A 144,179-nucleotide genomic window follows, 5' to 3' on the forward strand; every position below is an offset into this window, starting at 1 on the left:
AGAATAATGCGACTGTAGCAATTGCTACTGGATAATGGTACTTCAGAGAGCAAATTCTGGAATAATAACTCTAAATAAATATTTAAACTTTTCACTGTACTGCAACCAATACCTTGTCTGACCTAAAACATTCCACAGTTAATTAGTTCCTGCAGATTCCTTTAGATAACAGATAAAGTTCAAGGTGGAATTTGTGTGGCAGAATGCTTGTATTACAACATACTTTATGGCTTTTATAATAAGGCAAATATGCAGATAAGGAAAAGAGTTATAATTCTCTCTCTGAATAGCTGCAAGGCATTCTCTTATATTAAAGGAAATGGGAAAAGACTTGATAGGCATGCTGGTTCTACATTCTTTCTTTTTGGTTAACATGGTTCAGTAAGTCACTTCATGTATAAATTTATTTTTGCCTTATATGAAGAACTAGAGTCATAGTATATAGACCATGGGATAGACAAGAATCTATGAATTTTGTGTGCTATAATTTTAATTTTCTGAACGACAGTCTATACACTGGAACATCAGTCTTGCAATACACAGTTGCAAGTTTCATGTTTATGTAGGGATGTACAGCGCTGTGGATGTGCGCTTTTATGCAAGAAGTTGGGAGGCATTCATCACTCCCCAGCAGTGTGGTTTGGCTCCTTCTCCAAGCCTTTTCTCTCCACCTCAGTTTCCACCGGGGGCTTCTCCCGGCAGCAGCTGCAATCAGATCCACAGCTTCCACAGCGCAAAGGGATCAACCCCGAAGATGAGACCACACCTTGTGAAACTTTGAAACACATTTCCCACAGCGTTGGTGGGAAGACAGTGTGTCCCCAGCCCACACACTTCCTTCTAACTTCCAGTGAAACAACTACCACAGTTTAGAAAGTGGTACGAGTTTCCCAGCTAACACCAGAAAGATCCTCATCCAGATATAGCAAGCGCAATGCGTTTGCTAGTTTTCCGACAACCGCCTAATGAAAGGGTTGCATGATCATGCCACACAGGGTCGAAATCCTCTCGACCTGTGTAGGGGCAGGACAGCCAGGCTGAAGGGGCTGGGGGTGGGCGGCGAGCGCGGGAGGGCGCCGGTGTGTGGCGAAGGAGGCTGGAAGAGGAAGTCCACGGATGTGAGACAGGCATCTGTGCGCGGCAGAATTAAGGAAGCTTGATTTCTTAAGAACAGCTTGGTTTGGTTTCTGGTAAGGTCCCAAGACTGCACAAGGAAGGAGAGCGGCAACGCCGCCGGCGGCACGAACCCCTCGGCCGCATCCGCCTCCCCGGACGCCCAGCGGCGGCCTCTGGCAGTGGGGGCGGCCTGCACCGAGACGCCGCAGCCAGCTCACCGCACACCGAGCGCCGCGCCTCCACACAGCACCGCGGCGGGGCCAGCGCGTCCGGCGCTGCCGTTATACCGCCCCCTCCCTTCGCCGGGCGGGACCGTTGTGAGCCGCGCGCCGGCGGTGCCCCGCCCCCCGCGAGCCCGCGCGCGTGGGCGGGCGCACGGCACCTGCCTACCTACCCACCGCCCCGACCCTCGCCCCCGGCCCCTCCCTCCCGGCGCTCGGTTTCACGTGACCGCCGGCGGCCAATCCGCTCCGGCAGGGGAGGGAGGCGGGCGCGAGGTCGCGGGTCCCCACCTCCCCCTCCTTCGCCGCGCGCGCTTGCGCCCTACCTGTCGGCCGCGCGGCGGCGGGGCAGGGGAGGCCACGCCCCCTCGCCCCGGCCTGCGGCCCTTGCCGCCCCTCCCCCTCCCGCGGCTCCCGCTCGGCGGCGGCAGGTGAGGATGCGGCTGGCCGGGCGCCCCCGCGGCGGCGGCGGCAGCAGCGGCGGCGGCCGCCGGGGCTGAGGTCGCTGCCATGGCTCTGCCGGGCGCCAGGGCGGCGGCCGGCGGGGGGCCGTGCCCGCTGTGGACGGCGCTGTACGACTACGAGGCGAGCGGCGAGGACGAGCTGAGCTTGCGGCGGGGGGACGTGGTGGAGGTGCTGTCGCAGGACGCGGCCGTGTCCGGCGACGACGGTTGGTGGGCGGGGAAGATCCGCCACCGCCTCGGCATCTTCCCCGCCAACTACGTGACCCGCCAGCCCCGCGGCGCGGCGGCGGCGGCGGCGGGCGGCGGCGGCGGGCGGGGGGACCCCGCGGGCAGCCTGACAGAGATCGACTTCCAGCACCTGGAGCTGCAGGAGATCATCGGCGTGGGCGGCTTCGGCAAGGTGTACCGGGCCACCTGGCGCGGCCGCGAGGTGGCCGTGAAGGCGGCGCGGCAGGACCCTGACGAGGACATCACGGCCACGGCCGAGAGCGTGCGGCAGGAGGCCAAGCTCTTCGCCATGCTGCGGCACCCCAACATCATCGCGCTGCACGGGGTCTGCCTGCGGGAGCCCAACCTCTGCCTCGTCATGGAGTTCGCCCGCGGCGGCTCCCTCAACCGCGCCCTGGCCGCCGCCGCGCCGGGGGGCGCCGCCCGCGGGGGCCGCCGCATCCCGCCGCACGTCCTGGTGAACTGGGCCGTGCAGATCGCCCGCGGCATGCTCTACCTGCACGACGAGGCCATCGTCCCCATCCTGCACCGCGACCTCAAGTCCAGCAACAGTGAGTCCCGGCGGCGGGGGGGCCGGGGGGGGGGCCGGCCGTGCGCCGCCACGGCGGCGGCGGCGGCGACGGCGGCGGCGCCGTTTCGGCCTTGCGGTGCGTCCCGGCGAGCGGCTAGCCGGGCAGGCGGCCTCCTGGCCGGGCAGTCGGGCCTGCGCGGCCGCAGGACCGCGCATGGTCCACAAGTCCTGTGCCGCCCGCAGATAGGGGTTGCAACCTCGGCGGCTTGGAAGGCTTGGGCAGACTTTGCCAGAAGCTTGGGCTGCAGCAGACTGAGTTGTCCCGGTTGTAAGCTAGTTACAAATCCATCGTGAAAAAGTTAGGGAGAAGAGGGTTTGCTTGAAACACACGCGGAGCAAAGTCCTGCCTTCTCAGATAGGAGCTTATTTAAAGGCTAAGCAGGATAAAATCCTGTGCGCGATAGCAATTGTAAATTCATGAGACTTCTTTTGCTCTGGTGCATTCTGCAGTTTCAGCTTTTACAAGAACTCAGTTTCCTATAGCTTTTAAGTGAAGTGTTTAATAATGGTATAATTTATGTTTTACTGCTGAACAACTGTATGCTTTTTCACTGTGCTGATTTAGCATTGATAAAATTCACCCACTTAGTGAATACTGAGGCAGAAAAGAGAGTAGCTTGAAAAAAGTAGAAACTCTTGTGCAGTTGCTGTTTTCCTTTCAGCATTTGGCATGGATAAAAGGTACCTGAAAGAGTGAGGGGGTTACTCAGTTCATGCTTAATGAATCCTTGGTCCATCTGCTGCAGCTGATTCAAGAGCATCTGAAATTCTGGCAGTTGTGATGTTGGAAGGCTGGTTAGCTAGAAGAACCAGAGATGTTTATGGCTTTCCATTATAATTGTGTTTTGAATTGGTGACCTGAATATATAAATCCATGTCCTTATGTAAATGTCTGGAGCCCTCTTTACTCCCTTCCCTTTCTTTGTTTCAAACGGACCAAATATGCAGCAATATGTTACTCTTTGTTCAGCTGGGCATCCTTAAGCAGTCCAAAGGAAATGAAAAAGTTCATTCAAGTTTCAGGTATTTTCTTTAAAAGACCTTTTCAGTGTGTCTTGAAGATCATCGTGCATAGGTTGTTAAGACAAGGCTCAGTCATGGGACTGTTCCTGAGAATACTATTTGTTTTATGAAGAGGCTCAACTCTGTGGTTTTAGTCGTAGCACAAGATGACGAACTCATGGAACTTACCTTTAGAGTCTTAGGTAAGTCATGGCCGGCACCTTAAATTCTAACTGGTTGTCAGTAGGCCCTCCTGGTTTGCTGCTCTGTTCAGAGTGAGGTACTGTTAACTTTAGTATCTGAGTGGCTTTCCTTAAACAGAATGGGTTGCTGTACACTAGCTTTAATATAAGAGTGGCAAAGTCCAGATCTGAAAGGGATTCGTAACCCTATAGTTTAGCGTAGCACTTAGAGCTGAGTTGATGACTGCAGTGAACTGATTGCATTATAATCTCTGTGTATGTAGATAATGGCAGAGGGTACTATAATATGCTTTTAATCTTAACCTCAGCATATGTGCTTATTCACTGCTTTCATTGTTACTTTGGTTGTACGTTTGCTTAAGTTTAGCCATTTAGCTCTCACCCATGCTTCTCAATCTTAGTGAAGCTTGAAGATGGTATTGAAATACTGAATTGAATTATGTCTCTTGATCATCCCACTAAATGATAACATTGGAAGTTTATAGTATGGTAGTGATACAATAGGCTGTAGTCCTCAGGTTGAACAATATGATTTAAAATGACTATGCAATCCTGACAGTACCCTGTGTTCTGTTACTTTTTCTATTCATCTAAGATTTTAGTTGATTCTTTTCAAGTAGTCTCTTCTTATCATACACAGTGAGAACAGAAAGCCACCGGGTTTGACTGATGGACTTGACTTGCTGTGGATAGTAACAACTGAGCAATGGCTATAGCTGCAGACAAGGTTCTGCTGTCAGATCTGGCTGGGCCCATTCCTCAACTGCTCAGCACTGCTTTCTCTGGGCTGCTAGTGGTGCTGTTTCTGTGCTTTCCATTAAGCAACTCTAGCTAGTATACCAATCTATCAGTCTTGTTTGTGCTATCTTACTGACTCACCTTAAGAAGGAATTTTTCTTCTTTGGAAGACAAACTGGAAAAATGACTTCCCCTGCATTGTTAAAGTAAGGAAAGCTCTCCAAAAATTTCCTAGCAAATAGGTAGGAACTGTTTTTTCCAGCCAGGGGAGCCCCTTCCATCAACATACTTGATCCAGAAAGGGTATATGTCTGAGCTTGTGGTTGGCAGGCATAGGCAAAGCAAGCACCTCAAAGGCAAGTATGTTATTTCTTTCCAAGCCATCTCATACAGTTGGAGTCTGTAGGACAGTACATCTAGTGCTGTTTCATTGATGCCAAATTGACATAACTGGTGAGAGAAGGTGCCACAAACAGAATAGCAATAATGAGAACAATAGATTTGTAAAAACAGTGACAGACTGGTTTTGTACATGCAAGTTTCCTTGGACTCTATTTGGGAGGTGGGAAAAGGTTTTCCTTTCTGTCAAAATAAGTAGAGGGAAATAGACAAACAATTTTGTTTCTGGAATGTGGAGAAAAGCTAACAAACTTAGTTGTGAGGGCTGAGCAAGGAAAGAAGAGAGAACTCAGGTTTTGTTGGTATCAGAGTCTCTAATTCTCAGGTGCATGTAGAAAAAATAATATTTAATGGTTATGTCAGAAGTAGACAAAAAAGATGAAAAGAACACATTTAGGTTCAAGTATATGTAATAAAAACTAAACACAGTAACCATTATCTGTAATGCTGGTTTGCAAATAGTCTGTATGTATGAGCTTTGTCAATCTTTGTGCAGGTGACATGGTGAGAAGTTTCTTTGGAAAAAACATGGTCTGTTTTGAAAATATTTTCCCAATAAGCAGTTCCTGATGTTGTTAGATATACTTTATATGTTAAGGAAATAATCCAAAATCAGGATTAAGATGTGGACTTTACCTGAAGTTTCTCAAACCAGCCTGTATAGTCAAGGAATTCTGAATTAAATCACGATTTGAATTAATGCAGGTATCTAAAACTTGTGAAAATACTCGAACATTCTTAACTGTATCTCCTGGGTACAGACTTAGTCATGCTCTAGCATGCCAGCTGATTAGGAAAAAGTTGTGGATGTTTTATTGAAAATACACAAATTCATCTAGATCAGACATGCGTAGTTGCATAAATGTCTTTTTTGTACATTTTCAGCTGGTTTGCTGACTTCTTTCAAATGGCAACTTCTTCCTCTGAGCAAATCAAACTGCTTGCTTCTGGCCAAGGATGTCCCATTACTTATGAGCATGGCAGAGACCTCAGTTAACTGTGATTGTTTATGGGCTCAGTACAGCTTTGTCTAGGCTAGGATTCTGAATAAAGCTACTAGTATGTTTGGATGGAATATGCTAGTCTTCACTTTCTGAATTCTAGTCTAGACAAAGCAGAGGTTCCTGGTTCCAGGATTGATTTCAGATCATGCAGTACTTCTACCTTAAAAACAAAAGGGAGGAAGGGGGCTTATCATTAGTGCAGGTTTGTGTACTTGTAAAAGACATAACAAAAAGCTTGTATCTTGCTTATGGCATAGACCCATCCATGGATAAGTTATAAGAGGCAAAGCACAAGGTTGAATCTGTGCAGATTATGTGTACCAACGTAATACTGATAAGCAGTCTGTGTTCATTTGTCGTAGATGAATATGCAAGTAGGGTTGGGCTTGTTATGACTTCCACCAGTTTCTTGGACGTCCCAGGATCCTTTGCAGCCCTCCATTCTTTTAAGTGTATTCAGATTGTATTACTTTTAGAGGTTGTCAAGGACAGTTTGACTTTCAAGGGTTGTTGAAAAAGGCCATGGACATGACAATGATAATGAGAGCAATGCTTGAAATCTGATGTACAATTGAACAGTGAAACTGCAGATTGGACAATCCACTTCAATGTGATATTTTTCAAACTAACCTCATGAAAAAAATTGGAAGGTAGAAATTATTTGGTTTTAAAATCTGAATAAACAAGTGTGATGTGGTTTGACGGAATTGTTGAATCAGTCGCTTTTGGTGGGGAAGGTGTCCCAGAGTTTGAGAAAAGGAAGAACAAGTAATCTCTGGGTCTTTGCTGTTATAGGTTTTTTTGCAGCAAAATTGTTCAAGTTATGTTGTTAAACATCCTTAAGAAAAGATGGGAGATGTTTTCAAAAACTTTGATCAAGGGTATTTCCTCAGACTTTTTTTTTTTTTTTAATCTGTTTTCCCTATGAGCAGGTTGGATTAAATTCTGATGACTCTTAGTTTCTCCTGGTCTTGAGAGTGTTGGTTTTAAAAGCTAAAGAGGTTAGCTCTTGTGGAGGTAGGGAGAGAAAGAAATTAGTGTTAAACATATCTGCAGTCTTCTGAACTGATTTTATTCTGAAATCACTGAGGCACATAATCTGTCTCTTGACTCTGTTTTGAAGAGGGAAAACTTGCTCACACCACAAGTAAAGCTTGCAAGGATTGCTTATGTGTTATAAAATGCCTGATAGTTAACTATCTTTTAATGTACATTTACTAAGAAAATTCAAAATGAAATTTTATTACTTTGGTAGTTTTGAGGGGGGAGAGAGGTGGCTTTCTCTACAGATTTGAACTTCAGCTTAACTTTCTTTGGAAAGAAAGTTCCAAGATGTCTTCTAATGACAGTGAAACTTTAAATTGTTTCTATCAATAGCACTGAGCCAACTGGTGCCGTGTAACAGGCTGCTCTGTGAGCACTAAGACTAAAAAAGCTGATTTTTCTACAAGCTTGTACTCTATCTCCTTCACCTCCCTGTGACACTCATTCAACTTTCGCTCTTCTGTTCCCTTCCATGTTCCTAGTATCCCTGCTGGGCTAACCCTAGCTTTGTTCTGTGGCTGATTGCTGTCACATCTTATAATAGGCTGCATATACTGTAATTGGATTGAAACAAGCTGTATTGCCTAGCTGACTGCTAAGCTCATACTGGCCGGTGTCTCTAAGGTCTGGAGAGGAATGAACATTTCTCTGTGGCAGAACTAACTGAACTTCCTCTTCCATAAGGCAGCTGATTTTCATGAAACCCATACGAACCTGATATCTCTGAGAACACTACATCACTTTGACCAGTGCCAGTCAGATGAAATAGTGGGGCCAAAAGTTGTCGGCAGGGGCTGGAGGGGCATGACCACTGACAGATAGATTGTCCCTTAGGAAGGCTGGCTTAAAAAAGAAAACCCTTAACCCATAGGCAAGGGGCTGCTGACCCTAGGCAATACATCCTATAGTTAGGAAGTTGCTCAGAATGTAAATACTCTTGTAGATGTTTTGAGCTCTTTGTTTGTCAGCAGTTTAAAATTCTTGTGCCTCAGTTTTTCACCCTGTGTTCATATAGCAAGTCATGGTACTTAATTGCTTTGCACTATTCTTAATTACTTAAGTTGCATAAAACTAGAAACTGTTCTAAGTACACCAACTTCCTATTCCACCTGTATGAGTGTCAGTAGCCCTGCCTTGTACTCTGCAGTAATGATAACGCTGCTGTATTACAACATAAGAACTGGTCATACATCCTGAAGTATTTGGAAATGTACAGCAGGAAGGAGCTCTAAGTTTTAGTACCTTTGTCCGCCTAGTATGCTAAAACAACCCCCATACAAACTATAATAGGATTGCAGAATTTGGTCAATTTAGGAAACAGCATCACTTCTGAAAGCTATGACCTATTAAAAGTTAGCATAGCTTTGAATTCAAATACACTCTTCTTTTAAGTAAAGTTGTCAACTGAAGTGTTCTACCTCATTTCATCAAACATTGTTCCCAGTAATCTGTTGCACATTTTGATGTGCTCTCATACTATGTAGACAGGGTTGTGGAGTTTTTTTGTTTTGTTTTGTTTTTGAGACTCTGAAGACCTGTTGCACTTCTGCGGGAGCAGCAAATGTTTAGCAACTCTGAGCCATAGTGTATCTTTTTCTAGTTCTCCAAAATGTATTCCATAATGTCTGTTTTATTTGGACTTGATAAATTTACTTGCTGGATGTAAATACATTGTATATTTTGTGTTCAGAAAGGGAGGCTGGAATTCAGGAAAGGAAACAATTTTGAGTAACTGGTTGCTGTGGTTGTCACTATTTGCAGAAGCAACAACTAGCACTAAAATGGCACAGAGACTAATTTCCAACTGAAGGATGTTTTAAACATTTAAAAATTAATATACAGGAGCTTAATGACTATAATACAATATCTCTTAAATGAAATTTTGTGAACTACTCTGTAACACGATATTTGTTTATATAATCTGTAAGCTCCCAGAGAATGAGTAACATCCAACTGTTATTTTGTATGTAGGTGGAAGACTTAAGTGCAGTAGCCATTTATTTGACCTTGATTTACTATCTTCTAAATTTATTCTTGTTTGTTTTTATGCATCTCAAGTCTGGACATTAAAAGATGGAGAAATAAACATTCTTGTAACTCAGAACCTCGTTAACTTGTTCAAATACATTCACACACAGTGTTTATAGTGTTTATACTGAAAGCAAGAAGATTCTAAGCTGAAATGCTAGCTGAATATAATAAAATTAATTTTAAAAACATTAACTTTTAACACCCCCCTTTTAACTCCTTTTTAATACAGACCTTGATTTCCATTTATTGTTTTCCTAGCTATGTACATCTGTCAACTGACACTCTTGCATGATGAGTCCAATGTAGAGTTGTTCCTTTCTCTTATTTGGTGTTAAGACTATTTGCATCTCCAACAGATAGAATCATTTCTTCAAAAATCAGGTTACTCTGATCACTTTCTGGATCTTACTTGGTTGCTCATGTCTTTGTCCTCTCCTTGGCTTTCCTCCCTCCCCCATTCTAAGATACTAAATGAGCCGGGTTACAGCTGTTGGAAATTTTTCCCTCATGCTCTATATATGGACTCCTTCCTGGCATTTTCTGTGTGAAGCTCTCATGCACCAAGGTTTTTGGTGCCTCTTTTTGCCCAACATGGGGACTCACATTCTAGTCTTTACCTCTCAGGTTTTGTGACTGCTTTTCTGAAAAGAGAACAATTGTCCTCAGTTTGTGTTTTGAGGTGGCTTTGTATTTTGAACGGTAGGACATCGGTTGACAGCATTTGTAGTAAATACCAGTATGTTAAACAAGACTTTTTAGCACTACTTGCCTGGATTTCTTTTAAAGCTGTTGTCCTAAAGATATGGTCGCATACCTGCGCACTCTGAAAATCCTGCTGAATATGTCCACAGAAGTCAATTGTAAATTAGGCAGCTAAACACCTCCCAACAGCTGCTAAAATTCTTCTGCAATTCTGGTCATTCTCGTAAACAGTGAGAAAGTAAGATTAACCGCTGACCCTAACACTTGTGAAGTGAAGTATTGTACTTAATGTGAAATGGGATTTAGATTTGGGCATTGACAGTATTAGCTTAACATTGTAAAAACTTGAGGTACAACTGGGTTTTCAATTTCAGCATTTTTTTTCCCTGTTAGGACTGCAAGCACACTGAATGTGTTTGGACCTTCTTACTAAATTTTTAAAAAATCCATTAAAAAGCTGTATTATGCAACTTCAAAAGAATAGAGAAGTAACACTTACATCACCGGACTGTATGTGGACGTTGAATGCTGTTTTGTGGTTCTTTGACCTTAGAAGATAATGGCTTTTTGTTTGCAGCCTGTAAGTTTTCTTATCACTAAGCATAAACTTTCTTCTAAGCGTGCTTCGGTGTAGCAAGTTCTGAAATAAAATGGCCTTGTACGATGAGTATCTGCAACATGGATGACTTCTGTCCTTGAATTTTTATTTTTGATATTCAGTTAAAATTAAAAGCATTGAAATTTAATTCAGTGATCTTCACTGGTAATGCTTCTAAAAAGTTCAGAGATTTTTTATTTTTGAGTTTCGTTTTTTTGGTTAGAGGTAAAATTATGACATTGAAGTTGAATAAAAATATAGCTAATACATTCAATACCAAATTATTTGGCTATCTGTCTTTGCAGTACTGAAATAATAATTGGTGCCATAAATTTACATTCAAGAACTGACTGCTTAAAACTGATTTCACCATTTTTACCTTGCTAACTGTGTTACTGAAAGCTTACCCCACATCAGTAACTGCAAGTAAGTGGATGTTTAAGTTTTGACCAATTTATCTGTGAGTTTAAGATGCAATAATATATGGTAAGATGAAAAACTTAAGTGTTTGTATGAAGTCACCACAGAAGTATTCTTCCTTCATGGAGTTTCCAGCGAAGTTGATCCTTTTTTGTCTGGGGTCATAACTCCAGTTAAATCAGTCCTGGACATGCTAGTGTTGGCTGTATAATCATGCTTTGTTCTCTTCATAGCTACTAAAATCTGGGTTTTGGCAGGTGTGCTATTAACTTGGAGCTAATAAGACAGCCCTCCCTCTCAAAAATGCAGGGGTAGCTGCTTCATTCATTATTGTGGTTCATTATCAGACAAATTAACCCTTGGTAATGATTATATTTTAGTTCTGGGTATATGAGTAGTTCTTGTGGTTTTTTGATTTTTTTTTTTCCAATAGGATTAGCTATTGCTGTTATTCCCTGAAAGTCATTGCATTTATTTCCTCATGTATTTATATAAAAAGAAAAAAGTTATTTTTTTTACCTCAGCGCTGAATATATATTGCAGTAATTACTGAATCAAAAGAGCAGTCTTTCACTTCTCTTTTCTCTTCCCCAGAGAAAGGGAGAGGTGTCAAATTTTGTGGTGTCCTAAGTTTTCATTTTAAAACAAGTGTTTTGGCCTTGTTATTAAAAAATAGAGTTCTTAGAAATGCACAATACAGAGGGGCTATTCCTCAGCTATAGAGGAAACTAAGGATGGAAAGCAGCGATCCTTTTACCACCTGCTTTCCACTGCATTGCCATTCTTTCACCCCACAGAATTATATAAAAACTTGATTCCCTCCCCTCCTGCCCAAGTTTTGTAACAGCTTGAGTTGGGCAAAAATTGTTTTAAAGTAATAAGTCTCCTTTAACACTGCTGTGTAAAAGAAACTAGTTTAATTTTAATCTGAAACTGACAACCTGAGTCAGAATTCTTAATGGAATACAACCTATTAAAATTTCTCAAAGAAATGATGTTCAAGGAATTTCTTGTTAACTGATGAGTTACTCGATGAAGCATTTACAATCAGAGTTTGTTTGAATTCTCGGACTAGCTTTTCATAGCAATAGGCATCGTCCAAGGGACAGAGAATTTTTTTTTCTTCAGTTTATTCAACTGGTTCTTTTCAATAGTATATTTAATCAAAAGTGATTTTTTAATGGAAAAAGCAGCAAAGCTGGTTTGTATCTTTACATCTGTGAATAAAATTAGATGTAAAGGTGTTAGATCTATTAAATCTGAAATGTTGCTTGACTTTTCACTTACTGTAGCACACTCTGGCTTCATTTAACAGCTAGCTGCTCTACAAGGCTTTCCCGCCTATCTCCAAACACAGGTTCTACCCCCTCCCACAGATCAGTGGAATCGACTCATCCCTGGCTGCATAGTTAGTAGATCTGAGTTAAATCAGCCAATAGATCCAGCAGAAAACTATTCTAAACTGTTTTCTTTGCAGGATTAATTTCTGTTGAGCTATCTGGCTGGTTCAGTCTCCCAAGACTACCTAGTTGCTAGACTCAGTGGGAAAAAAAAAAAATGCAGCTGTGAAGGTGAGTGGCTGTAACTGGAGAGGAGATGAAGATATGTATTTTAGTGACAGACAGCTCTCATGGTTTTGGTTGTGACATCAAAATACACCCTTATACTTCAGTTTGATTAGTAAGTCATCCTTAAGTGTATAATGTATTTTCATTATATACGTTTATATTGAACTTTTCTAAGGTTTTTTAAGTTTTGAAGTGCTGTTTTTGTGCATTGAATAACATTCTAATTTCCCCTCAGCACATCAAATGCAGCTTGATATAGATCACAACTAAAATATAAATTAGCAGGAAGTACATAATTGATCAGTGTAATATGTTAGGATCAGGAACAGTATGCCAACTATGTAAATACCTGCATGCATTCAGAAGTTGTGTATTTTCCTGATTAGCTTGAAATATCAAATTACATCAAGTGATGTTCTATTTTCTTCAAGAAGATAGCAATGTAAATGCAAACCAAAATTAGCATTTAAATTAAATATTCTTGCTTGTTAAATTAAATCTTAAATAGGTGATTTGACTAATGATAAGTTTGCTTGTGTTAGTTCAATCCTGAAGAAAGGTAACCTCTGTCAGCTTTTGCCCCTGGATGCCGTTTCTGAGATTACAAGGTTTAGTTGCATCTCTTCTGGTGAATTCTGTATATTGCATGGCATATATTGCCTTTGCAAGGGAATGCCAAGGTCTCGAATTTGGGAGAAGGGAGGTAGCTAGTAGGTTTTCTGACAGTTCCACCTGGAGGAAGCTGTACCTCATGCATTATATACTGGCTGTGATTCTCCTTTTGCACTTTGAGTATATTAGCTTCAGTTTGCCTTGAGTTTTGTTTTTAGAAATAGGGAGGAGTTGCTAAAATATACACACACACACACACACACACACACACACACACACACACTTAATAGCATGCACGCACACACACACATATGTGGGTATATATATACATATATGTGTGTACATATGTGCGTGTATATGTATATATATGTATATATATTTGCTTCTACCTAGCAAAAATGACATGTTTTAAAGCACCCTTTTTGTTCTCTAGAGTTTGAAACTAAAAGAATTTTTTAGCCAGAAATGACTGGCTTACCACCAAACTAGTTCTGTGTGGCACTTCTTTCTAATATCCCTGCATTTCCATCACTCTCTTTATTGTGTAGCTCCTTTTAAAAATCAATAGCAAGCAAAGAAGAAAGAGCTTAAAGCTCATTTAAAAACAAAGTAATTGTGGGTGTTTCGAAAAAATGTGGAAGTTCCTCATAGGTGTAGCATACCTGAGTTTTAAAACCAAGTCTCAGTGGTGACTGATTTCCATGTAATTGTAAAATTATGGAAGAATTGCAGTAGTGAGGTAACTTTTCTTAAGTGTAAAATTTAAATAGGAAAACTAATGTTAATATTTCTTTAACCAAAGAGAACTGGAGAGTGTTTAGCATACAAACTGCTTTTGATTTTTCTAATGCAACATCCCAATCCTGCATTTTCTGAATTTATTGTTTAAATGATAATTATTTGAATGGTTAATTATAACTGATTCTTACCACTGTTGCTTTCTCTTTCGGCATAATAGAAAATTCTGGTTTGCGTTACAGAACTATCTGAACAGCAAATAAAGCACAGATGGCAGGCAGTAAAATAACTCACAGTATCTGCAGCCTGTGCCAATAACTTGTTAAAACTGCTTCTTTCTCTCAAGTTTCCATTTGCCCAAAGTTGCTTTAATAATGGTTATTAAAGAAGTGGAGAGGGAGTGAAAAATGGTGATGCAAGTTATGTTGAAGCTGTTGAAATCGCTCATCCCTCTTCCTCTTCTCTCTCTCTCTCTCCTTCTCCTTACTTTCAGGCAGTCAGGTGACTCTGTTACTTTGTCGTTCTAGTGCTTTGACTGTTTTCTTGTGCCACATGTCCCGCTATGGGATGTTTTTCTTGTGGGGATGGTATGTGTTTGTCAATTCTTGCTATCAAGGATTTTTCCTGACAAGTCTCACCTTGTTTTAGCCTTCCAGTTGGTAGCACTTTGTTCAGGATTTTTTTAGTACATGTTGGCCTGAGTGAGGTAGGGTTTTAGGTGGTTCCCCCCCCCCCCCCAAACTAGAAGTTTTTAAACAAATACGTTTAAAGACTATCTGTTGTGACTCACTTTTAATTTAGTATGGAAAAATAAGAAATCATTATGTCTGCTGTGAATGGAGACAGGAGATGGAGGAGCACAGTATTCCAATAGTAAAAGGTAGAGAAATGCCTCTTGCATATGTAATCACTGTTTAAAGGATGAATTCCTTTGCTGATAGTGATCTCTGGGTTTAATACAGTGAGATAAATGTAATCTGACAGATATGGATACAGAGATGAGGTTTTAGCCCTTAATAGTTATTATCCTGAAAACCCATAGGAGGAAAGCAATGTGTCTAAGCAGCAGTGCTGTATAGGCCAGTAGTAATGTATCATCTGTGCCTGTATTAAAGATGTTCTAATGAGTTCAAGTGTCCTAGTTAATTTGCAGTTTAAATGCTTAGTGTAGCAGGGTATGGCTTCTATATGCACTGTTGAAAATTTAATTTCTAATTACAATCAGAATCAACTAAAAGCTCCAAGTAGTGGAGATAGGTCTATTGACAAGGTACTGTGTTTCTGAAGTATGATGGCATTAACTGAATAGGCAACATGTTTACTAAGTTATTTTTCTGCCTTTTAGTTCCCAAGAAAAGATACAAGGTTGCCCTGCTGGTTTTGTTACATGTTGATTTAGTGAATTAACAGGAACCAGATTCATTTGCAAACAGACTGAGAGGAAACTGTCTAGGTGGGGGGACAGTAGCAGCATTGTCTGGACCATCTTTACTTGCAAGTAGAGGTATATAATATAACCTTTTAATTGTCTTTCTGATATTCTTTAAGAATGACTTTATCAGTGGTGGTAAATGTAGTGGCATGTAGACATTCTTACCTCTAATCATATTAACTTAAACGTCTTGGATTTGCAAAAAGTATAATACCTGGCTATGTAGTGAACTATAGATAAGGTAGTAAGAAGCAGTTAGTGGCAAATGAGTTTAACTTCAGAGAATAATGATGCTTAACATTTTATTTAGTTTTAGTAGCAACAAAGTAGATGAAGAGAGTATGAAGAGGATAGAAGGGATAGAAAAGTCTTGAGTTTTTTGGGTTTTTTTAATCTGAGCACTGAAAGATAGTTTGCATTCAATACATCTAAACTTTATATAAAAGTGTTCAAACTTTTGACTGTTTCCCTCAATATCTTTTATACACATTGGTTTAGATGACTAGTAACTGGAAGTGCTGGAGTGCATTATGAAATAAAACTTTTTAATTACATGTGGTCTTGGGATTTCAAGAATCTTGTCAAAGGAGAGGTTGTATTAAATGGGGACTATGGGATTGATGCTAATGCTGGAGAAATATAATGGGCTGTGTATTCTTAGTAACAAAAACAGAACTGTAAGGCTACAGGAAATAACCACATGTATTAGAAAAGCAGCACAGAAGATCATAGTGCTAGGTGGAAATTTCCTGGGTATGCTGCTAAATAAAAGCTCTATCCAGGCATCCCTCAGGCTTACTGCATATGCTGTTCTTTAAGGTGCATACATTTTAAGAAGTAAATAGGAGAGAAACTGAGGCAAGAAAGTGAGCTTTTTGTTTAAAGCTATGCTTCAAACAGAAATTCTTGCAATTTCTTTCCAGACTTCAGCCTAGTACTGAAGGTAGCACTGGGAATGTAGTCCTCATCCTGTCTGAATTTAGGAGAGCACGCATGCACCCCAAGACTTTGATTTGTCTGAGTATGCTCTTTCCCGTTATTTTTTTTTTCCCCACTTACTGCCCTGAAATACTTCCCTACAGGATAACCTTCAATGCATTCAAAGTAAGGATTGAGTCCCTTCTCTGCATTTCTGTAATAGTTTGGTTCCTTTCCTATTCTTCGCTCTTGTTTTTTACAGGTATCAGTGTCCTGCACTCAACCTTCAGTTCTCTATTTCTTTGAATACAGCAGTTCATAACTCTCACTGCGTTTTTTTGCCAATAAAATTTTAATTCAAACTCACAAGGGAAGGGAATGGAGCAGAGAAAGCAAGTCTTGTCCAAATATCTGTTCTGCTGCTTTATACATCTCTAACTTAAGCTGCTGCAGTTGGTGTCACCTTTTGCTCTCAGTAGCTCAAAGTAAGTGTTATACTCTGTGATTGCCAGAGAGGGGGGAGTTTGAAGACAGAGTGAGGGAAAGGGAGGAAAAAGATAGGCAAGGGAATGACACAGGAAAAGGAGACTGAGAGCAATTGGATGGAATTTTACCAGGGCTTCTGCCTCCTTGCCTAGGCCATGTTCTGTGCCCTCCCCGCCAGAGAGCCGCTGTTGTGTGCAAACAGCAGTGGTTCCATAGATGTTGCCCATTTTGTTTTAATTACAGAGGAAAACAGAATTGGAAAGTACCTTCTGGCTCAGCAGATCCGATTCCATTACAGTCTTGGGTAACTGTGTGATAGATTTGATTTTAAAATGTGTACGGAACATCTTATCTGCAGAGTGTTACACCATAAAATACTGGCAGTATGCTACAAGATTTGTAGTAAAAGACTCCAGCTGTAACTATAATAATGTAGAAAAAGAGCAGGAAAGATCAATGCTATTGCTAGTTTTGACAGGACTATATGTTGGCTTTTATGTCATCTTTTGAGGAGTAAACTGTGCTGTACACCGCAGAGGAGAGCCAAAAGTGGGCTGGAGAAAAGGGGCAGTGTCTTGCAGTGGGACATGAATCTTATGCATGCACACACATCCATAGCTCCAGATCTAGACATGAGTTTAATTGTGAGCATGTGAGTAAGACAGATCAGCCAGGGCTCTGCTATTATTGGTGAGAGCACAAGTGCTTTACACCTACATCTTGTTTCTAGATGAGGCTAACTTCTGTTCTCATAACTGTTCTCAATCTTTGTTTAGCCTAACAAACAAGCCAAGCTTTTCTTATCTATCTAAATAACATCGACATTACAGCTTCCTAATTATTCTACTTCCATTTTCTGCACCTGCTCCAATTTAAGTTCCTGTTCTTGAACATATATGCACAGTTCTAGTTATCTAGTATTTCATTTGAGGTCTTATGCCTTTTACAATAATAATACTTCCCTATTTCTACTAAACTTGCCTTTTTAATGCATTTTAGATTTACATGATCTACTTTTGCAACTGTGAAGCTGCTGTTTCAGTTCTCCTTCTGTTAGCCAGTGTATCCAGACCTTTCTTCTTCCTTCACCTCCACTTCATAGCAGTAGAATTTACTGTCAATCCCTTCCAACCTTGTACATTTTCTAGCATGATAATCTGGTGGCCTTCAGAGTGGGCAGTATCTTCTGACTCTGCCGTTTAGTTCTTGAAATACGCCTTGTGTTTCTTCTCTGAATGCTGATGGGCCTGTGGAACAAACCTGCTTCCTAATGGAGAGCACTAATCATCCCTTTTTATGCCGGTAACTAATTTCTTGAGATCTTCCTTTATACATCTTTATTGCACCTGTATAATGAGACTTTCTAAAAGGCACTCACATCTGCTCAGGTCTGGTGCCTTATTCCTTTTTAAGAAATCGTCTATCAGGGAAAAAATGGGATTAGTGTGACATAACCAATTTGTAAAGTAACTCTGCTGTAATTTATCCTGCCTTCCATATGACTTAATGTCTTTAATTATTGTATTCTTCAAAGTCTATTCAAGATGGTATTTAAGTCAGATTAACATGTCTACAGTCACATGAATATAGATAGTTATAATTATTATAATAAAAAATAGAAAATGTGTTTACTCCTCTTTTATCACAGAATGCCATGACTTTACCGATTATTTGAAGTGGTTGATAGTAGATTTACATTTTTTACATTATTAGCCCTCTCCCCAAAGCGAGGTTGACTTCCTGAGGTCCATTCCAACCTAAATTATTTTATGATTCTATGAGCTACTTCCTTCAGTGTTCCAGGATGAATAACACCTGGATTTCCAGGTTCTTTTTAGTCACATTAGGCATCTTAAGAGTGTAAGGTCTGTTTATCTATATGGTTAAATAGCAATATCTTCATTAGGGATGTTGTTAGACTCCTCATGTATGCTTGCTGCGCTTTTAAATATTTATTTAATTTTTAGGACATGCACAATATCATAGCTTCCAATTTCAATACCACTTTACCACATAGTTATTGTATTTTTTCTATTTTTTTTCTCTATGACTTAAGGATTTTTTGTTTTTATGTACAAGTTGTTGGTTTATATTTTATGGAATTATTCAGAATAAGATGCAATTCTCTTTGTTTCTCAACTGTAAATGGTGGCGAGCATGTGGTATCTCTTATGTTCATGCAGTCCCTGTATCCCTAACATCTTTGACTCTATGATATTGATAAACTTATCTGTGCCCTGATCTTATTGCAGGAGGGTAGAGTCACACTGGGAGGCATTTTAAATCAGAATTGAGCTGAAAATGTTGTAACCAGTAAGAAACATGTGCAACCTTAAATTATTTAGTCAAATGTTTCTGGCTGTAGCACACACAATTTTTGAACAACCATCCAAGACACAGGTTTTTTTGTATTAGTTGGACTGTGGCAAAGTAGCTTTATCACATCTGACTTACTTTGTAGTCTCATTCTCTGTTAGATTTTGAATCATTCAGAAATATCTCTGGTTTTGCTTATGTAAAAATAAATAAGATGTACATATAATTTTCCTGTACTTCTGCCTTCCTAATTTAATTCCTTTTTCTTGTTAGGTTTGAATTTATTTTCAAATGTTCTTTGTATTTCTCCTTCAATATTTTAGCCTGTTTTTGCCAGCAGGAGAGCATAATGTAAATATGAACTTTGTGAAAATATAAAGTCTGAAAAAGTTTAAAGTAAACCAGAAAGTGCTAAACTGGCTCTTACCCAACTTAATATTGGTGGTGTATTGGATTCTGAAAAGGCAGTTTAAAGGATTTTAAAAAGAAGTCACTGCAAGCTGAGTGACAAGGCTAAGCACAGTGCTGTAAAATTGTCATTACGTAAGTTAACAAGAGCTGAGAAGTTGCAGGAGTCACAGAAGGATGATACAGTGAAGGTTGCTATGTTACTGCAAGAGAAGCACTTACAAAGCACTTACTAAGCACTACTCAGCTATGCTGAGCATTTTTACTTCCCAGCTGCTAAGTAATCTGTGCATACTATCGCTGTTTTCCTGACTACCAACCGGAAACGGAAACTTGAATTACTAAGAAACATTGTCCCCTTGTAGGATGAAACTTGGCCATGTGCCAGTTATTACCTTTTGCAAGACTGACTGTTTTTGGTTTCGGTCACATTGACTGACAAGGAATGTCAGGAATTCTGCTGAACATGTTTGAAAGGGAAAAGAAAACAATAGGTCTTTCATTCAAATCTAAAAGAATAAAAACTCTTGCATGAATTTCACTTGTTCTGTTAGTGCTGACTGCGGAGCTCTTAGATTGTCTATACCATTTTGGCCCTCATTTCTGTTCTACTGTGTTAAGAAGGTTGTTGAAGAAGGCATCTGTGTTCTGTTATTTTGTCTGGATTTAATATTACTTTTGAAATACTTGTAAGAGTGTAATTAATCTGTACCACTAAAAATGACTTCTTGCAATTGCAACTGCAAGGTTATCAGTTTCTATTCTCTGTTAGGCAAAGTATTTCTTCATCCACTTTTTTTCTTAGTGGGTTCCCTTATCCTGTGCTTTGCAGTACATATAGTTGGAAAAGATATACAGCACCAGTGACTCTTCTTATTTGTAATTTAACCTTTGATCTCTGTCACCAGAGATCTTTTTAATAGAAAGTTAAAACTAACAGTTACTACCATTGACAGTGACAATAAAAACAGAATATGGGATTAAAATTTGTGTTAATAAGGTCACACTATGATTCTTTGTTCCTGTTATCTTTCTCCTTGTGAGCTCTAAGACATGATTAGCCAGTTCTCCTCTCTTCTTTTTAAAGCCATTTTGTGAAGCTGTGTTACAACATTGCCAATAGTGTGTTAAGATCAAGTCAGACAGAAGTGAATGCACATTGTCTAATGCTGCATCAAAACTGATGATTTGCTCTTTAACAACCATGAAGTTACAGTGGATATTAACCTAACATGGAATAGATCAAAGTTCAGCGTCCCCTTGCTGACTGTAAACTCCTAGGGCAAGCTTACTTCCCTGATAGTCTCCCAACTGCTAGTGATTTGTGGCTCGGGATTTCTTGAACCTAAATCCACCTTTTGATGTACATGCTCTTGATGGAGTTGTCCTCTGTGAATTTGTGTAGGTGCTTTTTAAATCTATGTAAAATAATAGTATTATCTTCTGCCAAAAAATTCCGAAGTTTAAGTATGTATGTGTTGTGTGAATGGCTGGCACGTGCGTCTTTGACTCTGGGCTAATTTGGTTGAATGTTGCCCATTTCTTGCGTTGACTAATTGCGAACAATTATTCCCTATAACTTCATGCCATGAATGATTTCATAGATCCTTTTCTCGGCTGTTTCTTTTCCTGGGTGAAAAGTCCTAGGCTATTTAACCATTTATTGTAGCTAAGGACATGCTGCTTTAAGCGTTCTAGTCGTGTCCTTCTCTATGCCTCTTTCAGGTTTTATTATGTCCTTTTTGAGATGGGAAGGGACCTGAATTGTGTGCCATATTAAAGATAGATATATACAGTGACATGGTGTTTCCTGTTTTATTTTCTAGGTCTTTTATAAAAGTTCTTAACATTAGGGGCTTTTTTTGCTGCTTCTCTTAATTTTTTTATTACTCTAAAATCTCCTTCCAAGGTGAATAGCTATTTTGCAACCTGTCATCGTCTGTGGGGTGTTAGAATTCTGAGGGTTTTTTTAATCTTATATGCTTTACATCTGTTTACACCGGATTTGTTGTACTAGTTCAATGTCTATGTACACAGTTGCAGAAAGAACTCATAACACTGTACATATTTTTCACTTTTATTACTCAGAATAGCTTAGAATCATGAGTAAACTTTCTCATATTTATAAAAATTTTAATAATATTTTCACAACTATTTAAAGTATACAACTATTTGCAAGGTACAAATTGTATGTGAAAATAACAGAACTAGACATTTTGATTTGATTCCCATTGCCATAATTTACAAACTCTTTTGCAGTTTTGTTGCTAGAGAAGATGGAACATGACGACATTTGCAATAAAACTTTGAAGATTACAGACTTTGGTCTGGCTAGAGAATGGCACAGAACAACCAAAATGAGTGCAGCAGGAACTTATGCGTGGATGGCTCCAGAAGTTATCAAGTCCTCCCTGTTTTCTAAAGGAAGTGATATCTGGAGGTAAGAAGTTTGTCTACTGAAAATCATGTTCAGTAGAATCATGTTAAGGTTTTTGAATGAATTTTTATTTGAAATACTTTGATCTTTTCCTAGAATGTTTCCTTAGCTTATGGCGATTTCAGCAGTTCCAAGGAACATACTAATTTCTCAGCATCTACTTCATTTGATTTATCTTTAGTTATTCATGACTTATAATTTGGGGGAAGGAGAGGGAAGATAGCAGAGAAACATATTTTGAAAAGAAAGCAAGATCTGATTAAGAGAAGCCTTTAAAATATCTATTGGTTAAGATACCTAAGTATTTTACCTGGACGCTTAATATAAAAGGCTATGTGCTCTTGATACATAATGTATGACCTATCTTGTAATGATATGTTTGCTTTATATTAGGTCTCTGCAAAGTCTCATTGTGTATAAAGAATTAGGACCAGCCAGTTATTACCTTGCATGTCTGGTAAACAAAAATAAGTTGCAAGCCAGAATTTTGCCATATGTTAACTTAAATTAGTGTTGTTTTTTAGGAATCTAGAAGGTGATCATGTATAAAAGGGAACAGCAGATCCAAACTTTTATATCTGGAGATTGTGCTTCCAGTAGCTGGAATGAGAAGAAATTGTGTTCAGCACATAATTGTTTTAACTTGCTCTCTAATTTGGAAGGTGGGGAACTCCCTATGTTAAGTTTGTGAACTTCTCATTAAAGACATTCTGGTACATCGTATAAATAATATGACTCTTAATACTGATGCTATTTTTGAGTGGTGCAGTGTAGCATACATGTATTGTACAAAAGTAATTTAGACTTTATTTTCAATTTAATTCTGTTTTCTGAATGGGGGAAAGCAGTGATTGCACAACAGGTTTTGAAAGCTGTTGTGCCTCACCCTGAAAAGTCTACATTTTCTTACTTTTCAAAATGTTTCCTCTCTGGAGGATCCAAAGTAGCTATTCAGGGATGGAGGGGAGGACTGCAATCTGTTTTCTTATGCATGTTCTGTGTGGTACAGTTCTTAAGTAGGGTCCTATTTTGTTTAGATGCCTGCTATTCTACAGCATGTAGTAATACTTTTGATATTCTCAGGATGATTCTATTCCTGTAGTACTGTTTTGTGACACTCCTTTTATGTGTCTTATGCCTTGAACTGATTTCTCAGCATGTTGTTTATATCAGTTTGAGTTGATGACCAGCTCAGAAAAGTCATTGGTTTCTTTCCTTTTTTCAACTCTTTCTCTGTTTTTTTCTTTCTTTCCTTTTCTTTTTTTTCTTTTGTGGGGTGGAGGTTGGGTGTAGGCGCTTCCCTAATCAGCTGTATTCCATGCTTAATTACAGGTCCTGTCCAGTCTTGTTGCTGTGATTTTAGGTATCTGAGGGGGTATGCTTTGGTGCAATTGTTTTATATTCTACTGCAACATTAGTTTACATTTTTGGAAACTACAGTATTTCTCTTCTTCGCCTTCTCTCCTGCACGCCTCTCTTGTAAAAATGTAAGTATTTAGTTCAATGATGGAGCTCTAACAGGAGAGGTTTTTAAGTAGAAAGGCTGTGTTGTACAGTATAGTTTAGCCCTTCTTGGCTTCTAAAGATTTTCTGCTTACTGCACCTTGATCTATTCTGTTGCTTATCTTTACTCTTTCTTTAAGAGAAAAGCAAAAAAAGATTGTGAATCTAGTAATACCCTGAATATGGAACTGCTTTTTATTTCAAAAAAATTCAGGTTGCAAAATTGAATAAGGGCTCCCATAGATCAAGAATATGATATAATTGAGGAAAGATCTAAGCTGAAGCTAAACATACCGAGTACTGAGTCTTCAAAAGATGACCTCTCATTGGAAAACAAAAAAAATTACTAGCAGTTGAGGCTGCTCAAGTTTGATCACACTCACATCTAGTGTTCCAGAACCAGCCAGTGCTGGGGAATCTCGTGGGAGTACTTTAGTACAGAGCCTTGCAGGCTGCATTTTCTCAGGTGCCGTCCTAGGTAGCAGTACTGGTGCTCCCCAGGCCGTGCATGTGTACTGTCTTGCTTCCCAGGCAAGAATTGTAGGTATCCTGTTGTTCTTCTTTGGAACATACCTCCAGATTCCCAAACTAGAATTCCAGTCTTTCACCCCTACCCTGCCATCATTCATCACATGCTTTCTAGTGGTATGTCAGTCTTGCTTTGGTGTATAAAGCCAGAAAGTGCAAATATGTCCACAGATTTGCAAGTGATGATGGTGTGTTTCAGTAGTGGCACTTAAGTAATCCCTACCTCTGTTGTACAAGCTCTTGACAAAGCCAGGAAGCACTTAATGTATAGCAGAATTAGCAGCTGCTTTTGCCTGGCACATTTTTATCATTTTGAAGTGATTCATGTAGCAATGCTTGGGAACCTCTGATTTAGAGGATGGATTGTTGAATGATATAAATTTGGAGAGCCTAAATTACCTTCAGTTTGATCAGCTTTTAAAATGTGTAAAAGCCGCAGGCTATTACTGGAATGAGAAATAGCAAGGCTTAAATTACGTTTGATGACAGGAGAATAAATTTCAATAATGAAAATATTCACTGGAAGTGTATTAGTTTGTGGTTTAAAAAATGTATAATTCAAGTGATAATGCCTGTATTTTTGGTCTTTTTCTGAAGATGGAAAAAGAGATAGCTCTTGCTCATTTTAAAAAGCTATTTCTTAGAAGCTCTGTCACAGTATAATGTGATGACTGTATGTGGGCTGGTGGAATTTAATGCACAAAGCAGCTACTTCCATAGCTGTGAGAGTTAATAAGTAGTTATTATCCTAGATAATGATAGACTAGCACTTCCCAAAAACTCAAACAGGGTAGGACTAGAATGTTTGTAGGGTTTTTTCCCCCCAGTTCTGGCTCTTGGTACTTGATATTAAGACCTTGTTTTCATTAAAAGAGGTGCTTTTAGGCTGTTACTGTGTTGGTCTGTTTAAAATTTTACAACCACCTTTTGGCACTGTTGAATACTACTTAGCATTAAAAGTTTGAATTCTAAATATAATTAAACCTAGTAGAATGACAACACTTTTTATGAAAGATGGTTTCTTTTTAGTTAGATTTTTGTTGTTCTGCTTGACTTTAGAAGTCATGCTAAAATATGTATAAAATAGTCTGAACAAGGAGATTCCTTGAATTAAGAATAGTATGCTTGCTGACAGAGCATAAGGCTTGTACTTTCTCTAAACACACAAGTAAGAGGAACTACATGTTCAATAGAATTCCTGAATCATATATAAAATGTGTATGTACTGCCAAAACTGTTGAATCCAATATTGCCAGAAGTACCAATATTTTAAGATAATATTGGAATTTATACTTTTCTCCTCTCCTTTGAGCATGCAAGCAGGTGCATATATTAGCCTGGAAAACTTTTGGAAACCACTTTATTAAGAAGCCCAAGACTTTTCTTGTATTCGTAAATGATATGTTTAGGAGTACAACGTATTTCTCAGCTTTTGATCAACTATTAACACTGTAAATTCTGTAGTTTTCTAAGGTTTTATGACAGGTAAAGTTTCTTAGATAAACAGTACTTAGATAAACAGAACACCAATGTTTAAATGAAAATGCTTGCTATATAGTTATTGCTCACATAAAATTATCTGTTCTGTCAGTGCTTGTGCTGTGTACTGTACTGTTTTATTATTAATTAAGGTGCTGTTGTAAGGTCTTGTACAATGCTGCAAAAGGCAAGTGATGGAAAAACTTCACTAGTGTGTTCACATCTGTAACTGGGGTTGTATTTACTAGTGATAATGTTGGATAGGAGGAGGTGCATAACCCTTACCTCACTAGGGCTGTGCGCTTTCCTCCTCATGTAGTAGGAGATCTTGATCCAGTTCTGTGCAGCCTACAGGCAACTTCTTTACACAGCTGGAGAGGAAGGGCAAAAGCAATACTTTGTATTCTGTTTTTCTCCTTTTGCCTGCTCACTTCACTATTTGAAAACAACAATAGGTGCCCTTTTTTTCCTTGCTCTACACAGAGTGGTTCCCTGCTGGAAAAGTAAAATTACAAGTAATAAAGTTAGCCTTACAAGTAAACCAAGTAAATGTTAGGCTTACATTCCAAAAGGGCTAATTCCTGCTTTCACAAAAATGGCTGTGAAAGTTATTAATTTCAGTAGTATTGGAATAGGAACCCCAAAGCTGAGCAACAGCAACTGGTACGCTGTCTCAGCACTTGAAGGTTGTTTGAACAAGCAGTGCCTATACAAACCCTAAGAAGTGAAAGTAACACCCAGCTTTTCCTCTAGATTGGAGAGCATAGCAGAAATACTTATAATTAATGTTGCTGCAATAGAACTTGCTATGATTTCTGTATCTGATGCTCAGAAAAGATCTTTTTGCACCATCACCTTTCACTAGAGATGTTTTATTTTTTTTAGTATGGTGAAATTAGTTTTGTATATTTAAGCATTTCTCAATCCTGTAGCATCTACTGTGAGAAGTGAAAAGTTAACAGGCAATTTTATATCATACAAGGGACTTAGAAATGCAAACATCCAAACAATGCCATTTTTTAATCAAAAAAAAATTAGTGTATAGGTCTAGGAGGACTGTTGTGAAATGTTTGATGAGGAGTATTGCCTGAATGCTCTGCTGTGAGTTTTGGGGGTTTTGTTGTTGTGGTTTTTTTGTTTGTTTGTTTTTTTGGTGGTGGGGAGAGGGTTGCTTGTTTTCTTATGGTTCAGACTTGTAATTAAAAGTGAGATTTACATGATATTAGCATTTATATAAAAATGACTCTACGTAACATTTTGAATAGGAGTCCTCTAGATTTTTCTCCAGTTATGAAATGACAGTGAACAGGGTGGGGTGCAAGCCAGTCGTCTTAGAGTCATGTCCAATTTGGCTGATCACTATTAGAGGCAAGATGCAGGATGACTGAAGAGGAATAAATTCTTAAAGGCTTTCACCTTTGACATGGGAAATCCTCATGGATTCCAGGACATGGCTGGACAGATACTTGTTTGTTCTTGAGTAAAGCGTGTCAGTATTCACAAAATAACTGTTTAATAATTGCCTTTTGTAGTTATGGAGTGTTGCTGTGGGAACTGCTTACAGGAGAAGTTCCTTACCGTGGCATTGATGGACTTGCTGTGGCTTATGGAGTTGCTGTCAATAAGCTTACTTTGCCCATTCCATCCACCTGTCCTGAACCATTTGCAAAACTAATGAAAGGTATCTATGTTGTTCCTTCCTATCTATTTAAATAATTAGATTTTGGGGGTATGTGTCCTTTCCAAAACACAAAAGTGTTTTGTTTTTCTTTTCACAGCCGTCCAGTGTTACAGACATCTGAACGTGTTTCAGAGCAAGTAATATAGTATTGCAGTATAGTACTTCTTCAGTGGTGACTGAGGACATTTTTTCAGTTTATTGCTCTGGCTTTACAGATTTCCTTTTACATTCAAATTGCATTAATTTTCATAAAATAGATAATATGCTACAGAGCAATACAAAATCAAGACTAGAATCCCAAGGGGAAGAACCACAAATGCCATTTTTTCTCATTTTTTCTTCCTGAGTGCCAGAAATCTTTCTGAAATTCTCTAGAGAGAAATAACATTGCTAATGTCTATTTCCTTGGGTGCAATTTCTTTACCTTTTGGTTACATAAGAACCCCTTCTATGTAGTACTGTTAGTTTTACTATTTCAGATTCTAAAGATAGAGATGAAAAAAATGTGGCTATTCGTATAAAATGAGTCCATTGAATACAGGTAGGTAAATGTCACTTTTTTAAAATGGGAACAGATCTAGGGAAGCATTGTGGATAATGGGAATGCACTAGAACTTGAAATACAGTAGCAAGTAACTTGAAATTCATGTATTTCTTCAAAAAGTTCTATGTATTGTTAAAAACTGATGGGATTTTGATAAATTCTAGAATGCTGGGAGCAGGATCCTCATATCCGACCATCGTTTGCCTTAATTCTTGAACAGCTTACTGCCATTGAGGGGGCAGTTATGACTGAAATGCCTCAAGAATCTTTCCATTCCATGCAAGATGACTGGAAATTGGAAATTCAGCAGATATTCAATGAATTGAGGACCAAAGAAAAAGTAAGTTGATTTTTCCATTTGCAAGGCAGCGAAGGAAGGATATGTGTATATATGAATTTATGTGATGTAGCAGTTTTGAACTTTTGAATTGTAACTTGTCAAAATAATACTAGAAACCTGATTTAGTTGCTGAGGTACACTTGAGGTAATAACCTACATGAAGGGCGGGGATTTACTCCTAAGTTAAATATCAAACAGATTGTTAATTTAGTTGCCTGCTTTTGTTGGTAGATGTACTGTTCTTAAACTCATTAAAGTGTTTCTGGCCAGTATTTTAAGATACAACTGTGATTGTCTTGCAACAAGCTTACTTTAGAAACAGGGACTGCTATAACTGGTGTCCTCAAATTTCAGACAATGTTGCTTTTCCCCTTTCCTCCTTAACTAAAGCAAATAAATAAATAGTTCTGAATGCCAAAACTATAGTTAGGGTATTTCAGTTGGGGCTGAAATGCTGAGTTTGACAGGAAGCATGAAATTATGGTAGTAACAGAGGACTATCATGGCTCATTCAAGGAGTTCAGACAACTGAAAGCATATAATATTGATCTCTTTTTAATGAGGTAGTTTTGGAAATCTTGCTGGATATTAATAAGATCAATTATGTCAAACTTAGGCTCATGAATCAGTAAATCCAGTTTCTCTTGTTTGTTATTCAGGTTCCTATCACTGATCTTTCCATATTCTTATGTGATTTATTTGTGTTAAACGAGCACTCACTGTGAATTCTTTTTCTCTCATTTAGTTATTTTAGCATGTTTTAAATCACCCCTAGGTTTATATTTTCCTTTAGACAGCTTCTCTAAGTTGCTGGTTGGAATAAGCCAGGCGTTCTTGTGTATCCCTGTTAGAAATACTTTTAACAGAAGGCAGTTCCCTTTGCAGTTTGTTTTGGATTTTTTTTTTTTTTTTGCAATATAGTTATTGCCCAGTATATCATGTTTTCTGATATTTGTTGTTACTTTTCATAAAGTGGTAATAGATCAGAAGAGAATTAAGTTGCAGAGACTCATAGAGAAATCTTAATTAAAGATTTAGTCACTCTAAACATTTCTGACACAAAAAATTTTTGACAAATTTTTGACACGTTCTTGTTTTTTGAAACAAAAACCAAAAGCACGTCTCAGGTCATTGTCAGTAGCCTCAGCCCCTCACCTGTTCTCAGCAAACTTCACCAATGCCAATTTGTGGACTACTGGCTGGTGATGGGGGTGAGACATTATGGATCTACTGTAATATCAATATATGTGGTATCAGAATTTATTTATCACCACTAAGATTGTAGTATCCTCAATAATAATCTTTCACACTTACCTATCTGCCTTTTCTCCCATCCTGTTGTTTCCCCTCTTCCATTTCAGTTTCCAGAACTGGGCAAGTTTTGTCTGTATGGTGTCCCCTGCCTGCAATGGGCATACGAATTGCTAGAGCTGAGCTGTGTAGCTGTCAGCTCTCTTCCTTTCCAGATGGGTGATCGTCCCTCTGCAAGGTGTACAGGGTTTCCATTTTACTTGCTGTGGGGTCTGCAGCCACTGTGTTCACTTGCTGGAACTTGCCAGAGGGCCTAGCTCTCTTCTCTCCCCCTCCAACAACTGCTCAAACACCCCTTTTCTCCTGTTTGCTTTGGGAGCAATTGTAACAAGAACAGGCATAGCCATTCAGGTGTGTGTTTGTTTTTTGGAGGCATCAGTCCAGACTAAGGAGATTTCCTAGCAAAGAAAATCTCACTGACTAAATCAATGTGAGAAGAAGATAAGTTGGTGCAAAGCTTTATGAGAAATTTCTTTTTTTTTCCTTTTTTTTGGTGTAAAAGTGAATTATACTTAATTAGAGGGGGGAAAAATATAAAATGAAACCTATTTCTCATATGCCAAAGTAAATGCATCTCCAAAGGCATCTGCCCTAATTAGGTAAACTTGTTGAAGAATGAAAACATGTAACTTTGACTTAGAAAAGGCTTTCATGTGTTCATGCTTATTTAATTTGGCATATTACCAATTTTACTGAGAGGTACTAAAGAGAAAGTTGTGTCTGTGAAGTATTTATATAATTAAAAAAAATAATAAAAAACCCTGCATAGAGTCTCATGCCCTCTGAAAGAGGCACTTCTGTAGCTGGAGGAATTTCCTCAAGGGCTTGCTGTAAATGAGTGATGGTGACACCCACTCCAAGGAAAGATCACAATCTTCTTTGATGAACGTTGTTGAGCAACTTAAGGAAGGTAGGAAAGAATTCTATATTTATAATGAGTGTTTTAATTGTAGAGTGGTGTAGAAGCATTGCATAACTAATTGCAGTAAGTCTTTTTTTAATTAGTTTATTTGGAAAAGAGTAAATACCAAGACCGTCAATGAGGAAACATTATTACTTCATCTATACTGTCTTCCTTTTCAATACAGGTCCCCAGTTTTTACCTAGTTACTGAGCCTTAGGTAGCCTGGATTTGAGGACAATAAGAGATGGATAATTAATAGTGTCTCCTAATACTTCGTAGTAATAAACATCTTCTCTCTTTAAACTCTAAAGTATTCTTATTCTAAATTTGAATTCACGTGGCTTCTGCTTCCAGCACTTGTTTTAGTTTTGTCATTTTTGACTGGACAGGAACAGGAGGAGAGAAGTGAGGATTTGCAGTATTCCCTTCTAAATGAAGTGATTAAATATCTTATTAAAAAAAAAAAAGGTAACCCCCTCTGCTTCACCTTATTTGCTCGTATGAAGACAGCTTCCTTTGAATTACCAAGAGGCAGAATTGCCTATTGCCAAAGTGTGTATGTTAAGTAGACTGGATTAAAAAAAAAAAGTTATAAAAGAAAATCCATTGGAAGAAGCTCACTTTAAATTAATAAACCATATGAAATGTGTCAATCATTTAAATTAAATTTGGAAACAGTGATAAGCAGTGTATATATTTTTCACTAAATCTGTAAAGAAAAAGCAAGTTTCTAAGGAACAGATAATTGTCATTGTCTGAACACCAAGAACCAGAGTTTGGTTCAGTGCTAACCTGTCTTTTGACATCTGCAGTCATTTTGGCAAGAACAGAGAGAGTTTTTTCCCTTGTTCCAAAATATCCAACTAGTATAGCTTATTAACTTATTCATGACCAAGTGGGAATCAAAAGAGCAGAACATTTGTTTTATGCTTTCAATTTGTGAATAAAAGCTCAGTAGGAGATAAGGAATTCTGCTGGTTTATGACCTTGATGGATACTGATGAGAAGTAGTCAGTCTGCTATAAAAAATGGCAACTATAACAGTGAGGGAACAAATGAGGTTTTAAATAGGGGGAAGGGATTCTTTTATATCCTGAACTCTTAAAGTAGCTTAATTTTAAAAGTTATTTTTATACTTCTAATTGAATTTCAGTTTCTATCCAGGTAAAGTTTACACAATTGTACACAAAAAATGAAAAATTATCTAGTGAGAGAAGCATACAGTATCAGTCATATTCTAGCTCCTCCTTTTCCTGTTTCCTCTTGTATTTACAGTACTGACTACAATGCTTCTGAATAAGTCTGTTTTGTGTATTAATATGCCCCATAGTATGATGGCATGTCTATTTAAATTTGAGATATATTTTAACACATTTTGAAAGTTGAGGATGTAGATCATTCTAAGATGGTAGCTTTACAGCTGTTTACCCTTGGGTTTTATGTCCTTACACTGAAAAATGAAGTAGCTTCTTCACTAAAGTTTCTCCTTCTCCAAAATAAAAAAAAGCAAAAAAAATAAACTGTTCTAGGAATTGGTTGTTGGAAAGTCCGTTTGGTGTAATTCAGTGGTTAGTAGCTGGTTGATGTTATAGAGATACCTGCTAGACTTTAATTAAGAAACAGCTGTATTCTGTCTTATGACTTGCTTTTTCCTATTACACTAATCCTCATTAATTATAGTACTGATTGTTATTCTAGATAGAGAAGTGCTACCTAATACATGCCTGAAAACAGGAAAGGTTAGGAGATTAAAGATAAAAGCATTCACTCATGTATTGGTGAGGATGCTGGTTTCTGTGTTAGTCCATAGGAGCTATCTAACAGCAGCCTTCACGCTATATAAACAGGGAGAGAGTCTCTGAAGTGAAGGACTTCCTGCCTAACAGAAAATGTGCCCTAAGCTGATAATCTGTGATTGCATGTCTCCATTGCCAGTGCTTACCTACTGACTAAAGTTAAATGGCTAGAAGGAAATCTGTATAATGTTTGTGTACAGAATAGAGAAGCTCTTTGGCTTACGCGGAATGGAGGACTGTCAGAATGTCGTATGTGCATGTTAAATGTATATAGTGCATCATCAAAATAGATAAGAAATACAACTTACTGTACACTTATCCCGTAATACAACTCTTCCCATTATTATTTAGTTTCATTTGTGTAAATCTTATTTTCAGGAGCTGCGATCACGAGAAGAGGAGTTGACAAGAGCAGCTCTTCAGCAAAAATCTCAAGAAGAATTACTTAAGCGCCGTGAGCAACAGTTAGCAGAACGCGAGATCGATGTACTGGAGCGTGAACTGAATATCATGATATTCCAGTTAAATCAAGAGAAACCCAATGTAAAGAAGAGGAAGGGCAAATTTAAAAGAAGCCGTTTAAAACTTAAAGATGGACATAGAATAAGTTTGCCTTCAGGTTTGAGGGTTTTCTTTAAATTCACAATATATGTTATTAATTAAATGTGCAGACTTAAATTCCGTGGTTAAAATGTTCAGTATTGCCTACTATTTTAAGTCATTGCTAGGGTCTTCTAACCTAATAATGCAATGGATATGGTAAGAGTTATATAGCTGCATTTTTTTTTTTCCTTCACATATCATATTTTGTGGAGTAGTCTTCATTTAAATTGGAAGAATCTTCCACCTGACTCAGAAATCCATTTTACCTGAAGGGAAGGGTTACTAGACTGGGAATCAAGAGATTTGAGACTGGTGTGAAGTTCTGATGTCTGCTATCTCTATTTTTGTGCAGATAGAGAAGTACCTTTTTATCACTGCCCGGAATTTTCTAACATGATTAAATATTAATGCTGTTTGCCCTAAACTTGCAAATATCTAATGAAAAACAACACTTTACAATGACTAGAAGTTTAGGCGTAGTGGGTCCAAATCTCGTGTTCTTTGCAGTTACAAATACAATGCAGGGGTTACGATCTTTGCCTTACTTCTTGGAAGAAAACACTAATAGCAACAGAAGATGTCATTTCAGACTACAAATGTGATATAATTTGAATGTTATAGCATTTAATTCCACCCAGGGACACATTAAAATCCTGCCTTTGCAAAGCAGGTTTGTGTCTGTAGAAGATTAGTTTGTTTTAGTGTTAGTGGCAGTTTTAGTGGAACTTTATTAATGCTGTCACTAGATGGCACTGTGGAAACTCAAGGGTTATGCAAATAATTGGAAAGCCTTCACAAGGGTACTAGCATCCTGTGGTTGATGGATTTCCTTTCAGTGGTTTCCACGTGAAGTCTCAGCTTATTACTAATGCAGTAAGACCTTAATGCCGCACTAACAAAATTCCAACCAATCATAGCTATCTGAGCATTTGAAAGGGGCAAAGAATGTGGTAATATTTAGCGTACTGTTTCAGCGCTAGCAAAATAAGTTTATTTTTCCTTACTTAAAAAAAAAAAAATTACAGAAACAGTCACACTGCAGCCTCACAAATAAAACATGTTAGCCTCTTCAAAACTTATATGCAGATATTAGTCTATATTGGATCACAAGCTTTAAATTAAATGTTTGATCTTTTGTTTCCTGGATCTGCCAATGTTTAGCTTGGAAAAGTGATAAAATCAATAATTTTATCTAGAATACCACTTAGCTCTGTTTTCGAGAACTATCCAGATGAACTCGTCCTTCTGACAGGTCTGTTTTAAGAATAACATACGATCTAATTGCACAGTTGATAGGGGTTAGAGAGGCATATATGTAATGCTGTAGTTCAGCATCTTGTTTTTCTGACACTTTGATAGATTTTACTTCTTTGTCAGTGCTATTTTTTACATTGTATATGAAATACATATAAAAAAGGCAAAACCAATTGCCCTGAAGACTGCTATTCCCTGACTATTTAGTGCAAAGTATAGTGCATCTAACATCAATATAAGCACAGTCAGATCTAAACCTTTGCCTAAAGATCATTTGAAATGATCTGAAATTAAATTTTGAAATGCTGGTTGAATATTGGTTGATTTGAGATGATATATTACTGTATCTGTTTAGCCTTTCCTTCCCCCTGTGACAACCAACAGGACTGAATATTGGCATGCAATGTGGACATGCCTCAGTTTGGCTCCAGTTGGACAACCTAGCTGCTTTTCTTGGTGTCACTGTAAACCTATCATATAGTGTCCATGGAGCTGTGAAATCATACCAGTTTGACTTACAATCTAAACTGATTATTACATTAATGATCAACATGCGTCAGTGTTGCTAATATAAAAATCTCTTGCACTATCAAGTCTTATTCATTATATAGCTTTAGCTGGTTTAAGGAATACAGCAGTATAATCTGAATATTCTTTATTTAGAATGTTAAAACTGTTTTGTTTTACTCTCTCTCATAGATTTCCAGCACAAAATAACAGTGCAGGCATCCCCCAATCTGGATAAGAGGAGGAGTTTAAACAGTAACAGCTCTAGTCCCTCAAGCAGCCCCACAATAATTCCTCGCCTTCGAGCTATACAGTGTAAGTTTCCGCCATTTCAGTTTGTTTAATAGAGATTGTTTGTTCTGTACAGAATCACTGAAACACTGGTAGTATCAAATTCCGGATAGATTTCTGTTTGATTTCCAGGCTCCTTAATTTGTTCGCTCAAACAACAAGTTGTAAAAGTTAGGAGAGATAATCTTGCTAAAATGTTAATTACTTTCCAGTAATTATTTCAAAATTATTGGGAATGTATTAAATCATATCCTTCCTTAACTTCAGGAAATCATATGCAAACTGACTTGGATAAAGCAGTGAAGAATCAATTTATAATGGTAAAAGGTAAAGGGTCAAGTTTAGAACCCCTGTAAGATGGAAAATGAGTTTTTATTAAAGTTGATAAATCAGCTGTGGACTGTCAGAAAGAGTCAGAGAATGAGGCAGTGGTATAAGCTGGAAAGACAGAAGAATCAGCCAACAACTTGGCTTGCTCAGAACAAGAGAAACAATTAGTAAGCAAGTACAAAGCCAGATGGAAATAAAGACAGTTTGCTTTGGGATTTTTGTTTGTTTTTTGTTTCTTTCCCCTGTTTGCAAATTGGGCATACACTTGCAGGTCTACATTATTCCATGTATACTGGTGCCAGAAGAGAAGATGTGTTTATGCTAGTGGAGTGGAGGTAGCATTTATGAATATGGAATAAAACTGATCATATTGTTATAGCGAAGCCCACGTTCATATTTGGGAATGATGTATGCAGTGATGGGGAAAAAAGGCTCCTACAGGTTTCACCGGTTGCTTTTATACTGTCTGATCTTTTGTGCAAAGTGGATTGTTCAGTTATCCATATTCAGGATGTAGTGCTACAAGGGATGAAAAACCCAAAGGCTGCTCTCTCTATGAAATCAGTGGAACCTGTTCCAGCAGATCACTAATGAATTGTGACTGTCCTCTGGTGCCAGAGTAGTCCACCTCTGAAGAAGATTACTTCAGAATCTGGCCTGTATCTTAGCGAATGTGAATAAGGAGAGGGGGAATCGGAGTGCGTGGTTTCTTTCTGCATGCTGTTCCGTAGCTAACTTAAGAAATTCTGGCACCATCCTGAAACTTTGTTTAAAACTTGATAGAAACAAGTTCTCTCATCTCCTTTGCGGTATGTCTGCTTTACGAAATCCTTTTCATTAATTAGTGACTACAGGTGAAGTGGTGTGTTTTTCTGGCAATTGTAACTCAAGTATTTGTTTGAACTGTAACTGATACAGTTCCCTGGACCAAGATCATTCCTACCGGTATGTTGTGGGTAAAGGAGAGAGTTGGATAAACCTATCTTGCTTTTCTTAATGGAAACTTGAGATCCAAGGAAAATTATAAAAGGAAAATCTTTTGCAGAATGTTGGCTGATACAGAAGCTGTGTTGATAATGCCCCCCCACACACACACTGTTGTGACTGCACGCTTTGTTTTGCGGGGGGTAGGGGTGTTTGTTTGTTTGTTTTTTACTTCAGACAAGAAAGAAATAGCTCTTGTTTTCCTTTCTGAAATATCATAGTTACAAACAAATAAGCTGCCGTCCTTTACCTTTGTTTCTCATTGCTCTGTATGGAAGTGCTTGGAAGTGAAGCAAGTGTCAGGTATTGGCATGATTCTGAAAAACTGAGAATGTTTTTTTAATTTCTGTGTAAGTCATAGTCATGGCACTCTAAATCCTTGCATGTGTGCTAAGTTCTAACTGAAGGGGTTTTTTTTGTTTTTTTGTTTTTTTTTTCCTTTGAGCAGGCATCTGAATTTGTAGGACTGAAACATACAGGACAACAAAAAGGCTGTTCTTTAAAAGTACTCTTCTGTTTTTGAGTTTGGATCTCTAGGCTTGACCTAAAAGCTTATCAGATCTCTCAGGCATATCTAGCTGAAACAGTTTAGCTTCCACACCCATCTGCACCTGTGTAAAATAAATTCTCTTTCCCACAATAATGTTTTATCTTGATTTAACTTCAAAATGTCTTTGTTTCAGGAAGAGTTACTCAAATATACATGATTTGAACAGGCATACCTAACAATTGGTTACTTGATCACTTCACTTTGCTATGAGTGGTTCTAACTTCTAAATCTAAATGTTCTTTAAAATTAAAAAAAAAAAATCTAGTTAATTTTAAATCTTGTCATAAAACCTAATTCAGCTGGTTTTGAAGGCTGTTTTAAAGCTGTCTTAAAGACAGGCAGGAAACCAGTAAGATGCATACTCCATAGGTCCTGAAACTGTTTGGAATATGAGAGTTTGAAGAAGGCAAGTAATATGTTATACTACAAAGCAAGCTGCGCCAGTGAAAAGGTGTACAGTGAGGGAGGAGGAGAGTGCGGTGCAGTGCAGGAGAGGCAAGACAGTTGACAGGTAGAACAATTACCTTATTTATCATGTTGTTAACAAGCTAAGTTGTTTTTCTGTTGTGTCTTTACATCGTAGCTGTAACCATGCTAAGTTGATAGCGAACTACTTCTTCAGTTTGTTGATCACATACAAACATCCGCTTGCCTGAGTCTGTTCCTAGAAAGAGGACCCTGTAAACCCTACAGGAAAAGCTGTCTATCAAAAAATGCTTTGTGCCTTTCAAAGTCTGGCTTTTACGTCCCAAAGCTAAAAGTATAAGAAGGGAAACCAGCTTGACTAAGATCTCTACTACATTCTTTTAATTTTTCTTCAGTGATTTCCAAAACAGATACACACACAACTAATGGCCGAAGAAACAGTATATATGTGTACCAGCAAGATGTAGATATCACAAGTGAATATGAACTTTCCAGTGGGGTTATGAAAAAAGGCAAGATTTCGTTATGTTTCAAGGGTGCTGGTTCTTTTTGATTTGATAGTTGAGCTGAAGTGACAGACTAAGCATTTAATGAAATCAAAATTTTAAGTGTCTATTCTTGTTTTAGTGTAATGAAAAAGAATATGTTAATCATTGTCAGAATTGGATATTCCATTTAATTTGATACAGTTGTTCCATAACATATACTTTCTTCATCAGGATTTAAGTGCTCAGTCTAATTCACTTGTCTGAATTACTAAATGCAAGGTTAAGGTTAAAGTAAGCATGGAAAATAAGATCGTTGTGCTGCTTTGTCCTTAATTTGGGTCTCTTGTCAGCTCACAAATTATTTTTCTTGCTTGCTGTCTTTTTGGATCAGTGCAGTTTGTGTGGTGATTCTTATTGTGAGGGAAAATAATCTCAACTTTTTTTTACTTGTCTCTGTGTACTGTCAGAATGGTTTTGCATTGGACAAAGCTGTTCTGTCAAAAATATGTTGTCTTTAGAAGTACTATTAATGTGGGAGGTTTTTTGTTTGTTTGTTTTTTTAAAGTAACTTCAGATGAAAGCAACAGAACTTGGGGAAGAAACACAACTTGCCACCAGGAAGAATTTGAAGATGTGAAGAGAAATTTTAAAAAGAGAGGTTGTACGTGGGGACCAAGTTCAGTTCAAACAAAGGATCGTGCAGATTGTAAGGACAAGTATGTCTACTACGTTTTCATTCATTTGATAATACTAAATGTTCTTTGTAACTGAATCACTAACCTAGTTAGTGAGGGAGAGAGGTTCTGCAGCCTCTATAGTTATAGCTAAGACTCCTCAGTCCTACGCATTTGTTAATTTAGGAATTATTGTTAATGAGGAATAGCTCCCCTACATAGACTTGAGGATAAAATGTTTGCTTATCTTCAGGTTTCTGTGGCTCTGTCTATTACCCTTTATCTCTGGTTTTTGAGACTCAGGACTTATTGGGATTCTGAACTGCTGAGACATACAAGATATTCATGGCCTATCGTTCTTGGTCTTCCTCAGATTGACTTGAGGAACTTCAAGCATGGCCCCCAGTGGGCACTTCCAGTACTATTAAGTAAGAGTGACTGACTTAGCATATGTGAAGCACAATGCACATCAGAAATATCATTCACACTGACAAACGCAGGGTGAAAAAGTTCTGAAAATCGGTTGGAAAATGTTACTTTCAGGTTATTTTTTCTGATTGCTAAAAACAGGAGGTTAGCAGTTTTCTGAAACAAGAGATCCTTTTTCCTGTCTTTTCGAGCATATATAATTCTAAAACTTTTTTTTTTGAGATATCCACTAATTTACTTGTGGCATTATTTGGTTCCAGACCATCTATTTAAACTGGCTTAGATGATATTTTTGTTTGCTTGAAAGTCACCATGTTTAATAAATATGCAGTATTCATTGTGTTTCTTTGAGACAGTGAACCTGATGTCCAGGTTTTCCACCAACTTTTGTTCTTCAGTAAGTAGTTAAGGCCAATTTTTCACTGACTGCCTTTTTAGGCCATTATGTTCTGAAGTTTCCATCTTAGAATAGATACCAGATCATAAGGCACGTATCGGCATGTAATCATATGATTCTGCAATATACTATATAAAACATTTCTTACCTTGGAAAACTATACTGTTTTATATGCTACATGTTTATGGTTTAAAAAGAAAGATGTTTTAGTAATTTTCTGTCAAAGCATACATAAGCATGGTATCCTCTGTAATATCAAAATAATCCTCATTATTTCAGAATAAGACCTCTTTCAGATGGCAGCAACCCTTGGTCAACCCTTTTAATGAAAAATCAGAAGGGTGTTCCTTTAGCTTCACTATTTGTGGACCAAGGTAAGAGCTACTTCTGAAAAAGTGAAAGTTGTCATGTAATGGTACTAAGTCTCTCTCCAGTGTTATAAACGGCATGGCTCAAGTTTCTCAAGGGCTGTACAAACCTCATAAATGTTGTCCTGCTACGGATACTTTTCGTCTGTCAAAACAAAACAAAAACTTACATATAAAAAACTAAGTGTTAAAATCCTTACCTTTTCATCGTTAGCATCTAAGAAACTTATATGGTGTGTGAGCAGTGCTACAAACAGATTTTTCCCAGTTTTTGAGATACAGGCTGATCTGTTTGAGGTCTGCAGGCACAGCATTTTAATTTCTTCTGCAAAGAAATAATTAAATCAGTAATTTGCTTGACATTTAAAATGATCATTAATGAATTTATTGTCAGTGGGTAAGCCAGAAGCCTAATATATTCCCAGATATTAGTTCTCTGTTTTTTAAAATGGGACTTACTCTCTCAATTTTGGAGAGGGCGGAAAAAGGGATATTTAGATTCCAAATCTTAAAGTTGTCTAGGCAGCTTTTCAGGATTGTTAAGTAAGTCATAAGGAAGAACATTATACTTAATATTCTCAGGGTCAGGAGCATAATAGCTGTAAATATAACATAAACAAAATGTTGCTTTCTGTGTCTGTTACTCTAAATGTGCTGTAGCTGTACAACATTTATAATAGTTTTATATTTGCACCCACTTTCTCTAGCAGAGATTTTTATCTGAAAAAAATAAGTTACAACTGTCATAGAAATGAACTGTAGTATAACTTGGTGTCCACAGCAGCTTATAGATTTATGCTAGCTGGAAGAGGAAAGGCTAAGCTGCCTGGGCACTCCTTTCCTCCCCCTCCCCTGCCCAGGAGAAAAGCATTTTCATCTTTATATATAGTGTTAGGGCTGTCAATCAAGGCTTCATAAATAGCAGTTTCACAGATTTATTAGCCTACTACTAAACCCCTATGTACAGAGAAGATTCTACAAGTCTACATGTTTGCATTTAAATACTGAAATATATATTCTGTAGTATTCATTAGTTTACAGCAGGATAACGCATGCAAGTCAAATTACACCTTCCATTTCGTTCGTCATTAGATGGGCAGTGTCAGTTTCACTCATTAGGTGGGAAATGTCAAATTCGCTTCAAACTGCCCAGTGAATTATTGGGAAAAAATCTAGTAACTCATTGGATTTTGGAATTAATTGAATTTAATTGATTGAAAATATTGTGAAGAATGTATTACAGAGACTATCTGGCAGTTTCTGTATATTATGTTACTTAACTGTAATCCACACACAGAAATATTTCTCTTGTTTAAAAAGCACTACCAAAAGTGTTGCAAATCCTGAGATTTCACAGCAAATGAAAACACAGTATCTGCTTTTTAACTGTGCTGAGTAAATAAAAGTTGGAAGATGCTTTGTGCTTTCCTACAAATAAAGACCAGTCTTTCAGATTTGGAGGATAGGAGGGGAAGAACCCACCTGTTTGGTTTTTTTTTTTTTTTTACAGTTAGCTTACATATTTAGGAAGATTAGATCTGAAAGTTGCTTCTATTAGATTCTGCTCTTGAGTTGCTGAAAAGATGAAATTGTAGCAAAGCAGTGTTTTTACTATCTTAAGCACTATCAAGAGAACAAGAAAAGGTTTAGGCTAAGAATGTTTCTGAATCTTGCAATATGAGTCTCTCAGCTTCTGAATGCATTTAAAGGGGGCAGTCAGTATATCTTCAAGATTAATACATGTGCAAGTGAGTGGATGTACGTATGTAGACATGTAATAACAAATAGCTTGTTTGCAATCTTAAAGTATACTGTAACACTTTATAGGTGTCTGTACTGATAAGAGACTTCTCCCTGAAGGTTTGGACACCAAAAGACCAAAGCCAGTTAAGCTGCCGAATCAGGCCTATATTAATCTACCTCTATGGAAAGATGATCAGGGAGAGAATATAGTAGAACACGAAAGCTTTGAAGAAGGAACCTCTGCTAGTTCTACAAATAGTACTCCTCAAATGACGCCTACAAACAGTCTGAGCAGAACACTGCAGAAAAAGAAGACTGATTCAGTGCTGTATGGGTGTGCAGTTCTCCTTGCGTCTGTTGCCCTGGGCTTGGATATTAGAGAACTGAACAAATCACAAGGTCCAGATGAACTCTTGCCAAAGGATGAGAAGAAGAAGCGTGATGGGCTATTTCAGCGTGCTTCAAAATTTCGCAGGAGTGCCAGCCCTACAAGATTGCAGTCCAAGAAAGAGGAAACATGTATTCCATCCCTAAATCCAGCTCCAAATACTGTGAATCTTCTTTCTATGCCTTCCATTTCCACAAAATGCCTACTTCAGTCTGATAATGAAGATGCTTTTGTAAGCACTATGCTTGGTGATTGTGATCCATGTAGTTCCACTGATGACTTTTCATCTGAAACTTCTGAAAGTAAGAGAGAACAGAGGTTACAGCTGGCTGCTAACACATTTTCTACACCATTAAAGAATCAACCTTTTAATCTTTGTCTGAAACAAGTATCTCAAAATGTGCCAAATTATTCTTTGTCAAAGTTAAGTGTGTTGGGTCACAGACGAACCTTATCAGATGGGAACAATTTTCAGACCACAGGTGGGTATTTAAGAACTTCAAATGTGGGGGGGTTTTAGTATAGAAATGGAAAATCTAGAAGCAATAACTGTTCACTAGTTAGTCACTAAGTTCTTTGCTACATTATCACATGGGTTAGCTGAGCCACCATAACGGTATGTGATAAGTCCTCTGTGACTGAACCCAGAATAAGTTACCTGCACCAGTTGGAAATAGTATCCTATTACAATGTGGGTATAGGAAAGTTCATTTTAAGTAGATATTGATTTTTCTCAGATATTGCAAAAATAAGTTTCATGAGACTTTTCAAGCAATTCACGTCAGCGAGAACCTGCTTTTTTGTGAAACATACAACACTAGCATTATCAGTAAAATAAATTAAAACTACATTGTCAGCTGAATGCATAGTGTAGCTTGTTGACTTCAGGATCCCAAGAGAAACATACATTTGTTTAATACAGTTTGACAGTCCATACAGGTGAGTGAATTAGCATCATTTTAGCCTGTCCATTTATTAACTTCTAGAAAAACAGGTCTGGTGAGTTTTGATTTGCTTGCCTGACCCAGGAGTTATGTCATATGCTCCACGAATCTTTAAGCTAAGCTATTGCTACAAATTGAAGCAGAAAAAAATGGTCTTTAAATCTGGTTTCCATGTAAATGGTATGTTCATGATTAATGACTGTGCAAAGAACAGAAGTTCTAAATTTTAATACTGGTGTTCTAGAACAGATTCAATGTAATATTCTTTACAATATTGTATGCATATGTTATAATTCATGATATCTTAAAATTATTTGAATAATTTATCAGATCTGTGGGGCTTTATTCCACAATTAATTTTCATCCAGTTACGGTGTGGTTAATGCTCTCTGTATCTTTTGTAACAATGAAAAATAAATTGTCATGCTCTTTGACAGAGAGATTATAGATGCAGAAGAGTTATTTGAGTAGTGATGATCCTTCCTTAGGAGATTCCCCACAAATATATATGAGCTTTTTAATTTTTTTATGAAAAAATCATTAACATTTATGGTAATCCACTTTTACAGATGACAAAGAAAACCAAACGCTACACAGTTTAAGGTGTTTCTCGTTTTTTGCTCTTTCCTTTCCCCTAGCTAATGGATTTGCTTCAGCTAATGATGTCCCCAAGTTACCAATGCTGTCAGTTACCGGAACTCTACATTCTCCATCTGTTCAAGAAAGAAGCAATCACGGTGGTATTTCACCTGAAAAACAAAGAGCTGTCAATATCATATCAAGGCCTCGACCTTCTTCTCTTAGAAGTAAAATTGATGCATGGCAGATTCTTCCACGTATTATTAAACCAAACTCTAAAGACCCAGAGTATTTAGAGGGCAATATAGGTTCAAATGTTAACTTCTTACCAGATACTCAGGAAAGAACTAACTGCCACATGCCCTCATTGCTTGATATTGATGTAGAAGGTCAAAATAGAGACTGTACTGTGCCTTTATGTAGAATGAAGAGCAAAACTTGTCGGCCATCTATATACGAACTGGAGAGAGAGTTTCTGTCCTGAGTGCCTTTCATTTTAGAAACATTTGCTTTTTCAAGGAGAACAAAACCTAAAATTCTTGTCCATCTAATGCTTCATGCTGCTGTTTTCTAATGTACTGTGACAAATAGTACCAAAATTATTAAAATGGGCAGCTAATTAAGAAAGTGTAATAGGTGCCTTCTTAAAGTGTTCCTTGGAATCCCAGCTAGTAATTCTAAAAGCACAATGCTGCAAAAATAGTATTCTAGATGAACTTGCCAAGCATATTTTAAATGACTAAAATAACACGTCTGCTTCCCTTCAGAGCATCACAGATGTTTTCTTTTGGTTTGGATTTTTTTGCTAGAACTTTAACTTTTGCACACTGAAAAACTGAATGACATACAGAAAGGCTGTGTTCAGTCAGGGAGAGTTTTGCATAACAAGCAGTTGTCTGCAGCCAGCCTCTTTATGCCCTGTAGAATTGGGGAGGGGGGACAGGGGATTAAGATGTCAGTACAGAAGTGCTCTTTTCACTCCATACTAAGTAGCTGGTTACTTTTTGTCATTTGATACTGAAATTGGTTAAGGACCAGCAATTGAGTTTGCAGACTTTGCCCTTGGTTTTGGGGAGAACTTTTCAACTGTGTACATTAGTTTCTTCAGAACATTATACTGCCTATATAAACATGTAGGTTTCAGCCACGATATCAATTTGAGAGGGTAAACTATAGTATTGTGATTGGATTAAAGGTATTTGACATACTTTCTCATGTGAAACAACATTCCTTGTAGGTATGGATACACTGGAATGTAAATATTTGTACTCTAACTTTTTGAAGACTACAGTGTTTGCACTGAAAGGAATATTCTCAGTTTGGGATTTTTTGTTTGTGGTAGAGGGGTTTGCCTTTTTGTTTTGTTTCATTTTCTTTTGTTTTTAACTCTGTTGTTGCACCTTGTATTGAGGAAGTGTCTTAAGGTGAGTGTTTTTTTGTTTTTAAGTGAGCCAACAATGCATTTAACTGCATTCAAATTTTAGAACTGCAAACATTTAATATTAAAACTCTTTCACTATAACTTGTACAGCTTTTCTTCCTGAAGTTGCTACTGAGTGCTCAGTTATTCATACTTAGGAATTAAAGGACAAAACCAGATATGCTTGACTGTTTTTCAGGGATTAAAAAGGTTCCAGAAAATTCCAAGTTAGTTAATTGTGGGGGAAGGGACACTTAACCTTGACAAAATTAATAGTTACTTTTTTTTTTTTATCATATACCTAATTAAGTGATTAAATAAAACCAAATGTATAGTATACTTTATCTGATGAAAGTATTACTAGAATTAAAGGGACATCCCTTAAATTCCAGTATTTGAACTAGTAATTTTTCATATCATTTGGCACTTAAATAGTCTTCTTAAATAAAATCATATAATGTTAGAATAAAATTTTACGTTCCGATCAGAACAGTGTTTTATTAAAAGCTTTGTTTTAAATGCTGTTTCTCCTTTGCTCTGAGGTCTTGGGATTTCAGTTGTTAAGTGGAACACACAATTACTTAAAGCTTCAAAGCCAAGGGATTTAAAAAGAAAGTTTCTCTTCTAAGACTGGTATGCAGTACATTGGTTACCTTGACGATGACAGATAGACCTACAAAATCATGAAGTCTTAATCACACAGAACAGAAGACAGAAAAATGCAACTTCCCAGCTCTCAAAATGGAAATGAAAAAGGATTTCCTTAAGGTATTATTTTTACCAGAATGCATAACCACTAGCTTTCTGTAAAAGCTAAATGACTGCATAGCAGGCTATAAAATTTTGTTCAGACCTGTTTTTACATCAGTAATCCAAGTTAATTGTCAACATGATTCAAGTGGCATACTGTGTTCTTTGACTTTTCTTTAAACTTTAATTTCATCAGAACACTTTAATAGATTATATCTATTCTGGTTTTAATATGATGGGATCTCATAAAATATAGTCAATTATGTAATGCACATGGATCAAATTTTAAGTATAGTTTGATAGCAGATTTATCTTTAAGGCTTAATTAAAAATTTGGAGCATTATGTATATTTCAACTCCTCTGGGATCAGTTATTCCTATGCAATATTGAGAGAAATTGAGTTGACTGTATTACAGTTTCTGAAGAAAGTATCTCTATTTGGCTTTCTACAGGAAAATCTCAGGTGCTGTAGTAATTTTGTCTTGTAAACTTCTGTTCTGTACTTTTAAGGTTTATATCATTATAAATGTTGAATTTTGCACCCTATGTTTTGTAATTAATAGTGTCAACATAAAAAGCCCTTGTGGCTATATCGTTTTCACTTATCAGTGCTCATCCTCTCTCTTGTTATTAAAAAAAAAAAAATCTGTTGATGTTCAGTGGATAATTTTGCTTAAAAATGGCACATATGCTATGACCAGCCCAGTGCATTATAACTGATTTAGGAGTATGTACTCCACCTCTCATTCTGAGAGAGGTTAGGTAAGCCATCTCAAACATTTTTCTTTGTGATGCAGTCTTTTTTTAGCTATAGTCTATAGTGCTTTATCATTGTTTTTCCTAGTTTAGAATTGTAGGCCAGTCTTCACTGAAATTGAAAAAGAAAAATTAGTAAAATCATGGTTTCACAATCTGTAATTCACTTGTCACCAGAGAAACTCTTTATAAAGGTATGGTAATTTGGTAGGCATTAAGTGGTCTGTCTTGGTAAAAAGTATATTTATTTCAGTGTAGGTTAACAGTCTGACCAGATAAATAATAATTTATGTTGATTGTCTTAGCAGAAAACTGAAGGTGCTTACACTACAAAGATTAAGATAAACACTTGACATGTTGTTTTACAAAACCTGATGATTTAATTTTTTTTTAATTTAAAAAATAAAGAAATGTTTTGTAGCTACTGTGTTGCAAAATGACCTGGCTGTTCTTGAAAAAGATATTTTAATGCTTTCTTAAACTGTACAAAGGAGTCCTCCAGGGAATAACCAGGAACTGTGGACAGCCTGTTCCTGGAACATTAGAATGTATTGTTGCTCTAAGATTAATCGTTCAGTATGGTAATGTGGACATTCCTATAATTTATTGCAGTCGGTGTGGGCAGAAACATTATGGTATAAGCTTGTTCTTTCTCTTGTGTCACCATAATATTTCTTCTGGTGATTTTACTATGGTAGCTGGATATCTTGGAGGTAGAGGAGTGGCAGTAAATAAATTCTGCGTCTGATTCAGCATCAAGAATACAGCTAAGGAATTAAATATTTTAGTTTTCTGAGACACATGAAACCAGGATTTTCCTTTTAATATTTTCTAACACTTTCTTTTATGAACTTCCCTCCCCTCTTCCCCCCCGCCCCCATCTTGCTGCTGGCTTATTAGCCCCTCTTTGAGTAAGGAGATGGGAAAGTATCAACTTGTACAGCAGCCACAGGCAAGATGCAATGAAGACTCTAATGGTGCAGTGGAATTCAAAGCCTAATCTTATAAAGACATGTCTAATCTTATAAAGACATGTCTGCATGGAGCATTCAGTGAGACTGGTTAGATAACAAATATTCATGTGACTGGTAAATGTCAGTATTGAGCCCAGTTAGAATATTAAAATAAACTGCCTTTGCAACTTGCCATTTAATAGAGGATGTTATAATGCAATATTAAGATCTGCACACAAGAATGTGACAGTGGAAAAGATCCCGTCTCTCACTAGCCACCTCACTTTTTACTAAAATAATTAGTCCGATTATCATAATCAATACAGTATGAAGAGCTAATGAAACTGCAGTTCTCTAGTACATTTTTTGACGTAGATTTAAGGATACTAAAGACTGCAGTTTTTAAATAAAATGATTTTTAAATTAAGGCAAGAGAGTCTTTGCAAGTTTGTAATGGATTTCTTCCTGAACATAAGTGTAAATGAGCAAACCAGATTTGAGTTAACCATCTCAATACCATTAGAAATCTAGTATCCTCAACTATTTATCTAGTTAATAGGATGGCTTTTTTAACAAAAAGAAATGCTTCTTCTGATTGACTGGAGGATAGATCCACAGAGCTATGTGAGTAGGATAGATTTACTTTTTCATTAAAGCAACTTTTAGTTAATACCATTTCATATTTTATTCATGGCATGTAAAATATTTTTCCTAAATGATTTAGATGATAGCTATTCTTCCATTACTTTCTGAAGCTTTCTTTTCCATTTCAAAGAGAAAAGGTGTAATGGCTATTCTCGTATCTAGACTTTTGTGCAGTACTTCGGTAGTTGAGATTAGGCAATAGGATGCCCGAGTTCAGTGCTTCTTAAATTTAACAGCTTATATCTGTTCAAAATCTTTGGAATTTTCTTTAAAAACAGATTCACTGATGCAACTTGAGTGACCAAACTGGTACAATACTTCAGTCAGACATCAAATTCAGTTTTACTCCTTTGAGTTATTAATATGGCGATTCATGCTGTACAATGCTGTTAAAATAGAACTTTTCTTTTTTTTTTTTAACGTTGCAGTAGGCGTAAGAACATCCGTCTTTACTCCCACCATATAACATATGCATTTACAGGGTCTGACAACTTGGTTCTCTTGAGGTGCTGAAGGCATTCATGAATATTCTGGTCTCCTCTGTGGTCTTCCAAAGGGGAGATGGGGAGGGCACGTCGATGAACTTCTCAACAGGGAGTTGTTAACAGTTCTCCGAAAAGGTAATGCAGCCATAGATACTGTAACTCCACTGAGTTCATTAGATGCCAGAGAATTTTCTTAAATGCTACATTGTCCTGTCTCCATGCCAAGAGTTCACATATGCCTAGCTAAGGTCTTCCCTCTATCAGTCTCACAGTTTCACATAGCAGTCTCTACTAATAAGTAGCAAGTCTTGTGAGGGCTTGCCAGCCATTCTGAAATCATATGGGAGTCTGCGTACGTGGGACCTAGGAGGAAATGGAAAGAATAGGACTATTCATTCCCCTTGCTGTTTTGCAAATGACTTAAATAATTCCAAAGTTTCTAAAACCTCTTTTATGGAAGACTGGATTAGGCAGTAATATTTTACAAAACCTTTTTACTCACTCCTGCCTTCCAGACCAAAAGTGATGCTTATTGCTTGTGTTAGATGCCGCTTATTCTGCCTGATGAATGTTGCTAATGGTCGGAGGGAGGCAAGATTCTTCCCATGCCTCACGAAGAGAGGCAGTCATCCTAGGAAACAGATGGATCACACACTAGGTGTATCTGGCAGCAATCCAGGTAAGTCAAAGACATTGCATATATTGTCCAATGATTTCAGCTATTTTGAGTGCATGGTTCCTAAGAGGGAGGTGATGGATAATGTCTTACAGGGTAACTCCAGAGGTGGGAGATTCACCAAAAAGGACTGCACTCCCGTGGACCACCAGAAGCGGTCAGATGCCCTCCCAATTCCATCATCAGAGAAATGAATGCGCATTTCCTTCAGTGCGAGCACCATCTGAAATGTTTAAGACAGAACTGGCAGTGGTGAATCTATTAGCCAAAGACCTGCTTTTCTCACTGTAAAATGCCCAGAAATTACTCCCATTGCTGGATCTATTCTCACAAATGGAAATATCACTCATGCCTTGAGTCCTTGTTTGTGATGTAGCTGTTTGATGGCTGGCTCTTGGGCCTAGAACAAGCCTGCTCAGCTGGGGCACCCTAGTTTGCCCACAAGAACTAATTGCTGAACAGACATTTGTGGCCAAAAAATAGCCTTGTCTTATCATAGAGAAGCTGGTTTTTCCATATCTGCTGCTATTCCCTATAGTCAAGTCCGCTTCTAGCTATCTTAGGAGTTAAGACTTTTGATTGCACCTTAGCCAATTTAGATCCACTGAAAGTTTAGACTTTAGGTGCTTTTTTAGGATTTTTTTACCATGGTTGCTCTTCTGGGGTTAAGCAAATTCTATTGTTTTATAGAATCGGACCGTTAAAAGAAATGTCTGTGCTGTTATTATCTATGGCTAAAAGGTCTAAAGAACAGATATTGTCTATGATAATATGACATTGGATAACTGACTATGTAAGGCATATTAAGAGTGTCATAGCATGGGGCCACTATCTATGACCACTTTGGCAAATTTGGGGGACTTTCCACAGAATACATTCTTCTCTCAGGCCTGCAGAGCTGCCATGTGGAACTCTTTCTATAGTTTTACTAAGCATTACACAGTATATTTAGGAGAAGATTGCCTCTAAGACCCTTTTATTTAAATATTTCTGAATTCTGGAATCTGAACGCCTTCCAGTATGTCAGGGCACAATTTTTAGTTGCCCATCATGTGCTTGTAGATACTAAAAGAGAAGAGAGACTCTTACCTGTAACTATCCTCTTAGGTGCTTATTTTTCTCCCACTCTGCCTTAAAACCTCTTAAGACTTCCAGGGTTTTGAGGGGAGAAGAGTGGGCAGTGCTACCCCTTTCTAGCTGCATGTGAGCCAAATAGAGGGGACTGGTTTATATGTACCCTAATAGATATTGCTGAAGGTAATTCTCTGATTAAAAAGCACGGTGTAAAGGTCCATGTAGTATGAATATGTATATAGTGAATGCATTTCAAAAGAAGAGAATCAATTGTAACTTTTTTGAGCGATAGTTGTAGTACTCGTTGTAGTGTTTGAAAATGTTTCTGGATGCCTGAACTTTTACTAAGAATTGAAAGGAGAGGAAGTCAGGCTAGCATGAGATTGGGTTACAGTTGAAAAGAAACCTAAATAGGAAAGTGATTGTGTGTTAGTTTTGTCTCCATACTTTTCTATATAGTCAGATCAAAGTTTATCTTACTATTAACAGAAAAACCCAAAATCTCATGTAATCCACAGAAGTCTTCACTGTAAAACAATTTAAAGTACACTAGAAATAGCAGTTCAGAAACAGAACTGAGAATAAGAAGTAATGAGATTAATGACATACAGATGGTGTGTGTGGGAAATCTATCAATATCTAAATCTTATAATGCAAACCATTAGCTTCCCTCACTAGCAGGGAACTCCAAGGATTAAAACTGGAAGGTATCATCAGTTCTTCATGTTGTAATAGATGACAACAGGTGTACACGAGACCAATTGTTGCATAGTTTAGAAACCAGTCATTTATCACCCTTTTCCATTTACAATAATCTGATTGAACCTTTACTTCATCTTGTGGACCAACCCCAGTATGTTGTCCTGCAGATTTCTTCAGGTGTTCAGAGGGTGCACATGCCCCAGTGCAGTAGCCCCAAAGTGGGACAGCAGACCAAGGTCTTGCCTGGCTGCCTGCTGCAGCAGGTGTGGGCAAAAGCAGAATAGGCTCCTTGTTACCTCTCGACTTCACAAATACCTCTGCGCTTCCAAGGTCTTTTTTCTCCACCGGTTTCTCTGAAGCCTAGTTCTCCCTGTTTCTGGAACTGTGCCCAGGCACTTGGTTCAGCACATTTTAGGATGGGTTCATCCCTTTGGTATTTTTCCATCAAACAGCTCTACTTCCATAGTAGGAGGCACCAACAAGATTGCTCCTTTTCCCTTTTTAACAGTGACTCCCTGTTGTAAAAGCAGCTGACTTTGCAGCAGGTCTCATGTTTACAGACGAGTAAGAAACGGAGACACTCTTGTGGTCTACTGCTATTCACCAACTACCGTAACAGCAATTCAGTGGCTGGCGTGGTGTGCTGAAGTATCATTTTGCATTATTAGATGTTCTTGTGTGACTGGAGTCAGAAAGCAGCCTAAAAGGTTTAAGGTAATTGTTTGTCCTGAGGAAAGCTAGAGGGAGATATGACTTTAGCATACATGACTATCCGGTTTCCAAGGGGTCTCGCTCTGAGGAAATCTCCAGAGTAACCAGTGTCATTTCCTCACCCCAGTCAGTTCAGGAACAAATATGTTGCTTGGCTTGTGATACCTGTCTGCTAATGAATAAAAAGTTGATCCTGTAGAATTTTATAATTGTTCATTGCCAAATAATTCTAAGTGGGAATTTTTCCACTATGTGCTGTAAACTGGATTTTCCACAGCACCAGCTTGGCTGATCTCCAAGAGTGTGGCTCATCCACAGGAAAAGTACTTCCTTACTACAACAAAGGAGCAGATTATTTCTCTGCTTATTGTCAGCTGTCTCTAAGTTTATCATATTCCACCTCAGTTTTGCATTTGTTAGACAAATCAATCAAATTCGATCTTTCCTCCTGAATAACTTCCTAGAAATTTGATGCCTCTCTGGGTTCTCTACTGTATTCACACTTCTTTGGGAGGGCAAGGCAGTATCCAAAAAGCTCCAGTTGACACCTGCATCATCTGTGACAGTGTCAAAAGCCTTGTGATGGCACATCTGCTACTTCTCCCATTGCCAGAAGGCTTGTTACCCTGTCACAGAAAGAAATTAGGTTAATTTGTCAACAGGAAATCATGTCAAACTCATCCTAGCTGTTAACTGTCATCTTTGAGGTGTTTTCAAAAGGTATTCTGATTCAAACATTTCAAATATTTGGGGAAAAGTTAATGGTGAAGTGGCTAGTTTGTAATGTACTAACACCTTCCTGCCCCCCACCCTCCCCCAAAAAAACAAAACTATATGCTCTTTTCAGTCTTCTGTTTTTTCAGTAGTTCTTAGAAATGACAGCTCTGATCAGATCAGTTTCAGAACAAAGTTCATCAAGCTCACCTGATCAGGATTTTTTCATTTTTTGAGCTTTTTCTAGCCTACTTTTTGCCTACTTAAGCTGAAATCTCACCTTTACTTGCTGGTATTAATTATGCTGGCAACTGCTTAACATCTGGCCCTTTTAGAAAAAATTTGATGTAAATCAGATAATAAGTACTTAAGATTTCTTGGTATCAGCTAATGAGCTGATAACTTTTCCTGTCTGCTCAGAATTGTATCACCACTTTCTTTTTTTTTTTCCTACTACTGTATTTATAAAACAAATTATTTTGCTATTTTCTGCCAGTTTCACCTCATTTTGTCTCCACAACTTGCTTTTCTGTAGGCTTTTGTCTTGTATTTGAGGTTAATAAAGAATTCACAATTTACTTGAGTTGGTGGTCTTACACAGTTTCATTTCTCTCTCTGCACTGAAGTAGTTTGAATCCATGCCATTGATATAAAAGCTTTTCCCGTTAGGCTTTTCAGCCAGTTCCCAGGTCCTTCAGGTAGTGAAGTCTCTTCTCTTTTCTCTTTTCTCTTTTTTCTCTTTTTTCTCTTTTTTCTCTTTTTTCTCTTTTTTCTCTTTTTTCTCTTTTTTCTCTTTTTTCTCTTTTTTCTCTTTTTTCTCTTTTTTCTCTTTTTTCTCCTTTTTCTCCTTTTTCTCCTTTTTCTCCTTTTTCTCCTTTTTCTCCTTTTTCTCCTTTTTCTCTTTTTCTCTTTTTCTCTTTTTCTCTTTTTCTCTTTTTCTCTTTTTCTCTTTTTCTCTTTTTCTCTTTTTCTCTTTTTCTCTTTTTCTCTTTTTCTCTTTTTCTCTTTTTCTCTTTTTCTCTTTTTCTCTTTTTCTCTTTTTCTCTTTTTCTCTTTTTCTCTTTTTCTCTTTTTCTCTTTTTCTCTTTTTCTCTTTTTTCTCTTTTTTCTCTTTTTTCTCTTTTTTCTCTTTTTTCTCTTTTTCTCTTTTTTCTCTTTTTCTCTTTTTTCTCTTTTTTCTCTTTTTTCTCTTTTTTCTCTTTTTTCTCTTTTTTCTCTTTTTCTCTTTTTTCTCTTTTTTCTCTTTTTTCTCTTTTTTCTCTTTTTTCTCTTTTTTCTCTTTTTTCTCTTTTTTCTCTTTTTTCTCTTTTTTCTCTTTTTTCTCTTTTTTCTCTTTTTTCTCTTTTCTTTTTTCTTTTTTTTTTCTTTTTTTCTTTTTTTCTTTTTTTTCTTTGGAGGAAGAAAGTTGAGGGGTGTCCCCTTTTGAAATTATTTCAAAGATTTTCAGCATCTGTAGTTCTTCCTATATTTTGGACTACAGAGCAAGCATATGTAACTTTAATAAGTAAAGCAACATCTCCATGTTTCCCATTCTCAGATCAGATTTGCCTTCTGTGATTTGTACTGTGATCATGATATTTATCTCATAAATTATGCTAATTGAGTGATAATCCGGTTCATTCTATTAAAACTTTCAGCTCTTCTTCATCCTTATTGTGTTGTTATATAACTATCTAAGACTAGTTTCACCCACTTCTCTTTCCCTGCCTTTACTGTGACCATATTTATGAATAAATGTGTCCCTTACTCATTTTTAGCTCCTTGTCCAGGTTGCCGTATTATTATTTTCCTATGTCCTTTTGTCAACTGCCCTCTCAAATCCTTATTCAAAATCCTCCTCACTTGATTAAGAAACCAGTGTATCAGATGAAGTCTTTGTCTAATAGCTTGTCTAGCTAGGTTTGTCCCTTGAGGTCTCTGATATCAGAGTTAAAAACACTATATCTAACTGTTATCAGTTCAGTGACCTCTCCCATGCCACTTTCAACAATAATTAACAGCACTGTTTCAAGGGCGACTTCAAAAATGAGTGTATGAAATTGCATTAGATCAATGCAGCCAATTTAGTTCACATTTGGGGATGATAAAATTTTTTTAAGTGCTTTAGGAGGTCTACAGATTTTGTAAAAGGTCAATTGGACTTCAGCTTCTGAAAACTTTTACCTACAGTTGATTAAAATGAATGCTATCTTTTCACTTAGTGCCATGCTTAATAGTGTGTGGTGAAAACTTAACCATGAACAGCAGCTTCTAAAATGGCTTTATTTTACTTTTCTGCATTGTTCAGTGAAACGAGTTCAGAAGGAAAGTTGTAACTACCTGCAGTACAAACTGGAGATCAGAAGACCTCGGCTCGAGGTCAGGCTTGGCATTTGATCTTGGGTAAGTTACTTAACTTCTTTGTAGCTTACACTGTAGCTCTGGTCTGTAAGATAAGCACAATTAGTTCATCCATTTCTGTAAAACACTTAGAGAACTGTGACCAAAGTCACCATGTTTCAGTGGTAAACAACAGCAACAACAGAGTTAATGTCATAGCTTTATGCATAGAAAGAGCAACTCCAATTCTTGGCCTGGGACCTCAGCACAGAAGCTGAACATTCCTTGCTTTCAGAACCGAAGTTCCTAGCAAGTTAAAGTTTAACTTTGGTAAGGAATACTTCCAGTAACAACTGACAGCAACGGTTTAACCAGTAACTGCCACATTAGGAAAACAATCACAAAGGGTTGTGTGGGGGGGTTGTTTTTTTTTTTTCCTGATTCTAATGATTGGCCAAAGCTATTAAAATTTAGTTCTGATTTCCTGTTTCATACAACACATCCTGTTAATTTATTCTTTCCCACCCCAAACTCATCAGGATACTATTACCTTCATCTGAATAAAAGGACTCTATATTTCAACAGCTGCTACTTAATATGCTACTCTTGTAAAGCTGCTTTATCTGATTTCTCCACATTTATGAGAGGACAGCAGATAAGAAAAACTTCCCTAAATAAGAATGATGTTATAGTTTACTGGCCTAAATGTGAGAATAAATTTATCATACTCTTCTTCACAGTAGCATTTCTCTCTTGGAACTGCTCAACTTCTCTATCTTTACCTTGGAGACGGGATTTAATTAATGTGAAACATAAGGTTGAGGGAGGAGAAGGGTTACTCCATCATCTAGACTCTATATTGAAATATCTACCTAGCGTGAATGGAATAAGTAAGAGCTCTGAATGGATCTCTGGAGGCTCTGTTGATGGTATAGAAAGCCCTGGCTCATAACTGAACTGCAAAAATTGAATGCCTAAAGCTATGCTGTAAATCTCCTCTCCCAGTAGTAGCATAGTGTACAGCTAGTGGAAGAAACTGTTCATCACTACCAACATTCATCACTACAGTATCTTCATTCTTTAAAGGTATGAATATGAGATATTAGAAGTCAATAAGTTTGAAAGAATGTGTGGTTTAAAGCCTCCAGCTTTAAATCCCAAAGAAAAGTCATTGATAAAACAACTGGAGAGGGACTGCATGGCAGCACAGCATGATGCCAAGAGTCAGTTCTTTAAACAAGCCAAAGATGCGGTTGTTTGCCTTTAAAGTTAACCACCTAGAGCGCAGCAGGTGTATTCTTCAAGATTAATAGTCTCCTTTTGTTGTGTTCGCTTTTTGAGCATGCAGCCTTCAGTGTTGCTGTGGCTGTCACCTCCTTGTCATGTTTGCACGCAAATGGTGGGACACCCGTAAGCAGCCAGGGACCTAGAGAAAGCAACTAACAGCCTGTCCCTTTTGCTTCAATGATATATCGCTCCTGGTTAGTTTTAGATGCAGAGCTGATTGAGACTTTTCAATGGCTTTTTTTTTTTGTCAAAAAAAAAAAAAAAAAAAGAGGCAAAACTGCCAAAGCCAAAACATTTAGTGAAAGGCTGTTTTTAGTGATGTTTTCCTCAGAAAATCTGGGAGTCCAGAGATCAAACCATCACTGAGAAACTAAAATCTGCTTATTAAAATAGAGGAGTCCTAAAGTGAAGCCCTGCTGTATCCATTTCACATTTCACCTTTCACCCTGGATTTCCCACATTGCAGGTGATTTTTCTATTCTTGGGCTATTTTGAAGTGAAGTTCATCACAAAAAAATTTGAAAGGGACAGATGTCAAAAGCTCTGAGTTTCTTCACCTGAAACAATAATTCCTAAGAGGAATCTTCTGCTTCAAAGCAATATTTTTGGATAAGATGCTAAAAACCAACTTCTTAGCATTTTTTTTCTTAAGGGTCAACATGTAACACTCAAATCCTGGACAGATTCCAACACTTAATTCCCTACCAGTCACAAAATCAGATTCTACTCTTCTTACCTTGAGCTGTTGTACATCATTGAGAGTTGAGGCATTATTGCAAGGTACTGCTGACTGCATTTCAGCAGTAATTGCTGTTGTTCCTCTATGCTCTTAGCATCGTACTTTTTCTGAGGCTTTTAAACCATGTAATATATGCCTTCTGGAATGTGTTATGGAAGCCTAAGATTTTCTGGATTTAATGATGCTTCACTTGTCCACTCTTTGGTATGCTAGCTATGTTCCTTTTAGCTGACAAGCACTGGATACTAGTTTTCTTGAGACCTAATCTAATCAACATTCAGATGTAATTCAAATTATCACCTGGTGAATTGGATAAAAAATAAGAAATTGAGACTAATCTAGTCTCCTTAGTGAACTTTGGTGACTGTTCAAGTTATGACAACTGCAGTTGCTGGATTGTATAAATGCTGCTGGGGGCAAAAAAACCCTCCAGCATCATATCAGCACTAAAGGACACACAAATGCTGATGGCAGTTCTTTAGTTCTGTTCTGTAGTATTCCAGATGTGCTGCCCTTTCCTAGGAAAGGAAACAGTTCTGTTCTTATAGGCCTGGGGACAAAGCTGAATGGAAGATGCCTGCCTTTTGATAGGGAACAAGTGGGAAGGGCATGCACGCAGACGCATACTCTTGCACTCTTTCTCACACGTGTGCATGCTCTCTATCTTTCTCCCTTTTCCGTAAAGATGTGGCAAGAAACTTTCATAACAAATAAATCAAATTGACTGCAAAGTGCCAATGAGAAAAAGAGTACAGACCTAAGAGTGTCTGCAAACTCTGTGGGTGGGAAAGACTGAAAGGTGTAACTTGCCCAGTATCACTAGCATTTCTGTAATGACAGGGACCAAAATCAAACTCTCAGAACATATAATCTCATTCTTATTCTGCTGATTAACTGTGTCCTTTTAAATAAAACTGTTTGAAAGTAGTAAGACTTTTGAGCAACTTAAAGATGCATGTAAGAACTGCATATGCTCTACTCTGGCAAAATTAGTGTGTGCATCTGCTTCCCTTAATTGAGAACTGAAATACCAAAATAAATTCTTTCCCTTTTGCATCTTTTTTTTCACTCACAGTGGCTATTTAAAACACTGTCATCTTTTGGTTCCCAAGGCAGCAAGCAGAAGCAAATCCTGCCTTCTCTTCCCCCTACCTATACCAATAGTGGGTATAGCTGGAGAGCGGAGCTGTTTTCTTTTTAAATGTAAATATTTGACACCTTTTGGGAGCTGTTTTCTATTTAAATATAAATATTTGACAACTTTTAGTTCCTACTGATTATGGGAAAGATTGAACTTCAACCCATTCACTTAGCAAACACAGTTAAAGACTCCTTATTCCTTCAGTAATAGTGGGAATGTACGTGCTGCCGAAACCATCTGCTGCTTACGGTGATGGAATTAGGAACAGCGGCATCAGCTGAGGAAAATAGTTGTCCCTACACTTGGAAATGTAAGGATCATCTTGCAGGTGAAGCAGTAATGAGGAAAGCAGGAGCAACATTAGTAGAAGACAGTTAGCTTCAGGGTAGAACACTGAACCTTATGCTCCAGTTAATTAAATATTTGCGCATTTAACTGTAAGGTAAGGATCCTGAGAGAAAAGTTGAACATTAAGAATTATGTACAATGATGTAGCAAAACCAGAAGCAGTTAAAGAGAAAGAAAACTGAACTCCTTTACCCAGCATCATTAACCTGCATGCATGTGCATAATGATGTGCATGCACCAGTGCAGCAGGATTATATACACGTGTAAGCAAATGGAATAATTAGACAAGCTAGGATTGTGTTACAAACATAATAGAAGCTTCGGCCTCAGAAATGTATTTTGATTTGCTGTTCAAAGCTCACAAAAATATCTTCCTATTCCTGCAGTATGGCATCATATGATTACCTGGGGGTAATTATATCTGAGCTTCCTTAATGCTTCCTTCACTGTAATCACAGCTGGCTGAACCAGTGCATTTGTGGTTTGAGGGCAAGTTGTAGGATAACCATAAAAAAGAAATTCTACAACATTAGTTTAGGCTCTCTTTCATGGGACTGTACAGAGTGGGGGTGTATTGCTAACAAATTGGGTGGGCAAGAAATGCAGGTTCACTGAGTACTGTTCCCACATGGCGGGGGTGAAGATCCCATTGCAAGCCTGAGCTATGCAGACCACAAGCTGAAAAGTCATCTGCTTGCTGAATACCAAGGCATGGCTTGTGAGGGTGGTGCTGCTGCAGGGGCCCAAGGACCCAACTCTGAAGTGGAAGGAGATAGGAGTCACACATTCGGCTGGGTACAGGGTCCAATTTCAGTCCCTGGGCCATGACCAAGGTAAACTGTAGTAGGGCAGCAGGTGAATGTATAATACCACTAGTATTGTTTTGAGTAGTGGGGCTGAGGCTCTGGATAGGAAGAAAGGCCCTGTTTTTCTGTCTTAATGCTTTTATTTTCTTTTAAAACTTTTTCGAAGTGCCTCTGTACAAATAATTCTCTTGGGAAGAGGTTCACTAAAGTCTCAGATACTGGTCCCTAAATGCATGTTGCATAGATGCTTCTGGGTATGAATTAATGTGGAAATTCTTGTTTCAAAATACTTCAAAGCTTTTTGCTTTGCACTTCAGCACAGTGAATTAAAGATATTTCCTTAGAATAAAAAGGACTAAGTAAAAGATGCATAAAATTGCTATACACGAAACCTAGCAGCTCCAAGAAGTGCCTGTAAGCACCTTCTGTCTCTACATAAAGGCCTCTAGTTTCCTTAAAGCTTGAATCCTGTGCTTGAGCTCTGGGAATACTAGACTTATAATTAAGGTTTGAATCCTGGCAGTCCTCATAGTGCTGCATTAATATAAAAAGAAGCTGGGACTTGAGTCCTGAGAAAAAGCATCTTCTGTTCTGCTGATAGGATAAAAGTAGGCTCCAAAACTCAAAGTGATATAAACCATTTACTCTGCCCACTTTCCGCCTCTCTTGTCCAAGCTTTAAGTGAGCGAATTTTGCTTCCAGCGTCTGGCTGTTTCCTTTCAGTTTGCCAGTTTGATTGGAGAGCCTCATCCTCCCTAAAGGCAAGTGGTGGGGGAGAGGCTGGAAGACAGCAGCCAGAGCTGTGGGGGGCAGCACTTATGAAAGAGAAAATGCCCGGGGTCCTTGCCACCAGGTTGGGTATTCTACAGGTACTTTAATTCATCATCTGCAAAAAAAATGGTCCAGCATAGCAAATAAGCTGTGCAGCTACATTTCTAAGATGTAGAAGTCAGAATACTTGCAAAAACCCATCTCTTGGGACAAGTACCCATCCAAATGATGAGCTTAAGTGCTTATGATTTTTCTCTTCATTTGAAGGGGCTAGGCCCACTTGAATCTGTTTCTATTAGCAGAAGTACATGTCAACAGCACAATTTCATGGCAAACAAATCAAGGCTCTTAGACAATGCCACAGACTCTATTCTTCTTCCCAAAGAACCTGTTATTTTAAAAATCATTTGGGATATAATAGATTGCCTCTAATTTTGAAAGATCATCAGGAGGTCTTGTCAGCAACACATGGTGTGAAAAAGGGGAGGAGGCAAGGAATCAATGGCTAACTCTGGAACATCGCCTGACATCTGGAGGAGCCTAATACTATAAGATATTAAGAGTTGGGTTCAAATTTATGATACTGATCTCATGCTAAGACAGAAATTAAGCTCAAGAGATTGAAGGCAAAATTTTGTAGGTATAGTGTAGGACAAGTTATTTTCACATACTGAATTTTTCAGAACCTGGCTTGATTTTTTTGTTTAGATTCTTGTGCCCACTAGATGTCACCAATGTATACTGTTCTTATTAAAACAACTTCTACTGTTGTGTAAGAGACTTGGGTTACCTGGAAGGTTTGCTAACATTTGTGGTGGTGGAAGGGATGTGTATATTAATAAATGGGCAGGTAGTGGATGAAACTGTGGCAGGCACGGAGAGCTGCATGGAATAAAAGCAGTTTATTATTGTTTTGAGTAAGGAAGGGACCCTTTTCTGATTCTACTCCATCATGTGCTGTGCAAACTCTTCTATGTGTTCCCAGTTTCTTCCCCAGGACATTCACGAAGTAACATAATCAAGAGTGTGATCCCCTGCACACTCCTCCTCATCCAGAACTGTCTGCAAGGCAGGCACATTAATGGCAGCATATGCATGTGCTTGAAAAGAGTTCAGGTGCTTCACTGTTACTGTTTTTTGCCATTGTTATATACAGATTTGGGCAGTGGCATTGACTGATTGCAGGGCTGAGAGGGGGCAAACTTCAAAGTTGAGTAGAGAAGTATGCAGTACAGATTGGTTCTCATAAACAGCAAAGTTGTAGTCTTTAGTCTTTTTGTATTAGTTACATCCTCCAGGGATTAAGACTGGCTCAAGGAGATGCTTTGAGATTTCATTATCTCAGTTTTCCAGTTAGTTTCACTTTGATTTAAAGAGAACCAGGATTAGGCCTAAGGGTAGTAAAGGGCTTTTAAATATGGACAGGAATATTAATTCCTAAGTATTTTTGTTTGAAGGACCAAAAAGAAAGAGGAAAGTGGCAGAATTACCATTTTTCACATAAACTCCTTTGGGTGAAGGCTTTCTATTACTGTTGTTTAGGAGGTGAAGAGGTTGTCTTGCTGAAGCCCCAGTCTGGAACTCAGGAGATATGAGTTTATGTTCAGCTTCTTTTGTAAGACTTTGGGGGCAAGGTTTGAGGAGGACACTTTAAACACAACCCATAAGAGAAAAAGAACTTAGCAAGGGTCCATTTGAAGAAACCGTGTGGTCAGACTGCTTTCTCTCTCTCAAAATCTTCATCTTCTGGCCTAAGTAGCTCAGACCAGTTCTGCCTCCTAAACTTTGGCTACTCTTGAAAGAACCATACCTATTCTTCACATTTTTTTCCATAATACCAACAGAAAATGATCTAATGTTACTGTCGTGTTGCAAAACTCATACATTGAAGATTTTGGAGAAGATGGGTTCTTCCATATCCTCATGTCTCAAAGAAAGAGGACACAGATACCTCTGTTAGACAATGGTCCTAGCCTGTCTTGCATTTTTTCCTGTACTGAAATTTCACCAGATTTGACAGTGGAAACTGAGTACTGGCCAGTACAGTAGATCACATGTTTTTCTTTTGTATTTCTGCCTACCACTGCGACCTTCCTGTGTCCTTAGAAGCAAGTCAGGCTGCAGTGCTGCTGGCAGCACTTTTCTCACCCTTAAATATCAAGCCAGCAATTACAGAAAACCATGGTAATTTGAATTGGCAATGTAGGCTTGGTGTATAATTCCACAGACACCCAAGAGAGGAAGCCTTAATGACTTTCTGCAACAACTATCTCATCTTTCATTATCACTCCTGTAAGTACATTCTACATTGTTTCTGAGATCAGTTAATTCTTCTGCATCAAAGTTATTGCCTTATGTCATTCTGTGTACCCTTCTCAAGAACAGATTGTTCAGATGCTCTCAGGAGCATGTCTGCTGTAAGTAGCTAGTGCTGCAGCTTATACAGTGTTGCTAGACCACACAATAACAGATGAAAAAAGGCCAGTTTTCTAGAGCTGTAATTCATCTCTATGTAAATAATATTTTCATTGCCAGTTCTTGCCAGACTGGTCTCCATTGACTATTCCTCTGTGCCTGTGTGCAATAACACTCCATTTCAGTAAGTATTCTGGGGGCATGTCTCACTAACCTCCAAAATGCATCATATTCTTGCAAACATACTGTGCCTTATGTTGCATTTTCATGTGTTTGTAGGAAACTTGATCTGCCTGTTGGTGTAAAAGTAGGCAAGGAAGAAAGCTTCCTTTAAGCCTTTTAAACTGGAGAAGTCTATTCCCAGGAGGACATTTCAGCCCCTTTTCTCGGTACATGGCCATGGAGAGGAGCACAGGCTGACATCCCTCCAGAGTTCACTGTGCCTACATGCCTCTGCGCTGCTTCTGTGTTATTTTCAGACAGTTTTTCTTTCAGTAACCTTATTTTATGATCGTCAAATTACCTCCCAAATTTCAGTTCTGCTCCTTGAGCCCTGTCAGACGCTTTCTGCAGCCTTTCATTTTTTTGTTCTTGCCTTTTAAGGACACTGTCAAGAGAAACTACGCCCTGTATTCCTTCAGGTATTTGTGATGCTTTCTTGTGGAAAAAAGTATCAGGAACAGATTTTAAGCCACAGGGTAGTCTGCAACAGTATTTGCTCCCATATGGCATATTGGAAGTGCATATTGAACTCTTCCTATCTAGGGAAATTGCCAGAACCAACAGAAGATGTTTAAAAATATTGAGCTTCAGTCATATCACTAAAAATGTCCTGCTAGATGTAGGTAATTGTATTTATTGAACACTTCAAGTCCTAGATATTACCTGACTGACCTATCCATTTTTTTCCTGCTATTGCTCATAAATTCACTCTGTTGGTAAACTTCTCTTTTTTATTTCCATTATTAGTAGGTTTAGGCTTCAGTTTCATGACAAAGGATGTTCTTGGTGGCATGAATTATTTGGCAGTGGAGTGCTAAAAATTCAATTTTCCATGCCCAGTCTATCAGTCCCAATAAAGATATCTGAGAATTAATTTTGTATATATATTTTTGGGTTCCTTTATCCTGCGCATTCTCCAATTCAAGTCCAGACACATTAAGCACACTTCACAATTAATCTGATATTGGCTCGTTGTTTCCAGGCATAATAAACTTAGTTCTATTTTGATTGTTGATTCCCACCCCTCCCCCCCCACCCCCCACAATTCAAAATCACATCATACCCATCGTAGGAACTGGTTCCTCCATATCCATTCTCAGTTTTATAGGTCTTTCTTCTACATACCATAATGCTGGCTTCATCTGGATGCAATTCACTTCTCATGAAAGAGTTAATCTGGGCGTCTCAGCCCTTGCAGACAGTCTCACACAGAAGTCTGTCCTGCTGCCTGTACTGACTCCTGCTATACAGCATTAGGGCATTTGCTGCATGACCCTCACTGCACATGGCTGCAAACATTTGCAGAATCATTAATTTTCTTCTGATGTTTCTCAAATGCTAGATATATTCAGGTTCCCACATATTCCACACTTTTTTCTTTTGTGATTCCTTGCAGTTTGCTTTTCAAGGTGTCTTTTGAAGTTCTTTGTTTTGTGGTAACTAGTTTTCCATTTCCTTTCTCCCTGGTGCTTCTCTCTTGCTTCCCATTGAGCATTTTCATTCTGTATTGGATTGTCTGACTGCCTGACTATCTGTCCCATGGAAAAGCCTATGTCTTTAGCTGTCTGGTTGTGCCATGAATCTCTGATATGTAATTATGGAATCTGCCACATCTACTTACTAATTTAGTTACAAATACATAACTATAAAACATTCAAAGGACTTTTCCGTTACTGAACCTTCAGCATTTTCCTTTCTTTTAGAAGACAGTATTCCTGAAACATGGTGACACTGGCATCAACTGCATATGCTAGCTGGTGACTCTGAGCTCCTAGCTGGGGTGAGTCACTCCATCTCCCCGTCAGCCCTGTTTGTCTTCTCCACTTTCCTTGGCTGGAGCATTTATTTTTTCCCAGAAAGACCTTATTTTTAGAAGACTCCACTCACTGTACCATGCAATGTTTCTAAAGGAGGGAAGACCTTAAGCATAACTTACAGTACAGATGTTTCACTGGTACTTAACAGCTGTCTGTAAGGTGGGATTTGTCTGCTAAGGCTGCCTTAGATGCCCCAGTGTCTATGTTTCTGTGCCAAACAGCTCACGCTAGGTCTGCCAGCCTGACATCTGAAGTTCTTCAAGGGCAGAGCATGCTTCCCCATAGTGCAAATTACCTTGACCCTCTATGATGATGATGATGATGATAATAATAATAATAATAACAATAATAATAATAATAATAATGCCACTTTCTTTCTCCTTCTCTCCAGGCCGCTGCCTGCCCCAGGGCTGATGCAGGCTGTAGGCACATGGTTGGCTGAGGTGGAAGGGCAGGAGAGTAATGAGCTCTTTGCTGCAGGTGGCTGCTTGTGTGCAGTTAGCCTTCCCCATGGAGAAGTAAAACATGACCCAACTCATTCAGAGCAGGACTTCTACTTTGCAAAACATGTTTGGCCTCACAGCAAGCTGAAAGGGTGCACACTGCTTTCCTGTAGCTCGGCTAAAGAGCAATTGCTGCTGCAGACAAGGCAACGCCGCCACAGAGATGCTGCATCCGGGTGCACGGCTGCAAGCCCGCAGCCCGAGACTGCCAGCTCCCCTTGGGGTTGTAGTTAACACTGCGGGAAGCAATGTGAGAAGTTACGCACTGACTCTTGATTCCTGCTGTATGCAGATGCTGTTAACCTTTCATGACCTCAAACTTAGATGTGAAGTGGTTCACTGATGAATGTAAAACAATTCTTGTATTCTTTAGTTAAACCCAGTAGTGTACAAAATAGGTATGAGTGTAATGTGTATGTACCAGAAGAAGATGGTTTAATAGGTTACAGAGCTGTACAATAGGGAGAATGAATTCAGTACCATGTGACTAACTGAATAAGATGAAGACCATAAAAAGAAATACAATTTTTCTACAAAGCTCCTTTGTAAGTTAAAGCACTTTCTGTGCTGTAATAGAGAAGGGGTTTTTTTAGAAAGCTAATTAAAAATTTATCTGTAGCTATATTTTCTTTGAAGGGCTTGGCAATGTTTGAGTGCTAAGATTATTGAAGATGTGCTGGAAAAAAATATTCAGATTATTTTAAGAGATTTCTTTTGAGCATTCCTCCTGGGATCCTTTCTTGCAAGTGGTAAAGCCCTACAGTGTGGTTTTCCCAAGTACCTTTGTGCCATGCTTTGTATGGCATCCAAAGCAGTTTTATTATGGAATACTTAATATGCACTTTTCTGTAATTATTAAATGGATAATATTTGTTGTATAGCTTTTATATGGATTTTTTTACTTAAACTCAGTTGAATAGTTTCTAATAAAGTTTCAGAGCTGTTAAAAATAAAGTGGCTTGCTTTTCATAAAACTGCTTTTTTTCTTCCCTTCACTGTCCCATGCTACTTCCTCCCACTTCACTTAAAATCACCTCAGTATATGATTTAACATGTGTGGTCTAAGTGTGTGGCACATTAATGATTTCTTGACAAAATGTCATTATAGAGGAAATGATATAGAATGCAGTGAATCCGTTCGTCTTTAGTCCAATATTCTCTTAGAACATTTTTCTTCCCAGGGCCTTGCTTGTGAACGAAGCTCCAGGGAGACTTATTTCAAAGATCTGAGCAAGCTCTACTGCACAGAAGTGGAGACGTCTCATGTAAAATTATTCAAAGCAGCATGCGAGTGACTAGCAAGGAAGACAGTCAGATCGCTACAGGCCAAGAGGGGTTGCTGGCCTGCCAATGTTTTGGGTGGTTGGGCCCATGTGCTTGACCCCCCAAGCCTTCCCCAGCCCCAGCCCCATCTCAGCCCAGCCCAGGGCCATCAGTCGCTGCCCCGCGATGCCGCAGCTGAGCTGGCTCCAGCCCCGCCGCGGCCCTGCATCTGCCTGTCCATGGGCCCCCCAGTTCCCATCGCTGCTCCTATTTGTCAGCTCTGTGCAATTACTTTTACCTATGGTGGCATTTCTAAATGACAGAATTACCTTCTCCACCACCACCTCTATTAAGATTGACTGTGAATATAGTGAGATATACAGAACTGGTGGATATTGGCAAAATGCAGAGGAATAGCACCATATCCTTTTCCCATTTTGGCAAAGAAATGCGCCGACTCAGATAAGAACTCTGGACTGGAGTGAGATAATTAGCTGCAGCAGAGTTCAAGGACTGATGAAGCACTTGTTGGTGATTTACCGAGTTGTCTGGCTCCCTCCCTGTCCTTGATAAAAAGAGAGAAAATATAGAAAGAAAATGCAGACATAACATTTCTCAAGGAGAACAGACCAAAGGAAAACATTAGTATGTGGAAAATTTGTGGAGTTCCCCAGTTACGAGAGAGCACCAGGACGCATACTGCATAGGCAAGATAACTTCTAGAAAAGGGGGATTTCTGTGTTTGCACCTGACACTACTTCTACACCCCTGTATTTAAAATCACCAATGAGCAGACTTGTATCCACCAGAAATGTCTCCACTCTATTTTCTAAGCCCACCAGTGCTTTTGGTCTCCACAATATCCTGGGAAAGAGAACTTCAAAATGGAACTGTAAGTTATATGGACAGACACCTCCTTCTATTCATTTTAAACCTGAAGTCTGATAACATTGTTAGGTGTTCCCTAATTCTGTATTGTGAACATAACAAAGTATTCTTCTTCGCTTTCTCTGCCCGTTAAGAAGTTCAGGGCAGCTTCATATTCCACCTCTACCACTCATTTTTCAAGAGCAGTATATTGGCTAAAGCAATGCTACAGAGGCCTCAAGGCACGGAGTCCAACAGGGAGCCAAGTGTGCGAATCAAATGCAGCTGGTCAACAGCAAAAGCACAGTTCTTTCTGGTGTTTGTCAGGTTCTGTGGCCGCTGGAGTGGTCATGGGAAGATGGACAAACCTTCTTCTGCTCCCAGCACAGGGTGGGATGGCGGGGCTGTCCTGCAGTGCAGGGGATGCCTTGGGCTGCACCTCGCCCTGAGCTGTCCTCTCCTGCACCTGCATCTGGTGTATGGCAGCAGGGAGCTGGAGAGAAACATCCTCTGGAGCAACCAGTTACACCAGCCAGCAAGCCGTTTCAGGCTGCAACATCCTTACTGCGAACCTCTGGAGGGCAGCAGCTAATATGAGAGGAAGATGTGGAAGGATCAGCTGTCTCCACAGATACGGCACAAAAAAACCCCATAATATAAAGGAGGAACACTCACTACCCAAAGACTGACTGAAGGCAGTCAGAAATGCTGTTTGCTTGTCAAATGAACAAAAGCAACACTGTGTTTTTTATTAAGTTTGTTTTTAACAAGAACCTTTGTTCAGATGAAACTGGTACTCCTACTTGCTGCTTTGGAACAACATTCATGACCACTTTGAAAGCCTGTATTTTCTGTCAAATGCATAGGATCTAAGTAGTGGCGGTGCGTTTTCACAACAGAGAATCATTAGATCTTAAGAGAATTAACTTGTTTAAGGACTATAAGGGCTGGCAACTGTCATTGTGATTGACAATTGATTGTCATCCCTTTGGGAAAATTGCAGTTTATTCATCTTGGAGGAAAGGAGAAAATTATAGAATTGGATTTTCTTCAGGTGTAAATAAACAACAAGATCAAGTTAAATTCAATGGCTGGCAGGAACAGGCTGGCAGGCCTCTAACACCCTTTTCAGCCTCTCTTTATTTCTGCAGCTGACAGCACGACAGGAAACATCTTATTAAAATGACCATGCAATGAGTTTCTCTTTACAGCGATTCTGAAATATATTTACTTATATCTTCTAAATACTCTCCTTTCCAAAATAGAATGATTTAAGATACTGTGGGTTTTTTCCTAACCAACTAACTGCCAGACTGCTTAAAGAATCCCCACTTTTTAATAACAGCTTTTAAAGGCAAAGATTTCCAAGACAGATTAGGCCAACCGTCCTCACCAGACCGCTGTTCTGTCCACAGCACTGGACCCTTATTTCATTTTTCAAGTAAGGATCTACGAAAGACCTTACACTAAACAAACTGCTGGCCAAGAAAGGTTTCTTTCTAGGCCTCCCCGTCAGAGGCCGGTCAGTACTCCAAAGGGGGAAGGTGAGTGCTGTTAAATGGAGCAGGCGGACAGCAGACGCAAACATTTTGTTTAACATATTGACAATTTTATTTTGTTAATAAGGGAGTCTTGCTGTCTAGTGACCTATCATACGCTTTCAGCTACCCAAGGTTAATTGAACTGAGTTGGCTTGAGGTCAAAGGCAAAATTAGGACCTTCCCCGCTCGGATTAAAACTCTGACCCTGAGGCAGGATCCTAAGGAGCAGCAACTCCTCCGCTGACCTGCCTGGTGTGTGGCCAAGGCCTATGTAAGACACCACCGCTGGGTATTTTCCTACTGCACAAAAACAACAGCGGACACATTTCATTGTTTTTTAAAAAGCCCAGTAACATTACTTCAACACGGCCAAGTAGAAGAGCGTTAAAGTACCCCCTTTTTTTAAGAAAAGCGATTTTAAGAGACTCAAATTGCCAGAGATGAGAAGTACTTACTAGAAGGGCTGCAGTCAAATATGAGGAAGAAAGGTGGACTCCCTGCCTCTTCTCAGCCCCTGGACAAAACAGGAGCACCTGGGCTCATGGGTTGGTGTCACCTCACGTCTGCAGGCACCATTGCCTGCCACAAGGAAAGGCTGGAGGTGGGCTCGCACCAAAGGACACGTGCAGCCCACCATGTGATGAAGACGGGGAAACTGAACACAGGAGTGACGATGAGGTAGGTCATTTTAGCTAGGTAATGGGACAGAGGGAAGGGGGTCGGGAATAGCTGAGCTGGTCCCAGGGCTGCTCCTGACTCACCCCTGGCATTTTGCAGGCAAAGAAAATGCAGTTTCAGTGGTCCAACAGCTGGGTGCTTGCCCCAGAGCTGGCAGCTCTGGGATCCAATTCACCCCTTTTTCCCTCCAGCAAACCTCCCCCTACACCTAAATAAAGAAGCCCCCTACGGTGTCCTGGCTCGTTTGCAGCAGGCCCTGGGAGCAGGAGGCTGGGTGCTCTGAGCGAGCCGCAGGCTCAGCCCAGCGCTTCCTGGAGAGCCGGCTCCCTGCCTGGTGCCCAGCCACCACCACCACCACTGCCATGTGGTCTGTCCGAGTTAATACAGGCGAGTTTTCCAATTTCATCACTAAGTGAAGCATGGAAGGTCTTCCTGAACATGGCAGGACAAATATGAACATTAACGGCGAGGTTAGTTTGTGGACCCTGAAATGGTCTGGTGATTTGTCCTGTGACTGCAGCTGAGCCTGACCTGCCTGACAGCTGCCTAGCTGCCTGACAGGCAATTTGGAGGGAAGGGTTTTTTTTGTGTGTGGGGGGGGAGGTTCTTTTTAACTTTGCTATTCAGCATAAATATGAAGGCTTTCAAGGAGACTGCTCATTTTCTTTGCAGCACAAACTTTCTAGTCAGCATGAAGTAATCTAGCCACAACAGGGCCCAGCTGATGGGAGGGTGCTACAAAATAGTGCTTAATTAGCCTAATTGAAACAAAGGAGATGCTGGGGCAAACTCCTGAGGAAACATCACTCCTGCAGGCTGAGCGTTTGCAAGGCTGTAGCCAGTAACTATAATGATGACTCTTGCTGAAAAATAATGGCAGCGAGTCTATGGTGGGTTAACAGCCCTTGGGTTTGTTGCTGCCCGGCAGGGTGGCTGCGGCCAGTGCATGGGCCCTGCAGCATGTGCCATGCAGGTGTCCTGCATTGGGCTCCAGAGCCGGGGTGCGCATGCCAGCCCTGCTGGGCTGCGGCGCTTGCTCTAGCACCCTGTAAGTCCCTGGGTCCAAGGGCACCAAGGGGTCTCTGGGTTCTCTGTGCTTTACCAAAGCCAGTAGGATTCACTGAGCTGTGAGAGTTTCTGTGTCCCTTTTGTCCCATTGGAAGGTCTGACAGCAGCTGGGTAACTCCAGCAGTGTTCCCCTATGGAGGCTTTTTGACTTTTTCTTCCTCTGCTTATTTTAGGCTCTCAAAGCTTAAATTCCATCTTTTGGGTATCTTGTACAAGTCTTCAAGAGTGTGCATGGAATATATGCAAGTATGAACACAAATACATTATATTTATATACACACACAGGCAGTGATGTGTATGTATGTGGAAATACACACCATGTGCACAACTTTTGTAATCATCTGAAGTTTGGAAAGCTCTTGTGGTACAACAGCATATTGATTTTAAAAATATGGTATTTGCAGATGAAGCATCAAGCAAACCTTGTTTTTCTGAGCTGGATGTCTCATCAAAAGATAAGGTGCTCTTTCCCCACCATCCACTTCCTAAGAGTAAGCACTTTCCCATGATAGAAGTAGTTACTGTTTGTGAACTTGGTGTTTTGCCGCTTTAGAAATGCTATAAACTCAAACCTTAAGAAAAGGAAACTTGTACAGAGAGAAGGTGGAAGTGAGGATGGAAGGGCAAGAGTGAAAGATAAAAGCTGCAGTGCTTGCTGGCACACCTGGGAGTGCCAAGGCAGATGGGGCACGTCAGCTGAAACGATGGTGCTTGGGTCCATGTGAGCGGCCACAGGCCGGGGCCCGGATTGGGAGTGCTTGCAGGGAGCCACGCTGGCTTCAGCTGGTCACTGCAGGGCCCAAATTGCAGCATCTGTGCATGAGCACAACAGGATAACACGTGTTCAAGCTGCTGCTCTTGTTTCTGTTTGCTTCATCTTTAGTCGTTCTGGACCTTGCATCAGTGGCAAATGTACAAGTCTCGGCAAAAACGCTGTTGTTAACTAAGCCTGTAAATCACATGTGCTTTATGCCAGAGGGATCAGCAACCATCCAACCCTTTGGGTCATGGCAACATGTTCGTACATTGTGTAGGGGAATGAATCTCGGTGGGATTACTTGGGTGTTATGGCAATGCAAATATTGAATTATAATTATACTAACAAGCATAAAAATGCAACAGATGCTCTTTCACTTGAAACTGGAGCTCAACAGAGCTTCTGTCCTCAGCACGCGCACCACACAGCTGCGATAGCAGTACCAATCTTCCTGTAGAGAGAAGAGAGAAAATGAATATTCAAAATTTGTTTTAGTTAAGCTGATGCTACTGTGGACTCTGTTCTTTCTCTCTGGCTTTTTCTTTGAAATGCAAATTTTAAAAAAGTGGAGAAATCAAGAGATTACAATCAACCTTGTTCTCCAGGGCAGGAGGGACTTGGAAAAAAAAAGTTTTAAAATCTCTGTTCTGTTTAAAAGTTTTCCATGGAAAAACTGATAATATTTGTGGGGGAAGGGTGTATGGAAGTTTACATGTATCCAGAAACAAATTGATTGAACTATGGACAGAGTAAGGCTTACTAGCTATAGCAGCAGTTTAAAGCAGGGGCCCGTGCTTAGGGGAGCTGCGTTTGGGTGCATCTTGTGCTCTGCCTGGCCTGTGCTCATGTGGCAAAGACGGCACCAGCAAGAGCATGGGTGCACGCTAGCTAACAAATGTATCTGGGCTCTCTGCTTCCCAAGCTGGGCCTACCCTCTCTTTGCTGCTTGCAGGAAAATGGTATGGATAGTCGATGAGCATGGGCCAGTGTGTGTTTTTTCTTGTGTGGTGTTCTAGATATCGTGTTTTAGATATCCTGTACTAGATCCATACACACATACACACCTTGTCTTCTTTTTTTGGACTGTGTTGCTTTCATGTGGTTCACCTGGCCTTGCAACTCGTTGGCCAGAGTGAATAACATTGCTTCATCAGAGAAGATGCTCAACTGTTAGCAACTTCTCTTAGCTCGTTGGTAACATCATGACTTGTAGTCACTCATAGAAAAACATTTAAGAAAATGTATGCATGATGATGTCTTTGCTTCTTTCTTTGAAGAATAGAAATCTTGTCTGTAGCTGAAGAGGAAAGCTACAGATTTCTGAAATGAAACGGGACACTTGCTGAACTCTTCTTTGACTTGTTTCATAACCCTGGGGTGCTTTACTCGGGAGAAACATGTAAGAAAACTCAGTCCTTTCTTCCTGATTAGTCTGTCCTTATCAGTGAATGCTGTTTAAAACTGCGTGACACCTGTTCTTGCCTATAAACCTGCACCAAAGAGGATGAAGTCTAGTCTATTGTCATTCCAGACATGCCAGGAGACATCCATAAGGTCATGTAAAATTATAGTTGTGCTTATTAGTAATTGCACTAATTACTAATTAGTAACTAATAGGTACTGAGCTAATTAATACTAGAACTAATCCACCATCTTCCAGTCATGCATTAAGCAAAGAGACTCCAGCTAAAGTTGGTTATTTTCTCTCTGGGGCAAAAAATGCACAAGAGTTTTCTTTTAGAACATGGAAGACAAGGTCAGAAATTCTGGCTAAGAGAGTCAATTTTATCATCATCTGGATGAGTATTGCATAGAGTATTGTGACAGAGAATAAAGGTTCATTAATCACTAATAATATCTTGAGATTGTCCATCTTAAAAAGAGGTTTCTTGTTTATGGGAAAAATGGCTGGTCTGGATGTGTGTGTGTTTGGGGGTGGGGGGACTGTATTTGTAAGATTTACTTGAGCATAGTTGCTACCTCTAAGAGTGGGAAGGAAACTGCCTCTTTAGCCAAGGCCAGCATGATGTAATTAGATGCATTAGTCCATCCACTCAGCTTTTGAAAGGAGGCTTCTGCTTCTAGGTTTGGGAGCGCCTGTATCTGTCTTTGTCCCTGCAGAAGCAGGGGACCGAAGGCTTTGCCTGCGGCCTCTTCTGTGGTTTCCCTCCTGCCTCTCCCACCTCACGGAAGGATTTTCTGAAACGCCACAAAAGCACCACAGAGTTTCCTTCTCTTTTCCATGTTTCTGTTTTTGTTGTTGTTGTTCCTTGTTGTTGTTGTTGTTCCATGTTTCATGTTTCTGTCTCTTCTCGCTCCCTCGCTTGCTCCCCTGACATCACAGCCTGTTTAGACATAAGCATAGCCAACGTGTTGCATCACATGAGTCAAAACAAGAGCCAGCTCCAGTACTTGTAGGCAAAATGTAGCACAGAACAACTGATAATAAGAGCAGAATTCTTTTTCTGTCATTAAAAATGATTGATGATTTCAGTCCAAATCTCTTTGGGCAATTACATGGAAATTTGTTTCATTCAGTCTATTGCCCAGGACCTCCAGGCACATACCAGCAGCCAGTTTATACTCTGTGCCAATTAGCATGCTGAAGTTTATTTCATTAGAGATGTAGCCTGCCACCAAAGGAAAAAGATGCCTCTCAAACTATTTAACAGTGACATAAAAGGAGCCCAGGATACTCATCTGCCATCCATTGCTTGTCTTAAACTTGTTCTAGAGATTATTGTATGGTTTATTGCTCACACTTAACAGTGAGGCCTACAGTGATCTAAGCTTCTTAAAGGTATATTTTGAAAAGAGAAAATAAAGAGGAACTGCTGCTGGAAAATAGGTGTGAAGACAACTACGTTTGCAAACAAATGAAGAGGTGTAGGACTGAAGCTTAAGCTAGGAGTGTGTGGTTTTGGGTGCTTTTCCATGGATTATAGTTCCTCACAGTCACAGCAGCTGTGTTGTTCCTCTCCTGCCTGTGGCTGCAAGGAATATGATGTGTGTTAAATTTGGGCTTTGTGGTAGTGAGGGTCCCTTCTGGAGACTTATTGTCACTTACTGTAAGCATCAGTTTTGTGTCTAGGTAGAAGGAAACTTAAGAGCTGGTTGAACTTTTAACTCTTCAAGGTTTCTCAAAATTTGAGATCAGATCTTTGTTTTACATATTCTTTTGTTACTCTGCTAAGTTCAGTGCCTTTGTTTTACAGACAATATTTTTCCATCAGTTTGGTGTGGGGGGGCTCTGTTATATAAGAAAACCCTATTGTTCTTGGCATGGTAAAAACCTAGGGGAAAAAAAGACTTCTTTTAAATTCATTTCTGCCTTGACATTCAGAGAGCAAGTGGATACATGCTTCCCCAGAGAGTTTAGGCTGTTTAAAAGTATCTGGCACAATGGAGTTGTATTCTGAAGAGATTTAAATGCTGTTATAGTACTACTGTGACTATACTAAAGCAGCTGGTAAGAGCTGTATTTAACTTGCAGTTATGTCAGGTATAACTAAATATTTCAAACCATTATGAAATTCTTGCAGGATTTTTAAACTTTCTAAAATATAAGACTGTGATTAATCTTAAAGAACGAATATTCTGGGACTTGATTTTCTGTGGGTTTTTTTTTGTTGTTTGGTTTGTTTTTTTTACCAGCTATAAAACAACCCCTAATAAAGTAGTTGCAGCCAGTCTCCTGTGAATTTCTACATATATTAGAAAAGCAAAAGGAACCTTAAGTTTGTTTGTTTGCCCCCCCCCCCCAGTACTTTACAATGCCATTAGTTTCCCTTTCAGACCTCAAGAGCCACTTAAAAGACTATGGGCTTTCTAGCAGCAGTTGTACAATGTTGGTAATAGAGGTCACATAAGCCTTAGTTTGAGTATGCTGTAAGCAGCATCTAGTAAGACAGAATTCTTTCAACTTGAGCTAAAAAGCTTGCCATCATGCCCTGAACTACCTCTTTTGCATTTGGTGCTCATCCATGTGCTGTGAGTCTCCTCTTGCATAAGACAGAGGAGCTTCTTCTGAGCCCTTCAAGTTCAGGTACACACAAAATCAATGACTTGCCTGTGTTTGACCCAGAATGTTTGTTCAGCCCTGCTCTAAACCTTACCTGCAGGGTCTGTCTGGTGCTTTGGCCACAAAATTAGGGCTCAAGGAAAGCTGTGTGCTAGGAGATTTTTCATGTAAATTTGTTGAATTTCCCTAGATGTTCGGAACACATTCTGATTTCTAAAATTCTGCATCAGAACTCAAATGGTAAAGTGCTAACATCTTTTCAATAAAGCTGACACAAAATTGTTCCCTCTTCTTGTGAAAGTTTCCAAGACTTTTGCTTTTCAATCTTACTCGTAATGAAACCAGACTTTGAAGTCTAGGGGTTTCCTCAGGAATAGAAAATTTAATTTTTTCATCAGTTCTACAAAGGATGATCTTCCTCTTGGAGCCTTGGAACCAACCACCTCTTGTCAGAGATGCAGGTATAAATTCAATTTGGTAGAGACGTGGTCCTCTTATTCTTAAAATGTCTCTTCCTTCCCCTCCCACCAAAACTTACTAGAATTACCATAAGTAAATATGTTTATAAGTAGAGTCTTAGATATCAAGTCTTCAGTTTAATCTTTCCTCCATGTGCCCCATCTGGGGCAGCAGAGCAGGGTGAGGAGAGGGAATGCAACATACTGAACCATTTCTAGGCTGCAGCTGCATCTTTGGTCTCTGCTCCCTTATCCTTCAGTGAAAAGTTTTTGCTGATTCATATATGACAGGTTGTAAGCCAGCAACACAAACATACTTGGCCAACACACAAAGGGTCTTAAGAGCTGTGTTTTTCAAAGATGATTCATTGCACTTTCATTAACACCCATCAAATCAAATAGTGTGCCATCATGACTTTACCTTCCTGGCATCTATTAAAGAGAATCCTCTGGCTAATCCCTCAGAGGTAATGAGCAGGGTGATGGTAGTCATAGAAACTGCTGCTTAAATAACTCTGTTTCGCACAAACTCCTGAGTTTGGCTAAGTAGGTGAGTGATGGAAATCTGTTTCAGCCCTGTAAAAAGACTGATATGTCTGAACAGCTATTTTACTGGCTGTAAGCCAGATTCTTGTTCAAAAATGAAATACCTACATCTATTCTTTAGCTGGGCTTGCTGGTAGTGAAATAAGGGGAATTTCTAAAAACAAGGTTTGTCTTTTATTGGCACAGGACCTTTTGAATAAATCTCATTCAAGGATGAGAAAAGAATTATGTGGGTATAGAAAGAGGTAGCCTCACACATGTATCCATGGTATCATAAATAGGTGCTGTCAGAGAGGTCCTGAACTCAGTGCATCATCTTTAAGACCACTTTTTTCTAGTGAGGGTTTAGAGCTATTGGTCTGCTAGCCTTGGATATGCTGGTCATGGTGGTCTGCTCCAGACTTGAAGAACTAACTAATTTCCATTATACTCATGAAAATTTGCAAATATTAGATGTTACCTGGGCAACCAAGTGTGGTGGTTAGGCACATTTCATGAGCCCTCTGCCTGCAAGGACTTCAGGCTTTCTGGACTCTTGCCAGGTTTGTCTAGTTTAAATTCTCTTGACATGACCCAGCAAACTAAAAAATGGAGTTTTATACCAACCCCCTATCCCAGGACAAGAGAGCTTCAAACTGGAAAGAGCCCAGCAGAGGGTGGCTAAAATGGTTGGGAGATGCTGAGCACGTGATGCACAGGGAGAGGCTGAGGGAGCTGGGCTAGCTCAGCCTGGAGAGGAGAGGTTATGGAGGGGACTAATCACCCTCTTCCATTGCCCCACGGGGTATGGTGGAGGAGATGAAGCCAGGCTGTCCTCAGGGTGCAGAGCAAAAGGATGAGAAGCAACTGTCACAAAGTACAGAAGGAAAAATTCTGTTCAGATGTAACCACTTCTACTGCAATGAACTCAAGCACTGGAGCAAATGCTCGGAGGCTGTGGGACCTCAGTCTCTGGAGGATTTCAAACCTCAGCTAGACAAAACCCTGAGCAGCCTAGTCTGACTTTGAAGCTAGCCTTGCTTTGAGTAGGGGTTGGACTACATGAACTCCACAGGTTGCACCCAACATTTATTTTTCTGCTATTCTGTGAAAATGAAATGGAAAACAAGGAAGTTACTTTAGGTCAAGCAATAAACTTATGTCAAAGTTGGGAAAAGAGAACATGCATCCTCTAATTTCAAACCAGTGGTATATTGTGTAGCCTGTATTTCCTTTTTTTTCCCCCCCCTTTTTTTTTAAAGGGGAGAAAAAGCAAAATTGAACTCTGCTGCTTCAAAAATATCTCACTCTAAAGAAGTGGTGGATTCAAGCCCTGTATTTTTTCCATATGACATCTGTTGTGGATAAAAGGAACTGTGCAAGTATTTAATAGGAGCCACCTTATATTCTAGGAGTGTCTTCCTTTCTTCCAAAGACATTTTTTCAGAGACAGCAATGGTTAAGATGCATCAGCACTCCTGGACATTATATTTCAAAACAGAAATAGTAAGCTTATTCAAATGCTAGTATTTTCTGACATGGTCCATATCTTGGTTACCTTTAGTGATGCCATTAAAGTTGTTGCTAGCAGAAAGGAGTTTTCTCTTCCCCTGTGGTTCATGAGACAGCTGGTGTTATCTCAGTTATTGTTGTTGCAGAATTTTGGTCTGAATGTGATCTTCTAGCTCTCAGTATAAATTGTGCCAAAGTGCTGGGCATGTGTGGGGGGCTTTTTTCACTATATCAAAATATTTCATGAAATACAGTCCCATGAATCTGGGTTAGTAATCATGGATATGAATTAAATTATTAAGAATTATGATTTGAATTATGAAGATACCTTGTAATAAAGCTGTAGTATCTCTAAGCCTTTAAAAAAAGGTATTGACTTATTAATAGCTTTTATTATCAGGTTCCTGCAGATGTTTCTCATAAACTGCATTTTCTGAATTCCTCCAACACCTATAACACAAAATGTGTGTGTTTGCCACTGCCCAACCCCTTTCGGCTGGCTTAATAAATCTTTAGATGACCATCTGTGCTGTGCTGATCAGCCTCAGGAAAAATAACACAGACTTGCTTTCTCCACCTTGGCAGAGCCTTTGGCTGCATTATCCTGTGCTTAAAAGAGAGAGAGAGGAATGAATAAATAATTTGTTTATTGGCTACATCTCTGTCAACAGGCCACAATCCTTGCAGCACTTGCTTGCCTTTAGCAAAGGTCTCAGTGCTGGGAAGGGAGCACAAGCCCTGCTCTGGGCCCGTCGAGTGAGGGAGGTGGGCAGGACAGCAGGCTGTCATCTCTCCTGCAAACTCAGGTAGGAGGCCAGGGCTCTCCATTCCTCACCCTTGCCCCAGCTCTGGAGATGCTGCACAAGGTGAGCACACCACCTTTGCTGTAGCTTTTCTGCAGCACTTAGCGAGTTGCCATAACCTAATAAGTAGAGATATAACTTTTAACGACTTTGTTTAGGCCTTCTGAAGGGATCTACTTGTATCTTGGGCCCCATTCACCTGCAAAAACTGTTGCACCTGCTTAACTCTTTAGTTAAGAGTCCCAGTTCTTTAAAATCTTTGAATGACTGCAGCTTGCAAGAAGTGGTAAATTTCTCCCAAGTGTCCTTGTACAATTCTGGCAACTGAGAGGCACTATGAAATACCTTATTGCAGAAAAGGTATGTTCTGTATGAAGCATAAGCTCTTGGGCAGAGACTTAGAGCAGCTAGCTTGGATAACATCATGAAGGACTGTGGGTTTTAAAGATATTCAAGGTCACCTTTTTCATTCTGTTTTGTCATGTCTTAAACTGCTTAGGATAAACTCTTTCCTTCTGTGAATCTAAACACTGAGGTGACCTGGAGTTTACTGATCTTATGGTTTTACTGCAGGGTAAATACTAGAAAAATGGAAGTTATAAGCTGTTGAGTTTAGAAAACTAGAAAGAGTTGCAGGGTATCTTGAAGTAAGCTTTCTCTTGGTGTCAAGGTGGAAGATTCACAACTTGTGTATAATTCCTTTTATTTAAGGTGGATTTTTAAACCCCCAAAGGCTGACTTCAATAAAACTGAAACCTGAAGATGAAAGTGACTTTTACTATTTTTGTGTTATTTCTCAGTGTGGTATGTGTTTCCAGTTATCCCAATCTACTGTGAGGGGGCTACACTGCAGCCATGGCATTCATGAAATCCTAATGTTGAGTTGTTTTAACGACATGCATAATCACTTAGACAAATCTGAATTAGGAGAGGGGGGGAAAGATTTAAGCCTGCTCTTTCAGGGGAATCAGCCTTCACTATGGAGTAAACTCCTTTAGGATCAACTCAGTCAAACCTAGACAAGTTATATGGAGGCAGCCATCCTGAAAAATAACTTTCTAATTGATCTTGTCAGCAACTGAGAAGTTCTTAGTAAATTATAGCCTATTTCTTCTGATAGGGCAGTGAATAGGAGATGAAAACACAGGGCTCTTCTCCTGTGAGTGTTGTGGAGTCTCATCTCAGTGTGAACACTTACTGTTGCTGCTTCTGGAGGGCCAAGGACTAAAAAGAGATGTTAAGGCTTGGCCTGGAGATGTCTGCAAAATAAACATGTTTGCTTTGTTGTTGATGGTATCCCTGTTCACCACAGCCTGGTTCTTCTGGTGGAAAAAGTTCAGGTGACCCTTCTCTAGTCACTTTAGTCTGAGATGACCAAGTAGGGTTGAGCCAGTAGGGCTGAGCTGAGGCCATAGAGAGGTGTCCTTTCCTGGATCTGCCTGTACCTATATTTTACTCCAAATGCTGATTGCTGTACATGTCTCTGCCTCTCCCCTGCCTCCCCTACTGCTAGAGGTTACCTGCCCTTTGGTTTCCTGAAATGATTGGTTATGTGAACTTCCATCAGGCAAAATCAGCTCAGTTAGACTAAACCTAGGCTCAGCTCCTCTGAGGTGCTTAATGCCTTGGATGTTCAACAGCCTCTTTAGACAGTTGATATCCTTCAAATGGCCACCCAGCTGCCACCTAACCTACTGCTGCAGAGCCTTGATAGAGCCACCTATGTTTTGGTATCAGCAGTTTTGGCACAAGCACTATCTCTGAAGATCTCAGCTGGGATTTAAAAACTAATCATCCCCCCTTACCTTGTGATCACACTAGTGTGCTCAGAGAATATCAAAACTGAAGTGGCTCTTAAGCTGGGGGTCTGGCTGATCATCTTTATCTTGGGAAGCTTAGAGGAAGGGCGATTTCCAAACTACCATGATGACTAGGGTAAGCTTTTTCTGCCATCTCCCCTCCTCTGAGTGAATGCCCTAGCCCTATGTCCATCAATGACCTGTATTTCCTCCAATTGCATGCAGTAACCTCTGACTATCGCTCCATTTCAAACAACTTTCTCTGATCATTAGACTAATTGAAGACGTGCTTAGGCAGTTGACTGTACGCTAGTGTCTCCAGTGAAGGAAAAGCTGCAACATGATTTTGACTCTTGCCTGCAGGATCTACCTGGAAGTGCAAGTCCAAGACCCACATCAGCTGAAAGCTGAAATGTATTAGTGTTCCAGGTTCACTGATGAAGGACAAGAGAAGAATTCAGGTATACAATTGAAGTCCTTGAATTCTCATCCTTTCTTGCTAAAGGTTTTTGACAAGAAAAATAAAAATGTCCAGAGGAATGCAACAGAGCCAAAATACTTGAAGTCTTAACTCTTTGATAACTTGTCTATTAGCCAATGCAAAATTGACAAGTGAGGTAGCTTTTGAACTGCATTCCATTAGCTCTAGGAAAGCCTCAAACTTAATGACTTATATCTTGGCCCTTCAAGGCATTGTTTCCTAACTGCTGGAAGGAAGAGCACATTTTTTCCCCTGGGCTCTTTATTGTAAGCCTTTCGTCTTTAAACATGTGACAAGATAACAATGTAAGACTCCCTGATTACAATACGGGAGTGTTTTGTAATCAGACTCACTGGCTGGTGGGTTGTTTGTTTGTTTTTAATCAGTTCTAAAGATAGGACATCAGGCCCTGGCTTGCTTTCCTTTCTTTCCTTATGCACAAAAAGCAGGATACTGGACTGGAGGAACCCACTTTAACAACGTTCTTTGCCCTTCAGAAAGTTAATACTGTATAGTTTCCGGAATACGGTATTTAGATACACTGATATTATCTGTGGATGCTAATGATGTAGTAGTAGTTTTGCAACTTCCTAGACAGTTGCAGAATGCCCACTGAGCTATGTCATACGGACAGCCTCTATCGGGGGGATTAATCTAAAAGAGAGGCATAGCTTAGAGAAAGCTAGGAAACCCGAACCATGAGCATTGAGCTAACTTTTGCTGAGTACTCTCTCCCTGTGTAGCTAGGGAGTATTTCTGACTACAATACACTTGTAAAAATTGGACAGTTATAAGTAGCAGATAAAAATATTCCTTTTCTCACAGCTCAGCAAGGAGGACAGACCTTTGCAGCAAGGAATAACGTCTGAGATGGTTTAAACATCTGAGTATTCCCTTTGCAGCTTGGTTTCATTGCAAGATTTACAGAGGATTGTAGATCTCTGCTATACTTAATGAGTTTTGGAAAAGCAGACCATGTGTAAGAACAGCCTGGAAAGGTTAGGCAGCTGACATTTCAGGAGGCAGCAAATAACACAAGTTGGTAATGTCAAGGAGCTGGTGTAAACAGTCTTTTGAGGACTACAGGTGGGTCCCAGGTAGATGTGCCAATAACTGGCAACTTCAACTTAAAATACGTTTTGGGTAGCAGTATTATTTCCTGTTTGCCTATGATACTCTCCAGAAATGTCAGGTAGGGATGGTGGTATTTTATACACAACATTTTTCTTCCTAGCTCTTTTCAGGGTTTGTAAAGATCTTCCCTGGAGGCAGGCTGTATTCCCTTCTTTCCTGTGTTTGTGAGCAGGGTTGGTTTACACAATACAAGTGGGGTCTTCAGGCTCTCTACCTACCCTCCAATACTTGTGTTGCCCCTACACAGCCACTTGGACTTACTGTGCAATGAGGAAGGCACGGTGCTGTCCAAAATACACCATCTCACTGGATGTGCTACTGTATATAGTAGAGCAGCCAGCGCATATGTTCAGGCACAGCAAACACCAGTCCATAAAGCTGCTGTGGAAAGTGAACTTGAAAATCCTTCTGGCCCTGATAAGGATCCAGTGCTGTAACAGTCCAACAGACGTTGCTTTCTTAGGCTATACCACAGGATGTGGTGTCAGCGTATAACTGTCATCTTAAAAGTTATAGCTGAAAACTTGCATCCTTTGATCTAACTGACCTCAACTATTTGGGGATAATTCTGCTGGCAAGTAGTGAATTCCTGTTTATCTACCCATTGCATTCAAATGTATTTCCTAGAAGCCGCTTAAGACAAAGTAGGGCAGGAGACTTATTCAAACTAAATAGGCAGTGGGCAGAAGGTGTGCCTTCATGGAAAGTGATCTTAATGTACTGGGTCAGATTTATACCTCCTCAGAACTGGATATAAGCATCTTCTGACTGCCTGTAGCGAGGAGGTGACGCTGCTGCAACTTCCCTAGGCTGCAAGGATGCTCGCAGCTGCTGTGGGTTGTGCTTGGTCTCAAAACTCTGAAGACCTGCAGACGCCACGTTCTGATAGTAGATTTCCCACAAGTTTTTGTCAGAAAAGGCCCCCTTATTTTCAGGTCCCAGGAATGCTGGTTGTCTCAGAGTCCCTGTTGATTTAGCCTTTCTGACTCAAGCTTTTCTTTTGTTCTGTGGTAGAAATTGCTATCAGCTTTTGGAGACTGTGATTTGGTAGTTGTTGCCAGTGGTTTTTGTAATAGACTTCAAGTACAGCAGATGATAAAGAGATCACTTTTTATTATGTATGTCAGTACTTGCAATTGCAAAGCTTGACAGTTGTATTCAAATTGCTATGGTCAAATACACTTTCATGACAAAGATAACTTCATGTGCTTTCATTTGTAAAATGCCTCGTCAGCTAGGCTCATGGCCTCACATTAATGGCTTGCATATGTGAATGCAAGAAATGTGGACCTGGCATATTTTCTATTTTAAAGAAACAATATATAAATTTCTTTTTAATATCCTTCTAAGCAACACCCTCTTTGATTGATAGGCAGATTCATATGTGACTATCATGTAAACACTGATATGTGCTGCTGAGATGTCAACAATATTAATGAATTTGACTGTCTCTTAGCACTATAAGAGAGCATTCTGGATCTGTGAAAAGCTGGGCTTTTAGTATGAGCCTCTCAAAAGAAGAGTTACATTTGTGCTAGTGCCGCAGCATTGCCAGCAGGTTATGACTGATATTAGACTGCTGCAATTGTTTTGTTTGTCAGACATTACAGACAAATATAACCTCTTGAATATCTATTAAAATACGATGGAAAGGCATAAAGCTCTCAAACCATTTTAACCAGATTTCTTATTTGACTTCTCATGAGGCTCTTATGAAGATCAGAAAGCACTTTGGTATTTGGCACCCATGATATTGGCTATACCTGGTGCAGAGGAAGGAAGGTTAACAGCAGAACCCCAGAGATGCTGCCTGTTACCTGGTGCCTGGTCCTGTTTCATCTCATGATGAGAAAAAGGCACACAGCAAGAAGCAGGGAAAATGCAAGTTCTGTCTGACACTTGCAGATCCACGTATTTGTGTAGGATCTTCATGTGGGATCTTCATGCATTTCATATACCTTTGAAAAGTATTTCCTTGGCTCTGAGCAGTGATGTGTGAAACACTAATAAGATATGAACCCATAAGTCATTAAAGAACACACTAAAAGGGCCTTTTAGCAGCCTTGTCCTTCCTCTTCTGTCTTTTACGTTTGGTCAGTCCCTTGCCATTTAGGCCTCAGATGGCATAAATTCACATCCTTCAATCTGTGCTTCATCTAAAGTCTTAGGGCATTGACTCTTGGAGGGTTGTTAATGTTCCTATGGCACAAACCTATAGCACTTGAACTGTTATTGGTGTCATTATGTACATTGTGGGATAACTCCTTGTTTTAGCCAAGGCATGCAAGTATAGAAACAAACAGCTAAAGCAAGTATGAACTGGTTTGCTTTCTTGGTAGGTGTTGTGCATTGCACAGTCTGTGCCTCAAGCTCTGCTGGCTTGCACAGTTTGTCACCTGAAGCAGATCTGCCTCCTTGGCCAACCTGTGCCATGGAAGCTGCAATCCAGTGAATTCCTGCCAATGTCTTTTTTTGTTTTGTTCTGGGTTTTTTTTGCTTTTGTTTTTGTATTTTTTTTTTTCTCACCAGTTGATATCCTGTGTTTACTGTATGTTCTGGGATGTCCTCAGGCCAAACAGTCTCCCCTATCTGGGCCAAGAAGCTGGGGAACTAGGTTTCTTTACTTTCCTGGAGTCTATGCCAGTTCTGTGACCTTCTCCTTGCTGAGGGGTTAGGTCTTTAGTACTATGTGTTTTTAATTGCAGAGGTGAGTTATTGCATGACTTGCTTTCACAGTATCTTTCTAACTGACAACTGGCTGGTCTGATATTCTCCAGTTCGCTTAGTCTTATTAACATGGCTCAGGTTTTTGCTAAGATTCCTATTCCAAATCCTTATTTGTTTTATCTGAATAGTTATAGCTGGTGGTTACCCAGCAGAGGTAAGTTTCTCTCCCTTTCTGGTCCTTATAAAGTGACATTGAGAAAGCAGCAGCCTAATTTCTTTAGCATGTAGAGAGGCAAGAATTCCAGATGGACTTCAAATATTGGCACTGGCCTGATTTAACCGTACCAGTGATTTTTTTGAAAATCACTTTTCCGCCTTTTCTCCTGACATTACAAGATGACAGTGACAAGAAATGGCATCAACAAAATAATTTGTATTGATACAGCTAGTGCAAAAATAAAACTTGATAGTGCTAGAGGGACATCTGTTATCCCCTGCCACCCAGCAAGAGGTAGAAGGCCTGGCAGCAATGCCATGCCCTAGCCAGTATGCCTGCAGCATGGTTGGTCTGGGGGTGATGCTTCCAGGACCTTCCCACATTGCTGTTGTGGGCTCTGTGTGTGAGGCGGCAAGATTAATTTAGAAGCCTTCCTTTGTAATAGGAGGTGTAATGCTTACATGTGTTTTTAATGTTTTATTCCCATAAGCTCTGCTTGCTGTTTCTGAATGCTTGTGGAAGAGGGAGCCTGGGGAAGAGATTTAGGACTGTTCTGCAAAGGGAAAGGGGGGAGAAAGGGGAAACTGGGACTCTAAATGTATAGAGCTTAAAAGGGTTTCTACTTTGAGACCAGCCACAAATTAAATGCTTTTGTCATGGTATCATAGGTATATAATCAAATCTGTTAGTTTCCATTTGCTGAATTTCAAGAGCCCTTTCCCAGTCAAAGGAGAGTTTGACATAGAATCATGTCACTGATTTTTTGGGGTACACACAACCAGATACTCTGCTGTTCTTGAAGTCAGACTCTTCCCTTACTGTAGGCACTGATAGCAAGCTGTGGTGGTGAGTCAGCTAGTGCTTCAGCTGAAATGAAGACTAGTAAGAAGTTAAATAGATTGTCAAACAAGAGTCTAATTACTGTGACAGGACAGAGGTGTGTGGGTTGTTGTTTCCTACATGCCTGGGATACTCAGAAATCATGTCTTTGCATCTTCTTTACCTCCTCTGGCGTGGAAGACAGGCTGTTGGCTAGCCCTCTAGATATGATGCTCCGCAAGTCCCCAGCAAAGTCCACTGCAATAGCTTCTCTTAAAGGTCAGCCTATATGTTTGGTCTCTATGCATCAAAGGCACCCTTACCTTTGTGCTGTGCCGCTCCTTGCAGGAGACTTACAGTGCTCTGACTGAAGTCAACGAGCAGCTGGAGACAGGAGAGGAGGGAGGCAGATCTTATAAGGTCCTGGTGAGATGGGGAGCAGGGTGGTGGCCATGGGCAGTCTGGACCTGTATGTGTATAATGTGGTGGATGGATACGGTTAAAGCTGTTGAATTTGTTGTTACTAAACATTTCTGAAGCTGTGTAGAAAAAATGGTCCTGTTATCCTTGATATCTGGATTTTTATCAGCAGGGAATACTAATCATGGTCTGTGAAGTAAAGTTTTGATTCAGGATGAGGGAATGCTAGATGTGCTCAAGCATCTTGTTGTGCTAGATGGTAGGGTTTTCTTTTTCCTCTAATGTGGAGAAATGAAAGAATAACAATCTCTTACAATTTCCCTTTGCTTTTAGGTGCTTGAGCCTTTTTTGGGGGATTCTTTTTTCTACAAAGCTGTTTTTGTTTTTTTGTTTGTTTGTTTGTTTTTTCCTTCTCCAAACATGATGTTTTGGAATCTGTGATGACAAAATATTTTGCAAGAGGTAAAAATTAAATGCTTCATTTCTGGGTTTGACATGTTGAATTTAGGACATTTGACATCCAGCTTTTCAGAGAAACTCCTGCTAGTTTCCCTTGAAGTTGGTCGGCTGTTCTAATCCACCATTACCTGCCTTGAAGAAGAGGCACATAGCACAAAGATGAAATTCAATGTTTTCATTCAATCAATCACTTTGTCTATTTCAGCATCAAGTTGAAAAAACAACCTATTAATTCCACTGTCCTGGGATTTGGTAGCCTGCCAAATCCACACTACACAATTTATGCCACAATTCTGCATTGTAATTGCCCAGGGGAGTCTTGCAGGAAGATCTAACCTCATCTGGGAAATGATGCTGCTCTTTTCCATGCTTGGAAAAGTCATGTCTGCCTCCGAAGTCAAGAGTGTTCAAATGCTCCTTGTAGTAGATCAGTGTCAGCAGATCACACAGCACTGTAAAAGGAGCTCCTCAGAGAACAGGGTCACAAGATGCCGGTTAAGCAGTGATTTCAGCCATTGACAGATGCTGCCATTTTCTGACCTTCATCTCACAAATAACTCTCTCTTGGTTTTAATCACTTGGGTCTGCTTTGGGATGACAGGAGCATGGGACTAAAGGCCAGTGCTCATTTCTCTAAAGCATATTTAATTTCAGCACAAAATTGGACTCTTTGACCATGCAGACTTCATGGTAAAAACAATTTGTTACTTTGTCTAATGTGAGGTGCTTTGGGAGGTCAGTGGCAAAGCCACTTCTTTCCTATCCTGATCTCGCTCTGTACAGCAAGAAAAACAGGATACTTGTAGGGGGATAAGCTGAGATTGAGATAGCCTGTGATCCATCTATGGTAGAGTCATCTGTGATATTCACTATATTCCCCCTTGCCCCCATAGATATATATGGTATATTCACTATCCCTCGACTACATGCAGGAAGGATTCACTCAGTCCTGCTCGCCTAGTCCATTCTCATTTGGCCCGGCATCCTCCCAGCTCCCTTCCTCCTTCCAATACAACTTTTCCTTTTCAGAAACTTCTCCTGAATCCCTTCAGAACCTTCTCCAAACTTTGTCCAATGTATTTTGGGCTCAGAAATATCAAAATATCAATGAATCTGTTCTTTCCCAGAGCTTGCTGAACAGCCTTTATTTTCCTGCTGCCCCTGCTTTGAAACTTGGAACACAATTAGGTTTAGCAGTCCCCTGGTTCCTTCCCAAGCACGTGGGAAATGCCCCCCTTTAGTTCTTGTCTGCATGCCCCTCCTTGTGCATAAGGAGATGCATCACTACTGTGTTACTGTAGAAGATGACATGGCCGAAGTCCATTCTTTGATCATACAAAATTGACTCTGTGATCATGTAAAGATCTTGGGCATCAAGGAGCTTGTGCTTTATGCAAAGAAACAAGCAAGCTCCAATAAGGATTTCAGCTAAATTTCTTTGGTCAATTAATAAGCATTGGTTTAAACACATTTGGAGCTCCCTAAGGGTCTATTTGATTGTGTTGCATCCTCCCAGAGGATCCTACTCCAGAAGCTGCAGGAAGGGACAGGGTTAAAGGCCATCCCAGTCAATATTTTCTTGGATCCTTTAGTAATGAGTGGGCCCAGGTGAAATTTTGTGCAGGGGCAAACTGAGAGGGGAATATTCTCTTGGAGAAGCAGAAAATTACCACTTGGACAGCACTTGGGTGGGAGGTAGGACATGCAGAGAAAGGGAACAGCCAGCCTGCACACCTCCCTTGTAACCTTTCCTAACCTTTTGCCCAGCAGGCATCAAGGAGAGTTTTGACCCTGGGACAAGGCAGACTTTCCCAGATCTGCCTTTGCTGAGCAAAGTCAGAGCATTGTCCTAGGTGCTCCTTCGAGAGTAAGAAGCTGAGATAGGGGCTGGTTTGTTCTTTTATTCATTCCTCAAGCTCAGCAACTGCTTGTTCTGCTGCCTTTCACAAATATAGTGTGACTGTCAGATAAAAAGCTAGGATTTAACAGTCTGGTGGTACATGTGAGCGGGTTTGGCTGAGAGGCTGAGCAAGCCTCTGGGTTCCACTGCTCCCTTTAAGCAGCAGAATTGGAGACCTTCCTGGGTGGTTTTGCAGCATTTCCCTCTCAGCAGGGGCTGGCTGGAGCGCAGCACCTCCCTTCTCCCAGGGGAGATGACCCCTCTCTCCCCACAAAGAGGGGAGAGGAGGGTGAGAGGAAGCGGGGCGGTTGTATAGTTTTTGACATGGTGGTGATGGTGTGAGGGGGGAAAAAAACACTCAGACAGTGCTCCAGAGATGAATACCTCCCACATGACTAAAGCTCCTGGCACATGTCTGATATCTGAGAGAATAAATCATCATGAGTGAGAAACCAGCCCCAATATTAATCTTGAAGTAAGGGTTCCTTCTTGTCTGTGAAGAAAACTCCCAGATTTTCAGACAGGAAGGAGAGACGTCATATTTAGAAAGTATATGGTTACAGAGAGAGGGTAGAGGAAGTGAAGGCAGATTTGAGGAGCAATACCGTAAAAATAGTGTAAGATTCTCTGTGCTGTAGAAACTGTGGCAGACTGTTCTGCATTAAATTCTCTGTAACTTCTTCATTAGATTGAGTAGTTCTGAACAGTTTCCTAACATGGGTCAAAAAACTTCTCAGTTGATGGAGAAATCAAGAGAGAATGTGCAGTACTTAATGTGAAGAAGCTAAAATAACTAAACTTTAAGTATGGACAAACAGTGTCATGAATTTCAGTGGGGGCAGGGGGAAAAAAACATCTCTCCTGATTACCTACTGTACATGTCTGTTGTGGTTGTCACTGTAGGTTGCTAAGGAACTTTGGTTATCTACATTTCTGCCGTTAATGTTTGCTTTCATGCTCACACTTCACAAGGAGCATTTTCCCTCTGTACTGGCACTGACCTTTTTCTTCCCCCTCATTAGCAGAAGTAACAACGGTGTTACTTTTATCAACCTGAAGTCTGTTGCTTCAGTGTTTCAGAAGTTAAATATAGAAATCCTTTAGCCCTGCTGATGCTTAATGATATGGTCATTATGCACAGTAATACAGCAGATAAAAGCTGTTTCAAAGGGAAGGGAGCTCCGCTTTTGTTATTAGCAGTTACACTGCATGCACTTAGAAGAAAATAACTTTCAGTGGACAGATAAAATGATGTGACCAAAATTACTGAAATCACAAAAATTAGTGACGCAAAGGGATGTTAAGAGGCCTGTTGCCCTGTTCTGAGACGCTATTAACTTTACGTGCACCACCCCTGGCAGATGTCCATCAGATTTATAGCAACAGTGGTGTGTGGTGTGTGGGTCACCCCCTACTTTAAGAACAAATTCAACAGGATACCTTCCTTTCCCTGGTAGACATGGAGTATAATTTATTGATTGCCGTCTCTCAGTAAAATCCTCTTTTCATGCTTCGAGACTGTTCTGTTCCCTCTTGCTTTTCCTCTGTACATTGAACAAATCCAGTTCTTTCATCCCTTCCATAGAAATCATATTTTCTAACTTTGATCATTTCTATTACTTTACTCTGGACCCTCCTGTTTCTCCCCATGTTTCATTAAGTGTGCCCAGACCCAGGGACACTTTCATCTGCGCTGATCCAGTGTTGAGTAAAGGAATAGTTACCTTTCTTATCTTGTAAATGATGTTTTGTCTCTTGTACCTTTAATGAGTTTACCTCTTCCTTCCAGCAATATAATTTTTGATTCCTTTTGAGTTTGCTCTGCTATAGCCCCCCGTACCCATTCACTGTAATATTGCAGCCCAGAGGAACCCTCCCCTTCTGCATGTACACAGTTCACCCCCTTTTCTTCCCTCTGTGGTGCAGTATTCTGCGCTCCTCAAATCAGTTCCAGTTTGACTTGAGATTGAGCATGATGAATAGGAGAAACACTTTGAATTTTAATCCTGTCCTTAAGCAGGATTAAACGTTAGTCTGCATTCTTTAGAAACATATTCTCTGTTCTACCATTCAAGTCAGTAACATGCAGTAGGTTTAACAGATCCGGACTCGGACTTTCCTCTGTCACAGTTAATGTGACTGATGCACAGTTTTACAGGACCACCTTTTTTTGCATTTATTGTAGTCTGATGGGAAGAACAAACAACTAACTACTGCCACAGGACCTTTCGGTCCTCCAGAGTTCTTGAAGACTGTTCACCAAACACCTCAGCTGTCTTCAAAGGAACTGCTGGGTGAATGCTGTCCGGCATTTCACATTAACTGGAGGAGGGAAGACAGGCCACAGGGAGAGATATTAAACAAGATTTAGGTATCTAGCCACTATTCTGCTTTCTTGTGAAAACTGAAGCAAAGAGGATATGGAATGGTTCAGCCTTTACTAGACAAGCTTTCTCCCTTTCTCAAACTTATAATGTTCTTAAATTTTTTTGCAGCCTTCTTTGCTTAGTAATACTGTCAGCTCCTCTTGTGACTTACTTTTAATGATTTGTCCCCACATATCTGTGTGAATATTTTACAGCTATCACTTGTTCTGTATTTGTTGTTTGTTATCTTATATTTTGTGCTTAATTCTGTAATCTCATTTAAATCATTCCTGAGGAGTCTGTAAAGCTTTCTTTCCTCTTTGCTGGTTAGGTTGTTTTATCAGCTTTCCTGAGGGTCAATAAATAAGAGCAGGACGCCGTACCTCACTCTTTGCTTTCTGAAGTTTGCTAGTTTCAAATCCACTTTCAGTCAAGTGACTTCTGTTCTGTGACTTTTCAAATCCAGATTCACAACAGCTCTTTTCTATTAGTCACAGAATGGTTGTCATTCAGGAAACTTGCTGACACTCATTGTAGACAGCTCCTGATTTTGGAAAGGACTTAGGCAGTCTATGAACTGTCAAACAACCTTCTCCCCTTACCTCCTCCCTCCATTCATTAGCTATGGCAGTATCTCTTTACAGAAAAGCTCTGCATAAGAGGAGATGCCAAAATCTCCTCCAGTTCTTTTAGCAAAAAAGAGGTGATGTTGCACTCCTTAAATTCTTCCTCTTCTGAATTAGCATAAACAAAGGAGGAAGTGGTAAAGACTGGAAGGAGAATTTGGGATGAAAACCGGCTGAAGAAAATAACTTGTTCTGATTCAGCTCAGGGCAAAAATGACTGATTCATGGAAAATGTCCCTCCCTCTGGACAGTTGCAGAGGACTTTTGCAACTGCCCTTTGAACTGGACAGATGTAGCAGCACAAGAAAACGTCAGGCTAATTGGGCAGCAAGTTGTTCACCCATCATACAGGAATGCTTGAAAGCCCTCAAACTTAGATGGGATAAGGGACTTTGAATCTTCTGAGCTTCCCCAAGTTGGAGCTGAACCCAGGGCCTGAATGTCCCACAGCAGAACTGAAAGATGAACCTGCAGCTTCTTGTGACTTTCTTGGTCCCAACTCCAGTTTAAGGAGTCTAGGAGCTTTGGCGTAGCCTTTTTTGCTCCGGAATCACTCACAAATCTAATGTTTCCATGCCAGGGCCCAGACACCCTAAGTCCCTGTGATGACCCTGCTGGCCAGGCTGTCCCAGCTCTGATGCTCTGGAGCTTGCAGGATCCATATCCTTTGAGAAATACTGAAGCACCAGCTGCAAGAGCAGAGGTCAGAGACATTTCTAAAGCTTCTGCTTTGCCGTGAAAAATAGATCAAGCCATTTGAACTGTCAAAATGTATTTTGGAAATATGTTATCAGCGCTAGCCCACCTCTTCCTGGGATTAATTCTTCTACTCATCGTTTAGAAAATTCAGAAAACATGTCCCTGTGGTTTGCAATGCTTGATAGTGCTTAAAAGCCTCATGGGAAACCTCTTTTCTTAGAGACATCTAGGAGAACCAATATGAATATATCAAAGTGGGACAGTAACATCTATTTCAAGGATTGACTATGGCTGGAACACAGCTCAGATATATAGCATTTTAAATCCTTTTATACTGCTCTTGTTTGTCGGTCAGCAGAAATACTAACTCATCATACGTCTTCAAGCCCAAATCATGCTTTCCAAATTGTATGGGGGGAGATGGGTTTATGGACTGAAATCTGAATCCAGCTGAAGTCTGTAGAATTTTCACTGACTTCAAAAGGGGCAAGGTTGTGTACCTGAATGTCCTCCTTAACATTAGCAAGTAATGTAATCTGGATATACCTGTGTCCACCTGCAACAGACAGCAGTAGTGTAGGCCATAGTGAGAGGCCTGTTAGTAATTTTTGGAGCATGAGGCCTCTTCTAAGGTGGAGGAAAAGAGCTGCAGTTCCCCTGCAGGCTCTGTCTGTCCCGTGCACTGCACAAGTTTTCCATAGGACTGGCTTTGGGGAAAGAAGGAGCATCTCACTGACATAGCCCTTCTTTGACCAACCTGGATCAAGAAGTTGGCTCTGCCACTTCAGACTTCACGCTCTCTTCTCCCAGCTGTGTTTGGTTGCTGTTACAGAGTTGGTCAGGGTTGCAGAGCACCTCCAGGGCCTTTCTACAGCCACTGTGCTGCTCTGCTACATCTGGCGCTGCACCTCTGGCACCGGCATTGTCTAGCTTGCCTTTGCCCTTCACTAGCTCTGGGTTACACCTGCTGGCTTGGTCCCTTTGGCAGGAAGATCCTGTCTGCAACTGGCCCCAGCCATGAATTTAACTAAACTTTAAAGGAACATTTTCAGGATATACTTTTTTGAAGATGTTTTCATAGTAAGTTATAGTGTTCCCTTCAAAGACTTAAGAGGTCTTTTCTAAACAAAGCAAATACTTCTCATGGATCTTAACACTATAGAGTATATGTTTTTCTCAGTCTCCTTGTACTTTATGCTAGCTTCTTCTAATTTCCTCCAAATGTATCTAGAGTAAATAAACATCCAGAGTTGTTTTCTTGCAGTGAAAAGTGAAAGTTTGGAATGAGAAATGGAAATCATGGTGGGGTGGCAGCAGATTTAGTTGAAACTCCAGGAGCTGCTGTATTGTTTTGTAGCTGAATGCAAAGTGAATCATCGTGACTCACTAAATAAGATAATGGTCTCCCCCTCTGGGATTTCTGTTCCTGCTTGAGCAAATAGAAGCCTTGCTGTGCCAACAAGTGAAACAGTCTGCTCAAGGCTGCCATAAAGTAGGGCTGTATCTGAACCTTTATACCAGCTGCAGTGTACAATAAGTCTAACTTGATCTAATACTATCCAGGTTTGATCCGGATGCATCAAACATACATGGTGCATTCAGAATTCTTTGTATTGTACATGGAAGAAGTCTGAGGTCCCTGCTTGTGTGGAAGCAGGGACACCGCATGTGACATGCATGATGATCTGGGCTGCCTGCTCTTAAGGTTCCTCTAGCACAAACAAGGTTTAGTTATGTTTTGTGAAGCGCTCTCAGGCTCTTGGCGAAAAGCGCAGAAAACAGCAACCCATTCCTGTACTACTGAGTTGTGCTTCTTTGATGTATGTAGAATTACAGATTCAGAAGAGAAGGGAAAGAGGCATTGACAAAAAAGAGGGAATGGCTTAAGAGACTCTGAAAGAGAGAGACAGAGCTGATTGCAATGGGGAGAAACCAAAAAGCTATCTTGGACAGCTAAAGCTGCAAAAAAAGCTCACAAACACAGTGCTGCAGACAAAAGAGTAGGGGGTTGTTTGTCTGCGGCAAAGGCAACAAGTCTGCATAGACTGATGGTGCTGCTCCAGCTCTCTTCATTTGCCTCAGACGGATGACACTACTCCAAAAAACTCTCTCATTTGTTTAGTTTTGTTTCCCAAAGGCATTCCTGCTGCTCTGTTTGTTTTGGGAAGATATACCTTCATTTAGCCTAGGAAAGGAGGGCTATGGTAATCCTTCTGCAATCTAAGAAGTGTCCTCTATCCCTTCTTTTATTGGGGAGTTAGATCCTTAGTTAAAGCAACACCTGTGAGGGACAAGAAGCCCACCATCTTGGGTTAGGTTTTGTTTCACTTTCTGATTGCTGTTTGGCAATGTCCTGTTTGGTTTCTGCCCTCTGGATGTCACTGTTGTGCTCATTTAGATTCCTCTTCACAAGCTTGGCACTTCTGGCCCTAAGTATGTGATTACAAAAGCTCTGAAGAAGTTAGTTTCCCTTCTTCATTGGCCTCACAGGGCCTCTTTGCTGGAAAATGGGAGAAAGTATCTGTCCAGACCATATTGTACAAGTTTATTTTAAAGGGCAATTGCCCTCTGAGGATCAGCTAAAACATACTGAATCCAAGCCCAGCACCATCTGCTCCAGCTAGAATATCCTTGGGTTGTCAGAGCGAGAGCCTTCTTGCGAGTACTGCTGCAAGGCTTCCTGCTCTGGGTCCTCTGCATAGCTCCACACTCCTCCCCAGGCATGGAGGTCATATTATGAGATAGAAGGGCGTTACGATGTCTCTGTGTGGATTTAATACTGGTTTTTGTTTCAGAAGTGTCTGAGTTGCGTAAGGGGCAGGATCATGTGCAGTCCAGGTTCTCCTCACTGCAGCTGGGCGCAGTAGAAATCCCACCTTGGTGCAAGTCTCTGAAGACTGGGTAGGAACAGGAGTCAAAATCCTGCTCCTCTGAGAGCATTAAGCTCACCGCAGCAGAGCACTTCATGTCTCGCACTCTTCTTGTGCTAAACAAACCAAGCTAAAACAACAGGTATGATAGCATAGAAGGGGAGCCCAATTAAGGATCAGAAGATGTGAAAGACTGTGCTGGTTGACACTCCTACAGGGGCAGTGGTGAAAAACAAAGGGAGTTTACTAAATCTTCCTCTGTGTAGAAAGGGAGAATGTCTAGAAAACTGTGAGCAGTAGGTGAGCAGAGGATATGTTTCAAAGATAGGATTCAAAGGAAAGACCTGTCAGGGAAGATGCATCATTCAATCCCTTTTCTTTTTCTCTTTTCATAACGCGCTTACACAACTGAAACTCCTTGACCAGATCTTCTGCACTGAAGGAGGAGGCTGTATTTGGAACCTTTAGTTTGATTAATTCTTTTCTACTTGTGATTTGCTGGTTAATCTGCACACTGTGATAGGTCAGTAAGAAAACTATTTTAAAAACCTGAGTTGGAAGACCTCCTCTCTCCCTCTCTGAGTGTTGTGAGATTTGTGCTTATGTATCTTGCAGGGAGAAGTATCGAGCTCTGCTTGTGACCTTCAAATATACAAACAGGCCAGATATTTTGCAGTGTAGGGGGAATAGTGAAAGTACAATGCAGGTAGTGAAAAGTTCTGTGAAAGTAGAATATTCTCCTGGGACATGTGTTTCCTCGCCACTTTTTTTGGTTTTGCTTTTAAGTGTATGAAGTGCCATGAAGTGAAAGGAACCTACAGTCAGGTGCTCTTAAAGTTCATTTAATAGGAAAGCTGGTTCTTAGCCTAGGCAGCTGCTTCGAGTGGCAGCCTGCAAGGGAGAGCATGCTTGGAACTTGCAGGGGAGATGCAGAAGAGCTGTCCCAGGCCCTTGGATTGCTGTCAAGGCAGAGGTGCAGGGCCTGGTGGCTCTGCAGGGGCTGTTGGGGACAGTTGTCATGATGCTGTAAATAGCAGGAACCTGTAACTGTTTTCTCCAGGGCTTCTCTCTGACCTTGTCATGGCTCTGGCTCTCCTTTCATTGTAGGACAAAGCTGTGGATTTGGTTCTGCTGGAGTGATCAGCCTGGGAGACAGGTTGGGGGAGCTTATGGCAGCTGCATACAGGTTGTTTTTTCAGGGAGAAGAAATAAGAAGGCTCAGCCAACCTCAGGCCTGAAGGTCACTCCCATAGCTGGAAAGGTTTGCTACCAGGCTGTGTACAATGTGATGTCTTATTTTTCCCTTTTGTGTAGCCAGTAGAGAGATGCATGCTTCCTAACTTGCCAGTTTGGAGCTACTGCCAGTCAGCCCATCTCAGTGGCAGTAGTGTGGAGGTAACATTATGTCCCAGATGAGACCCTGCCGGTCTCTCCTGGTGCAGTCGTTCTACACAGCTGTCAAAGTACTCTACTGGAATTCAAGGAACCATATGAATATAGAAAAAATCTGGTTGAGAAAGTATGACAGAAAATAAATCAAGGTTACATTAGAACCATTATAATTTAGAGTAGATGCCTATAAATAAATCCATTGTGTTCTCACATTGTACCATGCACAGACACAATTACCATTATAAATAGTCTGTGAGAGGTGTTGGTTGGTTGGTCTCTTTTGATCACTTAAGATGCTTGCGATTATCTAGGAATTATAGTATTTCTGCTTCTTGTATAAAGCAATGTTTACATTGCTCTGGTGTACCACTGCGTTGCCTGGAGACTCTTCTTGCTTTGTTGGGCTTTAAACTTCTGTATTCTTCAGAGCTTATATCTCCATTTTTCTCCTGCTCTGCTTCATTTTTTCTAAATATATTTGAAACTTTTTCTTTTCCCATTCTGTAGATCTTAGCTGTTATGCTCAACGGGAGGAAGCTCCAGCCAGCTAGCCATCTCACCAGCTAACTACACAATCAGTAAATGCGTGAGATCATCTCTGAGCCACGCTTTTTGCCAGTGAGGCCTCTCTTACAGTGATGCCAACAGGTCTTTTGTACTGACCTCCTGCTGTTCCCCGGTTTTGCTCTCCCACTTGACTCTGTGTCAGTGTGACGTGTACTTACTCTTTCATCCTTTCAGGAGGATATGCAAACAGATTATTTAAAGACTGATTGAGACAGGTGACAGGACAAGAACATGCTGCAAATAAAGGCCACAGGGGAGCGGCTTTAGTTAGGCAATAGAGAAAATTCTCCCCATTTGCAAATACAGTATGAATTTATTGGTGACAAAAATAATTCTGTTAAAGGGAGAAGGTAAAATAGTGAGGTAGATAAACAGGGCAGCAATAAATAATACTCTAAGTATAAGTATACCCATTACAGCGTACAGTCTTTTCCTTTGGGGAGGCAGCTGCTTGGCAACATACTTGTTTTTCTCTCACTGTTTAAAATGTCTAAGTCTGTCTTTGTGGTAAGACCCAATCTGTGCTGACCTGATCTGATGGTTTGATTTATTCGTGTTAGTTGGTCCTCACTCCCCTAGTGGCTCTCACTGTCTATGCACTGTCCTTTTCTGGGATCCCCTGGCCTTTGGCCTTCTTGGGGGAAGGGAGGATGAGGAAGCATGGGTTTGCCTGCAGCTTTAGGATGTAGCCACCCTATTCATATTCCCTTTCCTTTTCCTCTCTCTCCCCCATCCCTTTGCTCTTCTTATGGTGGGATTTTTTTTTTTTTAACTTTAATGCAACTTTAGACTCACAGATCCCCATACCTTGTCCCTCTCTGTCTTGCTTCCATAAAATTGAAACCAAACCAAACTTTAAACATAAATCAAGCCTTCTGCTTATTTTTGGTTGCTCTGAATTAAACAGATGACAAATGGAGAAAATATGGTTTGTCTTGAGGGAGCAGAGACAACAGGACAACTAAAGTAAATGGCACATAGGCAGAACCTGTGCCAGAATCAAGTGTGTCACCACTATCTGTTCACTTGCTTTCCCACTTTGTGCCTGGATGCTGCTCCCTCACTAGTCCCCATCGACATGGAACCTGTGAGCAACAAACCGCTTTTGAAGAGACAGTTTCTTCTCCAGCCAGATGCAACTGTGGCTCTGGGCAGGACGGGCAGCTGCCAAGCACCCCTGCCCTGCCCAGACACCAATGCAATGTTCCTGTGGCCTTTCACCACCAGACACCAGTGCAATCCTCCTGCCCTGCTACTGATCGTGCAGAACAAACCACTGCGTGCCATAAAAGCATCCCTTGGGCAGTCTGTGACCCAGCCTACTTATTGTTTTATGCACTTTGACCTTAATTATTTTTAGATTTTATTTTATTTTTTAATTACCTCATAGGAACTACAGGGGCATCTGGAGGAGACTCAGGCTAGGTGCTGTGCTCTTCAAACAAGGTGGGACTGTCCCAACCAGTGTGGACTCTCAGGGCTCTGTGTCGCTTGCCCAGATGGCAGATGGTTGCCCGTGCGCCAGATGCCATTAGTGTCGGCAGAGCCACAGCTGCCAAAGTGTGTATAGGCCAAGGGGGGGGATCAGGCAGGCTTGGTGGCCATATGCATGAGGCTGAACACAGTGGAAGTATTAGCCATGGGTGTGAACGTGAGCAAAAGCAGAAAATGGGATTCTCCACTTTCACCAGCTGCAGTTGCACAGGAAAATAATGAGGGTTTATATATAATGGTTTTGGAATGATTTTTCATTTTGTGTCTAAATGGGCTCTCATTAAAAATTTTCTGAGCCTTGGAACTTGGCTTTTCTTTGCCTAGTAAAGAAACATAGGTACTTTCTAAAAATATTAGAAATCCTTTAAAGGTCAAGGAAATTCTCCTTTTCAAAGGGCCAGCTGGTGCTGATACAGTTATTAATTAAACTGTATAATATTCTGGTCATTAGCTGAAATGATCAATGATTTCCTCTGAGACAGTTGTTCTATTAAAAATACATCCGTAATAAATGACCTTTGCTGAGGTTCCTGCTGTAGGAGGTATCTAGTAGCTCTGAGCAGTATCATTTTAATAACAAATGTAAATTGTTGGAGACCATGCCTTTATTCTTAAGTGAATACTAGGGCTGGTGTTGGGCTGCTACTGCCTGTAAGTCAGCCTGGGTTTGAGAGTCCCTTGAGCTCTGTGTTCTGCTCAGGGGCCATCAGTTCACAGCAAAACCTCCCAGGACAAGGACCAACTGCAGTTTTCTTTCCCTGTGAATGTCCTTGCCAGAGTCTAATAGGGGTAGGAATTGCAGATCACGCAGACAGGTAGCCAGGGTGCCAGCTGGGTGAGGAAAACTATGCTTCCTACCTCCATAAAGGTTGCATTCCTCATCTGCCTCTCTGAAAAGAATAATGTGATATTGGGTTTTTGCCTAGCCTGAGCTGCCGCTATCTGCAGCATTGTACAGCTATTTCCTTCCTCCTTCTCTCACTAATAACTTTTTCTTCATGGACTCTGCCCATGAAGAAGAAAAGAAGCTATGCAAGACCACTGTGGCTGGATGATAGCTAGATTTCAAAAGTATTGACATCCTTCAGTTTTGGATCTCTGACAGGAGGCCAATTGTACAAAATTTTCCAAACTCTTGTTAACTACAAAAAATGGAGACATAAATTTTGTGAGCACTGCACCCTGTATGTGACCAGCCACCAAAGTAATCTTTCCTGCATAAGATAGAATAACACTTTGTTTGCAGAGAGCATTGAGATTCTTTTTATTTGAAAATTTTCCAAACATTTGGTGATTTCATAAAAGGCCCCAACACAGAGGAAAGTGAAAAAGTCAGGATAAATGAACCTCAAGTGCAGACATTTTGGAAATAACTTTATCTTCTACCAAGCAGCATAATCTTATCTTCATCCTCTCAGGCTTGGGGCTTCACAGCAGTAGAAAACAGATTTCCTTAAAGCATTTCTTGCATAAGAGAATTTCCACACCCCCCCCAAAAAAAAGGCTTATAAATATTTTGATCTGCTGACAAAGGTATGGAGAGAAGGACAGTGAAGAGGATAACTGAGCTTTGATTTTTTTTTCTTTTTTTAAGCTAAATTTAGCAGCAAGAGATAAAGTCTCTGATCTGGCTCTCAGTGATTAATCAGCTCTTGGAACTAAGCATTAGTGAATGGCACACAAAGCTTGTGTTCAAGGATTGTGCTTTGCTAAGCTCAGCTTCATACATACAGCAAAGCAGGGAGAGATGCTTCACAGTTGTCCTAAGAACTGAAGGGCTTTCCTTTCCTCCCATTTGGAAAATGCCAAAGTGATGAGATTAGACTTAAGGGTGCAGGGGGGATCTCATACAGGACTACCAAAATATCACAGCAGTTATATTTGGTTGGTCTCCCTAGGTGCACTAAATATTTTACACCACTTCATTTATTCCTCTAGAAAACATCTTGGACCTGTATTTTTCCCAGTAATCTGTACTGGGAATGTGCCATGTGCTTCAGAGAAATGACTTTTCTAGAGGTGGGCCTGGCAGAAAGATGCCATCTTGACCCATTTGCACCTGTACCCATTTAATTCATGTTCTAGTTATTTGGAAATGTGAAGCATATTCTAACAGACTCCCAATTTAATTTTTTAAGTAATAATTGATTGGATGCAGCTGGGTGAATATGGAAAAGAAATGCAGATTTTTTGGTAGAACTCATCTTTATTACATTACTATACTCATGAAGGGTGGAAAAGGGGATGATCTTGCATTGAAATACTGAATTATGTTATTTTCTGGATAAAAGGGGAAGAGTTTTAGCTAAAAGAATGAATTTGGGTGCAAGGGCCAAGAGGTCTTAGACAAACGGTAGGCTTCTCATTCACATATTCACCTATTAAAATGCAATCAGAAATGAAAAGCTGTTTCTCAAAAATCAACTCAGGACAGTTGTTGCAATGAAAAATTTTGTTCTGTTTATTCCTGCAGTTATTGAGGGAGGAATTTAGTTATGGTTAATCCTGAATAAAGCAGACCTTCACAGATGAGAGTTTATTTATTTATTGCTACTCTTTCGTAATTAATGAAGCTTCATTTATTTGAACCAGTGACTCAGTCACTCAGGAGAGTGAGAGCAGTTGTTCCTGCTGTGTTCTCTGCCTCTGGAAAGCATGAAGTGGAGAGGAGGAAACTCATGCTGGCTAACGCTGAGCCCAGTCCAGTACTGTAGATGTGAATGCTTAAGCTGAATACTTGTAAGCAGAGCAGCCTCTGCAAGAGGAGGAAGGGGAATCTATTTAAAACCTGAAATAGAAAAAAACCAGCAGCAGTCAATAAGAACAGGTAATCAGAAACAGAGACTTTATGACCAGGTCCAAATGAAGGAAAAGGGGTGTATTTGCTCACCCAGTTAAACTGCAGGACAGGCTCATTCAGAAAGCAAGTGCTGTTCCAGTACCTTTTGTAAGGAGTCGCGCCTTTCTCTTGTAACAGGTAATGATTCATCTATCACAGGGATAGGAGAAGGATCTTGCACCTAATCCATTGCATGGCAATTAATGTGAAGCAGCTGATACTTTTGTAGAGGCTAATCTGGACACTCATCCTAAATATTCCAAGCTACAAATATTAATCATGGAGTAATTCAGGCTGAAAGGGACATCTGGAGGTCATCTGGTCTGACCGCCTGCTGAAGGCAGGGTTAGCTTTGTCATTAGACCAGATTGCTAGGGATCTTGTCCAGTCAAATTCTGAATATCTCCAAGGATGGGGATTCCACCATCTCTAAAATGATTCAGTTTAGTGAGGGCAAAGCTCAGGAAAGAGTGACAGAAAAAACCAGACAAACAACAGGGAATAGCATAAATGTATATACTAAGGTAAGGACAGGATCAAATTATGGTTGATGTGCTAAAGAGAAAAAGAGGGAATAGAAAGTGCTTTCTCCATCCTGCAACAGCACAGCTGTAGAGAGGCAGGCAGATGCCTCTTGGACCGGTAAGAGGTACTGGAGGTGCATGGGAATGGTTGCTGAAAATGAAGGAAATAATAGCTGGAAAGAAGAAAGGAACAAACTTTTCCCCACATTTACTGTGAGTATAACAGAAGTGCAAGAAAGTTTTAGTTGAACAGTGGGGAAAAAGCCTCCTAAGAGTGAAGACAATCAGGCTGGAGTACCGCCTCAGTGTGGGCTCTCCATCACTGGATATGTTAAATAAAATGCACATCTGTGGTTTATGCATGTTGATCTTAGCTTATGGTAAGGTGATAAACAAAATGATTTCCCCTTTCAGCTCCATTTTTCCATGATGTGATGGAAGAACACAAATGTGAAGTCTGGTTGAGAACCATGCTTCAAGGCTTAGGTACCTTGTAAGCAGAGTACTATAGGCCTGATCTACATTTGTCAAATTGGCTATTTTAAGAGTGGAGGAAGTTCCATTTACATATTTAGCAATGGTTGCCGTACCATATAAGAATAAGTTTTGAAACTAATTACCTTAAAGAAGTTACATATTAAAAGGTCTATGAATATAAAACATAGTATTAGAGGGTTAGAAAACTCTGGTCATTATCCAATCCTTCCTCTGAAGAACTTTGTATCTTTGATCTTATTTATAAAGCCAATATACTTGAGTGAATGATGAAACCTCTTGGCTCTGAATAGTAGTGCCTGAGTGAGAGGCCTGGTAAAGCAATATGGAACACTTTTTATTCAAATCACTACACCAAATCCTGCCTTTTTAGCAAGTTACAGTTATTTTTTTGTCTCTGTGAATACAGGCAATGATGTTATCTGCATTTCTAAAGAGCAAGCGCCCAGATCACAAAATAACACTGGCACTAATTAGTGCCTTTGGGAGTCCCAGGAGAGAGACCAAGGACTATGGGCATGTAGATTGAATTACACACTACAATTTCCATGTGGATGCATCTGACACAGCTGCAGTCTCTTGTTGCCAGAGGATCCAACATACAGTGCTTAGCAGAAAAAGAATTAAGGGAGCTCAGAAACGTGCTGTGGGTTCATTTGAGATCTCCCCAAATGCTCAGGTCTTTAATAACTATTTTTCTTAAAATAATATTGTGATTAAAACAAATCTACTGCAATCGTAATATTATGGAAGTGTCAACAATGACTCCAGAGAAAAAAAGTGCAAGTTGTAGTCCAAAGTCATAATCCTGTAAATAATGAAGCAGGTTTTTGAAAACCATGACAGATGAACCACAAGTAAAAAGCTCACTGGAGTGCATTCATTGGCTAATCAGGATTGAAGGGCATTTTGATATCTGTGAAAGCGAGTATGTGTGAAAATCAAACTTGTACTACCCCCCCTTTCAAGGAAAAGATTACACTTTTAATAGAGATAAATCTATACCGAAACCTGCTTGTTGCTCACCTGCTCTTCTGTCCTGCATCTTTGCTTACAAATGAAGCATCATCAACAGGACTAAGTATTCACATAGTGACTTAAGCTTTTTTTCATCACCATATTTCTAGAAAATAATATCTGACTTTGGGAGATCGCTATTTTGAGTTGCAGTTAGCTAAATGAACAACAAAACCAATCAAGCATTTATTTTTTAATTAGAAAGCAATATAAACTGTGCATTCTGTTTCACCTGAGTTCAAATGTGTTTAAAGGATGTTTTTAAAGATTTGAAGAGTTTTAATGAATATGTGAAGGAATGAATATATTAATCTTGAAATAAAAGTATGTATGTAGTTGGAGGTGGGATTGTGTGAATGAGTTTTGTGTGTTGATTGGATTTGTGCTGAAAACTATGCCGTGGTAATGTATAGAAGAGGCAAAAGATATTGAGAAGATGAGTCAGAACTGTATGAACTGTTTGCTTAATAGGCTTTTGTTTTAAGTCCTTACAATAAAGACATAGTAGAATATCATCAAACACTAGTAAATTCATTGCAACTAACCATGCTGGATACTACAGGATCACACTTCTGGCTCTACTGTATTTCCCAGGAACAACATCCCTGGGAAGTAATATAAAATACACTGTGCATACTGTACTTATGTTTGAAAAATAAGACACAGTTACTGCTAGTTGTAACAACATTTATTATATATACAACTAGTAACAAGAGAAGGTCTTTTGTTATAGAAGGGACTTTACAGTGTCATCTTGCACGAAGGAGGGCAGTAGGCATGTTTCTGTAGGTTTTCCTGGTCTTTGCCACTTCTCTGCTGCTCGGAATAAAATCCTTCCCAGGAGTAGAGGATTTTTATTTCTTTAGATTTGACAAGTGTCATTAGTTAATGGAAAGAGGAGATTTTATTGGGAGAAAGGGGAGAGGGTAAATATGTTTCTTTTGGGAGAAATCTTAAATAAGAAGAGTAGTTATAATAAAGTTTATGTTAGAATTAAAATCATAGACCCAAGTTGCTGCCCCATCAGCAAATAAAACACAGAGGGGATTTGTGTTGCAGTTACAGTCCAGCCGATTCTCCCCTCTCAGAGGGCAAGGACGGAAGGAATGAAGTTCCTGTTCTTTTCAAGGAGTGAAGTTCCTATTCTTCTTTTCTTGCCTAGTCTTTTCTTAAGGAAGCGCTTTACTGTTGTTGGTGAATTATGCTGTGACATGGTGGAAGCTCAGTCAAGAGTCTGCCACCCCACTTTATAAGCAGAAAGACAGAAGTAAAAGGTGATTCCTCTCCCAAAGAGTTTAAACCTAAAAGTAGACAAGAGACAGCAGATGGATGCAGACAGATGAGGGACTAAAATAAAACAGTAAGGCAGTATTGGCCACTGTGAGAATCAGCAATTCCCAGTAGACCTGCATCTTAATTGTTGTTAAATTTGTTAGTTGTTGCAGTTAAAATAGAATAATGGCAAAGGAAGGATTTAAAGGTGGCAATCAATTGACTTTGCAGATGTTTGGAATTTGTTCCTTCCAAGCATAGGGAGGCGCAGGAGAGGCTGTAGAGAGGTGGCTCTTTCAAAATGTAAGGGGTGAAGGTGTTACAGATTGACTGCAGGTGGAAATCAGAACTTTTTGTTGCTGTTTATCATTAAGTCCACATGTAAAAGTGCTACTTTTTATCTTCCTCTTGCAATCTCTTGGTTCCTGCCATCCAGTAACTCTGTTGCTGTGTCTGGGAATAGTTTTGAATCCAGCTGTAGGATACTCTGTCAGCTCTGAGCGGTGTGTTAGTCCAGCTTGTTTTTAAAAGTAAATCATAGTATTACGTATGTTTGGAGACTACTGCAGTTTTCTTCTGAGAGTTACAGAAGCTTTTTAAAAGTGATTAGCCTCAATGTCTCTCTTCACAAATCCATGGGGATCTGCATATTCTTTTCCACTGACATTTCTACAAATTTTTAAAGGTTTCTATCCAGAAGTTAACCATGCAATTCTTCAAACATTCTGTAACTTTACTGATTTCCTAAGGGGGATTGATTAGTTTGTTCATTTTGGAAGAATCCTATTTTTCTAGCACCTCTCACACCTCCAGCAACCTTCCAGATTTCTTATCTACCTTTGCAGTTTCCCCTCTGCTGGCAACAGTAATCTTCTTATAATCTATTCCAGCCTGCAGAAAATGCTAATGAAACCTCTTTGATATTGCTTAGCACACTTGTTAGAGAGGCAGCATGACTCCCAGGTGCTGAAGTTTTTAAGCACTGTTTAAGGAGGGAGAGAACTGGATAACTCAGAGATCGGCAAGGTTATAGTGATATCTGTGTCAATGTTGAATCTGTGGAGAAGGAATCCAGGTGCTGTGGGCTGCTGAGCGTTTTGTGGGGCAATGTGAGATATGATCCCTGTGTTTGCTGAGTACCTTTCATCCAAGAACTTCAAAATATTCCACAGGTATTCAGACACAGTGAACACAAGGAAATGCACAGGACCAAGAGGAAAATGTACAGAGAAGACCTCTATAATAGCCTGAAATCGAGTACCACGATACCCTACAGTAGAAAACTGGTGTGTCAGATCTGCAACATAACTTGCTTGCAGTTCTTGATCTTGCCCTACTGACTAATTAGGCTTAATGTGTCCAATTGGCTCTGAATGAGGTACTAAATGCACTGAAGAATATGTTTCAGCACTTAAAACCAATGGAAATAATCCTGTTAATGTGATTTGGATCAAGTCCCTGGGTGGCATGCATAATGCTGGCAATAAGTCCAGTATGCTGAATTAGGTTTACTGCATACACAAGCATGACAGTATTTTTTTTTTTTTTGTAAACCTGATGTGTAACAAAATCAGCATTGAATCATCTAGAAGATCCTAGTTGCTTGGTTCATAGTATTACTAATTTTTCATAATGGAAATCCTATCTACTAAACTATATTAACAAATTGAATCATGCTTAGTGACATTCCCAAGGGGAGAACCATTTAGATAATATTTACCAGATATTTATTTATTTAGCTGGATGTCTCTATTTTATTGGTTTATATCCATGTGTCTTTTAATGTTCAGAGTATTGTTAATTTCTTTTGCTGTTTAAATTTGATTAGCTAATACTATTTAAAAATTCTATAATCAGATAAAATATCTGTAGTTCAAAACCCACAGACTATAGAAAATGCTTATTACTTTCATAAAGTTCTTTGATGTTGATTGAGGAGCTTTTGTCCTAATCAACTAAGTGCTTATGAGCTTTAACAGAGTACCTATATTTCTAAGAGAGAAATAAGAACAGACCTATCCATCTTCTCCTATTTAACATAAATCTGTATTTATGGATTTGCAGAGTTCTTCTACATAGAAGAACCTTCAAGTATAAGCAACCACCCTCTTTACTCCCCACAGCCCACCAGGATAGTGCCTTCTACAAAGCAGAAGGGAGATCTTCAAATAGATTTCTGATCTTTCATGGCACCAAGCAGATTCCTATTAAGCTAATGGAAATTCGCTCCATGGAATTTGGATTGGCCCTGGGCTGGAGAGAAATGAGCCTCTTCCTCATTAATAATACCTCTAGGTTAACCTCCTTTTCTCACTTCTTGGTCACATTACCCCTTCAGTAGTGCTGATTTCATCCCAACACCTTTGTGGTTGTTTCCTTCTTCTCTCAGGCCCAATCCTTGCACTGGCATGCAGGTAACTTTGAAGCAACCATTGTGACTGTATTCTCAAATCACTTTGGCCTTGGATTCTCAGCATGCTCTAAGTCATTTTACATTATTTCAGAAATGAAAAGGATGCTTAAATTAAGGTATGGACACCAGAAGAAAATTTTGGTTGCCATGCTAGTACCTATGAGAAACTGTGTGTGATTTTTCTTGAGGGGAAAATCAACTTGGATAAGCCTGAAACCTAGCACAGTCTTAGTGTTTCAGGATGCTGGTAATGGCTAACACATATTCAGAGAACTTTTTAAAGTATAAATAAAGCATAGGCACTTCTTTCTTCAATGGTCCATTTCCCCTGCTTAAATCTATGTGGCATAAGTTTTGCATTAAAAAAGCCTCTTAATTCTGTTGCCCAGTAGTTGTTAATAACTTCAGGAGTGACTGGGAAACATTCTTGCCCCAAGCTGCCATCAAATACTGTTAAACCAAAGGGTTCTTCAAACCAGCTGTTCTGTCCTCACGCTATATCTGCTTTCATCCCAGGGTGAGTGTGTTACCAAACCAGTGTAACTTTTAGAAACTCCTGGCACCTTTCTCATTTCTCTTCATTTATTTCTGTTGCTGCCCGCCCAGGGTCATTTCTACTTTTACTTATTACTTGTCTCACAGCAGGATATAAGAATGTCTCATCTTTTTCTTAATCTGATTTTTATACTTGTGAAATTAAGACTACATCATCAGCATAAAAGGGTGGAATGGATTTAACTGAAGATATCAACACCACTCTTACAGGATTGACATCAAGCTTACTTCAGTCTAGAACTGTTGCAAATTGTCTTGGTGCCAGAAAACATTTTATTCCTAAAATACACATTGTGCTGATGAAAGGTGCTCATCTGACAATCCTGGAGCTTATGAATGAGTGAAAGACCTCAGTACAGTGAGCACATTTGTGTTCACCAGCAGTTTAATGGTGATGTGGAACTTGAACAATCCAGCTCTCTGGAGAAGGCATAGTAACGGGATACAGACTGGTCTGCATGTTCACAGAGCATGTCAGTGCTAAGTTTTTGCTATGGGAGACAGTCAAGCAAAGAGTGAAATCTTGCCTGGATGCAATTCTAGCCAACAGGAGAAACCGTTTTGGTTATATGAAGGGCAAAATCAATTTGAGCGAGACTGGCCTAAACTGACTGGAATTCAGACAGTGTTGGTAAGCCATGGAGTGGTCTGAAAAAACAGGATGCAGTCCTGTATGCAGTGGGAACGGTGCCCTGTTTGAATATAGGATGCTAAATTACTTGCTCATCAATGGTTTTGTGAAAAAGAGTCCAAAGGGGGGGGGGGGTGGAGATCACGAGCTGAGCACGAGCTAGTACTGTTACCAAAAGAGAAGTTTTTAAGAACAGATTAGACAAATGTCTTTTGGAACCACTTCTAGCACAGTTCAAGTATGGGTGATCCTGCTTGGGAATGCAAGGACTAGATTTCCATTTAGTCCCGTAGTCCACAGAGGAGCACATCTTGCAGAATGGTTCATCCTCCACTTCAGTCTTTTGCCCGTGATACATGGACAAGCATGGATCCACTGCCAGATTCAAACCTTAGACATGCCTAGACTGAACTCCTTAGTGCTTCCAACTCTAGATACAGCGCAGGAGAGACCAGTCTGAGGTCACTGCACCCAGGGTGCAGCTGCCCTTAAGCTATAAACTGTTTGGAGTATGGGCAGCTATTCCTGGTTTAGGAAAGTACTGAGAGCTACTGTGCACAAATAATTCAGTATGAACCAGACATTTGGCATGGAAAATATTTACATGAAGCTTGGTAATGTTAGATGGCAAGAAATGCCACCTGTAATTAACGGTGTAATATTATAGAGAGAGTCTGTATGATCACAGTTTCAGTGCTCAGAGTTTCAGTGCAGAGAAAAGCTCCCAAACATTATTGGTAGCTCAGTGGGAGACTTTGATTTGCTTGCACTTGTGCCCTCCATTGAGGCATCCCTACAGATAACTGTATATTGCACCTTAAATCTGGATTGTGGTGTAGCTAAGAGTTATTATCCTGTACAAAGAGCAGAGACTTTATACAACCTAGTAGTATTTCATTTCAGTCATCTCACTAGAGGACTTCATGTTCTCTGAAGAATGATTCCCACTGCTGGTTACCAGCATTTGAAATCTGGTAACTAACTTGGCTGAATTTAAATTTTTTTTCAATGGTTTGTTTCCATTAAACTCGCTACTAAAACTCCCTGGTCAGAATCAAGGACTGAATGCTGTAGTTCAGATAACAGTCTACCCCTTTTTCTTAAGTAGAAGGGAGAAAATTTTGTTATTCCTCACAATTTTTTCTCTTCAGTTCTGTTCATGCTATTATAAAACTTCTCTTTAGAAGTGCTCCACAGTTTCACTACATACTGTGATAGTTGTGCTTTTGGAAATGTTTTAGTTGACTACAGTCTTTTATAAAACTGGGATCAGCCTCCTTATTTTTACTATTATTTTGAGACTTAAGTTGTCTGTTTATATTTAAAGATGAAAAATCTGTTCTTTTGCTCATTTAGATTTTATTTGGACTGCTGTCACCATTTGTCATTTCTGTCGCATTCTTTTAGATAGTGGATGTCTTCCTTTCAGTGTCTGAATCTGGTGTTTGAACTACCTTTTTCCTTCAGAGTGAGGCATTTTTTGAAACTAATGGCAAGGCACATGAAAGTCTGTGGTTTAATGTAGCACAGCCACATTTCCTTCCTTTCCTTCTTCATTAATATTTCAAATGCAGTTATTTTAATTTAACTCTATGCCAAGACTTTGATGTGAGGAGGAAGGGAAGATAAGTACTTTCTACACTTAACCTGTTCCTTGAAATTTTGTGAATGCTACACACTTAGCCTCAAAAAGCAAAAGTGGCATCATTATGGATCAGAGTTTTGGTATGCCAACTTTGCACAGGTTAGCCAGCACGGCAGTGAGAATGTGCTGTCGGACCTCAGGGGCTGCGTGATTGCCCATTTCCAGAATACACCCAGCAAGTCAGACTTTAACAGTGTATGTGGCTGTGTGTTCCCTTCATCAGTATCATTCTGGGTTTGATTTGTTTGCTGGGATTGGGCAGGGGTAGGAGTGCCAACCTCACACCTTCTGATAGGGCTGTAAGAAGGAAGTGCTCAAAAAAAATATTCCCTCCTGCATCACCTATTGCTGTCAAGGGACAAATCCTGTATGTGCTAAGTTGATCTCGGGCAGACTGGGCATTCTTTAGTTGGTTGAGGATCTGATTAAAGGAAGATGAGGTTTTTCCTCAGCTCATAAAGGTTTGATTTTAAATGCACTGAACCTTGTGATATCAAACTCTGCACTATTTCCTTCACTGACTATCTTGGTAGGTGTAAGGAGGCATGAACCAGCTTTTGCCATGTCTGGCTGAGTAACATTATTCTGAGGCAATGCCAGCTTGCTTTCTTCAAGCTGATACTTCCAATGCTCAATTTTTTTCATTAGGGAAGCGGTTTGAAACCCTCCTCTAGAGTCAAATAAATCCCACTTCCTCCATAGACCTTCAATATCCTCCTTGACCAGCCCTTAAGGAGCCAAGAGAGCCTTCTGCTGAGATCTCAGTGTCAGCCGAGGGCTCTATAGAGAGCAGCCCTGTAGGCTGGCAAGCTGGTAAGGAGCAGTAGGCAGCCATGGGAGGCAGCGGTGGGTGGGCTACACTGAGCTCAACACTGCTCATGATCCCACTGCTCATGAGGGTCGAGATGTGGTGGGGTCATCCATCCCACCTGATTTCAGCACAAACCCAGAGCAAGGGCCCCTCCTTGTCATCACAGGCAATGGCTTGACTGTGAGAGGTCATGTTTCCAAACTCCCTGCTACACTGTCCTCAGCAGGAGCCCCTTTCGCTGCTCACAAAAAAAAAACACATTTTCCTGGGTGAGGCAGCAGCTCTAGGCCTGCTGAGCTCACTATTCAAGTGACTCTTCAGCTCAGCTCCTCTTGACTCCAGAATTGTACTTAGATGTAAGAAAGAAAATGACCTAGTAAGAATAAAAAGCTTTTTTTCTGTTTGAGATCCAGTTTGTGCTGAAAGCATTCAACTAATTTCTTATTCCTTAGGCAATTTATTTAACAGCAACAAAAAGACTTAATATCGGGTGACTCATTACAGGACTTAGAGCTATATCCAAAGCTCGTTCAACCTTCACTCTCCAATGTCCTGCAGTGCAAGGTGAATCAATCATTTTAATCTTAGAGTTGCCCGTGCTCCTCAGAATTTGTTTTTCTCTTCATCTCTGCTCTTCATAATTTGTTTTTCTCTTCATCTCTGCTCTTCATAATTATTTAAATGAGAATAAAGATGAAAACTGAGCAGCTAGCAAGAGTCATCTACTGTAGTGCAGAGCTTCTCTTTGATGCAAGAAATTTTCTCCCTGCCAGGAGTCTCTTTTTCAGCAAAAGATCTGTTGATTGTGAATTTGATGGCTGGTCTGCATTAGAGGAATGAGCTCTCTGTGTCATGTTCCCTGCATCATTTGGGACTTGTTTTGTATACTGTGCACCACAGCATGTAGCTTGGATTCCCTCTGAGAAGGGAGACCTTTTTGAGATCTTCAGAAGTTTCATTTCAGTTTGAAAATACACAAGAATTTGCATTTTTAAATGAAAACATGAAGTATTTATAAAGCTTCTAATGAAATCTCCGGGGAACTCTGTCCTTTGATGCTGAGGTTCTAAAAGAGGCCACCCACCATGTGGTCCCACAAGTGCTTCAGACAGTTCATAAAAGCTGATTTCTGATTTCTAAAGGGACTGAGTTCCCAAGTGTGTGTATATGTATTCTAAAACCAGGATTTCAGAATGGCAGGTGTGCAAGTTTCTTAGGCAAGCAGGGATTATTACAGCTTCAAGACATGAGAAAGAGGGTACAAGAGTAAAGAAGGATAGGGATGATTTAAATTAAAATGAATGCAAATAATATGTGCTGATCTTCTAGCCAGAGTTGAACATGTAGGGCCAGGTGCTGTGAGGAACACAAGAGGGGTAGTGATGGAGCCAGTCTCCTCTCCTCATCACCGTGTCCCCGGTCCACATCTGCATCCAGAGAGGAGAGTGCAGCAAGGGCTGCCATGGTGGGACAGCATGGGAGTGGGGAGGAGGGCAGGCTGTAACAAGAATCACAGTATTGATAAGCTGGTCCTTCCAGCCTCCTGGCTGTCACCATAAGAACATCGCAGAGATTTAGATTCCTGCAGCCACTGTTAAAGTCTTCATGTGCTGATAAATCTGGCCAAAGCCTTCAGAAGACTTGTCACCAGGCATAGGACACAAGACACCGCAATCTTTTCTCCCATTTTTGAGTGAAAGACAAAAAAAAAAAGTTAATTCCAAGAGCAGAGAAGAAAGTTAATCTCTCTCTGGTCAGAGTTTATTCTTCTGACCTTATTTGCCCTAGATTTCCATTCCCCCCAAAGTACACTGAAATAAGGGAAAAAATGTGCCATCAAGTCGTGCTGGTTCATTAAGCTGCCCAGGGTTTATAAATAAATATATATACACAAATAATTATATACAATATATTTAATATATAATATTAATATGTATAATATATAATGTTATTATATATTATTTTATATAAAAACATAACATATAATATATAGCATATTTAATATACAATATATTTAATATATATAATATATATATATACAAATAAATATATACAAAACATCTCATGCTCATGATGACTCATGACCAGGGATGTTTGCATTTGCACTTCAAAACATGAAGAAGCAACAGATCCTGCTGTACAGAGCAACCCCCAACCCACGCTGTGGTGCTAGGACATCAGTTTGCCAACTTGCAACAGTTCTTCACAGATATGAGTGTGCAAATGCCAGCAAACTAAGAATTTTTTTACGGGCTAATGGCTAGAAAGGGAGAGGAGAAGGCACACAGATGATGAGAAAAGGGAAAGGCAAAAAGGAAAAATGATCAAGAGAGACTTTAATTTCTTTGCTTCCCATTCATTTTCCCACCACCTGTACCACATGTAGCAGAGATGACCTGTGATTGCATCCTGATGATGTGGCGCCAGTTAGACACAAACTTCTGGGACTGGACGAAGAGTCAGCCAAGTACAAATGTGAGTTGGAAATGTCAGTGTCCCAGTTCCTGCTTCTAGTGTAGTGGAGGTTTTTAACAGACTTGCTCTCTGGCTGCTCACTCTTTGCAGATGCCCTCATGCAGGAAAACTCTTTCGATTTCAGCTCACTGCTGGTTCCCAGCCAGAGCACGTGTGGGTATGCATGGCAGAGAGGTTACAGAGGTTACTAGCTCTCTTTAATAAATTAACACATTAATTCAGTAAATCCTCATCAAAGCTGCAAGGGAGATGTCTTTTGACTTTACATTATTTGATTGTATTTAATATTCTGTTAATTTGGCAGATCCTGTCTTCAGAGTTTTAAAGGTGCTTCTGCTGCAATAAAAATCAACACTGCTCCTGGATCTGGTTCCCTGTCTCAGCGTTGTCTTATGGAAAACTACCTCACATCAGTTAACAGTTTAATTTGCTGAAGGCCTTCAAACAAATTAATTTAAAAAGCACTCACTGACACTTACTATATATTAAAAAGCTTCCAAAGGAAAGTGCCTGACAGAAAGCGCAGGCAAATTGATGGACTAAAACCTAGGAATGAATAAGCAGCCAGGGACAGTATCCAGGTTATGTGACTTGCAAAGATGGGTGAGATCTTCACAGAAAAGAAAAGGAAGATCAGGGAAACAGATGAAGCAGGTTATTCTGTTGGGAATCTGTAGCTTTATCTCCCCTGATCCTAGACAGGTGTCATTTAAGTCCCAGCTGAGTTATGTGGCTCCAAACCACCTGATTTCTTCCTTCATTACTTAAGACCCCAGCCAAGGGCTGGTTTGGCCAGTATCTAATTCATAGTGCCTTCTGGTTATCCTGCAGCCTTTTAATCATATCTCCCTTTAATTTTTCTCATCCACTGAGATATCAGCTGGTCTTGTACAATTGCAGCTGCACTGAAGCAGGAGCCCTTCAGATAGTTAGCATGGAAATCACGAAATCTGTGAAAAAATCTTACCCAAACATAAAAGGAATCAAATTATGTTCAGGGAGATTTGGCACCAGACTTCAATAATACCGTAACTGAGACTGCATCCCCAATTTCTGCTGTTTACTTTCTCCTTCTATTCCTTCATTTTTACTGTCCTTCATCCTTGTCTCAAATATGTTTGCTCTTTGATTGATTTCTCAACCTCTCCTTTATTTCTGTTCCTTCCTTTTCCACACATAAGAATCCTTCCTTTCTCCACTTTTGCTGACACCTCTTTCCTCCCTTCCCTCCCCACTCCCTGAGCCCAGCCATGGCTGATGCTCAGACTCTACTGCCAGTCAACCCGAGGGCCTTCAGCCTCACGGGGAGGGGGAGGGCACAGTGCTCTCCCCCAGCTCAGCCCAGAGGCAGAAAACCCTCACGTCCTCCTCCCCCCGCTGTTGCTGCTCTTCTCCCTGGGGAAAGCCGAGGCAGATGCTGGGCTGGGCAACTGCCAGGGCCTCTTCCAGCCCAAGCAGCTCTGTGGGTTTGATGTGTAAGGCCTTTGGTGCAGAAGCCCTCCCTGTTCTGTCCTTGGATACCTACAATATAGGGCACAGCAGTAACTCACCGAATATGAATCTGCAATGAGGATACATGGGCAAGGGGAGCTTGTGCTTTACTTAGACCTGTAGCAAACTGATTTGATTGCAAAAGGTTGCTGTGGGATGTTGCATCTGTTCATGGGTACTGCTGTGACTTTGGGGAAAGGATCTGCACTGGAAGGATTGATTTAAAACTTTTCTTCTCCTGCAGTCAAGATCAAATATCTTGTAACAGGGAACATTTCTTGCCTAAGGGGTTCAATTGTGTCCTCCTAATAACAGTATTCCCTGGATAGACTTTAACATATTTTTTCTTGTTTATTTAAAATTCTTATTTGAAAGTTTCCTTTAAATGCGTTTAGACATTTCCCTGGGTGATCAATTATCTCAATTCATGCAACGTTCTCATGCGAAAGCATTCCCTATGATGGCAATAAATGAAATTCAGTGATAAACTCTCATAAATTTATTAAGATCCCAAAGCCACAGATCACCATTGTCAGTTCACATAATGCCTCCCTAGTTACTTAAAAGATATATTACACGCCATTACATTTATAATCCCACTTAATATTAGTCTACTTAACAACCTCTCAAACATTTGGAACTGAATTTGCAGTCTCTCATCAATGCCTCTCTGAAGTTTATTGCAGCATTTCCTCTCTAAACATTTCTGCGATCTGAGAAAGGATTATTTTCACTCAGTATTATAAGCTTCCGTGAGCAGCTCACTTTTTTTCTCCCTTTTTATGTATCTCTTTTTTTCCTCTCAGCTCAGATCCTCTTCATTTCTTTTATATTCCACTCCAAGTTAATCCCTTTCTACTCAGGTGACAAAAAAAAAGAAAATCAGCCTTAGGTCCCAGTTGCAAACCTTCCATGCACACAGCCCTAGCTGGGGTCCTGCATGCTGTGTTTGCAGCGGCAGGAGTCAATAACTTATGGGAATGTCATTGCCTTTGTTCTGTTAGCTGCTGTTGTCTCCTGGAATAAGCTTGGCATTCTTTACTCCTCACTGACTATTCCTAAAAATACACAGTGCAGCAGTCTGAACGTGTGTCATCAACACTGCCTCCTCTTTTATGTGACCATTTCCACTCTGTTTCGCCACATCAGTTCTTCCTGACTGATGACCCCGCATTCAGGCTGGTCAGTCATGTTGGCAAATCAGGGCATGAGACATGAGAGTGAAATATATGACCAGTTCTTGCCTAGGCTTTGCTTGCTAAGTGAAGTTCATATAGGTTTTACTATTAGGAAAGTCTCTGGAGCATACAAGTCACAGTGTCCCAATGAACTGCAACACCCAGTTTGAGCTGTTGCTCTCTGATTTAGGTCTGAGTGTTTCTGAACTTGCCAGGTGAGGCATGACATGGGTTTTACTCTTTGGTCATGTTTTCTGTAGTCACCTTATGCAGGAAATTTCTGACAAAGAAAGAAGTGTTCTGTGAGCAGAGCAAGAACGTAACTTCCCAAGCTTATGATGATTTTTCGCTCTGTAATGGAGTACATCAGTATTATAGTGCAGCTTCAGTATCAGTAGCAATCCATTAACACTACAACATCATGCTTTTAGAAGGATCTACGTAGAAAAACCTAATGAAACTTGTTTTGGACAAGATCCTGAATGCATATCGAGCATCTGCTTGCAGGGGACAAAGAAAAATGGATCAAAGTAACTGCAGGTCTGCTGGTCCCATCTATGCTCTTCCACTCATCCCATCCCCAGCTTTTTCTCCAGCACCATCAGATTGGGTTGCATACGGACACAGACCTGGCTGCTGCACCAACCCCATGGCCAAACCAGGTTCAACATTTCCAGAACTGCTGCTGTCTGAGAACTGACTTTTCCTACAGTGTAGCCAGTGGTGACTTTGTTAGAAAATATGGCATTACTGAAGAGATGCTCTAGCTTTTGTGGAAAAACAAGAACACGTTGTACATGATGTACGGACCAGAAAACAACTCCTGCCTGGCAGGCTTGCCAGGAATGCAGATGCTGCTGTGTAATCGATACAGGCCTGAGCTTTCTGCAGTTCTGCTCTACCAAGGGGCAGGCAAAAAGCCTCAAAAAGCAGCAATATAAAGCCTTTTCCACCAATGTTTTCAAAATCAAAACACTGCTTTTTATTCCTAGAGATTTAATTAGGGCTTTGCAGTTGGGGGGGGGGGGATTTTTTCTCCCTCACTTGATGCCGTAGGGCTCCAAGATAATTTTTTCATATTCCCTGACAGAATGAAGTGGTACCAGGAGCGCCTGGATGAGACACAGCAGAAGGGAAAGAACATCTTCAGCAGGAGAAAAAAAGCTTGATGATTAATGTGCCACTGGAGTGGTTCCTCAGGTGCAGGCACAAATGACTGCCTGAGGGCTCTGATATGTGGCCATGCAGCAGGCGGCTGCTGTGCTTTAGGCGAGTGTTGCCCCTTTGCCCCCTAGCTGTATGTCACTGCCCCTCTGCTGGTGGGTACTGCCTGCTAGGGGAGAATGGGCAGATGTGCCACTTGGGAAAAGTTTTAGGTTAACCTGACTCTCTGACCTCCCTCTGCCCTTTTTTTTTGGTTAATCTGGGTTGCCACACAGGAGGTGATATTACCAAAGATATATTGAGAGAATGACACTCAGCTGAAACCTAAAACTTTTCTATATAGATAAGCTGTAGCAATAGCAGTTTTGCAACTTACTGATAAGCCCACGAATGCTTTTCTCACATGGATTCAGATTAGGTAGATGGTTATATAACTGTGATGTCTTTGTTTTGTCTTTGCGGGTGCTAGAGAAGGGATTATTTTATTTTTCTCCCTTTTTTTCCCCCTTGGTATTATGTTGTGGTTTTGAAGAGATGAATTGCCTGGAAATTCCTATTTCCCCCAAAGAACCATTTGGCTTGTGTGCTGATGACAGCAAGTGCAGGCTGGCACATTTACAAAAGAGAAAGCTTATTTTACCAGCAGCAACTGTGTCTTTCATTCAGCCTGGAACAGCAGACAGGAAGCCAAGAGACTGTTCAAGAAGTAATTCCAGGCAAATTACAACCTGAAATCAGCTCTGAAAGACCTGTGATGGAAAGCAACTGTATCATTCCTTTCAGATTCTCTGTTGCCATGCTTTTCCTGTTTTTTGGAGAGAATACTAGAATGAAACCAACCCTCATCTGGGAGGAAACTGTGTTGATTCAGTTTCACGTCTTTCAGCTTTTTCTTTTCGCCAATTTGTGAGCACCTAAAAGGATCCTTCCTGTCACTTCTGTGGGTGAAACGTGCCCTTTGTTTGAAAATTGCCCCGTTTGAACTCCTCGATGATGTTACTGATGATTGGAAGATATTTTTTCTTAAAATATTATTTCTGGAGTAGGCTTTTGGTTTGTCTAGACACATTCTTTTGTTCTTTCAATGAAACTTTTTTTTTATGTGAGATCATCTTCTTGATCATCTCTCACAACTTTATTTCTAATAAACAGAGGACTGTGCCCTCTGGGTAAACTTCTCAGGGGGGAACAAGTCACAGGCAACAGAACATACAAAGCGATAATACTGATTAAACAGTTCCTGTTTCCTTCCAGTGGGTGATATTTGATAAGAAAGCAAATGTGTTGCATATGCTGAATAACATGCCTTTCCACATGTACACCTCCCTTTTCCGGTTTTCAATAAGCCAGAATTTGGAGGAGCAGAAATCTATACAACAGTTTGAAAAATAAGGACTGAGGCAGTAGCTGCAGTACTCCCAAAGTCTATGTGATACTATTTTCCACCGAGAGATTAATTATATAGTTCATTTTTATAGCCTTTTATTATAAAATAAGAAAACCTATAATGAGGCTGAGTGGGGATGTGATTCTCTATGTGACCCCACTGGCTGAGGCCGCAGAGCCCAGCCTACCTGGGGCAGGAGGATGCTGAGCTGTCCTCCCTGTCGTGGTGGCCACCCAGCGCACATCTCTGTGCAGCAGGTGTGACTGGCTGCCAGCAGGGTGTCCATGCTTGGCTCCTGCATCTGGGAAACTCTCCCATAAACAGGTATTCAGAATCAGGCCAGGCTCCAGATAAACTGTCCCAGGGCCATCGGTTGGGCATCTTGGTACCCAGCTCCCGAGTAGCTACACTGCTGTTGGCATGAGGGACTGAACTGGCTGCTCCTTGACATCTCAGAGAGCTCAGCATTTTTCACAGCTCTTTTATTACAGTATTGCTCGTGATACCAAAGCCTGAAATCATTCCATGGCAGTGTAATGAAGTTGATAATCATAATATAAAAGCAGCCATACTGGATCAGCCCAAAGGTCCATCTAGCCCAGCATCCTGCCTGTGGCCAGCAATGAGTGTTTAGGGAAAGAATATAAAAAATAGGGCAAATGCAAAGTGTTACCTTTCCAGCTACCGCATTTTAGGGACTTCTTGAGCCAGGGGTTGTTTCCAGACAGTCACATTCTCTATCCATGGATGGACAATCGTTCCACAAATTTGTCTGATCTCTTTCTAAATTCATTTGTATGTTTGGCCTCTACAGCTTCACTGGACAGTTAGTTTCACCATTTAATTAGATGTTATGAGAAAAGCTTTTTTTGGTTTGTTTGTTTTAAACCTACTGCCTGATAATCGAGGTGCCTTCTAATTCTCATACTGAGTGAAAGATTGAGTAATTGTTCCCTATTTACTTCAGTTATCATTATAAACCTCTATTATCTCCCCTCTCAGTTGCCTCTTCTTTTCAGCTGAAGAGTCCAAGTCTAATTAGTCTGTCCTCATTTCAGTAAGGCTGAAATCCAACTCAAAATAATTGCCAAGTGCAATCATAGCTCACTTGTCCAAATCATACTTATAAACCTTTGGAGGTTATTGTACTACTTATAAAGCCAATGGACATCTTTATAAGACCTGTTATGAAGGCAAAGGGTATGTACAAGGTACTCAGAGTGGAGGGTCAAACAGTAATAATATGCAGCGCTTTTTCACATAATGTCACTTTTGATCAGCCAGTATGTGAAATCGAATACCATAGTAAAGACTGGGTGGATTTGTGTACCCAAGAAACTCCCATCTGGCACAGAGACAAATGTGAAGACAAAGAAGAAGATATTCTTCAAGTCTGTTTCCTACAGAAGAGATAACAGGGCTAAAAGACCTGTGGCAGTCTGTTATTTCAATCCACCTGACATGGTTAAATCCAGTTGCCTAGGAATGGATTGGGTCATCATACATCAAGAGCTAAGATGCTTTGAAAGGCATTCATAAGTACCTGAATATAATTTAAAGCTGTCAAGATTATATAAAATCATATCAGTAAATGAACCACAGATAGCAGAATGAATGGTTTAGACATACTTCATTTGAAATAGATGAATATCAAATTCTGACCTGGATACTGGCTAAATCACAAGGAGTTGCATGAGGTCCTTTTGTTGTATTCTTCTCAATATTACAGTAAATGTTCTTTGCAAACTAATCTTTTAATGTTCACATCCATTACAGTATGCAGAAAAGATGTATGTGTAACATTATGTATGCCAGCTTTAAAACTCAATTTATAATATCATAAACCAAATTAAGATTGAAATTGTGCTGAGCACAAAGGAACTCCACAGGCATGAAGCTACAAATTTGTCGAAATATTCTGCATAGATTTCAAATGAAGTGGATGTTTTTTATATTTCACATGTAACCATAACTCTGCAAAGAACTATATATTCAAAAAAAACCCTCAGCAGCCATGAAGTCTCTTTGATCATCATTATGTTCCAAATTCTATGCAAAAACTGATCAGTGCCTGGACTTCTATTCAGAAGCCACTTTTCCGTCTGACAGTAGCTGTCTCCCACCACCCAAATGCACAAACTGGGTTTTTACTTCCCGGGTGGCTGCGCGGGAGCCAGCAGGTTGGATTGCCCCGGGGACTCGCAGGGCAGCAGCCCCTTGGCCTCTGGGGGTTTCTGCACTCCTGGCCCACCCAAGACTGCTTGGTCTGCTCCATTCCATTTTGCAGAAAATTTGGAAATACTCAGGGATTGTTTGGAACCACAAGAAAAAACAGATTTTGAAAGATCTAAATCTTCTGTGAAATAAAACAGTTCTAATTATGGAGCAGACTTCAACAGAGCATTTTATGATGTGTAGAAATGTAGTAACCTTTATAAGCCAAAGTTTTCAGTTCTGTGATTAGTCTCAAAGTTTCAGAAGACTTTTAGACTTGGAACAAGGGCGGGGGGGGTGGGGGGGGAGTTCCTAGATGGACATTTGGTATGCTAAAAAGAAAGCAAATACAAGCTGAACACTCACCTTTATATAAAAAAAAAAGATAGCCAAAACAAGCAAAATTTGGAAATTTGCCATTTATGACTATAAGGATTAATGAACCTTTCAAATCTTGCAACTTTCTAGATATGTGGAAAAAAATCAGATAAGAAAATGCAGACAGAGAGCGATGGTCTGCTGGCTTTGTGCATGCTGCCTGTGGACCTTCTTGGGCACAGGGAGAACTCAGGCACAGAGAAGTGGAGGGGCCCATCTGTGAGTGTCCTGACTTGGTTCCCAGAGGCGCTTGGGCATGGTGACCTGGGACAGGCAGTCGTCTCTCAGACGGATTCTCCATTTGGGAGAGGAGACTTGGAGGACTTAACCTTGGCTCTTCTGGTTTACTAAAAAAAAACCCCAACAAACTCACAGGTTCATTCTGCCTTGCCTCATTTCCCCTTCATTGTCTTGCACAAATCAAGTGCAGCTTCATCCAACCAAGTGTGAATTAGCTCACAGCTAGCCAGCAGCACTTGGGGAAAAAAAGCTTGCTATGGCCAGCATCTTTAAAAATACTTGGTACCTTCCACATTATGAAGGTTATTTCTCCAGTGACTCCCACTTGCCTCCTCTTTATCCTTCTCCTAAACTAATAAAAAACATAGCTATTAACAATACTTTCAGGGAAGCTACTATAGACCTTTCTAGACCTTTAATGGACGTCATGCTCCTTGGCTATGAAAATTAATAATGAAACTCCTGAAACCAAAATAAAACTCTTTAGTGCAGCAAAAGAAACTATTCAAATGTTCATTCAACAAATTAAAAATTAATTCAGACTTTGGGATAGATTCCCCCATCACTGTTTTTTTCTTTGCTATTCTAAAGGCAAATTAATGTGCTTATTTATCTTAAAGCAATTGTAGTAACCTTCCTGTTCTGAAATCAGGTAATCTTTCAAGGCATATCTTTTAGGAAATCTATATCCTGATATGTAATTGTTGGTGGTTTTTTTAGGTACCTTTAGATTTCAGAAGATTGGTACGGGGGCAACATTTATACATTAGATTAATCTCATGCACCAGCAGCCTGTAGCTGAATACAAAAGTTACCTCTTGCAAGTAGCAGAAAAGAAAACTCCTGAGGTTTCTGAAGTGTGGGGCTACTGATGAATGCTGCATAAACGCAGGAAGAAATATGTTGGTCTTGAGCTTTCATTCACTTTTCCCTTGAGTTGATTGGACCCATGCAAAATGGATTTGTAATGCAGATCAGTTTTACATTCACTGTGCATGGGTGTAAGTGATTGCTCAGGCAGGGTGGTAACAAGAAATAGATATGGATTTGGCACTAATTCAGGAACTTCTCCCTTCCTTTATGGTCACCTGGGTACCAGAAGGAAAAAATTGGTATACCTCCATGCCCCCCTCCCTGCCCCCAGCCCCAAGGAAACGCCTTCCAACTTGTTCCTGTGATGCTGTATTATGAAGGTGGTGATCTGCTCCCTGTGTCTCTGCATATGCTATTTTGGTTTGTTTTTCACAGCTGGAGTATCACTGGTGTGTTGCACAGCATACCTCCAAAGTAAAGCAATAAGGGAGGAATGAATGAAAGCCAAAGGATAGAAACAGAAACTGCCTTTGTCCAGGTGTGCTTATTCTTTAGTAGGCTGCAATTGCTTTGACATTGGTCAGTGCTAAGTGTATGTTCTTATATGCATCTGTATGAATCCTGGTTGTTTTCTTCATGTATCTGTGCAAAGACACTGCTTTCCATACAGAAGTGTGCCCTGTTTGGGCCTGTTCCTCTTACAAAGAGCAGAAGTAGGAGGCAGTGGGTCTGGGTCAATGTTACAGCAGACACAACGGGGGCAGCAGGATCATATTGTCAGCAGCTGCTCCTAAAGCAGCAGGGCAGCTCTAAGCAACACCTACTGAGTGTCAGGCCCTGAGAAAGCTGGTTCTAATATAACCTGAAGCAAGCAGCAATATTTATTTTGGTCATTCTGTGCTGTTGTAATTACAGGTGATTCTATAATTTTGGGAATTAGCTATCTATCTTTTTTATTAAAAAAAATTAGCTGCAACTGTTCACCTAGTATACACAAAGGAGTAAAAATAGTAACATGGAACACAGTCTTGGAACAACTGGCCTTTGTCTACTATTTAGTGTACTGTGTTACTATTTAGTGTGTTAATCACTGTGAACTTCAGTGCACTGAGAGGAGGGCTTTCCCTGCTGTGCTTAGTGCAGACTTAGCACAAAGAGAAAAATAACATCTACTGATTCACTAATCTTGTAATTAGTAGATTTTTCAGGAGATATCCCTAAAGAGAGAAAAAAAAAAAAGAATTTAATTTATCACATCCTAGAGATGCAACTTGGAGACAGTAGATTCAAAAGACATAGTTCTGTGTCTCTCTTTCTCTGATCTAACAGTTGCACATGTATTAGTAGTTCAAAATTCAAGCTTTAATGAATTGCCTTTACAGTATCTCACCTTTAATTGCATTACCCATTAATTACACCTTCCTTTAAAATATAATCAAAATCTCGGGAACCTGTATGAATTTAAAAAATAAAGCAGTTTTCACTTTCTGTTTACATTATTTTGAACAAATATTACAGTATAATTCAGTCACTGGACATAGACAGTTGTTTCTTAGTATGAAATGCCAAAAGCCTGCTGTGATTTATCCTCAGATGTGACAAGGGAAACTACCGTCACATCATTTTTAAAGGCTCTTGTGTAAAGATTTGCCAGGCATGATTCATGTCACAGATGTATACTAGTCCTCCTCCACACAGCTCACGACCCTGCTCCCACAGCAAGGGCTTTCCTGGCTCGTGCAGCTGACACCAATGAGTTGGGTCAGTTCTCTGCTGGGCTGCTGATGTCCAGTGTGGCAGCAGTCAAGTCACTTCAGCTAACCTGGGCATCATGCTGTCAAGTTAACTGACTGACTTGAGCGACGGACACTGCCTGCCACGCTGCAGGGAGGCACCCATGAGTGCTCGGCCTTCTCTCCCAGGCAACCTCTTCCTGCCTCCAGCCCAGCAAATGCATCAGAGCCCGTCTTTGGAGGGAGGCCACTGAGGCTGGTCTGCTCGTGTCAGTGAAAGCACAGTTGGATCATCAGGTCTTCAAGAGACTTCCCTTTGAAGGTTGCTTTGATCACATAAACCTGCTGTTTATGCTCAAGATGTAAAAACCGAGGAAGAGCATTTCTGTGCAGCAAGCTTTGGCTGATAATTTACTTTCTTGCTTTGCAGATCCCCCAGGATCTACTCCATTTCCTCTTGCTCATTGTGCAATTAAGAACTGAAATGGGAATGTGATAGTTCAACCCAATAGCGAGGCCTCTGTGGACGGGCACTTCATTTCTCTCATATCTGTTGTAATGGCAGATCCCCACATCTATTCCCATGGTGTGTTGACACACAGCGCTGGTGCGAAAGTCATTACCCTTCTCAGGGAATAGCTATGTGGCGTGCAGTTGACAAAGGATTGAAAAGACAAAAAAAAAGCTGTTACTTTTGAAACAAGAAAAAAGAAATGGGAAAGTAATTTTTGGAAGCTGCAGCAGTTTTCTCAAGGACAGCTGTAAACGGCACTTATTGCCTACAAATAGAAACCAGAAATGATGACAAGAAAGCAACAAATAAACGAGTCAACAACAATGCCAACAAAAAGCATTTTGCTGCCAAGAAAATACTTTATTTCTCATTAGCATAATTATTGCTTAGAGTTTCAACTCCAAATGCCATAAACAATTAAAAAGTTATGTCATGCTTAAATATTTTCCCTTTTCTGGCTAGGACAGAAGCTTAGGGAGAGCAGAGTGCAAATGCCATCTCACCTGTGTTCAGTAAAGTTATCTTCCTCATTTGAGGAATTACCCTCTTGCACTTACAGACTGATGGCAGCTCCAGACCTGATAGGAACAACACAAACCCCCTGAAGTAGAGAGCTGTGCCACGTTAGCACAGCAGCAGAAGCTTGTAGATTTTAAGCCATCAGCTGCTGAAAATGGAACCAAGGATTCTCTCTCTTCAAAGGGAATTTCATTTTAAACCTTTTCACTCTCAGGGTGAAGGTTGAGAGAGGCATAGAGCTAAGTTATGGCCAAGCAAAAATCCTTAGAATTATTTCTTATGGATACTTGCTTCACCTTTTTCTTTCCCCAAACCTTACAGCATACATGCACACAACTTAGGGACTTAGATGGACTGACAAGCTGAAGTTTGGAGTCAGCTAGGAAGGAAGCGGGAGAGCGAGCAAATGGGATTCCCTCAAGCCAGGGAAAAAAAAAATGACTGCATTTCCCAGTCCTCCCCTAGACACTGTTTTCAAGAGTGTATAAATTTATCACATAGACCTCAAAAGGTAACGTTGGATCTAGGCAGTCAAAAATCTACATGACAACATTATTACTTTGCCTAGCCACCCTGATCCATTTCTTTTTAGTAGGAATATTAAGTACTAGTGTTTCGAAAAGCAGACAATGCCATTCTTGAGTCTTTTACTGAACAGCATTTTTCTGTCTAAATACTGCTTTTTTTTGACTTAAGAATGGTCCACATCTCTTCCAACCTAAATTTAAGGGGGCTTTGCTGATAGCTTCCCTGGGAGTAGTCATATATAATGAATCCACCTTTTGAGAAATCCCATCAATTTTAAACAAGGTATGATGGAGGAAAGCACTCTAGCAGTGTCTCACCACCTGAAGGACCTTTCTGAGTCAAATCCACCCATGTTTCATTTCAGGTGGCTGCTGGGGCATTACCTCTGAAAATCAATTCTTATGCATGGCAAATGCTTTCAGTTTAACAAACTATGTACTGTGATAGGCCCCAAATTGCTGCAATGCTGCTTTGACTTTTTTTGAGTCTGTTGGTAGCTGTTGGCTATAATTAGCAGAGCCCTTTATGCAACTTTCATGTCCCTGAGAGAAATCAATGCTACAGCATTGTTTTACCTTCCTTCTCTTACCTACACTTCTGTAAATTGAAATGCAAATGCAGCCAAGAACTGCAGGCTTTGAACCATATTTTATAAGTGCTTCACTAATGTATTGCAGTGTTTCAGCTGTCTTACAAGATGGTGGGGAATAAAGATGTATATTTGTATGGTTGCCTGGGGAGACTTCAGGATTGGAAATCTTTAACAGGTTAGACAGATGTTTATCAGGTATGACACAGTATTGTTCATCCAACTGGTTGGACTAGAAGCCCTCAGGAAGTCCCTTTTTTGCAATGACTCTGTCCATGTGAGATGATCATGTTACTTATGAATAGTTTGATAAACTGGAGAACCAACAAAAGGACGTCTGTGTGGATTCCCTCATGTCAAATGAAGTGGATGGTGCTCCCAATTCCTTCAGTAAAAGCATTTACAGAAACTTCTTCCTCTACAGAGTCTCCTATTCTCATAAATTTTATAGGACCTTAACACCTCTGAGACCTCAACAGATCTGATTGAAATTGGCAGTTTGGTGCAACAGTTATTAAACAAGAACTGACACACACACATGCAAGCACGCCCACAGAAAGTGACTGTATGAGCCATGTTACAGCATGAAATGAGGTTGAAATGAAAAGTTGATGCAGCGACCTTGATTTCTGCAAACTGACAATTTAACAAACGACAACTCTGGAGGGAAACAGGAAGACATACATAAGGTTTTGACAATGTTGATGATGGACTGGATTTTTTAGTGCATTGAAGACATAGAAGCCATATTGTGATGTTCAGGCAATGCAAAGCCACCAGAAGCCCCTCTTAACTTTTTCTCATCTATTTTGTGTCACTGGATTAGGACAAAGTTACCTGAGTGCACCAGTGTATCTGATCCCTTTTTAGCAAGCATCACTGGTAAAACAACTGTCTGTCTTACCCTCTACACTAAGGATTGTAATGTGCAGTAAGCACTTATTAAACAGGATTAAAATAAGGCATGAATTAGTAGCATGAATTTCATGTGGAAGTTTATTTACCTATGCTCCAACACTGCCTAAACCTGAAGGCAGGACGAATGTGACAGATAATAAATCTTGTGCAAGAGTTCAGTGCTGATGATTTCTACTTACAGACAAGTCACAGGAATTGCACTGAGACCAGATCAAGGGTGTGGAGAAATGAGAGAAGCTAATGGGACACAGTGCTGATCTACCTAAAGAAATACAAAGTATTAGACCAAAACTGACCAAGAGATTCTGGTTTGTCTTTCTGCTGTGGTCCTTGCTTTTTCAAATGGGTGCAGCATTTGTTTTATTGGTGTGCATATGTACAATTTCATGCAAATTGGTCCCCAGGATATCTGAACAAGAATGGTGTGGATAACCAACTGGTGTTGTTCATGGCAGAAATACATGGAAATATTTTGTCTAGCTACCTTTCATTTGCCTGCAGTAAGTCTTCCCTTGTGACTAAATGCCAAAATGCTTTCTGTAAAATATCAGCTGGAGTGTACATGGGAGTTCAAGACTGAAAGTAGGCCAAGGAAAAAAAATCTGCTGTTGAGGCTGCTGGAGATTTATCTGGAGAAGCTGAAGCTGTTAAAACTGCCACTTAGGTTTCTCCTGCCTTCATTTGCACTCATGCAAGAGGAATCCACCAGGGGAAGCCACTGGGATTTGATGTCCCTAACCTGATTCCAGCTGATTTAATGGCTAGGGTGGAGGCAAGTGGGAGCAGGCCCTCGAAACACAAGTTATTAATACAGATTATTTGCCCATACAGTGGCTTGGTATCTTCTGTTGTCCTGTCTTACCCACTGATGGTTTCTGCCAGTCTCTGTCATGGGGAATGATGATGCTTCACAGCTCTATGCCTGTTTCTAGATTGAACTGGGGGCCTGAGATCTCTACCCTTATTCTAGTTCAAAATGGTGAGGGAAGCCTGATGCCTGCATGCCACCCACCCCTCTGCCCTTTTGTGGGGTGCTTCTGTGGAGATGGCTAGGGAGGACACAGGGAGCTGCTGGAGGCAGCAGCACATGGGGAGTTTTGTCCCAGCTGCGCTGGTTAGGAGGGGCAGGGCAGTGGAGAACAAGAAATACTTTCTTTTTTTGTGTGTGTGTTTGTTTTTAATTAGCAGTCTATAGGAAAAGCTGTATGCAAAAGATGTTTTCCCTTGCTTTCTTCAACTCCCTGGTGCCACCCATTGATAATGAATCATGCACTAATGCTAGATACAAGCCCACAGTATCCAGGTTAGGTAGCATTTTAATATTTCATACAGAGTCTACTTGTCAGAGCTGTTTTCTCTTTTTTCACGCCAATACACAAGGGATTTCTTCCCGTGGCTACTGGAATACTCCCTCCAGACTAGGCTGTGCACAGTTGGCCAGCGCTGGTTTCAGAATCCATCCAGCTCATGTAAATGATTGCGGATGCATAAATCTTCAGTGGTGAGGGAAGAAAGCAGAACTGATAGCAATGGAAGGGTGAACCATTGGTCTCTAGATATCCCAACCTCTTGTCCTCCCACTTGCTCTTTTAGGAGATTGATCCCATCTTAGGATCATTTTGAGGTATATCAGTCATTACTCCTTCCTGTTAACAAAATCGACTCCTGCAAGGATCATTCCTGATTAAGGGACTAAGGCAAAAAGATGAAATCAAGGGGGCATCACTTTTGATTTCCTAGTCTTTAGATGCATGAAAGATGTTTTCTTAGCTCTGGAACCAGAAAAGCCATACTCATGCTGACATGTGTTATGTTTGCTTCATCCAGCTGCTGAAGAAAAGAGGCTTTGGTCCCTTTGAAGTTTACCCTTCTGAGTTCAGTGCTGGTGCAAGCAATTGGAGCGGCAGCTTTGCCCTTTGAAGATACCTCATTTCTGTCTCAGAGTTTCCTTCATTTTTTCCTCTTGGAAGTTGATGGAGTTAAGGGAATACAAATCCAGTGGGAACTCAATATCAATAAGGCTCTAATGTCCTGGTAATGAGAACACTCTAATAACCCAAATGGAACAGTAACTTCAGCAGCAGCAGATTTCATCATGTTCTGATAGAAAACACATTTTTCCCCTGGCCTTTCCATAGAGTGATGCAGTATAAAATGAAGGGGGACTTTCACATCACCTGCATCAAGGCAATAGTTCAGATGCCTAGGTGAATGGGTTGGTTGCCCTAAAAGACTCCTCTAACTTCATTTATACTGCCATCTTCTAGAAGTGACTCCCTCACTGTGACTTTAGAGAGAACTGAGTCTTGTAACTTAGCACTGCTATTAGGTGCATAAAGTCAAGTATTGCGAACACCCGACAACACCCCTGTCAAATTCTTTGATGGACTTCGCAATTCCTCTAGCTCCTCTGAGATACATATTACTGGAGCCATTACATCATATATCTGACATTTTCCAATTACTCTTTCAGTGTTCTTAATCAGCAATTAATTTTACAGCATCATTCTGACTTCCTGATTAGTCAAACTTCTTTTCTTTATTTAATACGCTATAGACAGATTTTTAAAAAAGCCAGCCTCTCCCAACCATTTTGAGTCATCATTAATTTCATCCATTTCTCATTTTTAATTGTTCTGTTATCTCTCTAGCTCCATTCCCATTCCAATATATTAGAAAAAAACCTCCAGCCTTCTGGCTTCTCCCAGCCCCTTCGGCTAACAGTAACTCATTTGGGGTTTTTAATTGCATTTTTAATTAAGGCTGCTTCAACCCTATTGGCTCAGAGCCTTTCCCCATGTACAGTATTTTTTGGTGTGCAATGCAGTGCAAGCTAGCAGGCAGGGACAGCCTTTGCGCAGAGGCTGTAGATGCAAAGTAGAGCACGTACCACTTTCTGTTGCAAGAACCTGGGCAGGGAATAAGAAGTTGTTAGTTAATTTCTTGGCTATTTTTCTCATTTTGGGGGTTTAAGTTAGTCACCTCAGTGGTGTCTCAGTTCCCTACCTGTAAAATGTTCTCTCTCTCCTGTCAGCTCATTGTGTGATTTACCAAAGATACTCTGCCCCAGTTTGCCCCTCCATCACTCAGAGGATTTTTTTGTGAGACGCCCTCCCAGGAGCCCCAGGCAGCGCTCCCTGCTCCAGCACCAGCAGTTCTTGCATTTGCGGGATGCCAGGACGGCTTCCTGCTCTTGCCCACATGCCACAGACCCCATATCAGCTGCCTGGCCATGTATGAAACCCGTATGTACTGCACAGAGCCTCAGCAGGGATGGAGTGATGTGGCTGGCAGGCATCACCTGAACCTTCCCCTGCCTCTGTGCAGCTCTGCACATCCTTCGTGCCAAGCCACAGTAAGGGCACATGCTCTCATCAGGTGAGCAAAGGGGTCTCACCTGTGAACAAAGAGAAACTCTGCGGTGTCCCTACCGAGCCTTGCAGTTGTATCACCTTAAGCTTAGATCTAAGCAGGCATACATCATTAATGCCTGGTTTGTAAAATCTAAAGGACACATATTATGAGTGGGTTTAGTGATTCACTATCACTTCACTGTACATGACTCATCTCTCTGACCCAGCGTTAACATAAAGTCCAGATCTGTGTTAATAGGAGTTGTGTTTAAAGGTTCATAAGTGGATGCTCCTGGCACTGCAGTCATCAAAAACAGCATTACTTCATTTCCAAGAGCACAGAGATTTTACCCTTCTCCTAGCCAAGTTCTAACTCGAGTATTTACTTTTTGCACCTCAAAATGGTTTTCTGTTATTTCTACTGGTAACTACAGTTTCACTTCCTGCCCTAAACTGTGCTATTGGGTTGCTCATATGCTGTCTACAGTGCCATACAGAATGGAGCTTGGAGTGTAGCTGTTCATTTGGAAAGTATTTTGAGAATAAAAACAGGTGGACAGTGTTCACATATAAAAGTTTTTCTTATTAGCAATCTATATATTGCTCCAACTGTTCTGAGAGTTATTGGTGTTTATAAAATGCTCTGAGTTTCTCTGAGGAAATATGAACTATAAGAACATTCACCACTTTTAATCACAAATAAACCTGATGTGTCATAATTACTTTGGCTCCAGATTCAACAGATTTCATAATGTAATGCATTAGCAAAACAGCCAGCCATACGCATGCAGGGTAATTAGTTCAATATAAACAAGACAGTCTTCTTGTAAAACAAGCTGAGATACTTTATTTTATTTCAGCTGCTTCACGAAAATCAGTGCAGGAAAAAATTCATCACATAAGTTTCTCACCAGCAGCTAGGAGCTTCTGATAAGCACTTAGAAAGCAGTTGACTCAAGCAAGTGGGTCCTGGTATCGGATCATCCTTTCATTAATAAACCCACCGGGCAGGCTCTGATGAACAAATCTTCACAAGGAGCGAGCCCAGAGGTTCCCTTTAACACCCCCCCCACCCCCACCCCAGTAACATCCTAATGATGAGAAAAGGAACAGCTACAAATAATAATTCAAGGAATAATTCACAGGTAACTTTCAACAAATTATTAGCATTTCAAAGTTAGTTTCCAATGAAAACATACCTGCCCTGATGTAGCATGCAGCAAGGGTTATTCCTGAGTCTGAGTCTGGCTTTCAGAAGATGTCTATCCAACAACAGTATCAGGAATTAGACTAGTCCCAAAAGACCAACTCTTCAGTTCACAGAATCACAGAATCACTGAGGTTGGAAGGGACCTCTGGAGATCATCTAGTCCAATCCCCCTGCTCAAGCAGGGTCACCTAGAGCACATTGCACAGGATTGCATCCAGGCGGCTTTTGAATATCTCCAGAGAAGGAGACTCCACCACCTCTCTGGGCAACCTGTTCCAGCGCTCTGTCACCCTCACAGTGAAAAAGTTTTTCCTCATGTTCAGATGGAAGTGTCTGTGTTTCAGTTTGTGCCCATTGCCTCGCGTCCTGTCGCTCGGCACCACTGAAAAGAGTCTGGCCCCATCCTCTCGACACCCTCCCTTCAGATACTTGTACACATTGATAAGATCTCCTCTCAGCCTTCTCTTCTCCAGGCTAAACAGGCCCAGCTCTCTCAGCCTTTCCTCATAAGAGAGATGCTCCAGTCCCCTAATCATCTTTGTGGCCCTTCGCTGGACTTGCTCCAGTAGTGCCACATCCCTCTTGTACTGGGGAGCCCAGAACTGGACGCAGTACTCCAGATGTGGCCTCACCAGGGCTGAGTAGAGGGGGAGGATCACCTCCCTCGACCTGCTGGCAACACTCTTCCTCATGCAGCCCAGGATGCCATTGGCCTTCTTGGCCACAAGGGCACATTGCTGCCTCATGCTTAACTTGGTGTCCACCAGCACTCCCAGGTCCTTCTCCGCAGAGCTGCTTTCCAGCAGGTCAACCCCCAACCTGTCCTGGTGCATGGGGTTATTCCTCCCTAGGTGCAGGACCCTGCACTTGCCTTTGCTGAACTTCATGAGGTTCCTCTCCGCCCAGCTCTCCAGCCTGTCCAGGTCTCTCTGAATGGCAGCACAGCCCTCTGGTGTATCAGCCACTCCTCCCAGCTTTGTATCATCAGCAAACTTGCTGAGGGGGCACTCTGTCCCTTCATCCAGGTCATTGACGGAGAAATTGAACAAGACTGGACCCAGTACTGACCCCTGGGGGACACCGCTAGCTACAGGCCTCCAACTAGACTGCGCCACTGATCACAACCCTGTGAGCTCTGCCATTCAGCCAGTTCTCAATCCACCTCACTCTCCACTCATCCAGCCCACACTTCCTGAGCTTGTCTATGAGGATGTTACGGGAGACAGTGTCAAAAGCCTTGCTGAAGTCTAGGTAGACAACATCCACTGCTCTCCCCTCATCTACCCAGCCAGTCATTCCATCAGAGAAGGCTATCAGATTGGTAGGCATGATTTCCCCTTGGTGAAGCCATGCTGACTACTCCTGATCACCTTCTTGTCCTCCACATGCTTGGAGATGGCCTCCAGGATGAGCTGCTCCATCACCTTTCCAGGGATGGAGGTGAGGCTGACTGGCCTGTAGTTCCCTGGGTCCTCCTTCTTGCCCTTTTTGAAGACTGGGGTGACATTGGCTTTCTTCCAGTCCTCAGGCACCTCTCCTGTTCTCCATGACCTTTCAAAGATGATGGAGAGTGGCTTAGCAATGACATCCGCCAGCTCCCTCAGCACTCGTGGGTGCATCCCATCAGGGCCCATGGATTTGTGGGTGTCAAGTTTTCTTAAATGATCTCTAACCCACTCCTCCTCCACCAAGGGAAAGTCTTCCTTTCTCCAGACTTTCTCTCTTGCCTCCAGGATCTGGGGTTCCTGAGGGCTGGCCTGAGCAGTAAAGACTGAAGCAAAGAAGGCATTCAGTAACTCTGCCTTCTCTGCATCCTTCGTCACCAGGGCACCCACCCCATTCAGCAAAGAGCCCACATTTTCCCTAGTCTTCCTCTTGCTACTGATGTATTTGAAGAAGCCTTCTTGTTGTCCTTGACATCTCTCACCAGATTTAATTCCAAACGGGCCTTAGCCTTCCTCGTCACATCCCTGCATACTCTCACAATGTTCCTATATTCCTCCCAAGTGGCCTGTCCCCCTTTCCACTTTCTGTAGACTTCCTTCTTCTGGTTGAGTTTTGCCAGGAGCTTCTTGCTCATCCATGCAGGTCTCCTACTTCCTTTGCTTGACTTCCTACTCATAGGGATGCACCGTTCTTGAGCCTGGAGGAGGTGATGTTTGAATATTAACCAGCTCTCTTGAACACTCCTTCCTTCTAGGGCCCTAACCCATGGGATTCCTCCAAGTAGGTCCCTGAAGAGGCCAAAGTTTGCTCTCCTGAAGTCCAGGGTTGCGATCCTACTTGGTGCCCTGCTGCCTCCTCGCAGGATCCTGAACTCCACCATCTCATGGTCACTGCAGCCAAGGCTGCCCCCAACCTTCACATCTTCAACCAGTCCTTCTTTGTTTGTAACCCTTATTCTTTATTTATATAGTAAGACACCAGGAAAAAAGAAAAAGAAAATATTACAACTTTTGAAACGCCAGTACTATTTAAATGAAGTAAATAATATTTCTTGTATACAAGCATCACTTTTAAAATATGAAATACAGACATTTCAGTTATAACAAAACTGTGTTATCCTTAGCTACAAATGAATCATTTTCCTCCCCAACTTACAGCATGTAACAGTACATAGAGAAAAGCAAATTATGCTACTGGAATGAGAAGAAACTAGCCCACTGCTGCATCATCTATTAGATATTGTTTTTTATAGCTAAATATAAAGGCATATTCTCCTGAAAGCGTGTCTTGGGGTCATAATTTTCATAAGAGGAAGGCTATATGCTGAAACTATAGATTTCATAAGGACTACAGTCTGCAGAAGTGCTAAAATGCACAGAAAGGCAAAACATTTTAATCTAATTATAGTTTGATTTTCAAACTTCAGCAGACAATGTAATTTCCTCTGTAGTTTAGTGAAGCTATATTTAAAATTGTTTTCTTGATTCTTTTACTTTCATGACCAAAATATTTCAATATAAAATGATGAACTGAAAAATCATTTATGTTAAAACATCAGGCAGAAGAAATATATCTTAGGGAGTTCATTTGGGGGACCGGAGGGGAGATCTTTTTCTGCTGCAAAGCATTGTGTCATTTGTCAATAACTTAAGAAATAAAAGAAGTACCTTGGGAGAGAAGTCACAAAAATATATGGCACAATTATATGTAAATGTTGGTGATATATATTTTTCATTAATATTTAATGCTTTAGGATAAGTACATCCAGCTTTTCCTTCAATCCGAACTTCCCAGAAGACAGGCAGGATTTATACAGTCCTGTAGTAATAGTACATTTTGTTCTCCTGAAATGATGTCCATCTATCTATCATACAATATGAACGGGAAAGTCTAAGCAGACAAAAGCCTGTGGCTAAAAATTTCAGAGTGCCTGCCTTTAAGCTTCTAAATTGGTATTTAGGAAATTAACCACAAGCCACTCGGTTTTCTTAAGGTGTGTGCTATTACAGGTCCTTTTGCATAATGCTCCTTCGGGTCTGTTGTCCCCTTTGTCTGTGGAAACAGTCCTAGAGATAAAGAAGGTCCCACGGGCCACATATTGCCATGCAGGAGAAGGCGACTAGCCAGCAGCTGGGGTGTCGCCCACGGTATGTCACACGTTGCACTGCAGCCTGGGACCCACTGTTAGTCACCAGGGCCAGATTCCCCATAGGCGTTATGTTGGAAGGTGTTAAGAGCCACCCACCAACAGGATTTTTGATCTATAGACACTTAGAGTGAAAAAAATCACTGTTTCTTAGTGGTGTAAAATGGTGGAAGACTGTGGAGGTAAGGCACCAAGCTTCATGATTAGCTGGGAAGGGTCTCAAGTGGAAAGTGTTGAGAGGCTGGAAACAGAGCAGCCAGGACCCTGATGAGCTTTAGACATGCATGCTTGCATACAGACGTCCAGAAAAGAAGAGCAGCCTGCAGGAAGTATGAAAGGATAAAGAGTGTGGCCCAGAAAGGGAGCAAATTCAGTCCTCGCTGGAGGACAAAACTTGTTGGCAAAGGCCAACTTGCAAATTGAGCATTCCTTTTGCGTGCTGCAGAAAAGCACACCTTGCATGTGCTTTGTACACAGACCAATCTGCAGGCAGCAAACACTTAATTTCATCATTGTTTTCTCCTGCAAGGAGGACTGGCCTAACAAGGCCCTAAATACCAGCTGGTGACTCCAGTCAGTGGGGCTCAGAGGTTTAGGATGCAGGCAAGTGTCTGAGGAAACTGCCAAAAAGCACCGCTATTAACTATATGTTAAATCCCTAATGATTTCAGTAGGGCTTTGCAGGCAGTCTTGACTATGTTATTAAATGTCCGTCCACAACTCTTAGTGACTGAGCAGCCTTGAAAAAGCAATCCTGAGTTTCCATGACTCCATTTCCAGATGTGAAATGAGGAAACAGAATGTCCTCCCTCAGAGGGCTATTGGGAGAAGAAAAGCACTGAAGCTTTCTCTGGTTTTAGTGTTCAAAAGCACTGAGCTGCTCAGTAATCATGGCATGATAATATAATATATGCTTTAGATACATTTGGTGGCTAAATAGATCTGATAATATTCCAAGGATATAATTATATGATAACATACTGAAGAGAAACTTCTTTGTAATCCTGGACATAATTGCTACAGTTTTTGTCTAGTAGGAATAACCTTCATCTTTGTCATCATAAACATAATCATTATTATTTTTTATTTCTATTTATTATTATCATTGTTATTATTAGATGACCTCTTCTAGAGGTCTTAAAATAGTTTAAGACAACTCCACTATGTCCTTTCACTGGTTTTGCATAGTGGAGACTTGTCTTTATTGGCGTTCTGATAGGAGAAAATTTAGCTTCTAGCTGCCAACTGTATATTCTTGTTTTCTTTGTGTGATTAGACTGAGAGTCCTTTGAGGACTGAGGGGTCTGTTCAGCACTAACTTTTAACTGTATAGTGTTATATTGGTGCTATATCCCTGTTCTCCAGAGCCTTAGTGCTAAACTGAAATGTACTTACTGTATCTGTAGCCATGTTTAACTGCATAGTCATATCATATATTTTAATACTATAATTCATGAATATTATATTGTTTAATGAGTCTTATGACTCCATGTGCTTACGTAAGAAATTGCACTTGTGATTTCCCTTGCTAATTTGGTAACTGCATCATCCAGGATTTACTCTTTACCAATATCAACTTAAAATCTCTGATCTATTTTTAACAGGTTGAGGACAGTGCTTTAATTCTGATGACTCCTTGCTGAGAGAATTCTTCCTGATGGTTATATACCTTGTGGTCTGCAAAGTCGTTTTGGTACTGTTAGAAAACAGTGAATCCAGTGAGAAATATCCTTTACTTGTTACTGTTGCAGGATTATATTGCATAAGAGGACCATGTTACTATTTAATTCCTGTTTGATACTGACTTTTTTTATGTTTGAGCAATTTTACTTCTTCACTTCACTAAAATGATTGCAGCCTGTAGCTGTTAAATACTGGGGCAAAACTGTTTCAACGTTCATGTCAAAATTTTCACCGGGCACCAGATATGAGTGCTCTGGAAGCCTCATTCACCACATATGCCAGTACCTCAATGTCGGTAGTCACGGAAATAAACCATCCTCTGCTACCAGATGTCGGAGTGGGGGGACGGACCCGGAGTAACGATGAGTCTCAATATGAGTATGGTCGTTCTCCCTTTATTAGAGCTTACACAGAGTATATATAGACAAGCAATAAGCACGCACTAGCAATAGCTGTATGATTGGTTTACTTCTGTCCACGCGCCTAAAGCGGATATATGATTGGTGCAAAGTTGCTGTTCACGTGGAGGGGCTTGTCGGCCCCCTCCTTTACTTGTTTACCACTACTTGCCTTCCCCCTTTTGTAATGGTCTAGGAATGCTCAAGGACAGTTCACATAGCCGTGGGATCCTCCCTTCATCATGAAGGCAGGATTGCTCACTTCTAAGAGATCATACCCTCTCTCGCTTAACCATTCTCCCACACCTCAACATGTATAATCTGAACTGTGCAGATTTTCCCATTGCCTCAGGTAGAACCATATCCTGGTTACAGCTGGACATGCATTTGCAAACCTTACAGATCACATAATTGTACAAAATACGCAGACCTGAACTACTCCGTCTTCTCAGGTGCTGCCTGCCTGCCCCTGCCCATTCCATTTTGGTGGAAAATTAGATCCAAATACAAATTCACAGAGAAACTTGGAAAAGGCAGAGACTGGCCAGGAGAAAGAAAAGCAACAGGATTATCACATTATCAATCTTTTCAACACTGATTTTAGCTTCTTTATTTTCAGAGAATTTGAAATTTGAGTAGATCTGTTTTTTTTTCATCCACCAAAAAAAATCAAGAACTGGCCAATATTAATGTCTTTCTCACTGTATAAGAGTGCAGGTGCCAACAGATGGATCTTGTGATCTTTCCTATATTCCCTTATCCAATTCTAGTCTCATTTATCCCCTTCAAAGGTCCTTGTGCAGATTTTCTGTTAGTGTAAACCAGCATTGCCCCTGAGGGACCAGAGATCTCTGACAACTGATAGCAGCTGATTATCTCCTCACTGTAATAAGCTGAGTTTTCTTGGTTTCCATTGTGGCAACTCAGAGACTGAATTGGGAGCTTGACTGAGAATTTTTCTATTATGTGCCAGCCTTTGCTGTATTTGTTGAATACCACACAATAGCTCATAGGAATGAATGAATTTTTTCCAGATTGTTTCAGGGAAGAAGGACTTTAACAGCAAAACTGGCTGAACACATTCCCATCTCCTCTTTGCGGCTGCTTATTCCTACCCACACATTGCAGAACGCCTTGGCGATATTAATGCAGCTGTCTGTGGGATTGCATAGTCACAGAAGATGTCATGCTGACACATCTGAGGGATGGTGTAGGAGCAGAAAGGAGCAGGTTGGGAGCTTGGGAGCTGGAGCTCTCTGAGGTCCTCACCAGCGTTTCCCCCATAAGGTGGAACTGCTACCTCTGATGCAGCTGTGGCTGCACTTAGCCCACTGCATGAGGAAAGCAAGGAAAGAGTTTACTTCTGAAGTAAAATTTGTCAGTATTTAATACCTGCAGTAATCTTTCATAGATAAGAAGGAAAGTTTGGGAAATATATAGTGCTAGGAGGGTAGTAACATGAGACTCAAGGATGCAGAGCAAAATTTATTATGCTCTTATCGCAATACACATTAGTAATCCAGTGGTATGATAAGCTTGGTACTGATTACAAGAATTAATCCAGCCAGGTCACTGGGTGCAATGTGCTGGCTAGCAGCACACAGGAATGCTAGAATCAAGAGCAATGTAATTACCTATAAGCATCAAGGTAAATGAGACATTCAACATTGTACCAGCCAGATCCCAGGCAGGCAGCAAGCACTGGCCACTGTGCCTTTCCCAAGGCCCACATGGACAGCCAGAGGGGACCAAGATCCACCATGGCAGGGCAGACAGGCTGTGGATTCCCCGCGGGGAGGAAGAGCTGTTTCAACATGCTGCAGGAAAAGAAAGCATTTAAAGAGCAGGGAAGGTGTTTTGCGATAACCTTTGACAAGCTGGAAGGAAGGAAGAGGCAAGATAAGCTGAAAGCTACAGGGTTAAATTAATGCAAGAGAAAACCATGACATGAAGGGCTGCCACAAGGACACCTTGAAAAATGTACACATTGTTAATTTTATTTAATTTTCCCGTTTACAAAAATATAGTCCTAAATTCACTCAATGGAGTGTGTAGGAGAAGAGGGCTTTAGCTAAGAACAAGAATCGGCACAGGTATTACTACTTTAAACAAAGAAGAAGTGGAGGAGGTAGAGAAAATTATAATGCAGCATAAAATCAGAATACACAATTTGCAGTGTTCAAAAGGTTGCAAATGTTAGTTCCCAACCTCATCTTTTGAAAGTATTGTGTGTGTCTTAAAAATCAGGTGTGAAAGATCAGAGGAGAAACGGTGGCTTTGTGAGAAATGTTCTCTCTCCGGAAAGCAGATTTTTCAGTCTTTCACTTTTTATACTTGGCAAGGTTAAAGACTTGTTGGGAGGATAGCAGGCTGGATTCTGGAAAAGGGATTTCAAGAGGAAGGAAAGATCTTCTTCCAGCACATGTTGTAACTGTTTCCCATATATGTCCCATGAACCAGACAGAGTAGGATACTATACTGACTTGATCCCTGACTAGATTAGGTCACTGATACTTTTTTTGCCATGACAACAGCAAGAAAAACAGATATTGTTTTGTTTTTTAAATCACTTCATGCATTTCTGAAAATATAGGGAAAGAAATTTATAGTAGGGTTTTTACCAATGATTTGTCTGGATAGTCTTACACTTTAAGTCACTTCTTTTAGCAGACTGTATGCCAGACAGTTTTTATATTTCTTTCTCAGCACACATGCCCTCGTGAACACCTGATAAATGCTACAAGAATGAAAGTGCATTCTGACAGAAGTGGATTAAACTAGGATACTGTTGAATTATATTAAAATGAATCAGCCCAAAAGCATAGAATCCCCTAATATTAAAGTTATCTTACTTCACAAAACTTTTTTTGTTGTCTGTGATATTCTTTCTATCCAAGTGTATTTTTTCATACTGTAATTGGTCATGCTGTAATTTTCTTAAATCTTAAAATATCCCACATGATGCAATATTTGCAATGAAATCTTGAGCTGAGTGACAAAATTGTCCTTTTGTACTTCTGATAGGTTTGTTAGGTTGATTGAGAGTCAATGGGTGAAAATAGGACTCAAATTCAGTTTTGATTGATGAGTCAGATGACACAGTTGAGAAAAAGTAGGACACTGCAGCTTGTGTTCCCTCTAAGTGGATAAAAATAAAGGACTAAATTTTCAAAAGATTCAGGTCACTGAAGTAGGCTTTGGTGTTTATTATAGCAGGTGCATGTGGCAATAGTACCCATGGGCTGTTCCAGACGTTGCTTCAGCAAGGCAATGAGTTGCATTTATTAAAATTTAACTCTGCTGAGGCAGAAGAGTTGCCTGGAAAATGAATCTGTCCAAACAGCATGGCTAGGTGCAAGTACCGCAGGTCAGATCTCTTTGTTTGTGTTTCCTCGTCTGTGAACGGTAACTCTTGCTTATTTCACTGCAGCAACGAGGAATAAACGAGGCTCACGATTTCCAGTAGAGCATGTTGCTTCGTGCTGCTCTCCCATTAAATGGCCTCAGAGTCGTGAGGAGTGACCACAGGGAGCGATGGGTGTGCTCTGTAGGCACGAAGAGGGAAAGGTGCCCACAGCACCACGGCCCCCTGTGTGGGGCATAAAGGGTGTGCCTGGGCAACGAGTGGCATCTGGGTTCTCCATCCCACTAGGACAACCGTAGTAAAGTCTTGGTGCTTGTGACAGCCAACAGATTTAGATATACATTAAGCTCCTTTGAGTTGTAGGATCCATCCAGCACAGGGAAGAGCCCAGATCAGACATAAGGATTGCTTTGGTGTGCCTCATTTTCAGGTATAGCTGAGGATCTGGGTTAGAGAGTGTTTTATGTATTAGAGGCTGGCAGCTACTTGTAAAATGGGTCTCTTTTTAGGATTTAAACTGTCTAGGAGTTAGTCTAAAGCCTGTCTCTGAAAAGCCAGGTTGTTATACATCCTAGCCATCATTTATGGCTGCAGTGGGAGAGAGAAAGCTTTTGCAAGAGCTGAATCCCTGTTCCTTCCAGGGTCCCTTACCCCTTGGGCTGCATCTGGGCAGGATCCGAAAGCTGTCCTAAGGACTTGTGTGTGTCCCATGCCCTAGGAGCACCACATGGTCCACAGACAGGCAGCCACATCCAGCATCAGGCTCTCCTCCCACAGCAAAGCGACTGTAGTTATCACAAGGTCTCATATAAACCAGGATGATTGCAAACATTGACAGTTCGCTGCCACTAATGACAACAGTTTCAAAAACTTCTCCTGCTGCCTGAGCCTAACTGCCCAAAGGAAACAGAGTCACAGGGAGGTGTCTAAGTTAGCCTTCTGAAGTGCTTTAACTAGCTAACTGAAGGGCATGAAGATATCCAGGTTTGCACAGTATTCAGTCTGAGCTAATTAAGTAGATCAGGGAGGCCTGGGAGCACAGCACCACGCTGTGTACACATACTGGGGACCCACGAAAACAAACAGAGCCAACCAGAGCTGAAGCTTAAAGCCATTTTGGCAAGTTAATATGACCTTTCCGAGAATGGGAGAGAGGATGTGTGACTTAGTGCAAACCTCGCTACTTTGGTGTCCAGGCCTACTCCTGAGTATCGCACCGTAGCAGAAGTGCAACCCAGCCAGTTGTGTGATGTTGTTTATATGAGTATACAAACTCTAAGGCAATGCAGACTGAATTAAAAGAGGCAAAAAGTCTTACTAATACTCCCAACTATGATATTAAATCCATGCCTGATGAAGACTAGGATATTGGGACTAGACCTCACTTAACCAAGAATGAAAATGATGGAAATTAGGCCTAAATACTGAACAAAATAATTACAGACAGGCCACTTAATGCATAACCCTTTCTGGGGCTGTGTGTTTCGAAAACAACAGGGAAAGCTGGTGGGCTTTGCAATCGACATAATTTCCTGGGAGCCCAAGAAGTCAGTATAACATCTTTGAGACACCACCAAGACCAAGCCAGGAGGTGGCTGGACTCCAACAGCTGTTTCAGGCCACCTCAGTTGCTGCAGTCTTTTACTTTCCCCCATAACCTCTTTAATACCAGATTGTCAAGAAGGGGAAGGGGATATTAACAATTCTACAGTGCAGAAGGAAGAGAAATAAGAAATGTTGTTAAAATTAACCCTTATTTTCAGTATAATGTATTAAGTACCCTAACCAGTTTTCTTCTTTTCAGCATCTTGAAAAAGAGGTTAAAAGACTGATTCTGCTGGCGATATGCCACAAGACTAAGGAGGACAAGGTCACTTTATTTAAAACACTGAATTTTATTTAATGTAATACTCTACTAAGGTCATGTTGTCATCCTGAATTTTCCGAGCCATTACATTCCTTTGGCATTAACACAATGCTACAAATCATGGGTCGTTACCTTTCTACCAAGATACGGCATAATTTAAAACACCAATAATATATGAAAAGTTCAAGGAAGCACACTGTATCTAAATCTATTTATATATAAATTTATATATGTATATATAAGTATGTATGTATCTATGTACATATACACAGCCCTCATCCTCATCCCACGCCTCACAGAGTGACCAAGTTCCTTTTTAGATGATGCCATAGAGTAAATCTGACTGCATGTATAAAAGAAATTATGTTTTCCATGACAACATGGTTATCTTATTAAGAGCTGATATCTATCAGTTAGGTTGCTAAGGTCACAGGTTCAATATGAATCCCTATTGCAACTCTAAGGAAAATTACATTTACGTTGAACATGGCATGACTCACTCTAGAAAGAGTTTGTGCCCGACCATGCATTTAAACTTTCACAATTCCGAATAATACTACTCCATTATGTAATCCTTTCCCTAAACATAGCTTCCAAACCATGCACATTCATTCTTTTGGTATCACAGATCAGTGGTCTTAACCTTTGTGGACATTGTTGCAGCATTAAGTTAATGACATACAATGATTTTTTTGAGGAAGCCACTAAATCTGAAGCCTCCTCTACTCCCACTCTAGTAGAATGCAGCCAGGCAGGATATTGGAAATGGTACGGACACGGGCTTTGCTGATTCTTGTTCTTCCACAGAGATATTTCTACTGTCACCAGTTTGCTTGGTGATAAATTTTAAAAATCTAAATATATCTGTACTCTCCTACCACATCTCCGTCCTCCCTGGCACATTAAGATGGGAATGAATCCCCTCTTCAGAGATAACTTTTTTCTAGAAAGTCAGGCTGTGTTGTTTCAATTTTTATAAGATTCACATTATTTGACCCAAATCTAATGGACTTCTTTTAGCCAAAATAGAACACCTATCCATCTGAAACAGAACACATGGTGACCCATCCGACTTCTTCTCAACTTACCACATATGAGTTGATGCTGTGAGGATACGATTCTTGTAAATCCACACCTTGCCTGCCCGCAAGGGCATGACATGCAATCAGAGCCACTAGGTGACCTTATATTAACTTCTGCAAAAGCCCACAAACTGAGTGGTCTGAAACAGTCGTTCAGATCTATTTTCTTCTACAAGAACAGGAAATTTTATTATATTTCAGTGTTCATTTAACAGATACAGCAAATTATGAAGCATTTAACTTCTTTTGAGTGTTATTCAAAAAAAAAAGTTAATGGGAATAATTAAATGTGGCAGAATCCTTAATGCCAGTGAATTCAGTGAATCCTACATTTATGACTATCTTCCTTCATGTACACCTAATTTAGGATTGATCAGACAGGCTTCAGACTGGATACAAACATTCAATTTATACTGGTGCCAAATTTGAAGAAAAAGCATGAAGGACGAATCAGTTCTCTACTGCTGTTCAGTTTTCTTGGGGTGACAGCTTTAGTACTATTTCAAGTTCTCTGCAAGTAACTGTTTACTGCCTCCCACATTGTCCTGATTCATCCCACTCTTCCCCACCACCACTAGCACCACTGTTCAACATACTTTGAGCTCATGCTGTAGGTATGCCAGAGCAGAACAGGTTTGTCAGGATGAATAGGTCTAGTAGCTGATTTTATTTACCCTTCTTCTCAGAACTGAGAAGTTCTTCAGCACGATTATTTACACTTTCAGAGAGGAAAGATATTTTCTCCTAAGACTGATGTCAAGATGGAGGGTTTTGTGTGGAAGTCTGTGAGACTAGTTCCTTTGCAAAAAGTACCTTTCAGTCAACTTGAAACTCTCTGCGCATTTGAATCACTTTCAATTAGTTGCTTTAGCTATTAAAAATATTTTATAACCCTGGTGTAAGTAACAGAGCCAAGCATGGGTATTTCCCTTTCCCCAGACTCATCCCCTCAAGGTCTAGAGCTCAGTGATTAGAGCAGCAGAGCTCCAGCTTCAAATCGCCTCTTTGCCTGATTCAGCACAGGCTAGTCAATGGGCGCTGGACCATTTTAGTGAGTTATTCTTGCTTTCCACAGAAGCTAATATTTTTGTTTAATATCATTTTGCACTAACTGGAACAAAGACTAGAGTGCAGTGATCCCACTCTCCAGTCAGTGTCTGCCATCAGTTTGTCCTCTCCCTCCAGCCCACTACCATCTCCTTGTCTCCTGTTGTTCAGTGCACATCAGGTTTGCATTGCAAATGCCCTAAAAATTAATTTTTCTTTCAGTTAACCAAAAATCTCAGAGAAAAATAAGTTGTGATTAACACAAAACCTCTTTATTTAAATTTTACCACCCACCTAACAAAAAACATCAGTGACTTGTGCTGCTCTGAGAGGGCCTTACATTTCATATATACGAGAGGATTTTCAAGGGAAAGATGAGTAGTGTCTGGACTACACTGGAGAAGCAGCTAGCCTGATAATGTGATGGGGGAGGACTGTCATATCTCCCTGAGCAGCAGAGTTAGAGCAGACTTCTAACTGCTAGCAGACTGCTAGAGCAGACTGCTTTTTCTGTGGTTTTCTAGCACCAAAAAGACACAAACATGGTTGCTGTCAAAGTTGTATGCAGGAACTAGAGCAACTGTCTTCTCTTCTGCCATCTCCTTAGAGTTTTCCTGTAGGATGGGCAGCTTGTACTTGCATTTTCTGTTCCTCAGAATTGAGTTTGGTGCTATAAGGAGCACCAGCACTTTTTCTTCTCTGTGCTAGCAGTTGGACCTCCAGTAGTAAGGAGCCTAGATATCACTGAGCTTAGCTAGGGGATGAGTGATGTTATGATGTGGCTTGCTTTATTAACTGGGTTATTGATTTACCAGGAGGAATAATTGGAGTAGAAGGAAACTTCTGCTGAAGAAAGACTGTTCCATAACAGCCTGCTCCAGAATT

General features: G+C 40.3%; 1 protein-coding gene across 5 annotated transcripts; it reads left to right on the plus strand.

Moving 5' to 3' along the window:
• The first annotated feature begins 1,847 nt into the window (after window positions 1-1,847).
• Window positions 1,848-64,861, plus strand: MAP3K21 (mitogen-activated protein kinase kinase kinase 21). 5 transcript variants are annotated; one of them, XR_010883724.1, is made up of 12 exons: window positions 2,231-2,580; window positions 21,479-21,659; window positions 26,699-26,847; window positions 27,556-27,731; window positions 32,121-32,361; window positions 34,299-34,421; window positions 37,741-37,891; window positions 38,955-39,049; window positions 40,871-41,656; window positions 42,757-44,885; window positions 63,336-63,412; window positions 63,841-64,861. XR_010883724.1 is itself a non-coding variant. In XM_067293465.1 (11 exons), exons 1-11 carry the CDS (start codon window positions 1,848-1,850, stop codon window positions 43,179-43,181), a joined length of 3,201 nt encoding a protein of 1,066 aa, XP_067149566.1. In that variant the 3' UTR covers window positions 43,182-46,064. The 5 variants fall into 5 exon arrangements, 3 of the variants coding, with proteins under 3 accessions (XP_067149566.1, XP_067149564.1, XP_067149565.1); XM_067293465.1 differs by lacking the exons at window positions 63,336-63,412; window positions 63,841-64,861 and adding an exon at window positions 37,083-37,223 and having other exon boundaries at window positions 1,848-2,580; window positions 42,757-46,064; XR_010883725.1 differs by lacking the exons at window positions 63,336-63,412; window positions 63,841-64,861 and adding an exon at window positions 47,704-47,752.
• The last annotated feature ends 79,318 nt before the right edge of the window (window positions 64,862-144,179 follow it).

This window comes from Apteryx mantelli, chromosome 3 (assembly GCF_036417845.1).
Source record: "Apteryx mantelli isolate bAptMan1 chromosome 3, bAptMan1.hap1, whole genome shotgun sequence".
Classification (NCBI taxonomy): domain Eukaryota; kingdom Metazoa; phylum Chordata; class Aves; order Apterygiformes; family Apterygidae; genus Apteryx; species Apteryx mantelli.

Coding starts and splice junctions, on each gene's coding strand:
- MAP3K21 (XM_067293465.1), top strand. CDS start 1,848: ATGGCTCTGCCGGGCGCCAGGGCGGCGGCCGGCGGGGGGCCGTGCCCG. Junction 26,848..27,555: donor ATTTGCAAAACTAATGAAAG/GTATCTATGTTG, acceptor GATAAATTCTAG/AATGCTGGGAGCAGGATCCT. Junction 37,224..37,740: donor GATTTCGTTATGTTTCAAGG/GTGCTGGTTCTT, acceptor GTTTTTTTAAAG/TAACTTCAGATGAAAGCAAC.